Source organism: Phodopus roborovskii, unplaced genomic scaffold (assembly GCF_943737965.1).
Source record: "Phodopus roborovskii unplaced genomic scaffold, PHOROB, whole genome shotgun sequence".
Lineage (NCBI taxonomy): Eukaryota > Metazoa > Chordata > Mammalia > Rodentia > Cricetidae > Phodopus > Phodopus roborovskii.
In genome coordinates, this window is record NW_026126446.1 from 1,185,676 (window position 1) to 1,297,196 (window position 111,521).

The window sequence follows — 111,521 nt, forward strand, 5'->3', positions numbered from 1 at the left end:
CATGGAGTAACCTATGTTTTGTCTCAAAAACTGAATATCACTTGACTAAAGTCTACTAGGAGCAAACTTGTAAGTAATACAAGGTTGGTTTTACTTGTCTACTACTGAAGTTGGGAAGGGTGCTCCAAGGGGCGTCAGGGGCATCTCAGAAAGATACCAGGTTGAAGGAGCTGCCTTAGTTAGTAGGGTACATTTCCTGGAAGCCTGAAGACCTAAATTTGGATTCTCACCATCCACAGAAGAAGTCAAGTACAGTGGTGCACACCTGTAATCCCAGCACTGAGGAAGCAGAGGCAGGAGACCCAAGTGTCTGTGCGGCAGTCGATATAGTCACATTCACAAGCTCTTGTTCAGCAGAAGACTGTATCTCAGAATACAAGGTGGGGAGTGATAGAGCAAGTCACTTGACACCAGCCTCTAGCTTTACAAACACACATGCACATATACACCTGCATTCACACACACAAACACACACAAGACAATCTTTTCAAAAGGACTGAACAAGGAACCTGCTATAGGATTTGGGAGTGTCTTAGAAAGATCTGGGATAGGTACAACTGGAGAACAATGACAGCTCAGTGATTAGAGAGTACAATGAATCCCATTTATAATAAGTGGAGGCAAACATCAAGCTAGCTCTGTAATTCGTGGAAAAGTAGCTGTCACTCATTTCAGCTCAAGGATGATGTTTATAGATGACAAATGACCTTATTTTTAATCATCTCAGAATGGTCTTGCCTAATGTTGCTGTTTTATGAGGTTATGTATATCCAGCAAGGCATTGTGGTCCAGCCATGAGCATCAGGCCAGCTTGTAGAAATGGGGACACTTAGATCTAAAAGCCAGGCCAGCCCCAAGACAGCAATAGCTGTTTTGATCTTTTATATGGGTGGTGCCTGTTTCTGCAGTCCAGGAAGTTGTCTTTTTGTTGTATGTCCAGGTAAGGGTGGGGAGCTGTCCTCAAAATTTCTCTGCCTCAGTCATGTTATTCTGAGGAGGTACCTCCTCATCTGACATCCCTTTGTGACAGTTACCCCCAGTCCTGTATCCTGGTAGCTGCAGTGAGCTCCCATATCATGGAGAATAGTTAACCCTGCCAACAACCATTTCCCTGTATCTTCCCTTAGAAAGGGATTGCCCTGTATCTGAGGTTAGCATACTCCTCCTTGACTTTGAATGGTTTTACTATTTTCTGACTCATTTCTATAAGTGTTTGGTGTTTAAGGGACAGCTTCAGGGTGAACTCAAGCTGCCATCCTAACCTGGGAGCAGCCGAAGATTTTTCTGAGCCTTCCTCTGGGTTGCGATCTCTTGTCCCATGGTGGCACTGTCAAGGCATTTCCTATCAACTAAGTCCTGCGTTAGAGCTGCTATTTATTTAATTTTATTAAAAATGAAAACTAGGAATAGCAGTACTTAAGAAGCTGCGGCCAGAGAATGGCTTGGACCCAGGAATTTCAGGCCTGTCTAGGAAACACAGGAAGAATCCATCAGGAGGTGGACTGGGAACAGTGAGTGGAGTTTCCAGCATAATTGGTTGTGTTTCTCAATAGTGTTTTGCCATATTTTAGCAAAGCACACCTATAACCCGATTAAGGAGCCATGAGCTTGAACCCAATTTAATCTCTTGATCTAGGTGTCAGAGCATGCTGTGGAGAGTTAGGCAGCCTTTTCTGTTTATCTTTTGTACCTCTAGTGAGCAAACTATTCCTTTTTCTGTGGGGCATATCTGAAACCATGTTGAGTAGGCATAGCCTCAGAAGCCTTTGTCTCTCCATGCTCTGTTGAAAAAGAGGTTCTGTGGATGAAGAAAGTTTGCAGCACGTCTGTGTACCTATGGTCCAGATAAGGCAACTAAAAGAGGAGAACCGGTGAGCAGGCAGCACTCATTGGGCCTTGAGATTATTGCACAGGAGGTAAAACCTGAAACTCAGGTTTGATTCTGGGTAACCAGGAAGGATCTCAGCTACAGTACCCAGCAGGTCCCCTCATGCACTTAGTCATTCTCACATTTTTTGGACACAGAGACATATATGTAATTGCAGGATTAATCATTTATTGAACAGGGAGAGGGAGACATTCATGGAGAGTTGCCATGGGTGTGGCAAAGAGACATTTGAAAGAAAGCCTTTGATTCTGGATGAGTAATCCTAGGTAATCAGGAAAGATGCTGGGAATGCAGGGTTTATGCTGTCTTGGGGGACAGCGATGGGAATCAGATCACAGGAGTTGCCACAGGACGATGTGTAGACAGGAAGGGATGAAGTTGAAGTCCAGGTTAGAAGTCTCCACTTAACTCTGAGTCAGCCAGGAAGAAAGAATACAGGCATTCATTAAGCACTGCTAGAGATGACTTCAGGACACAGAGCCATTCTATTATACAGAGCAAAGGGTGAAGAAACATCATCTGCCTGATGTTACTAACCAAAATAGAGGGCGGAAAGCATAGAATAAATGAGCTTTTCCTTATTGATGCCCTATGAAAAATAAAAGTAATGAAATGTCCGAGGCTTCTTCCCACTCTCTTTGGCATAAGCAGCTCTGTTGTGGGATATTTGTACACTGTGTGAAGATGGTTTAAGAAAGAGATGAATGGCCAATAATAAGGCAGGACATTGAGGTGGGACTTACAGGCAGAGAGAAAGAGAAGGGGCAGAGCTGTCAGCCAGAGGAACTGCAGAGGAAGCAGGAGGTGCAAGTTGGAAGAGAGGTAACACCATGTGCATGTAGAATGATATAAATGGGTCAATTCAAGTTATAAGAGATAGTTAGGGACAAGCCTAATCTATAGGCCAAACTCTCATAATCAATAACAAGTCTGAGTCATTATTGGGGAGCTGGCTGGTGGAACAGAGAAAGACTCATTACACAGCTCTGAAGAATTTTCAGTAAACTAAGGAACTATGATAAAAGTACTTTTCAAGGCTTTCACATATTATTAGAGTGAAGTCTTGTTATAAATGGGAAAGAGGACAGATGCGGGAACTCAGTGTGCTCTCCAGACTGCAGGAGGAATGCAGATCAGGAAGTTCCATTCCCATGTAAGGAGCCAAAGCTCTATAGACTTCAAAGGAAGATGTTATTATCAGGGTGGGAGGGAGGGGGACCCCAGTTAGTGGTGAGCACCTCTACTCACATTCTTAATGATGTTTGATGCATTGCTGAGCTCTTTTCACACAATGGTATGCAACTATATCAGCCCATATCCTTGTGTTCTTATTAAATTGCTTGGGTCAATTACTGGAAAGCTCATGTTAGGACTAACTCACAAACCCAGACAATTTGAGACAAATTTCAAGCTCTTGTCAAAGGTTCCTTATCAATTATTTTTATAGTAATTTTGGGTCACAATACTAATGCTTTTGGAAGGGTCTCATTTTTGTCTACCTGCTCTTCACTCTCACTGGAGTTTACCCACCTGGATGCTCAGGCCTTCCCTCTGCCTCGGGCATGGAGACAGCGATCTGTAGGGTAGGAACAAGAACACATTCAGGTACCAGGTCCAATTTATTTCCCCAAGAGAAACCAGGAGCTTCTCCAGCCCAACATGTGTCTGGTTGCCAGTCTCCTGGGTTTGTCCTTTTTTTTGATATAAAATCAGGAAAAGAAATATATATGAATCTTGATTTACCAGACTTAGTTAGGTCAAATATATTTTCTTCAGGAATTCCATACATCTTGCTTATATCCCCAAAATTTTCCTTGATGTTTGAACTCAGCTCTGGTGTCCGGCCTGTGAAAAATAATGGTGAGAGTAGTGATTGCATCTTGTGTACTGATCACATTCCCTGAGCTGAGTGATGGGACAGCCCCCACCCCCCAAGGAGGTGAAAATGATTGACAGCATGGTCAACAGGCATGACCATGCCTGTCATGAATTTGTCATCCATTGGACATCTTTCTGGCATAGTGAGGGATTTCAGAGTCCTCCCACCACTGTGCCTGAGGGATGACAGAGGAGAGAGTCTGTCTTCAGGAGGTAAGGAAGATAGAGGCAGTTCAGGGCCAGGCTGGAAAGACCATGTTGAGCTAGGGTTTCCTTCTCTTCTCTTCCCACCCCAAGATCAGTGTCTGTGTAAAATACTCTACCATAGAGCTCCATCAACTGGAATGTTTCCCCAGTCTTGACATTTCTGAGTTGCAATATGATATAACGATCGTAGTCTACATCAAGTATAGTAAATATATTATATCCGTCATCTGTGGAAGAAATGGAACACAGATCAGAAATTCTTTGTTCCACAGGAAATAACGGAAACCTTTTACTTGTTCTACATCACACATAAAAAATTAAAATACATATTGTAATAGAGAGGGGTGAAAATGTCTGCTGCTTTCTATCTGTAGCTCTTTGAATTTTATGAACTAACTCCGAGGAGAAGAGATGCTGATGGCTTGACCTCTAGTGAACAGAGAGCCACAGCAGCAGCTCACATCTGTAATCCTCCCCAAAGCCTGTCTACTTCCATGAACAGCTTCCAGTGACCTGTCTCTGCCTTTCATAAGCTCACTGTACCAAATACCAGTGCTCATCATGAGCAATGAGCACTGATGGCTGCCACTGGGCAGAATCAGACAGATGGCAGGAGATGAGCAGCCATCTTACCTTACTTGTTCCTCTTGCCCAAAGCCAGGATGTGAGTTATTAGTTGGCCCCTGTTGCATTAGCTCAATAAACAATGATCAGGAAGCAAGTGAGAGTCTAAAGAGGGTTGGGGTGTAGTAGAGCTTTTGACTAGTATGTACAAGGACTTGAATTCAATCCCCAGAAAATGGGCACATGTGATCTCTGTCTGTCTGTCTGTCTGTCTGTCTGTCTGTCTGTCTGTCTCTCTCTCTCTCTCTCACACACACACACACACACAAAGCACACAATAAAGGCATTAGGGTTTGCTAAGTTTCTTGTGGATAGATACATAGACTTTTTGGATACTTACAGTTGACAACATATACACCATCCTCTTCTGTTTTGTCACAAACTAAATACAGCTGGGTGCACTCTCCATTTACACTGTGAAATAGAGTCATGTATTTAAGGGTATTGCTATTGCTAGCCCCCTCAGCCTCTGTTCTATCCAAATCTCCAGTTTCTGATTCCACATAACTTCTTAATGTGTTTTTTTTTTTTAATGAGCAATGGCTTTCTTTAGTGTTATTTCACTCATATTTCACTCATACTTGGTACTTCAGGAATCACATACTTGCCATCATTTAGAAAAAGAATGACAATCACTGTTACAACTCTGACTAATTCCCAGTGTCACTCACTTGTGCAGATTACCAGCCAGATGCTCACAGTCTGCATCAAATTAGAGCTTTGCAAATGTTGCTTAATGTGCCCCTCCCACCCCGCAGAGGAGAACTATTATTACCCCCTTTATTGTAGCTGAAGGGTGGATTCTCTTGGATAACAACTACTCAGAAATATTTAGTTCATGATCATCTACTTTTAAGCTGTGCTAATATCTCATTAGTTGTGGTTTCAGAATTGCCTCTGACCTTTACTTATTCTATCCCCAGTGAATTTGTTCCTGTCACCAACGCTTGTCTCTGAATTTTGGAAAAGCCCCAGTTATGAAATCTGGTTTAATGTCAGATGAGGGAACTTTAGTTTTGGATTCAGGCTGTGTGTGTGTGTGTGTGTGTGTGTGTGTGTGTGTACAGAGGCCTGAGTCCATGACAGGCTTCCATCTCTTCCTTCTCAGCTAAGAACACCACACTTACATAGTATGGAATTTGAAAGCTAAGGAGGAGTTCTTGAGGAAATGGATGTACTCCACAAAAACTCTCATGCTTCCATGTTCCTCTATCTTTTCTCTTTTGTCAGAGGCCAATCCAATGGTATACCATTCTCCATCAATCTGTAATAGATAAGCAAATTGTTAATGGGGGAAGGGCAGGGACACCTCATGGATGTGTTTCCACTTGAACCCTGGCCTATGGGCCTGGGCATGAGCATGCCCGGGATTAGATCTCACATCAGTTGGCCAATACTTAAGATCTTGTCTCTGTCTCTCGGTGGGAGGGACCCCAGGCATTGTTGGGTATGGATAGGAAACAGCTGGTCTTGCATCACAGTCTGAAGCCTCCCATGTGTCTCACAGAGTGAGGAGCCACAACCCTCTCCTCAAAGGACCCATGTGGCTTCTGAGTTCCCCGAAGCACCATCTGGTTCAGAAGTCTCCATGCTCCATGAGTCTACCTTTTCTGGATTAAAGTTCTTTCCAATGAGATTTGTTTTTCCTTCTGCATGGACACAGACTAGCATCATTTCCAAACCCAGCAGCAACAGCACCTGCAGCAGCTTCATTTTGGAAGGGAACAGGGTGGTCTCTCTGTCAGGACTGAGTCTTTCCTGATGGTGGCTGCACTCCACTCTGTAGCTGCTTTGTATTTATACAGTTTCTGAGGTCAGCTTTGTTTTTTTAACATGGCTCTCCTCCTCCACCTTCTCTCACCCTCTGTGGAATGATCCCTCACTTATTTAAGTGAGGCCAAGAATTCCTCCTGCCCTCTTCAAACTTGGCAGTCTCATCTTCCATTGATTGATTAAATATATTCTCAAGAAAAAGAGTGGGTGCCTTAGAGAGCTGCCATTTGGAACTTGCCAGATGTAACTTTGGATCCGGCTTGGAATCAGAAAGTCAATTATTTGTGGAGGCCAAGGGTGCAAAGTGTTTGTTTTGGATAGATGTCTGTGTATGACTGCATGCCTGGTGATATGGGGGTCAGAAGAGAGATTCAGATCCCTTGAAACTTGTTCTTGAGGAGTATGCAGACCTCCAAGTGTCAGCCTCAGTTTCCCATCACGGTCCAGGCAGGATGCTAAACATGAGGGCTGGCTAAAATGATCTGAGGGTTGCTGAATCAGCTCATAGACATATCCTACTTACGTCTCTTTATTCTTTCTGATCTCCCAGATGTCCTGTTTATATACCCACAGAGACACAATTAGCAATTCTCTGGCAATAGTAAAGGTACCAGGCATGCATTTCTCAGGGCCTGAAAACAGATAAGATCTGACAAAGTGGATGCCTTATGTCTCAGAGGGGGCATGGCTTTTTAAAACAAATGTCTGAGCAAATCTTAAGAGGCAGGAAGTGTTAATGGAGTAAGGGGTTATGACTTCTAAGAGGGGAGCAGGGATGTTTGTTCATAAACTACATTTGTGTGGCAGGCTGAGCTAGAAGTTAGCAGCTGTATTCACAGACTTGAAGAAAACCTGGCAGTGCTGTGGGCTCTCTAAGCACTTTCTTCTGCTTCCTTCTGTGGGGTCTGGAGACACAGCTTCACGGTAACCATGGCAACTGGCACAACCTGTGGGAGGAAAGTGGACCCTGGATCCACATTAGCATTTTTGACAAATGTTATTGAAATCTCCCAGCACCGGATCAAAGGGAAAGTCTCCATGTCCTCTGGAGGAATCTGCAGCAGGCTAAGCAGCAGGGCGCTCATACTGCTGATGCCTGGTGACAGTGGCTGGTCAAGCGATCCAATGCTTTTTTCCTGGATCTCTAGGGGCAAAGGCACAAAGAGTTAATTTCCTAGACTGAGATCTTGTATCAGCGACACTGAGATGGAGGTGAGTTCAGAACATTAATAGATTGTTAATATAGAGCAGGGACCAGTAGATTGCACTCTCCTGAGTCTGCTTTTCGGGAAATGAAGGCTGCCCAGTCCTGCTTGTCAGTGGGGGCAGACAGGCCTGTCTGCTCTTCAGTGCCTGTCTTTTGAAGCTCTGAATGTGGCCTGTTGGCAAGGCTCCTGTCCTTGTAGGATGTCCTCCCATAAGAGACAACTGTAGGGGACTAGATTTGAGTATGAGAAAAATGCTTTCCTGACTGTGAATATTTTCACACCAGGGCCCCTTGGTGTGGGGGAAGGTTATCCACTGCATCAGTAAACAGGGTTGTGCCCAGTAATTGTTTAATACACTGCTGGGGTTTTGGGGGGCGAATCCCACTATGGAAAAGGGATTGTATAGAAGTGACAGTGACTATACAAAAGGCAGGTATCCCCAAATCTGCAAATTGGATTTCCTCCAATGGAATGCTTGATGATCCTGGTGGGTTAGCCTCATGATTTTGTCAGCTGAGATCTTCCTGTATAATCCTGTGGCCTGGAGCAGAGGAGACCCCAGGTTCAGTTCCCAGCACCCACATGGCAGCTCACAACTGACTGTGACTTCAGTTACAGGGTATCACACACCCTCTTTCTGCACCTGTGGCCTCCTGCACACATGTGGTACATATAAACCCATGTAGGCACACACACATAACAATAATAAATCTTTTAAAAACTTTTAAACATTATCAAGAGAGGACTTATCAAGCCTAAGTGACAGACCCCAAAGCCACTGGCCCTTTGTTCAGAGAGCTTTGACAGTAGAATCCAAACTGCTAAGGTAATAGTCAAGTTGCATCAGCTGTTTTTACCTTAGAGACAATTGAACTTCCTTGGACTGGCCATAATCTCATCATTAATGAAAAACAGTATTTTTCATAGTCATATTTGCTGATAGAGTTCCAAGCAGAAATCATGCCAAGAGTCTGCTTGCAAATACATAGTTTTAATGGGAACACATTTTCTATCAGTACAAATTTCATTTACCTTGGAACTAGAAACATGGAATACTGTTTGTTTTGGGCAAATAAAGGACTCAATAAAGAGGCAGGCACTTACATTTTGTCTTATTTCAACCTTGCATTGACTCTATATAGTATGTTATTTTATTCATTTAACCATAGTATGAATTAAAACTGAGAAAGATTAAGTTATGGTGATATATTGTTTATGATGTAATAAAGCTTGCCTGGATTAGAATGCAAAGCTAATCACCACCATAAAGGGCAGACAGTGGTGGTACACAATTTTATTCCCAACAGCCATGCTAGTTAGCCATAGATGCTGGGTGGTGGTGGTGCATGATTTTAATCCCAGCACTAGAGAGGCAAACTAGACAGAAGTAGAGTCTCAGAGCATGCATTTAGTCTCCAGCCACAATGAGGACAGGTTCCCTCTTCCAGCCTTGGTAGAGGTAAGGGCTCACTAGTGGTTTGTCTGCTTTGCCTTTCTGATCTTCAGCTTGAACCAAATATCTGTCTCCAGGTTGATTTGTTACATTAAGTAACTGTACTGGGCCATCCAGCCAGTCAATGGGAGAACTTAGATTTAAACCCAAGACTAACCCAGGAGGCTCCCGCTCTTATTAACTCCACTACACAGGTCAGGGTGTTTTTAAGATGGGAGGATGGTGAAATAGAGAAAGAAGCATGAACAGAGGTGTCTGCCTGGCAGGTACACTAAAGAAAGTGTGCATGGATTTCTTTCACGTGTGGAACTATGGGTGTAGCTCAGGACGAAGTGAGTGATGGGTCACTGCAGCTCTCTTCCCAGTCTACAAGTATTAGACGATGAATGGGTGAATGGTTGACTTGGGGTTTGTGCTTTTACTTTCTTCTTCTCTTCCATTTTTGTTGTTTGTGGTGTGTGTGCACATGCTTGTGCCTAGGCTAGTATATACAGAAGTCAGAAAGGGCAGCAGGCATCTCCTCTATCACCCTTTCCCATGTTCCCCTGAGACAGGATCTGTCACTGAATGTGGAGCTCACTGCTATATTTCAGCTAGGCTGGCTGGCCAGCATTTCCCAGACATCCTCCAGTCTCCATCATCCACCCAGTGCTGGGCATATGCGTGTATTCTGCCATGACCATCCTTTTAATGTGAGTGCCGAGGGCCTGATACGACCTTGCTGGGACCATGCACAGCAACTGATATCCTACTTGTCCATCTTCCCAGCACCTCACATTTAGGCTGGCCTTGAACTTACTATGTAATCCTGAATGGCCTTAGATTTGTGGCAATCCTCCTGTTCCAGGCTCCACACCTGGCTATGGATTATTGCTTTTCTAGTAATGAATTAGAAGACGCCTCCTGTACAGCAGAAAGCAACAGCTATTTCTGTCCATTTCAATTCAGGCGCCTTTCTAGTCACTAACCATGCTAACCTCTATCTGACACCACTTGTAGACTGGTAATGTGACAGAAAAGCTAAGGCAGTTGAGAAATTACTAGACAAAGTGTGTGTGAGGGGTATAAGGAGTTTACATATAGCCAGCTAACAGCACATTTTTAACAAGGTAGCATTTCTGAAACTAACTGGACAATAGGAAATAGATTTAATGCCCTTGACCTCAATCTGACTGACGGCTAATTAAACAAGTAACTCATTCAGAAAGCCTGTGGAAATATTCAAGTCATTTATATGACACCAAGTGTATTCAGTGCCAAGAAGAATATCAAGGAACACAAGCTTATTTGATTCATGTCCCAGATGGAAATATTCCTTTGTCCCTTAGAAGCCAGAGTGATAGTACATAGTGCTGACACTGGCTCACCATCTGTCCTGTGTGAAGCAGAAAGGCTATACCATGGTTTTGTTCAGTCATTGGGGGTGCACCCCAAGGAGACCAGCACCTTTGCACAAGGGTGAGGCAAGTATGAAGCAGTTAGCAGCAGAGACTGCTAGCCAACCATATTCCTCACAACCAAGCTACAAGCATGGTGTGGGTCAGGTGGCTGACGCCAAGGGCAGGGTGGTACACAGCAGCTTGGAGCTCACAAAGGCCCTGTCCCTGCACGTGCTTCCTCTGAGCAACAAGATATTCAGGATGATGAAAGGTTTTTTTTTCTGGATTACTTCTCCTTGAAAGACTTCTGTGGTTTGTGCTGCTGCTGGAGACCATGTTGGTGTCCATGATCCATAATGCCACAGCAGGCTTTGTTGATGTCTGTGGTCTGTGCTGCCCCAAGGGACCAGGTTGATGTTTGTGATCTGTGGTCTGCTATGGCTGCCTGCAGTGGTATTGATGACTGCAGCCTCATAACTGAGAATGAGAGACACTGAAGGCTTCTGTGATGATCGCCCTCAGAGCCCCCCCCCCACGAAAAGGATGGTTCAGACAGGAAACTATTGAAGAGAGCCCTTAAAAGTGTAATAAAGAAGCTAAAGTGTAGGTCTTCACAGCTGATGGCTTGTGGTGTGGATCCAGTGGGAAAGGATTCGCTTATCTTTAAGGGGATGGCTACTGTGAATTTGACCATTCTCCAGTTAGTATGTTGGCAACACAAATTGGAGGGGTTTTAATTTTGTTGTAGGGAGGCATGAGGATGGGAGGTGGACCTCGGAGGAATGGAGAGCGAGTGTGTTGGGGTGTCTTATATGAAATTTCTAAATAATTAATAAAAGTATTACATGGGAAATAATTTAAATTGTCTCATTTCTGGAAGCTAGAACTCTGAGACCAAGGTGTTCACCTGAGTTTGTTTTCCTTCCTGTGGTTGTTCTCATTGGATTGTAGGTGTTTGCCCTCTTACGTTTTCAGGAAGTATTCCCTGCGACCTAGCTTGTGTCCTACTCTGTTATGGACACTGGCCATATTATGTTAGTGTTCACCCTAAAGACCACAATTCACCATATTTACACTGAATCACACACACACACACTCACACACACACACACACACACACACACTCATGCACTGTGGGTAAAGCTTTAATGTTTGTATTTTTGGTGTGCATAGTTCATCCCATATCAGCTCATGTGTGTCCAGGAGGAGCTTGATAGAGTTGATTTTCATAGAAGCAAGAAGCAATGGTCAGAAATATGCTTTTAAAAATCCATCTGGCAGTATTTGGATAAGAAATAACAAGAGGGAGGTCCACATTTTAGGATCTAAAGGAGGTGCTAACAGAAGTTCTCTAACTTTGGGGAGTGACCCCACCCATCAGTGGCATATGACATATTCTGTACATCAGATATTTTCATTAAAATTCACAACAGTAGCAAATAACATGAAGTAGCAATAACATGAGGAATTGTATTAAGGGTCACAGTATTAGGAAGGCTGAGAACCATTATGCTAGGAGATCATGAAGGAAATTACTGGAACATAATGGTGAGAGATTGTGTTAGGTTAGTCCCAATATGGCTGGAATGAAAGACTTTTAGAGAGAAATTACATGGCATTTAGCAAGTGTGAAGGGTCAAGATCAATTTGTGCTTTTCTGTGTCTTTATATAGATAACTGTAGAATTGTTGTGATACACACTATGACTAAAGCAGCCTGGGGGGAGGAAATGATTGTTGTCCATCATGAAGGGAAGTCAGGGGCAGGAAGGGAATCTGAGAACCTGGAGCCAGGGACTAAAGCAGAGGCCACAGAGGAGCATTTGTTCCCCGTAGATTGTGAGCTGGATTTCTATCATTCAGGACCACCAGCCCCAGGTGCACTTCCATAGTGAGCTGGGCCTTCCTGAATCATTTAATGAAAAAAGCCCACAGGGCTGTCTACAGAGCAATGTTATAGAGGCTTTTCTGACAGGGGTTTCCTTTTTCCAAATCACTCTGACTTGTGTCAAGTTGAAACAAAAACAAAAAATGAACTTGGACAGTTATTAATGAAGGTAAAATGAATAACCAACCAACCAACCAACCAACCCAACAAAAAACCCAAAAACTAAGTTGATAGGAGAAAGAATAAAAATAACCCCTTTGGCCAGTGCTTTGAGAGTTGATGTCCACATTTCTGTGTACAGATGGGTGTAGTGTGATGTGTATACTGCTGACTGATAAACAGATGCTGGTGAATGAGAGCTGGTGTAGAATTCACATACAAAGGGCACTGGGCTTGGACCTTTGTAATGTAGCCCAGTCTTGCTAGTGTCTTTGTTGCCCTTTTCTTTCATTACTCACACTTTTCTATGTATCTTACCGTGAATAGTTTTATGAATTCTGTTTAGGACTTTCCCCCTCAGAATGTCCCAAGCATAATTCATAAAACTATTCACAACAAAATTATATATATGTATGTATGTATGTATGTATGTATGTATGTATGTATCTGTCATTTTATAGATCAAAAAGGAATTGTGTTAGCAGTTCACCTAGTTCAGTGGAATGGTAGTGATGTGACTGTTGACATCAAGTCAATTTTACCTGAAGCATAAAAAATGGTTTTAAATTACATAATTTAAAATATTTTAGCCATGAATGTGAAAAATGTGAAACTAGATGGTTGAAGATGTGCTTAAGAGCCTGGTGAGGCCTCAAGCTAAGAGTGTCTGCTAAGGTGCTTCCAGAGGACCAGAGCCAAGTGAAGTTCCTAGCACCCACAGCAGGCAGCTCAGAACCCCCTGTAACCCCAGCTCTGGGAAATCTGACCCCTTGTCAGTCTTCTGCATACACCTGTACACATTTGGTGTTCATGTGCACACCCACCCACCCACCCACACACACACACACTATAAATCTTAAAAAGCTAAAAACAGTAACAAAAGAAATACTAAAAACTGGGTTATTATATGTGCCTATGTGTATGATAAGGTAATCCCTGGCTTTGTCCTTTGTAATTCATTTAACAAACATCAATTTTATGTTTGAGAATTGGTTTTCTGAAGAGAAAGGTCAGTTTCGATGTTGCCACATTGATTTTATTTAGATGCAAAATAAATTTAAATACTCTTTGAATGACTACTGAGAGTGGACCTACATGAAATGGATATATTTTTTAGAATACAATCTTTGAACACACTGTTTACAAATCTAGTGTCAGACATTTATTTATTATAAAACAACTAAGTCTTATTGTGCAGAGATGCAGCAATTGCTGTGACAGTGTTAAACAGTGATGCTCAGCTTATTTGTGTGCAGTTTAATCCATCTGATAAGCAATAAAGTTGTAACTAGGTAAATATAAAAACATGGAGGGGGCTGGTCAAATGCTACTGACAAAGCAGACAAGCACTGAAGAAGGGGCCCATTGCACTTTACACTCTGGAGATAATAGGGCAGGCTCAGCAAACCCACCACAGTCTCAGTAATTACGAATGCTCTGTTAGGCTCATCCACGGATGAAAGGTAAGAAGTTTAACTATTATTTCCCAGCAGTCATCTAAGAAACTGGCAAAGGTTGATCTCTTACTGGTTGAGAGACTGGGAGGCCAAGTGCAGCCAGGTGCAGGGTTTCCCCCTACTGGTCAATCTAAGTCTCTGCATGCGTTTTACTTGGTAAAATATTATGTATTTAATGTTGGTAATGTATAACTTGCAGCTGGAGAGATAGAGCTCAAAACTTGTACTCATTATTGTCATTTTTAGAAATAGAAAAACTGAGACTGGAAAGATGGCTCAGTGGTTAAAACCACTTGATAACAATGAAGGGGACCTGAGTTCAGTTTCCAGCATACATGTGATAGCTCACAACATCTATAATTCCAGTTCCAGAAGATCTGACACCCTTTTCTCATCTCCTCAGGCATCAGTCATGCATGAGGTGAACATGTATGCATGCATTCAAAACACTTATACACATAAAGTAAATCTCAAAAACTTTATGAATAGACAAATTGGTGGTTGGAGAGACAGGCAGCAGGTAAGAGCACAGGCTGTTCTTCCAGAGGTTGTAGATGCAATTCCCAGCACCCACATGGTGGCTCACAACCACCTGCAACTCCAGTTCTAGAGGATCTAACTTTAATCCATTCTTTTTCATTTCACTTTAGAAGAGTTACAAGCTTATAACTAAAAGCTTTGGTTACTATTCTTTAATCTTTGAGTTACATTCTTTCCTTTTGTTCATTGAATGGTGAGGATAGAACCCAGGGTGTCAGGGTTGCTAACTCAGTATTTACCACCAGCAAGCTATACCCCTGTCTCTGAAGTTATATTCTTCTACTGAAGTTATCTTAGAAAGTCTGAATTCTTCCTCCATAGGGACATGTTCTTGGTCCTTTTGTGTTAGACAATTTATCTTTGGTTATATGACTTTACAAGATTTTTTTTCTGTCCTAGTTTCTTTCCAAATTTTTTTACCTCTTTAATACAAATCAAATGTAAATGCTTTTATGGTATTGCATTAGTTGGGATTCTCTAGAGGAAGAAAACTTACAGAATATATTTTAATATTCTGTATATATTCTGTATACAGGAGAGTTAATATATTCCTGAGGCAAAACTGTAAAAGTATACTGCTGGCCTTGCCAAGTAAAAACAAATTACTTCTAGTGGTCCTTATGGACAGGTACTGAGAAAAAGGCATTTTCTGAATCAATACCTGCAATCTATGTACGAAGAGATGTGTTAATTTGCTCAAGTAAGGACACCACATGTGGTACTGCAGCTGCATTTGGAGCTACCACCTGATTGAGTTTTTGATAGTCAACAGTTGTCCTGCATTATCCATCTGTCTTCTGCACTGACCACATAGGAGAGTAAAAGGGAGATGTGGTGGAAACCACCACCCCTGTATCTTTCAAGGCCTTGTTGGTGGCTCTCATTTCTGCAGATCTTCCAGGATGTGATACTGTTTTTGATAGACTACTTTCTTTGGCAGGGGCAACTATAAAAGCTTCCATTTAGCCTTTTCATCCATAATAACCCTCACTTTCGGAATATTTGTTTAACTAGGCAGAAACATGTTACATTTATTTGTGTTGCATTTGTTTAGTGATGTAAGGATGTGTTTAATTATATAAAGATGGGATACAACTGTCTCACTTTCCCTGCCTAAGGTACCTGATTGTTCTGATAAAGAGCTGAACATCCAATAGCTAGGCAGAGACAGGATTTGCAGGGCTGGTAGGCAGACAGAAAAAAATAGGAGGAGAAACCTAGGCTCAACAATAAGAGAAAAGAAGGAGAGAGAGGGAGGTGCCAGGGGCCAACCACCTAGCAACCTGGCCACTTGGCCACATAGCCACACAGCCACCTGGCTACCCAACCACACAGCCTGCCGTGGAGTAAGAAGGAAAGAAAGACATACAGAATAAACAAAGGTAAAAAACCCAGAGGCCAAACACTAAAGAAGAGAAACAGGGTAATTTAAGTTAGAAAATTTAGCTAGAAATAAGATACAATAAGGCTGGGCATTTGTAACTAACAACAAATCTCTGTGTCTTTATTTGGGAGCAGGATGGACTCCCCCCGCCTCCTAAAAAGAGAAAGTCAACTACATGCTCCACAGGTCAGGGAACCAATGTGAGAATTCAGTCAGCTTCTAAGTATATCTATTTAGATTATACATTCTAGAACTGGGGAAATAACCACAGGATGTTTGGGCACCTATGGGACTACTGTAAGTCAGACATCAACTAATACTCCATAAGCTCCTACTTTAACTGGAGGACCATAATGTTTCTGGGGCCCCCTGATAATCAGCATTGATTCTGAACCCTAGAAAGTCTGACCCCCCCCCCTTGTACAGGTACCTTGTAAAAGGTCATAGGTCACTCTGGGAAAGAGCTGGAGAAAGCTAATTGTAAAACTTTTAAGTGTCTTACCAGGATCCTTCCTCGGGGTACCTAGCCACCCCTTCGTTCAAGGGATCCTGGTCTGCAAACTGGCTAAAGTCTGGAAATTGATTCACTGGCCCAGATTGCCTTTCGCCATGAACCAATGCAGCCGTCCTTTCATTTGTTTGAGAATTTTTCTGTTTATACATACCAAATTGAAATGCAGTCAACTTCTTATCTATTTGATGCCTGGAAATAGAATGATTGACTAGCAAGTACCGAAGGTCCATACGAGTAATGCCACCACAAAATTCACCTTGTCTGTGCTGACCATTACAGATTAGGTTATTACGAACATTTCTTTGTCTATTGTGATTGTTTGAAGGGAAATGACCCCCCCCCCCCGAAGGAGAGGCATTATTAGGAGGTATGGCCTTGTTGAAGCAGGTTTGGTCTTGTTGGAGGAAGTGTGTCAGTGTGGGGGTGGGCTTTGAGTTCTTTTTCCCAAGTTTCACTCAGTGTGACATCCAGTTGATTTCCTGTCCATAGAGGCTTTAGAAACTATAGGTGGTAAACTGAAGAGCCTATTGCAGATCTTTAAAAAAATTTTCCTTATACATCTGTTGTTCTAGAACCACTTATGGTATCAAAATCTGTATTAGTCAGGGTTCTCTAGAGAACAGAACTTGTAGAATGAATATATATATATATATATATATATATATATATATATATATATATATATCCATCCTGTGGTTCAGCTAGTCCAACATTCGCTGTTTACCAATGGAAGGTCTCAGAATCCAGTAGTAGTTCAGTCTACAATCCTGGATGTCTCAGCTGGTCTTCAGTATATGGTGAAATCTGTAAGAAGTAGGTTCTAGTTCTGGTGAAGGAATGGACTTGTGCCTGAGAGCAAGTTGGCAAAGAGAGAATAAGCCTTCTTCTCCCATGCCCTTTATATAGGCTGGCAGAAGGTATGGCCCAAATTAAAGGTGCATCTTTCCTGTCAAAAGATTTGGATTAAAAGTAAGTCTTCCCATTTCAAATGATTTAATTGAGAAAAAATCCCTCACAAGCACACCCAGCTGCTTGTGGTTTAGTTATTTCCAGATGTACACAATTAACAAGCAAGAAGAGCCATCACAGGTGCATTTTCTACCTGTTTGCAAGCTTCTCTCTCAAACAATCTATGCACTGTGATATCTTTATACATTTTCCCACATCTTTAACCCTCTATTTTCTGGCCCACAGATCTCATTTGCATTCTATCACAGTATATCCCCCTAGTTAAATTCTTTCTTCACTAGCCTCTTCTATTTCAACTTCAATTACTTTAAACTCATTGTAGAGAAAAGTAAAATCTCCAACCTCTAACTGATTGCCTACCTTTTTGTCAACATTCTTGGTTCATTACCAATATTCTTCCCATCTTCAAAGCTAGGAACCATTGTGCATTAATTATGAACACACTACCACTTGTGTAGTATTTTTTATTTTTTGTGTTTTTGACTCCCACACTAAGTTCTTATGAACATCATCTAAATACAACCCTATATAATGTAATGTGTACATGTGAATTGTATTTGTGGTGGTGCATTTGCTAAGACATGCCTATGGTGGTCAGAGGATGACTCAAGGAAGTCGATTCTCTCCTTCCACCATGTGGGAGCACCCTACCTGCTGAGCCGCTTTGCCAGCCCCTCATGTTTTTGTTTGTTTTTATGGCACAGACCCCTCGCCTCCACTTGGTATCAGTGATGTTTGTTTATGCAATGAACTTGGAAGTGTTTGCTGTTCTAATTTGAAGAGTTTAAGAGTGATTTTTATAAACTCTTCTTTGTTTTGTAGAATTCACCAGTGAAACTGTTAGGTCCTGGGTTTGTTCTTTGTTCAAGATTTTGGCTGTTTAGTCTCCTCATACAGCATTGGTCAGTTTAGAGCTTCTCTTTCTGATTCAATGCTGATGGGTTTTCTGTCTCTAGTATTTTCTCTGTCTCTTACATGTTGTCTAATTTGTGCCTCTTTTGTTCCCGTGGGACTAGTTGTAAAGTAGCCCCTTTCTAATTTGGTTGACTCTCATTTCTTAGCCTACTTACTTCTTTACCAGTATGTTTCAGAATGTGAACATTTAATATTTTAAATTAAAAAATTTTCTATTCTCTTTCATTTTTGCTTTAGTCTTTATATTCTTCATTCTGCTAATTTTGTGTTTAGTTTTGTTTTTTGTGTGTGTGTGTGTTTTTTTTTTTTTTTTGGTAGTTCCTGGAAGGTGTAAGAATTTGGTTGTTTTTTTTTTGGGGGGGGTGGGGGACAGGGTTTCTCTGTGTAACCATTGCTGTCTTGGAACTTGCTTTGAAGATTAGGCTGTCCTAGAACTAGAGGTCTACCTGCCTTTTCCTCCCAAATGCTGGGATTAAAGGCATGCATCACCATGCCTGGTAAGACATGTAATTTTTGATGTCCTGTTTTCATTTTATTGCCTTGAAGCATTTTCTAACTTACTTTTGAACTTCTCCTTGTAACCTACAGTTGTGTACATGTACTGTCTCAGGGTTTCTATTGATATAAAGAAGAGACACCATGACAGGGCAATTCTTATAAAGGAAAACATTAATTGGGGCTGGCTTATAGTTTCAGAGGTTTAGATCATTGTCATCATGATGGGGAGCATGGCAGGATGCAGGTTGACATGATATTGAAGAGGTAGCTGAGACTTCTACATCTGGATTGGCAGAAAGTAGGAAGAAACTATGAGTTGCTAGCCCTGGATTGAGTTTCTGACCTCAAATCTCACCACCACCACCCCCTACACCCCCCACCCCCGTGATACACTTTCTTCAACAAAGACACACCTACTCCAACAAGGCCATACCTCCTAATAGGGCAACTTCCTATGGACCTATGGGGGCCATTTTTATTCAGACCACCACATGTGCCTTATTTAATTTCCAGTAATTGCGCACATACACTCTTCCCACTACTTCAAGATCTTAATACTTAATGACGGTTGTCTTCTTCAAGGCTCTACCTTTTTTAAGTGATACTAACCCATGATCCTGAGGCTCAGAATCTGTTACAAAGACACCCTCATGAATCCTAAACCAGTCACAGACCCTCTAAATCTAAGCAATGAGCTTATTAGTATCAAAAAGGCTCTGTGGCCCCACAGACATGCCCAGTCTCTAGTAAAACATGGCATTCCCAAACTCTAGATAGTGGTGGGCATCTCTTCTGAAACCCTACTTCTCAATTTTGACTTTTTTCATCACTCAACTAGATGCTTTGTACTCACCCTTTATTTTCTTACAGCTGCCCACATGGTGTTTAGGAGTGATTCAATACTACTAACATGAGATCTCAACCTGTTGTATGTATAAATGGAAACTAACATGGCTGCTTCCACTGAACTGATGTTTTTCCATTGACTTAGTGGCTGCACATGAATCTACTGATATTTTGATTACAATCTTTTGCCCTGGGCCCACAGTCAGTGCACTCCTGGCCACTGAGGCTGCAGCAGGGAGGCACTTCCAGTCCTGTAGGTTTAAATTAACTCTCTATTGTTCTATTTACCATAAAAAGACTCAGAAGTCAGATGTGGGGGTGAAAACATGCTAGCTCAGAGAGGCTAAGAAGCAAACAGCTGACCTTTTATGATTGGAAACCTAGCAAGAGACACATCTCTCTACTTGTCCCTAAAAGTTTGATTGTTATCTTAATCATCCTAAACAGTTTGTAAGAATATCTTTCAAGGACTAGAACTTTACATTACAATCTTTTGGGAAGGAGGTTCAAGACAGAGTTTCTGTGTGTAGCTCTGGCTGTCCTGGAACTTGCTCTGTAGACTAGGCTGACCTTGAACTGAGAGATCCACCTGCTTCTGCCTCTCAAATGCTGGGATTAAAGGTGCGTGGCACTACACCCAATTTACATTACAATTTTAAATGAGCTACAAAGATACAGTATCTTAAGCAAGAGTAGAAACATTTACAGTACGTAATAGCAAGAATAACCTTTCTTTCATACACACAAAAAATGCCAATGTAAAATATTTGAACTAGTAGTTGCATTTTAGTTTTAAAGTTGATTCAATAATCTACTCTTTCATCCTATTATTTCCATATTCCATTTTTTTAATCTTTTCAGAGAAAGACCCCTAAATCTAACTTCCTTTGCTTAGTTTTCTCTCTGAAGGGACCAATCACAGCTTGCAACCAACAACCCCCCAAATGATGATAAACATCAATAATCTATGGAATGACCAAAAAAAAAAAAAAAAAAAAAAAAAAAACCCACCTATTCCACCTCTTGGGAATGTGGGTGTTGTGTTCTTAAAATCACTTCCTATTGTCTTGGGTTGACAGCATCTTTAGGGGACCCTGAAGAAACCTGAATAATAGTCAAGTCTTAGTAGAGTCTCTGAGTGATGGGAAAATGCAGGGCTTAACTGAAGTCCTATTTGGAATATCTGGAGTAGTCTGTGAGGCTTGGCCATCTTAGCTAGCCACCATGAAGTTGTTCTAGATGCAGAATCTGAAGAAACTACAACAGAGGCATTCTGACACTGGATTACCTGGGCTACTTGTCTTCACTGATGTATGGCCCTTTTGTTCTGAAAATATACAAACTTTTAAAGATAACATACATATCTATATTAACACAAGTATAGAATAGGAGATATATTAAAATCAGCTAAAGATGGTTTTCTGGTCTGTGTTTGAGCAGGTAAAAGGCATTTGTCTACTCCATAAATTCATTTGGACTGCATAACTAAACTATAATATAAATCCCCATCCATGCCATATGAAAGGATGGCATGTAATAAATACTCATGGGGATTCTATAGTCAAGATTTATCATGCCTTGTTCAGTCCTAGAGCTCTTTCCATAGTAGAGGGATCAGCATATATGTCACCCGTCTTGTAGCTTTTCTTTCTTTTGTTATGTCTGTAGTCAAGATTTTTAGGAGGTCTTTATTAATTTTGAAGGAAGATTTGTTTCCTGTGGAAACAAATTCAACACATTTTTTGACTTCCATTCTGAAGTTAAGACCTCCTTAAAATATATAGGTTGTTTTACTTTAGTAGTTTCCATAATTCAATGTCTCTCAGCAGCTATTGCTGTTTGCTCATTAGCAGTTAAAAGATTTAAAGTTAATAAAGCAGTGTATAGAATCTTGTGTCATTATATTTCCCATCCACATTTGGCTTACTTTTTAATATTACTTTACTCCTTCTTTAAAGATTTTATTTTATGATTTTTAAACTATTTTTTTTCAATGACTGCCCATAGTCATTTTCTTTTCTTTCTTCACCATCTAGGCATATTTTCAAGCATATTATACCTGTTCATAGCTTTTCTTGGTCTATACCTGACTTTCTACTCATCTGTAGCCTTCTCTGTGTGAGCCAACCCTTAAGCTGCTAGGCCCTCTGCTCATTAGCTCAGCCTAACTCATGGCACTGGTTGCTGGCTTCCCAACTCTGGGAATTTGTTGTGTCCTCCTCATGGCAGCTATCTGTATGCTGACTGCTCAAGTGTACAACCTCATAAGTGCTGGCCTCTTAAAGGAACCACACCTCTGTACATCATAAGCACTGGACCTACTTGAGTGATGGTGGTTACTAAGAAGCATGCTGAGTCCATGTCAGGCTTTCTTAGGCCTTCTGTGAATATCCATGGCTTCCTGTGCAACAAATGAAGCATTTCATTCTTGTCAGAATTTTGTTGGCTTGCCAGATCCTCTCCACTACAAACTGACACAGAGACTTGTTATTAATTATAATTAGCTTAGGCTTGCTCCCAAGTAGCTTTTATTAACTCCTTTATATGAATCTGCTTTCTGCCACATGGCTGTTTACTTCTCTTCTCTGTATACCCGGTGCCTCTGAGTCTGACTGGAAAATCCCTCATGCCTCAGATTCTTTCCAAGTTCCCCTCTCTCCCCAGAAGTCCTGAATGTCTCACCTGCCCAGCTATTGACCAGTCAGCTCTTTAATAAACAATCACAAGGTGCCTTAGTAAGAGACACATTTTCTCAATGCACTAAAAGATTGTTCCACAACTCTGAATGGAAAGTGGGCTTGGTAGGTAGCCCCATTTTTCAAGCAGGCTGTAAGCAGACAGAAGAGATTCTTATGTGTAGGAAGATGCAAACTAGAATGTGAGAGCTTCCAAAAATATGTCTGGGGAGAACACAGGAGAAAAGATGGAACCTCGAAGAGAATGGGTATTTGGGGATGGAGTTATGGTTTTTATTTAACCAAGGTGAGTACAAAATGGTAAGTAACCTGGGGTAGGAAGCACAGATGAGGCAGGAGACCATGCCCCATGAAAGCTTCCTTTGTTTATATTCACACCCCACCTAAAGAACCAATGACCCACCAAGATAACGATGCCACCAAAGTCCAGTTGGGAAGCCAACCGGTTTCTTTGGGGTCCTTACCCATGTGTGGGTAAGAGGTTACCTACAAGAGCATGGATGATCTGAAGGCAGCTCTTTAGTGAAAGCCCAGCACAGGATGGGTCACAGATTCGTGGAGCTCAAGCTGCAGTCACCAACAGGTGAGAGAGTTCTGTTACCTCAGCAGTCATTGCTGCTTTTATAACCGTGGGGAGGGTGGAGGCTTGTATATCTTGTTTCAAGGATTTCCTGAGACTTGTGAGTTGTTTGCATCCTAAATCTTTTTTAAAAAACTATTTTTGTGCCTTCCTTTTCCTCTTCCGGGGACGGTGCTTACAGGTGCTCAAAATGGTCCAGCGTTTGACATACCGGAGTAGGCTTTCCTACAATAGAGCCTCTCACAAAACTAGGCTGTCTCGAACCCTTGGCAACAGGATTGTTTACCTTTATACCAAGAAGGTTGGGAAAGCACCTAAATCTGCATGCAGTGTGTGCCCAGGCAGATTCGAGGGGTTTGTGCTGTCAGACCGAAAGTCCTCATGAGACTGTCTAAGACAAAGAAGCACGTCAGCAGGGCCTACGGCGGTTCCATGTGCGCCAAGTGTGTCTGTGACAGGATCAAGCAGGCTTTTCTTATTGAGGAGCAGAAAATTGTTGTGAAAGTGTTGAAGGCACAAGCACAGAGTCAGAAAGCAAAATAAATCATGCAGCTTTAAAAAAAAAAACAAAACTATTTGTGTGTGTGTGGGTTTTCTCCTTTGCACAGTGGCTGTGCCCTAATCAACTGCTATTTCAGGCAGAAATTATGACTCTGAAGTTACCAGCCTGCTTCTCTGGCAGTGGCCTGGCTGTTCAGGCTGCAGCCTGGTTGGAATTCTGTTCCCACAGGCCCTGGCTCTTGTTGCTGCTAAAGGTAGCTTTAACTAAATTTCTATTGTTCTATTTATAAATAAGATTCAAGATTCAAAGGCTGTTTGGACACCTGCTAGCTTAGAAAGGTTGAATAGCAACTAACTTAACATTCTCCTCTGCTTGTGTCTCCCCAAAAGCCCATCCTTCTGCTCAACAAAAACAAACACACAAACAAAGCCACACCACTCAAAATCCCTCCCTACTACTTGTGGGCATCTCTCTATCTCTCCCAGATGCCCCCTGATGATCGACCAGGTGCTAACTCAGCCTCCTGACCCAGGGTTAAATTTATGTAATTATTGCACATGCTAACTCAGGGTTCACAGTGTGGTTGAATATCCCAAACAATGGGTGTTTTGTCTGCATTTATATCTGTGCACCATCTGTGTCTGGTTCCCATGGAGGCCAGAGGAGGCCATTGGATCCCCTGGAATAAGAGTTGCAGTTGTACCCTGCCACGTGAGTTCTTGGAATTAAATCCAGGTCCTCTGGAAGAGAATCCTGTGCTCTTTAGCACAGAGCCACCTCTCCGTGCCCTACATCCTAAGCTTTAAAGAGCTCTTCTTTAGGAGTCCCGGAGTCTGTTCTTTAGAACACTAAATGGAAGTTTGGAGAACACTGTTACACAACAAAGATATAAGCAAGCACAGTGTGCAATGGTCTCATGCATCAGGACCCCCTTCAGCTCATATCTGCAGTTACATAAGAATTCTGACAATGAACTGTAGGGACAGAAATGTGGAGTTCTCTGATGGAGGAGCTGGCCTTGGTGTGAGTATAAACTGAAGATGAATGGGAGCTGCAGTTTGGCCTCCCATCATGGATGCTTCAGAATGACAGTGTCTAGGGAGAACCCAGGTCCAGAGCTCCAGGACACACCTGACCATACCCTCTGTGTCACAAGAGACGTGGCCCCAGGCTGGAATGTACATGTGTTAGGCTCATGAACAGGATGCAAATCACCTGCCACAGGAAAATGAAAAGTAAGTTCTGGAATTTCTGCATTAATCTGTGGTGGGGCCCTAGAATTTGTACTTAAAAAGTTAGTGTCCTACTAAATCCTTCAGGCAATTGTGATGAACAAAGTTTGTATATTCTTGGTTGAGACTTTTTTCACTGCTCATATTGTGTGTGTGTGTGTGTGTGTGTGTGTGTGTGTGTGTGTGTGTGTGTATGTGTGTAGATGCACTTGCCCATACATAGGTTAGTGCAGGCCAAATGGTGATGTCAGGTGTTTTCCTCTGGTTCTCAACTGCATGTGTTTGATACAGTGTCTCTCATTGAACCTGGAGATGACTGGACAACATGCCACTGCACTCCCATACTTGTTTACAGACACATGCCCATCTTTCTGGCTTTCATGTAGCTGCTGGGGATCCAGACTCAGATCCTCATTGAGCCCCATTGCTCTGTAACCACCCCTCGGCCCTGACATCTAGTTCTTTCAGACATTCTAAAATTCACCAATGATAATATTTACTACATAAAAATCTAAGTACTAATGTCTACTGTTCAGGTATCCCCAAATTTATGATTATCTTTTGTATGGCACAATTGAAGATTCTTCAAAAAGACATAAAATAAAAGCAGAGGCATAACCTACAACTGCTTTATTCTTCTAAAAGATGAAGGCATTTCTAGTTCCGTGCATAGTGCTAGACTTCCATTTGGTAAGAAAAGAAATTAACCAATGCAAACAAAATTCACATTGCATTTTCTTCACCCAAGAGTGAGTCAGTTATTTGGAAATAGGGGCACAATATCCTTGAGATGATCTTCTAACACAAACATGTACATGCACACACACACACACACAATTTGTTTTGTTCATATTTATATTGTTTTCTGAAATGAGGGAGTTAGGAAGGCAATAACAAGAATGAAGGATGGGCAGAGAGCGTTCAGTCACCCATTTGTATGGGGGCTATTATTAAGCTACACTACTGTGCAGATAAAATTTTCACTGAGAATTGAATAGGACTAGACAAGTTCTAATGACTGGGACATGACTCTTTTGACATAGGACTTAGTGAATATGCTGTTAGAATATAAACGTTAACATACAGTCAAATATTTTCTTTGGGGAGAACGGAGTGAGAGGGGGTCTGGATTTTTTTCAGCTTGCTGCAATGTCGTGATCCTCTTGATTCAGCTCCCTAAGTGCTAGGATTGTGAGTGTGTGAGGGAACATCAGTTGAGAAAATGCACCAATTAGAAAGGCCCACGAGAAAGCCTGAGCTGCATTTTCTTGATTGATGTGACAGTTCCCAGTTCACTGTGGAATGTGTGACCCTGGGCTGGTGGTCCTATGTATAATAGAGCAGGCTGAGCAAGCTATGAGAAGCAAGCCAGTAAGCAGTACTACCCCATGGCCTCTGCCTCAGTTATCGCCTGTGGGTCCCTGTCTTCAGTTCCTGCCCTACTTTCCCGGATGTTGGACTATGAGCTGTAAGATGAACTAAAACCTTTATCCCCATGTTGCTTTTAATCCTGGTGTTTGATCTCAGCAGTAGACCCTAGCTAGTGGAGCACACAAGGCCAGACAGGTCTCTTGAAAAAGTCAGTCTGATGCACAGCACCTTCTGGAATGCATGCTTGACAAGCATTATGAAGCAGACCCTGGGAGAAGTAGAGTATGTAAACCAGAAACAATATTTCCTCACTGGGCAAGAAGAGGGTATGGAGACATTTGTTGCAATACAGTTGAAATCCCTGATTAAGGCATTTGTCTGAATATGAAATAAAATGGGATGATGGTTCCAAATACCACTTTCATTTATCTGCAAACAGAATTCATCTCCAGTTTAGTAGCAACAAAGATAAATAAAGTATTGTTACAGTTGTGAATCATTATGTTAACAAAATCTTTGTTTAATAGGAAAATCTTTGCAAATTCAATATCAAGGTTTAGTGCCATATACCTCAAATTCATTGTACATAAATGGGCATAAAAATCTCATGTTACTTTGTCAAACAATACTGTTGGAGAGACTCAGCTGTATTTATAAACTGTGTTCATTTGTGCATATAAAAGTATTTTAATATATATTTCAATAAGACACATGTACATGATAAGAATGCCAGACCTTGATCCTGTACTTCTGGGTTCAGTGCTAAACACTAAAATTTCCTCTAGATTAAAAAAACACAAGTCTATTCATATACAAATATATGAGTATGTACACAGAGAGGCAGAAAAAGACAGGCAAACACACACACTCTGTTCACAATGACAACATACTATATACAGTGTCCAACAATCCACTTTTCTTTCTATATTTCACAATCTAACTTGAGTATCATCCTCTACCAGCACATTTTTTTTTCAGTTTTTCTTAAGAACATCTAGACAAAACCCCTTAAAATTTTCTATTTGATCCTTTAATTCACAGCACTTGGGAGGCAGAGATGGGCACATCTCTGTTAGTTCAAGGCCATTCTGGTCTACATAGCAAGTTCCTGGCTAGCCAGGGCTACACAGTGAGATGCTGTCTCAAAAACCCAGAAAGTTTTCTACTGATTTAGAGCTAACACAAACACTAACAAAGAAAACAGGACAATACCATAGGGGATGACTACTCTTTTACACAAGGCAGTAAGTATGCAATAAGCATAAACACAGATTAAATATTGACTGTTTTGCTCAAGTACACAACACCCAAATGCTTAATGAATTGTTGGCAGATTTTATTGTTCATTTGTTGCTGTAATAATATTATCCCACAGTGTGTGTGTGTGTGTGTGTGTGTGTGTGTGTGTGTGTGTGTGTGTGTGTTGTCATGTGTGTGGGTGCACATGTGCAGGCCAAATGTCAACCTTGAGTATTGTTCCTCTGGAGCCCTGTGCCTTGTTTTAAAAGAGTTTCTCCCTGTGACACAGGGCTTGCAGATTAGGCTAGTGCAGCTGGTCAGCTAGTCTCAGGGACTCTCCTGTCTCAACTTCCCCACCACATCTAGCTTTTTACATGGATCTTATGGATGGAATTCAGGTCCTTACACTTGCTTAGGAAGAATTTTACTGATTTAGCTATCTCCCCAGGTCCTTATCCACAACTTTTAAAGTTTCACATTTTGTTCTAAATGTGGAGATAATTTATAACAACTGTAAAATACAGTATTTTTGTAAAGGTTTAGGATCAGGCTTAAGTTTTATTACCATCCATCACTCTTATGTAAAGATCCATATTCAAATTCTCTCATATATAAGGAATGGTTTCCTAAAAAGATTTTCTAACTTCATCAAGTCGAGAACATCTTTTAAAGTTAAACAAGACCAAAGCAGTTGGTTGTGAGATTTCCTACATTAATTTTCCCCATGAGACTGCTCTTCGGAGTGAACTTTCATATGTTTGGTAAGAGAGGCATTCTGCTTGAAGGCTTTGCCACATTCGTTACACTCATAGGGTTTCTCTCCAGTGTGGGATCTCTGATGTATAACAAGTTGTGATTTTGCACTGAAGGCTTTCCCGCATTCATAACATTCAAAGGGTTTCTCCCCGGTGTGAGTTCTCTGATGGACAATGAGGTGTGACTTTTGACTAAAGGCTTTCCCACACTCAGCACATTCATAGGGTTTCTCCCCGGTGTGAACTCTCTGGTGTTGGGTCAGGCCTTCGATTTGCTTGAAGGCTTTCCCACATTGATTGCATTCAAAGGGACAGTCGCCTGTGTGAGTCCTCATATGGTAAGTGAGAGATGAACTGTGTCCAAAGGCTTTCCCACACTCATCACATTTATAAGGTTTCTCCTTTGTATGAGTCCTTTGATGTATAACCAGGTGTGACTTTTTGCTAAAAGTCTTCCCACATTCAGTACATTCAAATGGTTTCTCACCAGTATGAATTCGCATGTGTTTAGTCAGGGATGAACTGTACTTGAAAGCTTTGCCACATTCATTACACTCATATGGTATTTCACCTGTGTGCGTTCTCACATGTTCAGTAAGAGATGAATTATACCTAAAGGATTTGCCACATTCCTTACACTCATAAGGCTTTTCGCCTGTGTGAGATCTTACATGTTGCATAAGGTTTGAGCTGTGTCTAAAGGTCTTCCCACACTCATTACATTCATAGGGCTTTTCTCCAGTATGAATTCTTAGATGGTCAGTGAGGGCGTGTTTATGACCATGAGCTTTGCCACACTGGGCACACTCATATGGTTTTTCTCCGGTGTGAGTTCTCTGATGTACGACAAGGTGGGACTTCTGGCTAAAAGCTATCCCACACTCATTACATTCATATGGTTTCTCCCCGGTATGAGTTCTTTGATGGTCAATGAGTCCTTGTTTATGGCTGAGGACCTTCCCACACTGATTGCATTCATAGGGTTTTCCAGAAGCTGGAGATTTGTCAGGCTTAGTAGATGAACTACGGCTAGATGATTTCTGTTTCTGTCCAGACCAGCTTTTGTCTTCTTTAGCATGGGATGAGTTTTGATGGTACACTTTCTCGTATCTCTTGCCAGTTTGATATTTGTCACTTTTACCATGTGAGTTTTTGTTGGGTATTTTCTCACATTTCTTTCTAGCTAGAATGTCTTTCTTTGTATCAGATATGGTATGGCTCAATGATTTCCTATATTCTTTCGCTGAATCAGGTTTCTTTTTTGTGAAGTTTTTAATCTCACCAGTAAAGTCTAAATTCTGCTTCAAGTTCTTTGCATGTGAATCGGATTTCAGAAGCTTCTTTTTTGAAGGAAAATGTTTTGTACTGACCGTTTTTTCTTCCAACAAACCACACTCACTGCTTTTGTTGCTGGCTGAACTTTCCTTCTCAAATGTAGTTTCCTTAATGCGTTTGCCTTGAGATTTCTGCTTTTCCTCTATCTTCTCATCATCTTGTTGAACTTCTAAAATAGAATTTAATGAGACATTCTTGTAAATTTTTGCACTCCCACTGACATTCTTTTAAGTTTCATAAAGAGATGCCTTTTAGGGGTTGAATACTTACTCAAGTATAAGATGCCAATGTGAAATAAGCATCAAGAATGAATGTCCCTATCTGCTTGAGAGGGAGGAAGTAGCAGTAAAACCAGGGGAAAGTAAACTGATAGTATTCATTAGGAAAAGATTATCCGGGTGGTGGTGGCACACACCTTTAATCCTTGAACTTGGAAGGCAGAGGCAGGTCAATCAATGTGAGTTGGGGCCAGCCTGGTATATAGAGTGAGTTCCAGGACAGGGTTATTACACAGAGAAACCCGGCCCCCCAAAAAATAACAAAACAACAACAATAACAACAAAAGAAATAGGATCTTGTAACCTGGGATAGAAGGTGGACTAGACATAGGAGCACTGAACAAGGAATTCATTAAGTTAAAATATGTCATGCCTACTAATCCCAATACTCAGGAGGATTTTCACAAGTTTTCTGTCAGCCTGGGCTACATAGCAAGGCATTACTAGTCTTCCCCTTGTGATTAAATTTAAGATGACATAATGCAAGTACTATGAAAGCCACACTTATCCTATGTAATAAAGAGCTCTTCAATACAAAGAATGAAGCTTTCACACACAGAAAGAAGTAGAAATGTAGGATTGTTTGTCCTCAAGAGCATAGTGTACAAAATTTCAATTCCTGTGACCTCCAAGTTGCCAGTTCTTGTTCCTAGTGGAGTCTGGCTAAAGTCTCTGCCTTTAGATTGTAAGAGATACACATCTCTTCAACAAATCCTTCTATTTATTAAGACTAGTTAAAATAAACTAAAATAGAGAATATGTCTGCCAATGAGAACTAGGGAAGTAGTAGATGATGGAGACAATAAGCAGGGAAGGATGCCCCATCATTCCCACCCATAAGCAATGTAACAAGGACATCCCAACAACTCCATAGTTCCTCTACATTCCCCAGTGCCTTCACAAAGCCATGACATTCCTAATGGTTAGCTTGGAGAACACTTTATATTCTGGGTTTACAGTGTACAGCCGCCCATATTTCAAAGGAATCTTTGATTCCCGTCATTATTCTAACAGTCAATTATCAATTTTAAGTTTACTTACAGCCCTAAATACTTGCTAACATTCTTTCTCCTACATATTGCACAACTATGTTTAGAGGAATTTTCTTAAAACATTGGTCCTCTTCGCTAAGACTATCCTCCCATCCACACTGACACTTTAAGACTATTTCACCCACTAACTCTCTACACAGAAATGGAATAAAGAAGTCACCAGAAGAACCTCAAACATTTAAAGAGAAAAACATATGTAAGAGTGAAAAGTCACCTCAGTGATAAAGGAATTTTTATGGAGAAAATAAGGGTATCTACACTGATGGATGCAATTCTTACTGTTATGTAGGGCATTTAAGAGATTTGCTTTCTAGTGGAGTATGGTGGCATACAACTTTAATCCCAGTACTCATGGGACAGAGGCAGGTGGATCTCTGTGAGTTCCAGGCTAGCTAGGGCTACCCAACAGAAACCCATCTCCAGAGAGGGGTGGGGGCAGAGATAGGTTTGGTGGGAGTTAGATATAGTAGAGATCCCAGAGAAGTTAATTGGTGGCTGATTTTTCATTCAGGGACTCTTAAGAGATTCAGAACCCTGGGATAAAGAGATAAACAGGACCCTCCAGGTAGTATGCCAAGGTCACGGCTTTTAATACCTACTGATGATAGGGAATACAGGAACAAATATCCTTCGTGAAAGAAAGTGATCAAGACTTACACCTATCTACTTGACATGTAACACTAAAACAAACTGTGCCTGTTTGTATACATGTTCATTTGTGTATGTGTACAAAGATATATGTGCCCATGCATGTGGAAACCAGTTTGACATCAATCTATTCTTGTTTTCTTCATTTTATTTTTTTGTAGCAAGGTCTCTCCATGAACCTGGAGCTCACCAATTGGCTAGGCATGCTGGCCAGAGAGTCTCAGGCCCCTGTCTCAGCTCCTTGGTGCTAGGATTCCAGCTGTGCACTGCCAGGTGCAGTTTTTACATGAGGGTTGAGGATCTGAACTCAATTATTTCTGAGCCATTTCCCTAGCCCCATAACACACTTCTTATAGTGATGGATGGAGCTGCCACACTGATATCCACTCCCCCAAAAGACATGAATCAGGAAAAAAAAAAATTCACCATGAAAAGAATGCAAATTACAGTCCTGGTATGTAATGAGATCATACTTGGGAAGATTTGGGTGTGATAGAATAATTTGTTAAGACTGAGATCATTTTCTTTTTCTCTCCTTCCTTCCTTCCTCTTTTTATTTTTCAAGACAGGGTATCTTTGTGTAGCCCTGGATGAACTGGAATTCACTTTGTAGTCCAATCTGGCCTCTTTCTCATACAGATCTGCCTCCTCTGCCTCGAAAGTATTGAGATGAAAGGTGTATAACACTACTACCCAGAAAAATCATTTTCCTAATTTGAGACAGCAACAGAATCTGAGTTTTAAGAGAAGTCAAATGTAACTTCACAAACTTAAGCATGAAGCTCACCAGCCCCAGCAAATATGTAATGTTTATCAGTAACATATACAATGAGATTTAAAAAGTGGACACATTAAATCCTCCTGAGAACTGCACTCAGGGATAAGATAAACCTGATTTGTCAATGATAACCAAGAAAAAACAAATGGGGCTTGATAAGAGGATCATGAAATACATGCTAAAATCAGAGGACAAACACAGGGAGGATGAAGGGTGCCTCTAATTAACGAAGATGAACCTCCCTATCTGACTCCTAAAGAAAGACTTCCCTACAAACAGCTCCAATAAGAAGGTACGATACAGGCATTGGAGATGTACATTTAGAAGATGTCAACATAGAAAAACAGCTATATTTACATAATGGGTGTCTGTTTGAAAGCTATGCAATAGAGGAACAGAACATAAGGAGATATGATCTTAGGGGACCATCAGCAAAATAAGGAAAGCTTGTGAGTAAAATTGATCATTTAAAGATAAAGCAAGGATTTAAGGTTAATCAAAGCTATTGGTGTGCACCAGAGGGTAAGCATGTTGACTATATCAATCATATTAGTTACTTCCCTATTGCTGTGATAAGACACCATGACCAAGGCAATAGGTCAGTTTCAGAGAGATAAGAACCTATTACAGGCATGGAGCAGGAAGCTAAGAGCTCATATTTTGAACTGCAAGCAGGAAACAGGCCACACCTTCTAAGCCTCCCCAAACAGCACCATAAATTGGGGACCAAGCATTCAAATGCCTGAGACTATGGGGGCAGCTCATGCAAATCATCACAGGGACAAATGGACATGATTGAGTCTTATAAAACACAGGTACAAGTCAGGTGTTAGTGGTGCGTGCCTTTAGTCCCAGCATTCGGGAGGCAGAGGCAGGTGGATCTCTGTGAGTTGGAGGCCAGCCTGGTGTACAGAGCTAGTTCCAGGTCAGGCTCCAAAGCTACACAGAGAAACCCTGTCTTAGAAAAAAACAAGCAAACAAACAAACAAACAAACAAAAAAAACGAACAAACAAAACCACCAAACAACAACAAAACCCCAAAACACAGGTACAGGAAGTTTTGTAGTTAAAGGAAAGAAACAAAGCCATTAGGAGCAGGAGCATCACTCCCAGAGATGCAGAAAGAAAACTGCTCTAAGAATGTCTGAATTCATCAGGAGAAATTGTGATACATTAGGGAACTAGTGTGTGGGTAAAGGGCAGGAGGAAAATTGAGGATTCAAAGAGAGGATTTGTTTTTAAATATGGAAAACAGGAATGAGATTGGCAGGAGAGTTATAGAGCCTTTTGAAAGATAAGCAATGGGCACGAGGGCAGGGAGAGGGGCTAAGTGAAAAAATCAACTACTGCAGGCTCCGAGCCCTGATTTTCAACTTTTCCAGTAACACAGTCAAAATGGTGACAGATTGTACAATTGCTCTTTATGGAAGATCACACCCTGGGACCCCCAGTAGCATGGCATTTGAAATGCAGCATCTCTCCTGTGGAGAGGTGATGCATGTCTATCCCTCTGAACCAAGTGGCTTGCTCTGACCATTCCAAAGGGAGCTCAAGTGGAAAGCTACCACATCCAAGCAGTGATTTTAGGGTTATTAACAGGCTCTACTCACCCAAATTTTTCTTCCCCATAAAACAAGAGCTTGTCATGAGCCTCTCATGTGGACAAGTTCACAGGAAGAGGAGATATTAGAGTCTCCAAGCAAAGAAATATCCATAGTTTCAATTCTTTTTTTCCTGACAGATTCTGATATTTTTCTACTATTTCCTGGTTAAGAAAAGAAAATCTTGGACTTAATTTTTTTTTTCTTCATATTGGTGTTTAAATCTAGGTCCTTTCACATGTGAGCAGCACTGTCTACATTGAGCTGTATCCTCAGCCCTAATAAAAATTACAAATTATTCTTTGAAGAATTCCAAACTTAGTGCCAAGAAACTAAAAACTTACTTGCATTGGCTCCTGCTTTCTTGGGCCGTGCTGTTTTGTTCACACTACTTGGGTTGGGTGTTTTCGCCTCTCCCAACGATGACTCTTCTTTTTTTAACTTAGAGATCATACCTTCTTTGGGATCTTGATCTCCTACTTGTAAGAAATGGTAGAAACTGAATGTTGGACCAGCCATCTCAGAAACTGAGGCCTGGTGTTTGCACTTCAGGGTCAATAGGGATACTCATGTACCTAGACCTTCCCTTTTGAAGTCAATGGCACAAGTGTCCTTCCTAGTACTGAAAAGAAATTGAAACTCCCTGACTCACCACCACCACCACCACCACCACCAACAACAACAACAACAACAACAACATAAAATAAAATAAAAACCCAAAGACTTGAAGAAGAAGGGATTGCAGTGAACACATTCTGAGTGATGGGGAATCGTCCTTACCCATTGAGGCTGGATTGCTGCAGCTCTCTAGCATTGTATCATTGCATAAGCTCCTCTGCACAGCTTCCAGCTGCTCCCATTCCTTCTGGGTGAAAGCCACAGACACATCTTTGAATGTTATTGATTCTTATAATACTTCTGTTCAGTCTAGTACATCTTAATTCTCTGCATTCAGGAGTGATTTGAATAACAGAATTTGTTTTTTTTACCTCAACTATGCACTATTGACCACAATGTACATTTAAACATGCTTGCTTAGCATTTAAAGATAACCCCTCACCCTCACAGACAAGCAATATGTGAATCTAATATGTCACTAATCTCTACCTCACAAGCTTTCAGTCTGCATTACCCCCTCTCCCCACTTGATTTTTTGAGACAGGGTTTCTCTCCATTGCTTTGGAGCCTGTCCTGGAACTAGCTCTGTAGACCAGGCTGGACTTGAACTCACAGAGATCCACCTGCCTCTGCTTTCCGAGTGCTGGGACTAAAGGTTTGTGCCACTGGGCCAGTCTGCTGGGCCAGTCTGAATTCTTAATAACTCCCAACACTGTCATTGCCCTCCCTCCCAATTTCTGAGTCAGTACAGCTCTCTTTAAGCAACCTCAGTAATTCTAAAATGACCAACATCAACAACTGCATCACCAGACAAGGACAGGTCCTCCCAGGCACTTACCCCATGGGCTCCTCAATAATGGGCCCACAAAACACATTTGATTTCTATCTACCAGAAGTCCCCAAATCTCTAATCTGATTAATCTCCAATCACCGACACCAATAGAACTTTTTAACAGTGACCATTACAGAAACCCTAATCTCTATAATAAAACTCTAGCTCTAATTCTCCTCATCTGTTCACTTTAAATAAAATCCATCCATCTCCCGAGGATCCTGCTCCCTACAGTGATATCAAGCAGAGGCTACCTTTAATTTTTCTTCATGGCTTATGTACCTTAGGATTTATGATGGATGGAAATGATTATGGTTCAGCCATTTTTTTAACTACTTTCAGAGTCTGTTAACAGATTCACTAGCTTTTAATACATTAACCTTGTATGGCTCAGTGATTCAATAGGAAGAATGACAAAATTCAGATGTAACTATAGTCACAGCCATGGTTCATTATAGCTAAAGGACACAAAGCAAATCAGTGAATCATTAAGTGGTAAATTCAGGATGAAAAGAAACACAGCATCCAAGAGTCCTTTCCAAGCACAGTCACATAGAACATGCTTGTTTCCCCAAGAAACAAGTTCTGGCAACACATGTGAAATGTGTTGGAAAGTTCCAGCAAAGGTCCAAAGAGACTCAGTGCTGAAGAATTTTGCTAGGGATTGGGTTATATTGGAACCATCTGCTGGCATATACAAAAATTCTACACTCCAGTTCCTAAAGCCAGAGATCTAGATCTCATCCCAATGTCCATGTTGATTCACCTATCAGCTCACATTCAGATGTACTCTGAATGTGATTTCATTTTTCCAGTGTAACTCCAAATTGTCACCGTAATCTCTTGCCTTCGATTATTGAAATCAACTTCTGACCTTCTGATTCCTACTTAGCCCTGTAGTTCATGTTCCATAAAGTAACCATCTTTTTTGATCTTTTTGATATATCGATCAAATCACTTCCTTGCTTAAACCCAGTGATTGCTCATTGAAATTAGAATAAAATCCAAATCCAGCATTAGCCAATATGATCTTACATGAGCTAATACCTTCTATTACTTACTGATTTCATGTTTTTCTACTTTTCCTGTATACGTCTCTCTCTCTCTCTCTCTCTCTCTCTCTCTCTCTCTCTCTCTCTCTCTCTCTCTCTCTCTGTGCTCTGTGTGTGTGTGTGTGTGTGTTTTCCAGGCACATTAATTTTTCTTTTTTCAGTATAACAAGAACTTAATTCCTATGTTGAGGCTTTAGCAATTAGCATTCTTTCTTTTTCAAACACCCCTTGGATTTGTGCATTAGCCACAGCCTGTCATAATTTGTGTTCAAATCAACTGTCATTTCTTCCAAAGATTAACTTGAAAACTTTCACACTACTGACTCACCACATTGTCCTTTCTTAGTTCCTTCACAGCAGTTACTATTGCCTGAAAACTATCTTACTTCCACTTATATTTACATTCTTGCTGTCTCTTTCCCATTTTTAGAATTTAAGACATTAAAGACAGGCTGGCACTTTGTGATGTTACTTAGAGCACTTTCTGGCATAAAATAGGTGCTCATCTTACACTGTTCCAGTTTTCCAATCATTGACATCCAAATATTCCTCAATCACCAGCCGTCACATGCCTCCCCTATATAGAAGTTCCCAATTACCATTCTTTACAGAACAACCTATGACCTCCATTGAACTCCAGTCAGTGACCTCACAGAATCTAATCATGAAGCCTAACAACCTCACTGTGAACTCTTGACCTCAGGATCCTAGTCACAGAATCATGAAGGACTTTTAACAGTTCTTAATAATTCCTACCAAGAACCCCATCACTAATGGGACAGTCAGGACTATTGGTACCTTTTCTCCCCAAACGGCACTCTACCATCCCCATAGGCACTTCAATATAAGACTCCTCAGATTACACCAATTATCATCCTCCCATTAGCTTCCAGGCTCCCAACTACCCATCATACTACACAAAACACCAACTCTGAAAGACACTGCTGATTTGACTTCTAGAAATACCACCATCCCCGTGCCCAAGGCCCCAACCTCTGATCCCCACATATTCCAAAAGGCACAACTATCCAAATCTCAACAGTGCCCCCCCCCCCACCACAGTCCACAGCCTGTTATCCCCAGTTACCTATAATGACTGTTTCCATACAGTCTAAATTCTAATCCTTATAGGACTTACCCATCTCAGATACATCACAAAACCCTCATTTCTGATCTTGCTAGCTTTCCAGACCCAGATTCAATCGCTTTCAGTGATAGTTACAGACGTCTCCCCGCCCCCAAGCATCAATGTCTAGTCTGATGCATCAAAACACTGCTTTCTTTAAATTATAGCCATCCTCGTCTAATGCCTCTAAAACCACGGATATTATACCCGCATACCTAACACTCTATATGCCCATCATACCCTAATACCCAGATCTCTCAGAACTCCGGCCTCCCAAAAGACTACTCAACATCGACGCCACAAATTCTCAAATCTTGTCTTCAGACTCCTATCACCCTCTAATCACTGACCGCCAAACTGCCCCCAAACCCTTACGGTGGGCCCTCACCGCATCGCTGTCCGCAGGCTCGGATGCAGCCATCTCCCTCGGACTCCTGGCCTTGTCGGCTGTTCCCGCACTCCTCTGGCCCAGCGCCTCTGGCTTTGTCAGGACCTGGTTGGAGTCAGAGGCCGACATGGCGGCCACCCCGAGCGCCGCTTCAGAGGGTCCCGCGGCTTCGATGGCGGTGCCCTGCGGAGATTGCTTGTGGGCGCGGCCATCTTTGCATGGACTCTGCCGTACAGCGGAGGCGCAGGCGCCTCTGGGATCACTGTCCAGGCAAGGCGGGCTGCTGGTTACTCTAGGGTCTTAAGAGGTGGAAGATGCCCAGGCAGGAAGTGCAGAGGGAATCTGCTGCGAGCTACGTGCCCCTGAGTTGAAACCCTGGAGGTGCAGGGAGGTTTAATATAGGGAGTTCTGTTACAGAACGTGGAATTGCGTTTCCAAAGTGTTTCCCAATGGCCGTTGCCAGGGAAACCAGGGAAACAGAATGAAGAATCCTGCAGTGAAAGAAACAAGAAAAGCCGGTCTAGACTTGTAATACTAATTTATTGCTGAGACACAGGATAAGTTCTGTTTATGATTTATTAAAGCTTGCCCGAGGATTCAGAATGCAGTCAGCCACAAGCTATAGAAGCCAGGCACACACCTTTAATCCTGGCAGCCAGAAATTAGGAGGTGGTGGTACACACTTTTAATCCTAGGTTTCAGAATTAAGAGAACATGGATCTTTGTGAGCCCAAGACCACCCAGATCTATACAAGAGTGAATCAGTCTAAAAGAGAATTATAGCTCACACCTTTAATCCCAGCATCAGGGAAGTATATAAGACTTAAGCAAGTTATCAGAGGCATCCATTCTCCACCACACTGAAGATGGGAGCCTTCATTCTCCAGCCACACTGGGGAGAGGTTATAGTTTGAGACTTGGTGAAGAGCTCCTGGATCAGCCCTTTCACCCTGAGCTTGAGCTGAGAGCTAGTGGCTGGCTGCTTTGCTTTTCTGATATTCATCTTGAAGTTTGAACCCCAATGCCGGTCTCGGGTCATTTATTTATTCATGATACAGAGACATAGGATAAGTTCTTTGGGTTACTGTTATAAAAAAAGTGTCACTGAGTGAACTCAGACTCCTGAATAGAGCCCATCTTTGATGGAGTTATTTCCCCAGAATCACACAATCACACAGCTGCTAATTTCTCAGTGATTTCTCAGTGAACCACTTCACATGTTCATTGCATTCCCTCAATAGTTTTTTTTGTTTGGTTTTGTTTTTGTGTTTTGTAGAGTTTTCAATCTGTAAGTATGTTCAATCAAGGTGCTTGGCCCTGTTGGCACTGGGCTAAGAACAAGACTCTACACAGTCTTTATTCCCCAGTTTAAATTTGCGGTGGGACAGATGAGATTGTTGCAAGGCATTGCTTTGCTTTATCGACTCAAACATCCCGTTGGAGATGAAGGTGGAATGAGTGTGGTGACTCCTGCAATCCCAGTATGTAGGAGGCAGAGGTAGACAGTCTTTTTCTAGGCTAGCCTGGTCTGTAGAGTGAGCTTGGGGTTACTAACACTAAGCACTTGTCTCCAAAGGCCAAAACAGAACACAGTTTGTTATTGATTTATTTAATGTGTATGTGCAGGGACAGAAAGAGAGAGAGCTGATTTGTGAAGGCCAGAGTTAGTGTTAGTGAGATCCAGGACTCTATCTCACTTAGTTCTTCAGACTTACCCACCACAATGATCTCTCCATGATGAGCCTTCTCACAGACAATATAAATTTAAGATGTTGCCATCTTTCCTGACATTCCCTTCTGAAGACAGAACCTAGAGCCTTTCTTATTCGGCAACTGCTCTATACTGAGCTAAATCCCAAGGCCCAAATTCAAACAAACAAACAAACAAACACAAAAAAACCCAACCAACCAAACAAAAACAAATCCCTGTTTTTTTAATATAATCTTTTAATTTAAATTTGAAACACTTGTCATACATATCAATCCCAGTTCGCCCCACCAATCCCCATCCTATCCCCTTTCTGCTCTCGAGGGAGGGTGAGACCTTCCATGGGGATCTTCAAAGTCTGTCATATCATTTGGAGCACAGCCCTGGCCCTCCCCATCAAATCCCTGTTTTGTACCTTCGCCTTGGAGTAGTAAGGGATTCACCAGTAGTAGTTTCATCCTCTTGTTCTTGGGCCTCTTGTTGTGGCGTATTCACCAGAGAAGACTACTTGGACATGGGTTTAAGCCAATAGAAAGTGTCTATTACCTTGGCAGACTTCACTGCTCAGGTGCAAGCCACACCAATCAGAAGAACAAGTGAGTGACCTGTAGATGAACTTTCTGATAAGGACCACTCACAAATAATGACATGGAGACTAATTTTTGATTATGAAAGCTTTACATATAGCTTATGTTTGTCTCAATAGTTCTTATAACTTAAATTAATCCAATTATAGTAGTGAGTCTTTTCTGTACTGCTTGCTAGTTCCCAGATAACCACATGGAGCTTTCTTATTAATTATGAAAGTTCATCCAATTGCTTAGGCTTGCTTTTAGCTCTTAAAACTCAAATCAACCCATGTCTTTTAGTCTACATTCTTTTATGTGGCTTGGTTAACTTTGTAATGCCCATGCTGCTTGTTCTGCATCTGGCTGGTGACTCCTCCCTTCTCCCAGCATCCTCTGTGCCTAGAAATCCTGCCTAGCTATTGGCCATTCATCTTTTTATTAAACCAATCTGAGTGGCATCTGCACAGTGTACAAAAACATTACTCCACAACACCCATATCTTTTAATCTAAGTTTTTAAAGGTGTGGCTTGGTTACCCTACTCTGTATGCACATCCTGCTTTCTTTCCATCTGGCTGGAGACTCTGTCTTCTTCTTCCCAGAACTCTCTCTGTCCAGAAGTCCCTGCTATATCTCCTGCTTAGCTATTGGCATTTAGCTTTTTATTAAACCAATTATAGTGACACATCTTCACACAGTTTAAAGGAATATTCCACAACATTTTTGTCTGAATAAAAAGGAAAGGCTTTTTAATTCTATCACAATAAAACCATAAACAGTAAGAACAATTACAAGGTAAGAATTATATTCATAATGTCCATTCCATTTGTGTTTGGCATCTTTGGAGAAAATAATCTATTTATTCTACCTTGATGAGCCCCAAGCCCTGTACATAACTTGCTATCATAACTAAGGAAAGCTGTAACTATAACTACAGATCAAAGACTCAAGAAGGATATACAATTATCTCGGTAAACAGGAAGTGTAGAGCAAACAATTTCCAAAACTATAGAATTGATAGAAACAGATGTATGCCTGGACAGCCACTCAAGTTTTCTCTGTGATCGATGTTGGGGCAACCATCTTCAGCCTATTGGCCTGGAATATCTGACAGACTTTTCTGTGAAACAGGAATTTTTGAAGGACTCCTCTGCTCTGTCTTGGGAAACTTTGGTAGTTGCTTTCTTTTGTGTCATGCTTATCCAGTTTGGACAACATACTGTCAGCAGTTGAGGCAAGGACAGTTTTTTTGTTTGTTTTTTTGTTTTGTTTTGTTTTTTTGGCTAGGTGGCCAACTTTTGCCACCAAGGAAGCAAACTCCGTATGGAAGTCCTTTGATGCCCATCATCTTCTCTGAAGTAAATTGGTGCTGCTAGGAATAGATGTGACCCATTGACATGAAAAGTCTTATGTTATTAAAGCATCTTAAATGCCATATTTTGTAAACTTCTGAAGTGTTTAAAGACCACATTTCCATCTAAAATATCTCTGTTTGACCTTGAAAGCATACTTAAAGTGACTATAAGGTTGTTATAGGTGACTAACTACTGACCTGCACTTCTCTATTATCCTAAATAATTTGTAGCAATAAGTTTCAAGGACTAGAAATTTACATTACAGTGTTAAATGTGCTGCATGGGTAAACCACATAAACAAGAGTGGAAACATATGTACAGTATGTTTTAACAAAAAATAACTTTAAATTTGTGGCAATGTACATAAATACATACCAATCTAAAATATTTAAGACTAGTAGTTGCTGTCTTACTTTATAAGTAGATTCAATACTCTACTCTTTCATCTTATCATGTCTACTTCCACTTGTTTTTTCTTTTCAGAATGAGCTCCCTGAATTGAATCTCCTTTTTTCCTGGCCATTACCAATAAGAACTTGTAACTAACCTCCCAAAATGATGACAAATGTCCATAATCCACTGAATGACTAAACACTATTCACATCACCTCTTGGCAATGAGGGCATTGTGTTCTCTAGATTGCTTCCTGTTATCTGGGAGTGGTAACATTTTTAGAAGATTCTTAAAAAAATTAAGATAATGGTCAAGTCCTGGGAGAGCTAGCTTTTGTTTAGTCTCAGTGTGGTGGGAAAGTGCAGGGCTTACCTGAAGTCTAGCTGGAGTACTCTGTTGTGAGGTAGGCCATCTCAGCAAGCAGCCTTGAAGCTCTTCAGGATGTAGAACTCAGAGGAAACTGCAACAGAGACACTCTGAAGTTGGTTCACCTAGGCTACCTGTTTGCATTGGCATTTGGTCCCCTTGGTCTGAAAACTCACAGACTTTCAAAGATAGCATACATATCTGCATTAACATAAATGTGGACTGTGCATTGTACACAAGCCAGCCAAAGATGACTTTTTTTTGTTTTATGTTTGAGCAGGTAAAATATATGTCACCAGTCATGTAGTTTTTTGGTTTTGTTTTGTTTTAGATTTATTTCCTTATGTCTATAGCCAGGATTTTCAGGGAGTCTCCCCCAATCAAATACGATCTCAATCAACCTTCAATGAATTCACAGCCTTTCATTTTCTGTGGAAACAAAAGCATAGAGTTGCTGTGAAATAATCCTTTTCTAAATGTGAAGATTTTTTTTTTTACTTGGATTGGTTTAATAAGTCTCTGTATCACTATTTACAGGCTGGCAGATCCTACAAAAAAGCACAACTACAAATGCCGCCCAATATCTTGCTACATATTTCCACATAAAGAGTTAAAAAGCTTTCTGGTGTCCACAGTCTGTTGGATAGCTCAGTGCCAGTGGTATACAGAGGTGAAGCTCTTTTAAGAGGCCTTGCTACAAGCACTAAAATGAGCAGTGGCCAGCATGCTGTTCAAGGGTGGGAGACTAGAGAGAAATGCCTACTGAACTTGGACCCAGTAACTTCCCACAACTGGCAGATAGACCAGCCCCAGGCTGGGTGCACAGGCATGAGGCTAGGCTTTCACAGAATCAAGAATGGGAGGAGACGGTCACCAGAGTCCTGTAATGGGGAGCCTAGCTGCTGTTGAGCAGTTTAAGATTTGACTCCAGCAACAAGAGAATGATAAAGAAGCACGGATTGAAGTCAGATTGAAAAAAAACCTATGAACATGTATAGTGTGCTTAAAAATGTGCTTACATGTGAAGAAGAACGGAAAATGGGTATAGATAGACAAATAAATAAATAGTTTGAAATCATAAAGCCGTTAAAGAAAGAGTATTATACAAGGGAAAAGGCACAAAAAGACAGGGAACATACAGAGTATCTGGATCCTATATGATGTTGTATTGAATTTTCATTTTTAATCTGCTAATGAAAAGAAAACAGCTACACAGAGAAAATAAATTATTGAAAGTGTTATTTAAACAAACATAATTTAAGAATGTCTCAACTTAGGAATAGAAGTAAAAAAAATATGTTGTTGTGGGAGGGGCTATGGTGTGCCCCCCCCCACCGCTGGTCAAACAAATTGCTTCGGATTTATTAAAAAATATCAGATTTGAACAGGGAAGACATCATAAAATATTGCTTACAGTCATGAAAAAAGAAAAGAAATCAGGGAAGAGTGGAGGAACCGTCCTGTCCACCACCACGCTGCTGTCTGTCCTCTCAGCAATTTAAGATTTGAAGCCCCATGAGGCAGTGAGGAGCAGCCCTGTCCTCCCTCTCCAGTGATGGCTTAGCTCCTAAGGCTCATGTGCCCTTAGGGGCCAGCCCAGGCCTACCTCTTGGCCGGTGTTGTTTTGCTGGGGTAGACTCAGGCTTGTACCTTTCTCTCTCTCTCCCTCACTCTCCCTCTCTCCACTTTTCTCCCAATCTCCATCTTTCTCTGTCTCTAACTCTCCTCTCTCTTCTTTTCTTTCTCTTTGCCTCATTTTGAGTCTCTGTGTGTGTGTGTGTGTATGTGTGAGTGTGAGGGTGTGTGTGTGTGTGTGTGTGTGTGTGTCCCTAGGAAGCCCTTAAGAGTTTTCCATGCTCCGAAGTTGCATACACCGACAGACTACATCTCAGAACTGAGCTAAATTCCATGGAACTCCATTACCTATTGCATCTCCTTTCTTGATCCTGACCATAATTTCTCTACTAAATTTGGGGGGTTTTGACATTGAAGACCACATTTAAATTAGTTCTTGACTGTGGTATATTACAAAAAAAAATGTAATATTTTTTTAATATAATGGATGGCTTTCACGCCCTGAAAATGTTTATCTCTGTCTGTCTATTACATCTCTCTGCGTATCTCCCTCTTTCTCTCTCTCCCCAACTCACTGTGTGTGTGTGTGTGTGTGTGTGTGCGTGCGCGTGTGCACGCGCGTATTTTGGAAAGGTATGTGTATAAACACTGTTGACACTGTGATAGAGAGTGAACACTCTTGAAGTTGGACTGAATGTATTCCTGCTACAAGCATAAGTGTGTCGCTAGTGGAGTATGGTGGTTGTGTATTAATAGCCCTTACAAGTAGATAGACTAAACTGCTTAGTCATCAGAAATTAGGACTTCTTGAGAAGGTTTAGGGGTGTGGTCTTAAAATAGCAGTCATTTTAAAGGGATCATGATGTGTGAAATAAATTGGTAGGCTTTGAGGCTTCAAAATAATCCCCAGCCAGACTCACTGACTAACACTTCAAGCTGCCTGGAGATAAAGATGTAGAATTCTCAGGTACTTCTGCATCTCCATGCCAGTCTGTGTGTCACCATGCTTCCCTCCAGAATGAGAATGGACTAAACTTGAAAATGCAGGCAAGCCCCAATTAAATGGTCTTCTAGAAGAGTTGTCATGGGTATGTGGTATCTTCTCAACCACAGATGATTAAAGGGGAATTATGTCAGAGACTACAAAGAAAGCAAGGTAGAAAGAAAAGGGGAAGGAATAAAGGAAGGAGGTTTATAGTTCCAGAAGAGCACTTTGTCTGGAGTCAGAGGCAGATGGATCTATACGAGTAAGAAGCCAGCCCCATGTACAGACCAAGTTCCAGGACAGGCAGAGCTACCTACAGAGACCCAGACTCAAGGAAACTAACAAAAATGTCTACAGCACCTGACAACCTGGAGTCACCCAGCAGAATACACAAGGAAGGAGGAAAGAATTGAAACTCACAAGTGGGGAATGACCCAGATCTTGGAAGTATTTGGAATACACTCCATACCTACACACACCCTACAATGCATGATCCAGCTTCCTCCCTCCCTTGATCCTCCCCCTCTCTTTCTCAGTCCAACACACACACACACACACACACACACACACACACACACACACACACACAGAGCCACATACAATCACACATACTCAAAAGCACACAGCCACACAAAGCTCACAGCCATATATACATACATACATGAATCACACACAATTGTTTTGAGTTGTTTCCCTGCCAGCCTGGACCCACAGCCGCAGTCAGCTACAAATAACACACAGAGACACTGTATTAGATAGAATGCTGTTGGCTCATTTCTATTCATCTAAATATCTCCAATTGGTCTTATATTACCGGAGAGAGGGTCTGGAAATCTGCTCTCTTGGTCCTACATTTTGAATCTCCTCCTCATTCTCCCTGAATCCTCCTTGTCTCCTAGTCCCTCCTATCTTGCATCCCCATGGCCAGCAGGGCTTTATTCATTAACCAATAAGAGAAACATATTTACAGAATGACATCTCCCATCATCTCCTCTTTTCTGTCTAAATAAAAAGAAAGGTTTATCCTTAACATAGCAAACTATATAACAACAGTTATCAAATAGAACAGCAGTTAACAATATTTAGTCCATTTTTGTTTAGCAAGATTTAAATAATTTTTTTCATTGTCTATCCTATCTTTGTGAGTCTAAAGTCCTATATGTAACTCACCTCTAGTCCTAACTAAGGAAAACTATAACCATAACTATCTGTCTTCAACTCCTTCAAAGACCACAGAAGGATAACATATAAACTTTAGAAATGACAAGAGACAACTCATTGCCTGGTCAGTCATCTGAAGTTCTTCTGTAATGTTTCATCTTTAGCCCATAGGCCATAGTCTGTCTGACAGACTCCTCAGTAAAGCAGGAAACTTTAAACTGTCCACCAGTATTGTCAGTTTGTCAGTCACTTTTCTCTGTATGCTGCAGACTGCTAGACTCTTCCATGAAGCAGGAACTCTGTAGCAATGTCCATCTTGTATCAGCAGTCACTTTTCTGTGGGTCCTGCATGTCCAGTTTATACAGCACAAAGTCAAAGAGTCCAGACAAGAGCAGTATCTTGCCCAAATGGCTAGTCTTGCCATATTGAAAGCAAACTCCATAACTCATTTCTTTGATGTCTGACCCAGGCGATATTGCCTGGAGCAGTTGTGCCTCTCTGTTAAGAAAAACCCTAATCCATTTTAAATGCCATATCTGTACGTCTTTGAAAAGTTTGAAGAATAATTATCTATCTCAAATATGTCTGTATATCAAGAAAACCTAAGTAACATTATAAGTTTTGATTATCATAGGTGACTAATATAGATAACTAAATTATACATTACAGTTTTAAGTGAGCTATATAAATACAATGCCTAAACAAGAGGAGAAATGTACATATTATGAAATTGACCTTAAATATGTATCAGCAAATGAAAATCCATTCCAAAACAAAGTTCATATTGTAAGGAGTAAGGTTTTTCCTCCTGCCCCTGGTCTTGTCCTGCCACCGGGCCAGCCCCAATTAACACACTGAGACTCTGTATTTGATATAATGCTGTTGGCCAGGTACTAGTTTCTTATCGCCTAACTCTGTCTTAAGTATTAACCCATTTCTGCTAATCTATGTATTTCCATGTGGTCTCCTCTTACCCTCGGAGAGCCAGCTGGCGTCCAGCTCTCTCCAGACTCTCCATCTTGACTCCTCCTTCCTCTTTGTCTCCTAGTCCTGCCTATCTTGCTTTCCTATTGGCCAACAGTGATTTATTCATTAAACCAGTATGAGAAACATATATACAGAATGACATCTCCCATCATCTCCTCTTTTCTGTCTAAATAAAAAAAAAGGGTTTTAACCTTAACATAGCAAAATATATAACACAACAGTTATCAAGTAAGAATCACAGTTAACAATATTTAGTCCATTAACATTTAGCAAGATTAAAAGAAACTATTCTATCATCTATCCTATATTTGTGAGTCTAAAGTCCTATATGTAACTTATCTTTAAGCTTAACTAAGGAAAACAATAACCATAACTATCTGTCTTCAACTCCTTCAAAGACCATAGAAGGATAGTATATAAACTCTAGAAATGACAGAGACATCTTGCCTTGTAAGTCACCTGAAGTTCTTCTGTAATTTTCCATCTTCAGCCCATAGGCGATAGTGTGTCTAGCAGACTCTTCAGTAAAGTAGAAAACTTTAAACTGTCTTCTTGTATTAGCAGTTTGTCAGTCACTTTTCTCTGTGTCCTGCAGACTATCTGGCAGACTCTTCCATGAAGCAGGAACTCTGTGGCAATGTCCATCTTGCATCAGCAGCCACTTTTCTGTGGGTCCTGCATGGCCAGTTTATACAGCATAAAGTCAAACAATCCAGACAAGAGCAATATCTTGTCCAAATGGCTAGTCTTGCCATATTGAAAGCAAACTCCATAATGCATTTTTTCAATGTCCATCTTACTTTCTGATGCAGGTGGTGTTGCCAGGAGCATTTATGTTTCACTGTCAAGAAAAACCCTAAACCATTTTAAATGCCACATTCTGTAGGTCTTTGAAAGGTTTGAAGAATGCCTATTCATCTCAAATATATGTCTGTATATCTAGAAATCTTAACTAACTTAACTATAAGATCTGACTATCATAGGTACTATCTATAATCTGTATTGAATTATACATTACATTTCTAAATGAGCTATGCAAACACAATATCTAAACAAGAGGAGAAATATACTTATCACAAAATTGACCTTAAGTTGTATCAATAAATGAAAATCCATTCCAAAACAAAGTATTCATATCTATATCATAATCCCCTTTTTTACCTTTAAAAAGATATTGGTTGTGATCATTAACCATTTATAACCAACCCCCATTTAAATGAAAACAAACATTTATAAACAATATTTGGGAATTTGGGCATCATTCTTTCCAAACTACTTCCTGCTGATAGGGGGCGCTGTCATGGGGATCCTAAGAAGATTAAATCCTGGCTGTAGTCTGAAAGGCTGCCTTGTTCAAGCTGTTTTGAATGTTGGATCACCAGGAACGCTGTTTCAGGGGGGTCTGGCTTGCTCAAACCACATTAGTCTGGAAGGAAGCCACAGCTTTTGATTTTCTATGGAAACAAAAATAGAAATCCTTTTCCCCAGTAACTTGCCCTTAGACTTAAATTTTGGAGTCAAAACATTTTTAAAATATATAAATTGAATTAATTCAGCAGCATTTGTTTTAACAGTTGTTGTTTCCTCAGCAGTCAAACAATACAAAGACAATATAATACCATACAGAATCCAGATTCTCTCCATCTGTGGCTTTTTTATGACTGTGTTTCTTTACTTTTATTTTTTTATTTTTTGAGACAGGGGTTCTCTGTGTAACTTTTATCCATCCTGGAATTCTCTCTGCATACCAGGTTTACTTTGAAATCTCAAGAGATCTGCTTGCCTCTGTCTCTCCAGTGCTGGGATTAAAGGCGGGTGTCACCACACCCAACTCCTAGCTGTATTTTTAAAACCATTTTATTCTTTTTCTTTCCCAAGCCTACGTATATTTTAAAACACACTGTAAACTTTTAGCTCTTTTTCTTAATGTGAATCTGTCTTTACTGTAAACCTTTATCTTTGTCTGGCCACGAGTCTTTATCTGTTAAACAACAACATTGCTAAAATGAAAGTCATAGCTGCATCCACCAGGGTTTATCAAAGATGGCGGCAGGTACCTTTACTGCCAACAGTGAGAGCTGTGCTTACCGCCTTGGTCTATGCTGCATCCAGCACCATGCTGCTGGCTTGGAGATGTGGTCACTGCCATTGCCAGCTCTCCTACACACCAATAAATTGTTAGCAGTGCTTTTCTAAAGCCATGCAGTTCCCCCCCCCCCTTATGCTGAGTCAGGAATCTTCCTTTAAAGGAGCCGCGCAATTATCTGCTTGTCTCTTGCAAAGCAGACTCCAACCAAGAAAAATGCTGCTACCAAGAAACCTTGCTTGTCTCTGTTCTTTTGTTTCTAAAACCCTTTTTTAAGCTTTTGTTAAATTTTAAGTGGAAGTTTAAGTGGAAGCCATGTGGGCGCCATAAGTAAGGAGTAAGGTTTTTCCGCCCGCTGCCTGGTCTTGTCCCACTGCTGAGCCAGCCCCAATTAACACACTGAGACTCTGTATTGATCTAATTCTGTTGGCCAGGTACTAGTTTCTTATCGGCTAGCTCTGTCTTAATTATTAACCCATTTCTATGTATTTCCACGTGGTCTTACCAGAGAGCGGGGGCCTGTGCGGTTCTGGTTCTGTTCTCTCCAGACTCTCCATCTTGACTCCTTCTTCCTCCTTCCTCTTTCCTCCTCGTCTCCTAGTCCTGCCTATCTTCCTTTCCTATTGGCCAACAGTGCTTTATTCATTAAACCAGTATGAGAAACATATATACAGAATGACATAATCCCCTTTTTACCTTTAAAAAGAGACAATTGTGATCATTAACCATTTAATGCCAACCCCATTTAAATGAAAACAAACATTTATAAACAGTATTTGGCAATTTGTGAGTCGTTCTTTACAAACTGCTTTTTGCTGGTAGGGGACTCTGTTATGGGCCTCCTAAAAAAGATGCAGAAATCCAATTGTAGTGGTTTGTCTGCAAGGCTGCCTTGTCCCAGCTGTTTTGAATGTTGGATCAGCTGGTACACTGTTAAAGGTGTTCTTCCTTGATCGAATCATGTCAGTGTGGAAGGAATGCACACCCTTTTATTCTCTGTGGAAACAAAATAGAAATTCTTTTCCCCAGTAACCTGTCCTTGGACTTAAATTTTAAAGTCCAAGTATTTTTAAAACATATGAATTGGAATAATCCAGCAGCATTTCTTTTAACAACTGTTGCTATTTCCTCAGCTGTCAAGCAATGCAAAGACAACACAATACCACCCAGGATCCAGATTCTGTCTGTGCTTACCATCTTTACATGGCCTTTTTATGACTCTATTTCTTCTAATTCTATTTTTTCATCTTTTGAGACAGGGGTTCTCTGTGTAACTTTGGCTGTCCTGGATTTCTCTGAGTACATCAGATTCACTTCGAAATCACAGAGATCTGCTTGCCTTTGTCTCCCTAGAGCTGGAATTAAAGGTGTGTGCCGCCACACCCAGCTACTCTCTTTTTCTTAATTTTTTTAAACCACTTTATCCTGTTTCTTTTTCTCTCCCAAGCTTATGTATATTTTAAAACACAATGAAAACCTTTAGACGTTTTTCTTAATCTGAATCAGTTTTTACTGTAAGTCTTTATGTTTTTGTAGCCTGGAGTCTTTTATCTGCTAAACAACATTTCTTAAAAAAAAAAAAAAAAAAAAAAAGCCACAGCTCTATTACCCACTTAGCCACCATCTAGGTAAGATGGCTAGGGTAGGTTTACCTAGCCTAGAATGCCAGAACTGACTTGGTCTACACTACCATCCAGCAGGAGGCTGCCAGCTTTGAGATGGTGTTAATTGCCATTCCATTATATTGTACATACCATTTCATTGTTAGTGGGATTTCTTAAAAGCCTTTATTTATTTATTTGTTTGTTTGTTTGTTTTTTGCCGATATACTCAGTCAGTAAACCTCTTTAAGATGCTGCCCAACTCCCTGCTTGTCCCTAGTAAAACAGAGTTCAACCAAACCAAAAAAAAAAATTGCTACTACCTAGGAGCCTTGCTTGTCTCTGTCCTTTTGGCCCTAAAACCCTTTTTTAACCTTTTTTAAAAATCTTGTTTAGTTTTAAGTGGAAGTTCTTAGTATCCACATTTCAGGCCCAATTTTGTTACATGCAGTTTCCCTGCCAGCCTGCTCCCGGAGCCACAGCAGCCCCAGGTAACACACAGTAACACTGTATTAGATATAAAGCTGTTGGTCTGTTACTACCCTTTCTCATTGGCTAGCTCTGTTTTAATCATTAACCCATTTCTATCAATTCATCTATTTCCACACAATTACAGCACACACAGAGACAGTCAGAGAAATAAGGAATGAAAATAAATATCCTATGATTTATAGTTACTCCACACAGACAAATAGTGTACAACCATAAAAACTTTATTGAGTGATGAATGTACACGTCAAGCATTTTATGTTGATAAATGAAATCTTGATCCAAACTAAAACAGTGAAAACCCAATGGATGAAGAACATTACAAAATAGAACTGTTTCTGCTCGTCCAAATAGGAACAACACGAAGCTATGACAGGTGGCTAGACTTAACACATCACAGCTATACTACTACAAGGATTGAGTGTCTCATAAAGGAAAATCTAGTGAAGTGTATGTGGGTGTTGTCCTGAGGTTCCTCAGTATCCAAGAACACATGGACCAGTTGGCAGTGCAGTCCACTAATCTGACCCGCAGTCTGGATCTCAGGCAGTGTCTACGTGCCCAGCAGAAAGAAAGCAAATTCAAGCCCTGACTGGCATGAGTGAATATGTCTGAAGGATTGTGAGTGTGTGTGTGTGTGTGTGTGTGTGCTGAGGGGGTGTCTATAGGATGTGGCCAAGATTCTTTTGCCGATTTCATTCTCAGAGTCTGTCCTTTTGCAGAATATCCCGCAGGCACCGGCAGGTAGAAAGGTAGCTGCCATCAGCGAAGGCTTTGTTTGCACAGTCTGAGTCCACAGTGAGTCTTCCTTCCAGGAGATGGTGCAGAGTCAGGGCATGTGTCATTGAGCCAGACTCAAGGCCCTGAGGTCGAGTCCCTTGGGTGCTCAGATGAGCTCTAGTCATGCCGGTTTCTCTGCTCTGCTGTGTTCTGTTCTGCTGAGGCCCAGGGTGCTGCCTCCCATCCAGCCAAGAAGGATGGGGAGATGCAGGGCATGCTCGCCTTGTCTTTGGCCCCTTGGCGTGGGTCTTGGAAAAGGGATGGAGAGGAGAGCGGAGGAGATGCGCACTGAGTAGCCCAAGACCATGGGTCATCTGGGGAGCCAGGCCTGGTCTGCCAAGATGGCCTTGACTCTGTGCAGCGCCCAGTGCAGGGCAACTCCGGCATGGGACAGCTGCCAAGAAAGCCAGGCGCGCTGCGAGACCCCGGGCTCTGTGCTGCTTGAGGGCTCAGGCAGGAAGGCCCCTCCGGGGGCCTGCAGTTCTTCCAGGGCCACCTCCAAGGACCCCATGCGGTCCATGACTCTGGACAGAGGTGAGGGTTCCCTGAAGCAGCGGTCTTCTGGAGAATGTTGTCTGAGCCTTTTGGCAGAGCGGCTTGGAGCTGCACAAGTGTCTCCATACCTTCTGCGCTTGAGGGCCCTCACAGGAGGTCTTGGGAGGGGCCTTCTGTTCTTGACACGCGGTTCTGTGTGTCGGGAATCTGTGGCAGAGACAGGCTCAATTAATTCTTCACATCGGAGACCCGATTTCACTCAGCACCCACTCCCTCCACCCCCGCACCTGACAGCCATGCCAGAGGCTCCCTTTGCTTAACCCACCCAAATGCAGGTCACACCCACCACCATGCTGGCTCTCCCCTCAGCTCTTTAGGACTTGAAGCCCCATGAGGCAGTGAGGAGCAGCCCTGTCCTCCCTCTCCAGTGATGGCTTAGCTCCTAAGGCTCATGTGCCCTTAGGGGCCAGCCCAGACCTACCTCTTGGCCGGTGTTGTTTTGCAGGGGTAGACTCTGGCTGGTGCCTCCCTCTGTCTCTGGCAGGATATGGGCTCGCCCTGCTCTTCTTTTCTTCCAGGTGGCCCCTTGAGCTGTGGTGGTGGCGTGTGCGGGAGGAGCCAGCAGAGCTTTGCCTAGGTCCCTTCTGCCTAGGCTCCTCGACCTCCGGACTCTGCAAGCTGTCTGCTGAGGACAGAGGAGGTCATGAGTGACACCTGGTCCCTAAGCCTTCTCCCCAAGCAAGTCTGAGATGCCACTAGACGAGGCCTAGCTCCAAGACTGGCTAGAAAACCGCTCGAGGCCTCTCAGAGTCCCTATTCCCTCTTTGCCCAAGGCCTCCATGCAATTGAAGCCGCTTGGGATGTTCCCCAGCCTACACTCCCGCCAAGGGAGTCTCAGAAGCTGGCACAGCTATTGGCAAAGAACCGGATCCTCACCGCCGTGCCCCTCCTCCACGGCCCAACAACACCCATGGGCCACCACCTATTTTGGAATTCCCGAGGGCACCCACAGTGCAGCCTCCCACCTTCCTCACCTCCCCTAGGGCCGTCTCTTCATTCCCCTAGCCCATCAGTCTGTCCAAGCCTCACTACCCTCCAGACACTACCTTGTCTCACAGGAGAGGCCTCACTGTTCCTGCTGGGCATTTCCCTACTTTCTTCTTCCTTCTGGTCTACTGGCTGCTTTGTCTTGGATGGAGAGGGGCTGACGGCGTCTGAACACACCGATCCAGACTTCACATCTGTTTCACCCATGTTTCTTGGCTCCCAGAGCCTCAAGTCTGTCTGCCTCAGTCTTCCTGTGAGCTCCCTGGGGAATGATCCTGGTTGCAGAGTTGACTGGATTTAAGGTCTGACTCTAGGAGCCTCAGGGGCTTTGGACACGCCCATCTACAGGCCACACCCACAGAGAGCCTCTAAATTCAAACAGGATTATGCTTTCAATTTCCACAAAGTTTTCTTACTCTTGCTCTGTGTCTATCTCTCTCTCTCTCTCTCTCTCTCTCTCTCTCTCTCTCTCTCTTCCTCTCTCTCTCCATACTTTCTCTCAGTCTCTACCTTTTTTCTGTCTGACTCTTGACTTTTCTGTCTCCTCTTTCTTCTTCTCTTTCTCTTTGTCTCACATTGAGTCTTCGTGTGGAAATAGGGTGGGTTAATTAATTTCAGGCCTAGGAGGTGTGTTGGTGTGTGTGTGAATGTGTTTGTGTTTGTGTGTGTGTGTGTGTGTGTGTGTGTGTGTGTGTGTGTGTGACTGTAGGAATCCTTTAAGAGTATTCCATGCTCTGAGGTCATGTACACTGACAGACCACACCCTCTGGACGGAGCTATATTCCATTAAACTCCGTTATGGTTTGGATCTCCTTTCTTGATCCTGTCCATAGCGTCTCCACTAAATTTGGGGGGGGGGCTTTTATATTCAAGACCACATTGAAATAAGTTCTCGACTGTGATATATTACACAGAAAATGTAACATTTTTCATAATATGATGGATGGCTTTCACGTCCTGAAAATCTTTATTTCTGTCTCTCTATTATCTCTCTGTGTATCTCGCTCTTTTTTGCTCTCCCCAACTCACTGTGTGTGTGTGTGTGTGTGTGTTGGTTTTGGAAAGGTGTGAGTGTAAACACGGTTGACACTGTGATAGAGAGTGAGAACCCTTGAAGTTGGACTGAATGTATTTCTGCTACAAGCATGGGTGTGTCAGTAGTTGAGTAGGGTGGTTGTGTATTAATAGCCCTTACACACTTACAGACTTCACTGCTTAGTCATCAGGGATTAGGACTTCTTGAGAAGGTTTAGGGGTGCGATGTTAGAGTAGCAGGGCCATTCTTAAGGGTTCATGATGTGTGAAAGCAGTGGGTAGGCTTTCAGGCTTCAAATTAATCCCCAGCCAGGCTCATTGACTCATACTTCCAGCTGCCTGCAGATCAAGATGAAGAATTCTCAGCCTCCTCTCCATCTCCGTGCAGTGGAGACATCACATGTCTTGTAGTTTTTCTAGGTTTATTTCTTTTTGCCTATATGCAGGATTTTCAGGGTGTCTTTTTTGATCAATTCCATCTTTTTCAACCCTAAACGATTCCATAGCCTTTCATTTTCTATAGGAACAAGCATAGTCTCTTCCTCAAAGCAACATATCTTATTGATTTGCATTTTGTGGTTAAGACATTTTAAAAATATATAGGTTGGTTTAATCTAGCTGCCTTCACAATCCAATGTCTTTTAGCAGTTCTTATTTGTTCATCTGCTATCAATAAATTTAAAGACTACACTACAATATATAGGATCCAAACTCCCCATGCATTTTACATCTTTTCACAGCCTTTTCTTTTATATTACTTTACTCATTTTAAAGACTTGACTTTATTATTTTAACATTCTTTTTCTAAGGCTGTCTAAACCCTTTATCTTTTCTTTCCCAATCCTATGTACACTTTTAAACACATTGTACCCTGTTTAGAGGTGTCCTTCATCTGGATCTGTCTTTATTGCATATTTGCAATATTTTCTGTCTGCATGAGCAAAACTTAAACCACTGTGAAGCGTAGCTTATGGCGTACTGGTGGCTGGCTCTTCCCTTCTCAGTTCTCTGACAGCCTAGCCTTACAGTGGAGATATGCGGGAGCCACATCTACCACCCCAACTCTGGGAAATTTGTGGATCTACCTTGCCACATGCTGCCCACTGCTCATAAACCCCACTGAAATTTTTAATAGCAGGTCCTCTTAAAAATTGTGCTCCAGTTTCCTGCTAGCACTGAGTCTACCTGAGAGAAGGTGATTACCAGGAAGCCACTTCTTAAAGGAGCCATGCTCTGTTTGTAGCTAGCACTGAGCCTACCTACCTAAGAGAAGGCAGTTACCATGAAGCTGCATTTGACACCATTTTCGTTTGATTGGAACCATTTCTTAAGTGCTCTCAGATCTTATGTTGATATAGGTGCTGGATATTTGGGTGTCATTTGTAGGCTGAGTTTTTGTCAGGACTGTCAGCCCCCAAATAACCACACAGAGACTGACTATTAATTATAAAAGCTCAACCAATAGCTTAGGCTTGCTGCTAACTAGTTCTTTAAACTTACATGAACCCAATTTTTTTATTATTCATGCTTTACCATGGGGTGGTACCCTTTTTCACCATGACATGTACATTTCCTGCTTCTTCTCTCTCTGGTGTCAATTCTGCTGTCTCCCTGTGCCCTCTTTTTTGTGTGCAAGTCCTGCTCATCTTTGGCCAGTTGGCTCTTTATTAAAGCAGTGAGAGCAATACAGATACACAGCATACCAAATGATGATTTCATAGCACTTGGTTCTTGTTTATGAAAATTATCCCCTCACTCCAAGTCATAGATTTTCAAAATTCTTGCTAAATTGTCAACTTTCTTTCTCTCAGTGTCTGTAAGACAATTTAAAGGGAGTGGAACAGAGGAAACGTATAAAATTCCAAACCAAAAAATAGCTTAAAACTTGTAACAAAAGGTTAATAATTAAAAATTTATGTGCAGGTAATATTAATTTGATATTGTAGGCTTATATGTAACTTGAAATCAATTCTGGTCATCTCCTTTTCAATCTAAGGAGAAAACAACAGGTTCACAAGATATTTTGGATTTAGTATAGATTTTTATATAAGGATTTTTGTCCTAAAATTTTAAATAAAAACCAGTTTAATAACAAAACAAAATATATCTTATCAAAAATGTTTACAAATTTCTAAGGTGTACTCAGCTTAACAATAACTGACTTAAAGATATATATCCATCCTCTTTGTCTTTGTTAACATCGTTAAGTCATAATTATCTTGATAAACTGAGTCATATAAGAAACTGTTATATTCTATTATGGTATATTATGAAAGGACCAGAAAAAGTAAAGTTGCCAATCTCCCTTCAGTCTATATTCATAAAAAGAGCTTCCATTCAGAAATTTTTATTTTTATTATAGGCTATTAAATATTAAGCTTTGCTAAGTTCAGAACCATGCTTGTAAAATTATGTTAAGTACAACATAATTAATTACAGTAAGAAATGTATTCAGCTTCTTCTGTTTGTTTTCAAGGTACAGCCAAAAGCAAATAACTTAAAAACAAGCAAGGGTCATTGAGCTCAGATAAATTTAATAAATAATGATGGTCCTCAAGCTTGTCAGGATAAGTCATTTAAGATGTTTATCAGTGACCACACAAGGTCTCCAAGAAGATAATGGACATAGTGACAGTGGCTGCACCTGCTACCAGGGTCAGGCCTAAACTGTGGACAAGCAGGACACTGGAATCTGGAGACTTGATTGTCCCACTTTGCCCAGACAAAGTAAGGTCAGTTCCTCCCATGTTCCTTCTCCACAGAAATGTCTTGAATCTTCTGGGCCTGGCAGGCAAAGACAGATGCTGTTCTAGTACCTCAGTCCCCAACATAGAGACTAGATAATCCTGGGATGACTGTCTAGGTAATGGACCCATCTTTGTCATTTTAATTGATACACATGAAGCTTAAACTCACAAGGATATAAAAAACCAATTTATTAAGAGGGTCAATTAGAAAGACAAACTCACTGATACGGAGTAAGGCTGAAGCTGCCTCTGATCTCTCTCACATCAACTCTCCACCACCTGGGTATCCAACCATGCCAAACACAAGCTAGAGCAAGAGATTGAGCATGCTTTTTTCTCAGGCTTATCAGACCTTCACGTAGCACCCCAGGCTACAGCCCTAAAGCCAGTACCCAAAGCTATTGGCAGAATAAATTCCCAAAACACTGCCCCCTTTTGTCTAAATAAGAGGGTTCTAAACTTAATACAAAACTATATACAATATGAACAAATATCAAATATTGTTCAAAAGAAAGGGTAATAACACACACACACACACACCACCACCACCAACAACAACAACAACAGCAACAACAAAATAGAACTACAACTAACAAGAACAACATCAAGTAAGAAACACACACTAAATGTCTAGGCTATAGATAATTGGCAAATAACAGAAATTATTCTGTTACACCACAACTGTCCTATCCTTAAGAGTCTAAGTCTTGTACCTAAAATGCATTAGCTAAGATATGAGAGAATAGTGACTGTAACTATCTAGTCTTGAACCCCATCAAAGATCTGTGAAGAAAACAATATTACCTGAGGAAGCAGGAAGTGCAAGCAAGCAACTTCCAAGAGATGAAAGAAATGACAGAAACAGCTGGCTACATGGACAGTTGCCCAAAATCTTTCTGCAATATTGGGGCAACTGACTTTGGCTATAGGTCTAGAATATCTGACAGACCATTTTCAGAAGCAGGAAAATTAGAAAGACTCTCTTACCCTGTATTGGCAAGATTCAGCAGTTTTTTTTCCTTGAATTCTGTTTGTCCATTTTGGACAGAATGCTTACTGTTAGTAGTTGAGGCAAAGCAGTTCTTTGTCCAATAGGCAAGTTTTGCCAAGAAGAAAACAAGCTCCATATGGAGTGTCTCTGGTGCCCATCATTCTCTCAGAATAGCCTGGTGCTACCACAAGCAGACATGTCTCATGATAACAGAATTTTAAACTATTAAGACATTTAAATGCCATGTTCTGTAGGTCTTTGGAAGAATTTGAAGATTACCTATTTACGTGGAATACATCTCTGTTTTCCTAGAGAATATAACTAACATAATTAGGTATGACAAACATGGGTCACAATTATCCTGTAATTCTCAATAGCCTACATAGCTTACAAACTAATGCTACACATTATAGAAGTTAAAATCTTTAAACAGATGTGCAATATCAGGACAATGACCTCAGTTTTGTATCTTGATCAGAGTTAGAAATGTATAGTGCAATATGTCAAAATTATCCTTAAATTGTACCATTATACAAAATATGTTAATCAGAAGTAGAAATATACATGCAGTTAGACAAAAATAATTTTACATTTCTGTACAAAAATTTTGAAAACAGAAATAGGAATGTACATAATATGACAAACACAATTTCAAATTTGTATCAATATACAAATTATCTTAGTAATACAAAATGATTTTACATATGTATCAATAGATAAGAATCTATACCAATATAAATTGTCTATAGTTAATAGTTGCTAAAATAGTTTACAAGGAGATGCACTAATCTACCTTATTATCTTATTCTATCCCCTCTTTTTTCTATACCAAATGAGAATCTGAGTCTAATATTATTATGCCCTAACCTTATACTAATTTATGGCCAACACTGAGAAAAACCAAAAACCATTTGCTTCAATAGTTACTTCCACCTGTCTTGGGGTGATGATATCTCTAAGAGATCCTGTAAACAAAATTAAAGCAATGGTTACATTTCAAACAGACTAGCTGTAACATTTGTAACAACTCTCTGGGTAGCTGGTAAGGTTTATCTGTTTTTTTTATCTGAAGTTCTGCCTAGAGTGTTCTAACAGGTGGACTTTCTCAGCTAGCTCATTTGGAGTTGTCTTGAGCAGTCTGAAGCTGATGGTTAGGGGTTCAATGGCATCATTATGAAACAGGTAGAATCTTGTTGTGGAGGCTCACCTTCTTTCTGGAGACTTCAGTGAATACTGTTTGGAAGTTTTCTTGTGAAATGGGGAGAAGTGAAACAAAATTAATATGAAAACTGAAAGTTTAAGTTTTTGATAGATATGCATCCAAAGAAATGTACCAAAGAGTAGAAAATAAGTATGGAGAGAAAGAATTTTGGGGAGATAATAGTCCCAAGGTTTTTGGTTTTCTTCTGTCCCACATCAGGTGGCTCTTCTGTTATGAGACAGAAACTCTGAATTTTTCTTTTAACAACATGCTTGGATTTCAAAAAGAAGAGAACCACGCTCCAACTCCAAAGCCAGCTTTGATTTTTAATTGAGTCAGGACTACCACTATACTGAGAAGAAGAGAGATATAGATGTTTAGGTAGTGAGATTTTAACCTGCAGAGAATATTGGTACCATAGGTCAGATTTCTCTTTGCTTGGTAATTTTTTTTCTGGATAGCTTCCCCTTCTTTTAAAGTTATTTTTACATTCCAACCCCAGTTTCTCTTTTCTCCCCTGCTCCCTCCTCCAACCATTCCACACCCATCTACTTCTTAAGGGAAAAGAGCCTCCCTTCGGGAGTCTTCAAAGTGTTGGATACCAAACTGAGGCAGGACCAAAACCCTGCCCCTCAATCAAGCTGGGGAAGGTATCCCAACATAGGCAATGGGCTCCAAAAGCCAATTTATGTACCCAGGATAAGTTCTGGCCCCACTGCCTTCCCCCACCCCAAGCTGATCAAGCCCCATAACCATCGCCCACATTCAGAGGGCCCATTTGGTTCAATGCACATTCTTCTGGTATCAGGTCAGAGTCCATGAGTCACTGCTAGCTCAGGTCACCTGTCTCTGGAGTTTCCCCATCATGATCTTGACACCCATTGCTTATATGATCTTTTCTCCCTATCTTCAACTGAACTACAGGAGCTAAGGCCAGTGCTTGGTTATGCATCACCACAACTTCTTCCATCAGTTACTGGAAGTTGATTCTATGATGGGAGCTAGCATGGTCACTAAACTGATTACAGGGGAAGGCTAGTTCAGCCATCCCCTTCACTGTTGCTAGGAGTCTTAGGTGGGGGTCATTCAGACAAATCTCTAGCTTCTGGAAAAAAAAAACTTATGAATGCAATCAGTGTGGGAAGGTCCTCGGCCATAAAATAGCTTTTAGCCAGAAGTCCCACCTTGCCGTACATCAGAGAACTCACACCGGAGAAAAACCATATGAGTGCGCCCAGTGTGGCAAAGCTCATGGTCATAAACACGCCCTCACTGACCATCTAAGAATTCATACTGGAGAAAAGCCCTATGAATGTAATGAGTGTGGGAAGACCTTTAGACACAGCTCAAACCTTATGCAACATGTAAGATCTCACACAGGTGAGAAGCCTTATGAGTGTAAGGAATGTGGCAAATCCTTTAGGTATAATTCATCTCTTACTGAACATGTGAGAACGCACACAGGTGAAATACCATATGGTGTAATGAATGTGGCAAAGCTTTCAAGTACAGTTCATCCCTGACTAAACACATGTGAATTCATACTGGTGAGAAACCATTTGAATGTACTGAATGTGGGAAGACTTTTAGCAAAAAGTCACACCTGGTTATACATCAAAGGAGAAACCTTATAAATGTGATGAGTGTGGGAAAGCCTTTGGACACAGTTCATCTCTCACTTACCATATGAGGACTCACACAGGCGACTGTCCCTTTGAATGCAATCAATGTGGGAAAGCCTTCAAGCAAATCGAAGGCCTGACCCAACACCAGAGAGTTCACACCGGGGAGAAACCCTATGAATGTGCTGAGTGTGGGAAAGCCTTTAGTCAAAAGTCACACCTCATTGTCCATCAGAGAACTCACACCGGGGAGAAACCCTTTGAATGTTATGAGTGCGGGAAAGCCTTCAGTGCAAAATCACAACTTGTTATACATCAGAGATCCCACACTGGAGAGAAACCCTATGAGTGTAACGAATGTGGCAAAGCCTTCAAGCAGAATGCCTCTCTTACCAAACATATGAAAGTTCACTCCGAAGAGCAGTCTCATGGGGAAAATTAATGTAGGAAATCTCACAACCAACTGCTTTGGTCTTGTTTAACTTTAAAAGATGTTCTCGACTTGATGAAGTTAGAAAATCTTTTTAGGAAACCATTCCTTATATATGAGAGAATTTGAATATGGATCTTTACATAAGAGCGATGGATGGTAATAAAACTTAAGCCTGATCCTAAACCTTTACAAAAATACTGTATTTTACAGTTGTTATAAATTATCTCCACATTTAGAACAAAATGTGAAACTTTAAAAGTTGTGGATAAGGACCTGGGGAGATAGCTAAATCAGTAAAATTCTTCCTAAGCAAGTGTAAGGACCTGAATTCCATCCATAAGATCCATGTAAAAAGCTAGATGTGGTGGCATATGATGCAATCTCAGAATTGGGGAAGTTGAGACAGGAGAGTCCCTGAGACTAGCTGACCAGCTGCACTAGCCTAATCTGCAAGCCCTGTGTCACAGGGAGAAACTCTTTTAAAACAAGGCACAGGGCTCCAGAGGAACAATACTCAAGGTTGACATTTGGCCTGCACATGTGCACCCACACACATGACAACACACACATACACACACACACACACACAGTGTGATAATATTACAGCAACAAATGAACAGTAAAATCTGTCAACAATTCATTAAGCATTTGGGTGTTGTGTACTTGAGCAAAACAGTCAATATTTAATCTGCATTTATGTTTATTGCATACTTACTGCTTATGTGACAGAGTAGTTGTCCCCTCTGGTATTGTCTAGCTTTCTTTGTTAGTGTCTGTGTTAGCTGTGAATCAGTAGAAAACATTCTGTGTTTTTGAGACAGCATCTTAACCTGGCTAGCCAGGAGCTTGCTATGTAGACCAGAATGGCCTTGAACTAACAGAGATGTGCCCATCTCTGCCTCCCAAGTACTATGATTAAAGGATCAAATAGGAAACTTTAATGGGTTTTGTCTAGATGTTAAGAAAAACTGGAAAATGCTGAAAACAAAAACATGCTGGTAGAGAATGATACTCATATTGTGAAGTATAGAAAGAAAAGTGGGTTGTTGAGCACTGTGATGGGAGATTTCATTCTGTAAATATGTTTCTCGTATTGGTTAATGAATAAAATACTGTTGGCCAATAGGAAAGCAAGAAAGGCTGGACTAGGAGACAAAGAGAATTCAGGGGGATGTAAGCAGAGAGTCAACTTGTAAGGCCAAGAGAGCAGAGGTCTGGACCCTCTCTCCAGTAAGATAAGACCACATGGAAATACTTAGATTAATAGAAATATGTCAATATTTAAGACAGAGCTAGTTAATATGAAACAGTAGTAACAGGCCACAGCTTTATATCTAATACAGTGTCTCTGTGTATTATTTGGGGCTAGGGCAGCGGGGAAACTTGCTTGTAACAACACTGTACATAGTATGCTCTCATTGCAAATGAAGAGTGTGTGTTTGCCTCTTTTTCTGCCTCTCTGTGTACATATTTAGGTATTTATACTCATATATTTGTATGAATAGACTTGTGCTTTTTTAATCTAGAGGAAACGTTTAGTGGTTAGCACTAAATCCAAAAGTACAGGATTGAAGTCTGGCTTTTTATCATGTACATGTGTCTTATTGAAATATATATTAAAATACTTTTATATGCACAAATGAACACAGTTTATAAATACAGCTGAGTCTCTCTGACAGTATTGTTTGACAAAGTAACATGAGGTTTCTATGCTCATTTATGTACAATGAATTGGAGGCATATGGCACTTCACCTTGATATTGAATTTGCAAAGATTTTCCTATTAAACAAAGATTTTGTTAACATAATGATTCACAACTGTAACAATACTTTATTTATCTTTGTTGCTACTAAACTGGAGATGAATTCTGTTTGCAGATAAATGAAAGTGGTATTTGGAACCATCATCCCATTTTATTTCATATTCAGACAAATGCCTTAATCAGGGATTTCAACTGTATTGCAACAAATGTCTCCATACCCTCTTCTTGCCCAGTGAGGAAATATTGTTTCTGGTTTACATACTCTGCTTCTCTCAGAGTCTGCTTCATAATGCTTGTCAAGCATGCATTCCAGAAGGTGCTGTGCATCAGACTGACTTTTTCAAGAGACCTGTCTGGCCTTGTGTGCTCCACTAGCTAGGGTCTACTGCTGAGATCAAACACCAGGATTAAAAGCAACATGGGGATAAAGGTTTTAGTTCATCTTACAGCTCATAGTCCAACATCCAGGAAAGTAGGGCAGGAACTGAAGACAGGGACCCACAGGCGATAACTGAGGCAGAGGCCATGGGGTAGTACTGCTTACTGGCTTGCTTCTCATAGCTTGCTCAGCCTGCTCTATTATACATAGGACCACCAGCCCAGGGTCACACATTCCACAGTGAACTGGGAACTGTCACATCCAACATCAATCAAGAAAATGCAGCTCAGGCTTTCTCATGGGCCTTTCTAATTGGTGCATTTTCTCAACTGATGTTCCCTCACACACTCACAATCCTAGCACTTAGGGAGCTGAATCAAGAGGATCGCGACATTGCAGCAAGCTGAAAAAAATCCAGACCCCATCTCACTCTGTTCTCCCCAAAGAAAATATTTGACTGTATGTTAATGTTTATATTCTAACAGCATATTAACTAAGTCCTATGTCAAAAGAGTCATGTCCCAGTCATTAGAACTTGTCTAGTCCTATTCAATTCTCAGTGAAAATTTTATCTGCACAGTAGTGTAGCTTAATAATAGCCCCCATACAAATGGGTGACTGAACACTCTCTGCCCATCCTTCATTCTTGTTATTGCCTTCCTAACTCCCTCATTTCAGAAAACAATAAAGTATAAATATGAACAAAACAAATTGTGTGTGTGTGTGTGTACGTACATGTTTGTGTTAGAAGATCATCTCAAGGATATTGTGCCCCTATTTCCAAATAACTGACTCACTCTTGAGTGAAGAAAGTGCAATGTGAAATTTATTTGCGTTGGTTAATTTATTTTCTCACCAAATGGAAGTCTGGCACGATGCACAGAACTAGAAATGCCTTCATCTTTTAGAAGAATAAAGCAGTTGAAGGTTATGCCTCTGTTTACATTTCATGTCTTTTGAAGAGCCTTCAACAGTGCTATAGAAAAGATAAGCAGAAATTTAGAGTTGTCTGAACAGTAGGCATTAGTACTTACTTTTTTATGTACTAAAAATTATCATTGGTGAATGAAAAAAAAATGTCAAAAAGTACTAGATGTCAGGGCTGAGGGGTAGTTAGAGGGTAATGGGGTTCAATGAGGATCTGAGTCTGGATCCTCAGCAACTACATAAAAGCCAGAAAGATGGACATGTGTCTGTAAACAGGTGTGGGAGTGCAGGTGAATCCTGGGGCACATGGTTCAGTCATCTCCAGGTTCAATGAGAGACCCTTCAAAAACATGAAGGTGAGAACAAGAAGGTATCTGACATCACCCTCTGGCCTGCACTATATGGGCTAATGCATCTACACACACACACACACACACACACACACACACACACACACACACACACACACAATATGAGCAGTGAAAAACTATAGTATCAACCAAGAATATACAAACTTTGTTCATCACAATTGCCTGAAGGATTTGGTAGGACACTAACTTTTTAAGTACAAATTCTAGGGCCCCACCACAGATTAATGCAGAAATTCCAGAACTTATTTTTCATTTTCCTGTGGCAGGTGATTTGCATCCTGTTCATGAGCCTAACACATGTACATTCCAGCCTGGGGCCACGTCTCTTGTGACACAGAGGGTATGGTCAGGTGTGTCCTGGAGCTCTGGACCTGGGTTTTCCCTAGACACTGTCATTCTGAAGCACCCGTGATGGGAGGCCAAACTGCAGCTCCCATTCATCTTCAGTTTATACTCACACCAAGGCCAGCTCCTCCATCAGAGAACTCCACATTTCTGTCCCTACAGTTCATTGTCAGAATTCTTATGTAACTGCAGATATGAGCTGAAGGGGGTCCTGATGCATGAGACGATTGCACACTGTGCTTGCTTATATCTTTGTTGTGTAACAGTGTTCTCCAAACTTCCATTTAGTGTTCTAAAGAACAGACTCCAGGACTCCTAAAGAAGAGCTCTTTAAGGCTTAGGATGTAGGGCACGGAGAGGTGGCTCTGTGCTAAAGAGCACAGGATTCTCTTCCAGAGGACCTGGATTTGATTCCAAGAACTCACGTGGCAGGGTACAACTGCAACTCTTATTCCAGGGGATCCAATGGCCTCCTCTGGCCTCCATGGGAACCAGACACAGATGGTGCACAGATATAAATGCAGACAAAACACCCATTGTTTGGGATATTCAACCACACTGTGAACCCTGAGTTAGCATGTGCAATAATTACATAAATTTAACCCTGGATCAGCAGGCTGAGTTAGCACCTGGTCGATCATCAGGGGGCATCTGGGAGAGATAGAGAGATGCCCACAAGTAGTAGGGAGGGATTTTGAGTGGTGTGGCTTTGTTTGTGTGTTTGTTTTTGTTGAGCAGAAGGATGGGCTTTTGGGGAGACACAAGCAGAGGAGAATGTTAAGTTAGTTGCTATTCAACCTTTCTAAGCTAGCAGGTGTCCAAACAGCCTTTGAATCTTGAATCTTATTTATAAATAGAACAATAGAAATTTAGTTAAAGCTACCTTTAGCAGCAACAAGAGCCAGAGCCTGAGGGAACAGAATTCCAACCAGGCTGCAGCCTGAACAGCCAGGCCACTGCCAGAGAAGCAGGCTGGTAACTTCAGAGTCATAATTTCTGCCTGAAATAGCAGTTGATTAGGGCACAGCCACTGTGAGGAGGAGAAAACAACAACAACAATAACACACACACATAGAAATAGTTTTTAAAAAAGATTTAGGATGCAAACAACTCACAAGTCTCAGGAAATCCTTGAAACAAGACATACAAGCCTTCACCCTCCCCACGGTTATAAAAGCAGCAATGACTGCTGAGGTAACAGAACTCTCTCACCTGTTGGTGACTGCAGCTTGAGCTCCACGAATCTGTGACCCACCCTGTGCTGGGCTTTCACTAAAGAGCTGCCTTCAGATCACCCTTGCTCTTGTAGGTAACCTCTTACCCACACATGGGTAAGGACCCCAGAGATCAGAGTGGGGGACATGAAAGCAGGCAGCAACCTGAGAGTGAAAAGACAAGGCAGCCTAGGGGTCCCCACAGACATCATTTAAGAACTGGGGGTAGTGGGAAGAGTGTATGCCAGCAAGTAATGGAAGTTAAATAAGGCACACGTGGTGGTCTGAATAAAAATGGCCCCCATAGCTCTATAGCTGTATGTGCAGCCACATATTACATTATATTATATTGGTCTGTATTTAGATGATGCTAGTAAGAATTTAGTATGGGACCATCTTACACATGTCAGAACGGCTAAAATCACAATTAGCAATGACAGCCTATGCTGGAGAGGATGTGGAGAAAGAGGAACATCCTCCAGTGCTGGTAGGAATGCAAACTTGTACAGCCACTTTGGAAATCAGTTATAGTGGTTTCTCAGCAAAATGGGAATTAGTCTACCTCGAGACCCAGCAATTCCACTCTTAGGCATTTACCCAAAGGATGCACACTTATGCTACAGGGACATATGTTCAACTATGCTCATAGCAGCATTATTTTTAGTAGGCAGAATCTGGAATCAACCAAATGCCCCCAACTAAAGAATGGATAATGAAAATGTGGTATCGTATACACAATAGAGTACTACTCAGCTGAAAACAAAAACAAAAACAATGGCATCCTGAAATTCACAGGCACATGGATGGAATTGAGTGAGATACCCCAGACACAGAAAAAAAAAAAAAACAACATGGCATGTACTTACTCATAAATGGATATTAGACATAGAGCATAGTATAACCAGCTTATAATCCTCAGCCCCAGAGAAGCTAAGAAACAATGAGGATCCTAAGAGACCCCCAAGAAGGGAAAGGGGACAAGATCTCCTGAGTATATTAGGAGAATGAAGGGAGGGGAGGGAAGAGAAGTAGGAAAAAGGAGGGAAGGAGAATGGGGAGGAGAACATGAAGATCAGGAAGGTTGAGTTAAGGGAAGAATAGAGAAGAACAAGGAAAGAGATACCTTGTTAGAGGGACCCATCATGAGCTTAATGAGAAACTTGGCACCAGGAAAATTCCCAGGATCCCACAAGGATGACCCCAACTAAGAATCTAAGCAAGAGTGGAGAGGCTACCTTAAATGCCCTTCCCCTATAATGAGGTTGATGACTACCTTATATGCCTTATCCAGTAGCTGATGGAAGCAGAAGCAGAGACCCACAGCTAAACACGGAACCGAAATCCTAGAATCCATTTGTGGAGAGGGATGAGATGAGCAAAGGGGTTAAGACCATGTTGGGAAACCCAGAGAAGCAGCTAATCTGAGAAAGTTAGAGCTCACAGACTCCAGACTGACAGCTGGGAACTGTCACACCCTGAATGTAGGTGTGAGTTGGGGGGCTTGGTCAGTTTCTGGAGCCACTGGTAGTGGAACATATTAATCCCTAGCATATGAACTGGCTTTTTGGAGCCCATTCCCTATGGAGGGATGCTCTCTGCCTAGACATGGGGGGGCTCAATCCTACCCCAAATAATATGACAGAGTTTGATGATTCCCCCACGGGAGGCCTCACCCTCTCTGAGGAGTGGATGGGGGTGGGTGGGGGAGGTGGGAGGATGGGAGAGAGAGGGTATTGAGATTGGTATGTAAAATAAGATTGTTTTTAATTTAAGTAAAAATTGATTTATAAGAGATTCAGTGAATATGTCCAAGATATAAAAAGTGGTAGTGCATTCATAATAAATGTACAGTGGTTCCCAGCTACGGGAGATGGGAACAATACTGGTAATGAACTAAGAATGCTGACAGAAAGGTAGGCAACCTATTAGAAATTAGAGATTTTACTCTTCTCCATAATGAGGTTAAGGTAATTGAAGTTGAAATAGAAAAGTCTAGTGGAGAAAGAATTTTATCAGTGAATACTGTTATAGAATGTAGATATGATGTGTGGGCTGGAAAATAGGGGACTAATGATGTGGGAAAATGTACGAAGATATCACAATGTATGGATTGTTAGAGAGAGAGAGAGCACAAACAGGTAGAAAATGCACCTGTGATGGCTATTCTTGCTTGTGAACTTGACCACATCTGGAAATAACTAAATCCCAAGTTCAACTGTAAGGGATTTTTTTTTCCTCAATTCAATCATTTGAATTGGGAAGACTTACTTTTAATCCAAATCGTTTGAAGTGGAAGATCCACCTTTAATCTAGGACATATCTTCTAGTGCCAGACTATATAAAGGACATGGGTGAAGGAAGCTTGTTTATAGAAGGTTCCATAGGTCCCATAGGCTACTTGACGCATCCTGTGTTTATTCCCACCATTCTAAATGTATAACTGGGATAGATATACTTAGAAATTGACAGACTTCTCACATTGGTACCCTGACCTGTGGAACATGTAGTTGATTTTCTCTTTTAAGAAGTGGTGAGTCCACCCTGCTGCCAAATAAAGACACAGAGATGTATTCTTAGTTACAAATGCCCAGCCTTAGTGTAGTTATTTCTAGCCAGATTTTCTAACTTAAATTATCCTGTTTCTCTTTTTTTATGTTTTGCTTCCGGTAAGTGAGACAGTTGTAACCCATCTTTATATAATTAAACACACGTCCTTACATCATTAAACAGATGAAACATGAACAAATGTAATACACCTTTGGCTAGTTAAACAAATACTCCACAAGTGAGGGTTATTATGGCTGAAAAAGCCAAATGGAAGCCTTTAGCATGCCACCACCAAAGAAAATAGTCTGTCAAAAACAGTATCACATCTCTGGAAGATCTGCAGAAATTAGTGCCACCAACCAGGACTTGAAAGATACAGGGGTGGTGGTTTCCACCACATCTCCCTTTAACTCTCCTATGTCGTCAGTGCAGAAGACAGATGGAAATTGGAGAACAATGGTTTGTTATTAAAACTCAATCAGGTAATAACTCCTATTGCAGCTGCTGTGCCAGATGTAGCGTCCTTACTTGAGCAAATTAACACATCTCCTGGCACATAGCATGCAGGTATTGATTTAGAAAATGCCTTTTCTCAGTACCTGTCCATACGGACCACTAGAAGTAATTTGTTTTCACTTGGCAAGGCCAGCATTATAACCTTTACAGTTTGCTTCAGGGATAAATAAGCTCTCCTGACCTGTGTTATAACTTAGTTAGACGGAATCTTGATTATCTACCTCTTACAGAAAATATCACACTGGTGAACTCTATTGATGACATTATGCTGACTGGACCAAGTGAGCAGGAGGTAGCAACCACTTTGAATTCACCGGTAACATCAGAAGATGGAAAATAAATCCATCCAAAATTCAAGGACCTTCTACCTCAGTGAAGGTCTCATGAGTCCAGTGGTGTGGGGGATGCAGAGATATCCCTTCTAAGATGAGGGATAAAATACTGCACCTGGCCCCTCAACACCAAGAAAGCAGCACAACAATTTGTGGGCCTATTTGGTTTCTGGAGACAGCGCATTCCTCACTTGGGTGTGTCCTAACCCATACACCAATTGACTCAAATGATTCTGGCTTCTGTAGGGCCTAGAACAGCAGAAAGTTCTTCATCAGGTACCAGCTATTGTGCAGGCTACTCTACCACTTGAACCGTATGATCTCACAGACCACATGGTACTTGAGGTGGCATGTAGGGATGATGTTGTGAGCCTTTGGCAAGCCTCTATATGTGAATCACAGAAGGGACCTTTGGGATTTGGGGGCAAGGCTCCACTATCATCTGCAGACAAGTATTCTCACTTTGAGAGACAGCTCTTGGCCTGCTATTGGGTCTCAGTGGAAACTGAACATTTGACAATGGGCCACCAAGTTGCTGTGAGACCTGAACTGCCCATCATGAACTGGATATTATTGGACCCACAAAATCATAAAGTAGGGCATGCACAGCAGCAGTCTGTTATCAAGTGGATGTGGTATCTGTGAGGTCGAGCCCAAGCAGGTCCTGAAAGCACACGAAAATTACATGAAGACGCTGCCCAAATGCCTAAGGTTTCTTCTGTTACAATGCTGTCTACTGCCAAACATATATCTATGGTCTATTCAGATGTTCCCTATGATCAGTTAACTGAGGAAGAGAAGACTAGGGCCTGGTTTACTGATGATTTTGCACATTGTGGAAGCACCACCCCAAAGTGGACAACTGCATTATTACAACCCCTTTCTGGTATAGCCCTGAAAGATACTGATGAAGGGAAATCTTCATAATGGGCAGAACTTCCAGTAGAACTGTGTTATTACGGTTTGTTTTGAAGAAATGGCCTGATGTGCGATTGTTCACTGATTCATGGGTTGTAGTCAATGTATTAACTTGATGGTTAGGGACTTGGAAAGAACATGTTTGGAAAATTGGTGAGAGAGAAATCGGGGAAGAAGTGTGTGAATGGGTCTCTCCAAATGTGCAAAGGATGTGAGGATTCTTATGTCTTGTATAAATGTTCATCAAAAGGCAACTTCAGTTGAGGAGACATCTAATAATCAAGTAGATAGGATGACCCTTTCTGTGGACATTCAGCCTCTCTGCCCTGTCATTCCTGTCATTGAGCAATAGGCCCAAAACAAAAGTAGCCATGGTGGCAGAGATAGAGATTATTCATGACAGGGCTCAACTACATGTTTCCAATCACCAAGGCTGTCCTAGTCACAGCTATTGCTGAGTGCCAGATCTGCCAGCAGTCAAGTTACCTTGGATGACCAGCCAACAGTTTAGTGGCAGGTTGACTATATTGGACCTCTTTCCCTGTGGACAGAACAACACCTTGTCCTTACTGTAGTTGATACATTCTGGTTATGGATTTGCCTTTCCTGCACATAATACTTCTGCCAAAACCACCATCTATAGACTTAGAGAATGTCTTATCCACTGTCACGTTATTCTACCCAGGTCCGCTTCCAACCAAGAAGCTCACTTCACAGCCAGAGGGGTGCAACAGTTGACCAACAACCATTGAATCCACTGGTCTTACCATGTTCCCCACCATCCTGAAGCAGCTGGCCTGTTAGAAAGATGGAAAGATGTAATGACCTTTTGAAGACACAGTTTCAATGACAATTAGGTGGCAGCACCCTGGTGGGCTGAGACAGTGCTCTCCAGAGGCAGCATATGCTTTGAATCACCATCCAAAATATGGTACCATTTCTCTATTGCCAGAATCTACAGGTCCAGGTCCAGGAATCAAGGACTGGAAAGGAATATTTCCACTCACAATCATATCCAGTGATCCACTAGGAAAGTTTTACTTTCTATTCCCATGATCTTAATTTCTGCTTGCCTGGAAGTATTAGTTCCGATGTGAGGAGCATTCCTGCCAGGAGCTACAACAAACATGCCATTGAACTAGAAGCTCTGACATCTCCCTGCCCACTTTGGGCTTCTCATGCACTTGATCAACAGGCTAAGAAAGTAATAACAGTGTTAGGAGGGGTGCTTGAAACAGATTACCATAGGGAATGGAATTACCTCACCACAATGGGGGTAGAAGGATTATGTCTGGAATGCAGGAGGTCCTTTAGGGCATCTCTTGATCCTGCCATGAACTGTGATTGAAGTAGATGGGAAACTACAACATCCTAATCCAGGGAGGATGACAAAGGGCACAGATCATTGAGAAATAAAGGTGTGGGTCACTCTTCCAGGAAAAGAGCCAATACTTGAGTTTCCTGCTGAGAATGGAGAAAATACAGAATGGGTGGTATAGGAAGATAGTTATAAATACCAGCTAAGGTCACATGACCAGTTGCATTAACAAGGATTGTATTAGATAGGAGAGTTTTTGTCATATTTTGCTAAGAATGTGTTTGTACATATATTTGTGTTTTCTTTCCTAAATTTCTTTGGTATGTAATATAATAAAAATTAATTGAATATCAGTGGTGGTTGTCATGTTAAAGTTTTGAGATAGCAAAAGAATGCCCTTCAAGGGATATTACCACCTATTCTAAAATGTATAATGTGTTTGTGGTTGTACAAGGGATAGTTCTGTCATGTTATGTTACATCCTGTTAAATACATAATGCTTTTGCAGTTACAAATGGAGTCGTTTCATAGGTGTGATTATGACATGGCTATTACTTTCATTTTGAAATTAAGCATGACACAAGGAGATAGATGGTTTCTCCAGTTGAGAAGGGATGGATTTGTGATGGCTAATCATGGTTGCCAACTGACTACATCTGAAATCCATACAACTGTGAGGGATCTTTTTCTTAATTAAATTATTTGAAGCTGAAAGACCCCCTTGTAATCCTGACCTTTTGAGGCAGCAGGATCCAGCTTTGATCTGGGCCACACCTTCTTCTGGCAGCTTGTATAAAGCACATGGAGGAAGGAAGCTCCCTCCCTCTCAGCCTGCTTGTTCTCCTCTCACAAGCAAATCCATTCTGTCACTGGTATTACAGCTATTTCTTCAGGATTCCAGCTGAGACATTCAGCCTCGTGGAATCCGTTGCTGGATTCTTGGACTTTCTGTTGGTAGATAGCCATTGCTTAACTAACTGGACCACAGCCTGTAAACCATTCTAATAAATCCCATATATACAGGATTTCTTAATTATATGGGAGTTATATATAGAGAGAATACAGGATATACAAAATATATACAAAATATACATGTATGTTTTGTAAGTTTTCTTCCTCTAGAGAACTCCATGCAACACAATACCATAAAAGCGTTTACATTTGATTTGTATTGGAGAATAAGTGAAAAAACATTTGGAAAAGAACAGGGACAAAAAAAAATCCTGTAAGTCATATGAGCAAAGATAAATTGTCTAACACAAAAGGACCAAAATTATGTCCCCATGGAGGAAGAATTAATTTAGACTATCCAAGAATAACTTCAGTAGAATAATATAACTTCAGAGATAGGGGTATATCTTGCTGGTGGTAAATACTGAATTAACAACCCTGGCACCCTGAGTTTAATCCTCACCACTCAATGAACAAAAGGAAAGATTGTAACTCAAAGGTTAAAATAATAGTAGCCAAGGCTTTTAGTTATAAGCTTGGAACATTTCTGAAGAGAGATGAGATTAATATTTAAAAGTGGATTAAAGTTGGATCCTCTGGAACTTGCTGGGAGATGTCATTCTATAAATATGTTCCTCTTATTGGTTAATGAAGAAAGCACTGTTGGCAAATAGGAAAGCAAGATAGGCGGGACTAGGAGACCAGGAGGATTCGGGGAGATGTAGTGGAGAAGAATCATGCTGTAGAGACTTGAGAGAAGAGGTTTGGACCCTCTCTCTGGCAAAATAAGACCCCGTGGAAATACTTAGATGAGTAGAAATGGGTTAATATTTAAGACAGAGCTAGCCAATAAGAAAAGATAGTAACAGGCCAGTGGCTTTATATCTATACAGTGTCTGTGTGTTACCTGGGGCTGATGCGGCTCTGGGAGCAGGCTGGCAGGGAAACTGCTTATAACAAAATGGCGCCTGCAATGTGGGTACTAAGAACTTCCACTTAAAACTTGACAAAAGCTTAAAAAGAGATTTTAGAAACAAAAGAGACAAGCAAGACTTCTTGGTAGCAGCATTTTTCTCAGATGGGCTCTGTTTTGCTAGAGGCAAGCAGAGACTCATGCGGCTCCTTTAAGGGAGGTTTCCTGACTCAGCATAAGCAGCAAAACAACAACAACAACAACAACAACACCAAAATGACTCTTTTTTAAGAGATTGTGCTAACAATTGTGGCAGTGAGAACACCTCCAAGCCAGCAGCATGCTGCGTGATGGCAGCATAGACCAAGGCAGTGAGCACAGCTCTCAGTGCTGGCAGTACACGTACCCCTGCCATATTGGTATCCTGCAGCTAAAATAGCTGTGGCTTTCATTTTAGAAATTTTGTGGCTTAGCAGATAAAAGACTCATGGCCAGAAAAAGATAAAGATTTACATTCAAGGCAGATTAAGATAAAGAAAAACCTCTACAGGTTTACAATATGTTTAACATATGAAATAGGATAAAGTGGTTTTAGAAAAAATAAGATTAAAGAGAGTACCTGGGTGTGGTGGCACAAGCCTTTAATTCCAGCAATCAGGAGGCAGAAGCAAACAAAGCTCTGTGATTTCCTAGTGAAACTGGTGTACAGAGTGAATTCCAGGGCAGCCAAAGTTAAACAGAGAAACCCTGTCTCAATAAATGAAAAAAATAGAAGTAAAAGAAATAGAGTAATAAAAAAGTCACATAAAAATGGAAAATACACAGAGTCTGGATACTGTATGCTATTGTGTTGTCTTTAAATTGCTCATTTGCTAAGGAAGGAACAACAACTATTAACATATACTTGATTATTAATGCTACTGAATTAATTCAATTTATATATTTTTTTAAATGCCTTGACTTTGAAACTTAAATCTAAGGATAGCTTACTGGGGAAAAGAATTTCTATTTTTGTTTCCACAGAAAGTGAAAAGCTATGGATTCCTTCCAAACTAACATGGTTTGATTAAGCAAGACCCCCTGAAGCAGTGTCCCAGGTGATTCAATATTCAAAACAGCTTGGACAAGGCAGTCTTGCAGACCACTACAGCCAGGATTTCTGCATCTTCTTAGGATCCCCAAGACAGTGCCCCTACCATCAGGAAGCAGTTTGGAAAGAACGACACCCAAATTCCCAAATATTGTCTATAAATGTTTGTTTCCATTTAAATGGGGTTGGTTATAAATGGTTAATGATCACAACCAATCTCTTCTAAAGGTAAAAAGGGGGTTATGGTATAGAAATGAATACTTTGTTTTGGAATGGATTTTCATTTATTGATACAATTTAAGGTTAATTTTGTGATATGTATTTAGGTATTGTGTTTATATAGCTCATTTAATAATGTAATGTATAATTTAGTACAGATTTTAGATCTGTAATAGTCAAAACTTATAGTTAAGTTAGTTAGGTTTTTACCTAATGATAGTCAAAACTTATAGCTAAGTTAGGTTTTCTAGATATACAGAGATATATTTCAAATGCATAGGAATTCTTCAAACCTTTTAAAGATCCACAGAACATGGCATTTAAAATGGTTTAGGATCTTTATTAACAGTGAGACACAACTGCTCCTGGCAACACCACCTGTGTCAGAAATGAAGATGGACATCGAAGAAACTCGTTATGGAGTTTACTTCCAATATGACAAGCCTAGCCATTTGGACAAAATACTGCTCTTGTCTGGACTCTTTGACTTTATGCTCTATAAACTGGACATGCAGGACCCACAGAAAAGTGACTGCTGATTCAAGATGGACATTGCTACAGAGTTCCTGCTTCATGGAAGAGTCTAGCAGTCTGCAGCATACAGAGAAAAGTGACTGACAAACTGACAATACAGGTGGACAGATTAAACTTTCCTGCTTACCTAAGAAGTCTATGGTCTATGGGCCGAAGATGGAATATTACAGAAGAACTTTGGGTGTCTGATAAGGTAAATTTTCTCTGTCAATTGTACAGTTTATAAACTATCCTTCTGTGGTCTTTGATGGAGTTGAAGACAAATAGTTCTGGTTATAGTTTTCATTAGTTAGGATTAAAGATAAGTTACACATAAGACATTAGACTTACAAAGATAGGATAGATGATGGAATATTTTCTCTAAATTTTGCTAAATGTTAATGGACTAAATATTGTTAACTATAGTTTTTACTTGATAACTGTTTTGTTACATATTTTACTATGTTAAAATTAAAACCCTTCTTTTTATTTTAGACAGAAAAGAGAAGACAATGGGAGATGCCATTCTGTAAATATGTTTCTCTTATTGGTTAATGAATAGAGCCCTGTTGCAGGTGGTCATCAGCCACCATGAGGGTGCTGGGAATTGAATCTAGGACCTCTGGAAGAACAGCCTGTGCTCTTACCTGCTGACCCATCTCTCCAACCACCAATTTGTCTATAAAGTTTTTGAGATTTACTTTATGTGTATAAGTGTTTTGGCTGCATGCATACCTGCTCACCTCATGCATGACTGATGCCTGAGGACATCAGAAGAGGGTGTCAGATCGTCTGGAACTGGAATTATAGATGTTGTGAGCTATCACATGGATGTTGGAAACTGAACTCAGGTCCCCTTAAAGTGCATCAAATGCTCTTAACCACTGAGCCATCTCTCTGGTCTCAATTTTTTATTTTGAAAAATGACAATAATGCGTACAAATTTTGTACTCTATCTCTCCAGATACTAGCTGCAAATTATACATAATCAACATAAGTATATAATATGTATACACCATCTCAAATGCATGTAGAGACTTGGATTGGTCGGTAGAGGGAAACCCTGTGCCTTGCTGAACTTGGCCTTCAAGTCTCTGAAACCTATAAGAGATCAACCTTTGCCAGTTTCTTGAGCATCACTGGAATCCAGATGGCTGCTGGGAAATGTAGTTAAACTTCTTACCTTTCATCCGTGGATGAGCCTAACAGAGCACTCGTAATTACTGAAACTGTGATGGGTTTGCTGAGCCTGCCCTATTATCTCCAGAGTGTAAAGTGCAATGGGCCCCTTCGTCAGTGCTTGTCTGCTTTGTCAGTAGCATTTGACCAGCCCCCTCCATGTTTTTATATTTACCTAGTTACAACTTTATTGCTTATCAGATGGATTAAACTGCAGGAAATTAAGCTGAACACCACTGTTATTTAACACTGATTGTCACAGCAATTGCAGCATCTCTGCTCAATAAAAATATTCATAGATTGTTTTATAACAAATAATGTCTGACACTAGATTTATGAATTTTTTAAAATATGCATTCAAGTATGTTCATTCATTGTAGTCATGGTAGAGAAAGATGCTCTTCTCCCTCAGTCTCCCAATTCAGCTCTATCCCCTACACATAACTGACTTTCTGACTCCAAGAAGGATCCATTTACATCTGGCAGGTTCCAATGGGCAGCTTTCTAGGGCATCCAATATTTTCCTTGAGAATATGTTTTGAGAAATGGAAGGCTACTAAATCAATCAATGAAGGTGAAACTGCCAAGTGTGAAGAGGGCAGGAGCAATCCTTAGCCTCACATCAGTAAGTGAGGGAGCATTCCACAGAGGGTGAGGGAAGGTGGGGGAGGAGTTACCTAGTTAAACAAACAAAGCTGAACTCAGAAACTGTATAAATACAAAGTAGCTGGGGAGTGGAGTGCAGCCACCATCAGGAAAGACTCAGTCCTGACAGAGAGACCACCCTGTTCCCTTCCAAAATGAAGCTGCTGCAGGTGCTGTTGCTGCTGGGTTTGGAAATGATGCTAGTCTGTGTCCATGCAGAAGGAAAAACAAGTCTCATTGGAAAGAACTTTAATCCAGAAAAATTAGCCTCAAGGGTCATGGGGACTTCTGACTCAGGAAGCACTTCCTGGAACTCAGAAGCCACGTGGGTCCTTTGAGGGTAGGGTTGTGGCTCCTCTGTGAGACACATGGGAGGCTTCAGACTGTGACGCAAGACCAGCTGTTTCTTATCCATACCTAACAATGCCTGGGGTCCCTCACTCCCACTCCCACTGAGAGATAGAGACAGGACCTTAAATATTGGCCAACTGATGTGAGATCTAATCCCGGGCATGCTCATAGGCCAGGGTTCAAGTGGAAACACATCCATGAGGTGTCCCTGCCCTTCCCCCATTAACAATTTGCTTATCTATTACAGATTGATGGAGAATGGTATACCATTGGTTTGGCCTCTGACAAAAGAGAAAAGATAGAGGAACATGGAAGCATGAGAGTTTTTGTGGAGTACATCCATTTCCTCAAGAACTCCTCCTTAGCTTTCAAATTCCATACTATGTAAGTGTGGTGTTCTTAGCTGAGAAGGAAGAGATGGAAGCCTGTCTTGGACACACACACACACACACACACACACACACACACACACACACACACACACACACACACACACACACACACACACAGAGCCTGAATCCAAAACTAATGTTCCCCCATCTGACATTAAACCAGATTTCATAACTGGGGCTTTTCCAAAATTCAGAGACAAGCGTTGGTGACAGGAACAAATTCACTGGGGATAGAATAAGTAAAGGTCAGAGGCAATTCTGAAACCATAACTAATGAGATATTAGCACAGCTTAAAAGTAGATGATCGGCAGCCGCCGCCGGCCTTCGCGGGCCGGGCCTTCCCGCCAGGAGCCACCGGCCCTGACCTGGCCCTGCGGCCGGGCGTCCGCGTTGCGCCAAGCAGCCCGGGCGGGAGAACAGCTCGCGGACGTGTTCCCATTCACTGTAGAAAGAAACACAAGCGATTGGTGGAGGATGATGAGTGTCCAGTAAGAAAGAAGAGACTGACTGAAGCTGAACTCTGTACGGTTACTAATGAGTGGGTTCTCGACACACACCAGGGCATAGAGGATCACGGGGTCAACACATGTCCCAGTGGCCTTTCTGTGCCCAGCATGCTAGACGCTGTCTGTGAAGAAATGGATCAAACAACTGCAGAACCGCAGTGTGAAGTTGCCCGAAGGAGGCTTCAGGAGATTGAGGACAGGATAATTGACGAAGATGAAGAGGTTGAAAGTGACAGAAATGTTAGCCACCTCCCAAGTCTTGTCCTTTCTGACACAATGAAAACGGGTTTGAAGAGGGAATTTGATGAAGTCTTCACAAAGAAGATGATTGAGTCTATGAGTCGTCCTTCTATGGAACTTGTGCTCTGGAAACCTCTCCCTGAACTCCTTTCTGAGAAGCCAAAGCCATCGTCTAACCCTAAGAACTACATGGGAGAGAGCCAAACGAAGCGTACAGTTGCCGGCACTGCCTTTCCTCAGAGAACTGAAGTGTTGCTGGAACCTCGGCACACAGACACGCCACTTTACCATAGTCTGGAGACAGCTGCTGGTACAGAGGAAGAGATGGAGCTCTAGAGACCAGTTCTGCTCCAGCTTGGCAAGTTCTAGAAGGCTCCTGTGTTCAGTAATGAGCCTGCCTGTATAGTATAGGGACCTGAAAGTTTTATGAAACGGGTGTAATATCTCCACCTGTGATTTGGGGTGGGACTGTCACTGTGGGTAGCCATTTATTGAATTCAACTTTTTGCCAAGGAAGCTTATCTCAAAGGAAATGCAGTTTTCTAGCAGGCTTATCCAAGAAATGTTACAGTTTCTTTAAAGACAACCATAGATGCTGGATGTGTTACGGTGACTGAAGTCATCTGTCACATGTTGAAGCCATTCATTCTTAAGATGCTTATAAAGAGGAATGCTCCTAATTCCCCTGCACCCTGACAGCTGAGTCATGTATTGAGCTTCTGGTAGTGGTAACTGTACACATCAGGAGTGGGAGGGAAGAAAGCAGTAGTTTGAGTCTCTTGCAAAGGAATTAAACAGGCAAGGAAACGTGTGTTGGCTTCAGGTCCGTGTAGCCATTATTACTCAAGCAGTAGCCATTGGTCTGCTTTAATGACTGATAAGCTCAGTTGGTCAGTGATGTTTACACCTCAATTAACTTTAATTGATTAAAAGAGTGTGAGGTAACCTTTCTGTAAATTGTCTGTGAAAGAAGTGTCTTTTCATGAATCTTGAGGACAAACAGTGTCAGCCAAACCCAGCATTGATAGCTTCTAGAGTTTAAAAAGGGAAGGTTGTACTTGTATCAGCAGGTTGAATTTTTTAATGTTGGATTTGAAAACAGTGAATTAGCTGAGAATAAATGGGCAAATATCTTGGAGATTTACTGAAATAGCTCATTGTCTTGTGCTTAAGTTATCTACAGAAAGCCTAAAAGTTAGTGGAAGATGGCCTCCTACCAGCAGGAAATCTTTACCCTTTGAGTACCAGAACCAGGCTCAAGGTTTTCTTTGGGAATAACCAGGGTAAAAGTTTTTAATTTCTCAGGAAGAGCTCTTCAGCATGGCAGGGTGTGTAATGAAGGCTTGGCAGCTCCTTCAGTGCTGTAGAGTAGTCCATGTAAGATAGCAGGGGGGAGTATGGCACCTCTTCCACAGCAGAGCACCTCAGTTCAGTTTTCACTTTGTGGGTTTCTTCTTCCTTTGTAGGGGAAAAATGAAAAGGTTTATGCTGAGTAGAGGTGAATTTTTTAGAAATTAGCTTCCAGGCATTTTGCAGCCCATGCGGAAATCCCTCCCATGGATGGCATAGGAGTCATAGTCTGTTCAGTGGACTTCTTGCCTATTGTTCTTGCTCTCTCTGTTTCTGTCTGGATGTCAGGAAAAGATTTAATGTTTAATATTTAAACAAAATAGTTATGTCTACACAATAAAATTGCTCAAGCTTCGAAACCAGTATTGAAACCAGTATTGAAACCAGTTGGAAACCAGCTAATTGTTTCTTCATCTCAGACTCAGAGGTGAAAGAAAACGGTCTTCTGTTGAAATGTGCAAGTGTTTAACTCATGTCACTTGAAAACTCCTAGCTTGTTTAATGGGACCAACTAGTAAAGTTTATATATAGCCTTAAAGAATTCTCTATGCCAGGGAGTTTTAGTACAGTGTAGAAGCAAACTGCCCAGAGTTTGGAGTTAGCCAGTGTGAGAATGGGAAGGAAGTGGCAGCTTTCCAAAAGGCACAGAACACCAGGCAGGACTGCCTCTTATCAATTTGGTAACCACTGGAGAGAAGATATGGTTTTTAACAAAGAACAGAACTCTTCAGGAGCCCTTATCTGACATGATCTTTATTTCTGCAGGAAAGTGATGTTTCACAGTCGTTTTTGGACTTACCTTCTTTCACATGCTTGTACAAAAATCATCCCTCTTCATCCTTGTGGTGCTGACTCAACAGACTGTCTCCACAGCCCCGATGCCTCTGCAGTCTATTTCCTTTTCTAGCATAAGCCTTTTGCTTTGCCTTAAGGTTTTCCTAAAGAATTAACAGGTCTTTCCATCTTGTATAGTTTTTGGAACATGGATCAGACATTGGCTCAGTATGCTAATGTATGAAGGTCAGCAATTATCTAAAGCAGGTGAGCTTCAATGAACAAATGTGTTTCTCTAAGTTTGAGGTGGGTGTGTTTGGGGGATGTTTATTTTTTAGGTTCTTGGTTTGGGTTTTTTGTTTTGTTTTTGTTCTTAATATGAAATATGAGAATCTAGTTCTCATAATTTAAATCAGTTAAAAAGTGCTCATTCTTGAAAAGATAAAAAAAAATGTAAAATTTAGAAACAAGTAGGACAGGACTTAGAATAACTGCAAGGGGAACATTAACTAGAAGGTCCATTTGCTACTCTGGATCTGGACCCTGACTTTAATAGTAACAAGAATAGTACAGAACTCAGAACATTCTGGAAGATGGTGTCAATTTTACTTTAAAAATGAGAACCTGGTTTTTCTGTATTTTATTATTTTCAATAAAAGTCAAGTGTTTTGAACTGTTAAAAAAAAAATAAAAGTAGATGATCATGAACTAAATATTTCTGAGTAGTTGTTATCCAAGAGAATCCACCCTTCAGCTACAGTAAAGGGGGTAATAATAGTTCTCCTCTGCGGGGTGGGAGGGGTACATTGGGCAACATTTGCAAAGCTCTAATTTGATGCAGACGGTGGGCATCTGGCTGGTAATCTGCACAAGTGAGTGACACTGGGAATCAGTCACAGTTGTAACAGTGATTGAAAGTGATTGTCATTCTTTTTCTAAATGATGGCAAGTATGTGATTCCTGAAGTACCAAGTATGAGTGAAATAACACTAAAGAAAGCCATTGCTCATTTTAAAAAAACATTAAAAAATTATGTGGAATCAGAAACTGGAGATTGGGTAGAACAGCGACTGAGGGGGCCAGCAATAGCAATACCCTTAATCACCAGGTGACTCTATTTCACAGTGTAAATGGAAAGTGCACTGAACTGTATTTGGTTTGTGATAAAACAGAAGAGGACGGTGAATATGAGGTCAAATGGAAGTATACAAAAAGTCTGTGTATCTATGTATTTAACAATCCCAGGAGACCCTATCGTGTGTGTGTGTGTGTGTGTGTGTGTGTGTGTGTGTGTGTGTGTGTGTAACCACATGTGCCACATTGCTGGGGATTGAACCCAAGTCCTCGTACATAGTAGTCAAATGTTCTACTACACCCCCAACCCTCTTCAGACTCTCAGTTGCTTCCTGATCATTGTTTATTGAGCGAATGCAACAGGGAACATCTAATAACTCACATCCTGGCCCTGGGCAGGAGGAATAAGAAAGATAAGATGGTCTCTCATCTCCTGCCATCTGTCTGATTCTGCCCAGTGGCTGCCACCAGTGCTCATCGCTCAGGATGAGCACTGGTATTTGGTACAGTGAGCTTGAGAAAGGCAGAGACACGTCACTGGAAGCTGTTCATGGAGGTAGACAGGCTTTGGGGAGGATTACAGACCTGAGCTGCTGCTGTGGCTAACTGTTCCCTAGAGGTTGAGCCATCAGCATCCCTTCTCCTTGGAGTTACTTAAAGGAGTCCAAAGAGCTACAGATAGAAAGCAGCAGACATTTTCACCCATCTCTATTACAATATGCACTTTAATTTTTTATGTGTGATGTAGAACAGGTAGAAGGTTTCCATTATTTCCTATGGATCAAAGAATTTCTGAGTACTGTTCTATTTCTTCCACAGATGATGGATATAATGTACTTAGTTTACTCACTACAGACACTGATGATTTTGTTATAAAGAATCTCTTAAATATCAAGAAGGAAGAAAGAGTCAAGACTTTGGAGCTCTATGGTAAAGTATTTCCACACAGACACTGATCTTGGGGTGGGAAGAGAAGAGAGGAAGGAAACCCTAGGTGTAACGTGGTCTTTCCAGCCTGGCCCTGAACTGCCTCTATCTTCCTTACCTCCTGAAGACAGACTCTCTCCTCTGTCATCCCTCAGACACAGTGGTGGGAGGACTCTGAAATCCCTCACCATGCCATGAACATATCCTATGGATGACAAATTCATGACAGGTCATGGTCATGCCTGTTAACCATGCTATCAATCATTTTCTCATCCTTCTGGAGGATCCCTGTCCCATCACTCAGCTCAGGGAATATGGTCAGTACACAAAATGAAATGATTACTCTCACTATTATTTTTCACAGGCCGGAAACCACGCCTGATTTCAAACATCAAGGAAAAGTTTGGGGATCTATGCAAGAAGAACGGAATTGTTTAACATATATATATAGTTTAATATATATATATATTTAATATTACACACACACGTAAAAAAACACACACATAAATACACACACACATATATACGATATATATATATATATATATATATATATACATATATGTACCTAATTGAGGCTGGTACATCAGGACTCAAACATTTTTTCTCTTCCTGATTATATATATATATACACACACACACACACACACACACACACACACACACACACTCAAGAGATTGGCAACCAGACCTATATTGCAGCTGGAGAAGCATCTGGTTTCTCTTGAGGAAATAAATTGGACCTGGTACCTGAATGTGTTCTTGTTCCTACCCTACAGATCGCTGTCTCCATGCCCGAGGCAGAGGGAAGGCCTGAGCTTCCAGGTGGGTAATCTCTAGTGAGAGTGAAGAGCAGGTAGGCAAAAATGAGACCCTTCCAAAAGCATTAGTATTGTGACCCAAAATTACTATAAAAATAATTGACAAGGAACCTTTGGAGAGAGTTTGAAATTTGGCTTCCAATTATTTGGCTTTGTGAGTTAGTCCTACCATGAGTGTCCCAAGAGATTAAATAAGAACACAAGGATATGGGCTGATATAGTTGCATACCATTGTGTGAAAAGAGCTCAGCAATGCATCAAACATCATTAAGAATGTGAGTAGAGATGCTCACCAGTGACTGGGGTCCTCCTCCCTCCCACCCTGATAATAACATCTTCCTTTGAAGTCTATAGAGCCTTGGCTCCTTACATGGAAATGGAACTTCCTGATCTACATTCCTCCTCCAGTCTGGAGAACACACTGAGTTCCCGCATCTGTCCTCTTTCCCATTTATAACAAGACTTCACTCTAATAATATGTGAAAGCCTTGAAAAGTACTTTTATCATAGTTCCATGGTTACTGAAAATTCTTCAGAGCTGTGTAATGAGTCTTTCTCTGTTCCACCAGCCAGCTCCCCAATAATGACTCAGACTTGTTATTGATTATGACAGTTTGGCCTATAGATTAGGCTTGTCCCTAACTATCTCTTATAACTTGAATTGACCCATTTATATCATTCTACATGCACATGGTGTTACCTCTCTTCCATCTTGCACCTCCTGCTTCCTCTGCAGTTCCTCTGGCTGACAGCTCTGCCCCTTCTCTTTCTCTCTGCCTGTAAGTCCCACCTCAATGTCCTGCCTTATTATTGGCCATTCATCTCTTTCTTAAACCATCTTCACACAGTGTACAAATATCCCACAACAGAGCTGCTTATGCCAAAGAGAGTGGGAAGAAGCCTCGGACATTTCATTACTTTTATTTTTCATAGGGCATCAATAAGGAAAAGCTCATTTATTCTATGCCATTTGTCCGGTATTTTGGTCAGTAACACCAGGCAGATGACAGGAGAAGGTCTATATATAATAGAATGGCTCTGTGTCCTGAAGTCAACTCTAGCAGTGCTTAATGAATGCCTGTATTCTTTCTTCCTAGCTTATTCAGGGGGACTGCTAACCTGGACTCCAAAACCATCCCTTCCAGTCTCACCTTCCTGTGACAAGTCCTGTGATCTGATTCCCATCGCTGTCCCCCAGGACAGCATAAACCCTGCTCACCAAGCACATTTCCTGGTTACCTCACCCAGAATGAAAAGCTTTCTTTTAAATGTTATTTGGCACACCCATGACAACTCTCCATGAATGCCTTCCTCTCCCTGTTCAATAAATGATCACCCTTGCAGTTACATATATGTCTCTGTGTCCAAGAAAATGTGGGAATATCGGGGAGTGGATGAGGGGAACCTGCTGGGTACTGTAGCCAACATCATTCCTAGAGTCCCAGAATCAAACCTGAGTTTCAGGTTTTACCTCCTGTGCAATAATCTCAAGGCCCAATGAGTGCTGCCTGCTCACCGGTTCTCCTGTTTTAGTTGCTTATAAGGACCATAGGAACACAGACGTGCTGCACACTTCCTCCAACAATAGAGTCTCATAAATTCCCTGGGAACACAGACTTGCTGCACACTTCCTCCAACAATAGAGTCTCATAAATTCCCTGGGAACACAGACTTGCTGCACACTTCCTCCAACAACAGAGTCTCATAAATTCCCTGGGAATACAGACTCATTGCACACTTCCTCCCACCACAGAGTCTCATAAATTCCCTGGGAACACAGACTTCTTGTACACTTCCTCCAACAACAGAGTCTCATAATTTACCTGGGAATATGGACTCATTGCACACTTCCTCCAACAACATATTCTCACAATTTCCCTGGGAATACAGACTTGCTGCACACTTCCGCCATCCACAGAGCCCCCTTTTCAACATAGCATGGATAGACACAGGCTTCTGACTGCACATACTCAAAGTGGTTTCAGATGTGCACTTTGGAAAAAAGAATTGTTTGGTCACGAGAGGCACAAAGGACATAGAGAATAGACTGCCCACCTCTCCATAGCTTGCTCTGACCCCTAGGTCAAGACATTATATTGGGTCCAAACTCATGACTCCTTACTGAGTTATTAGTGTGATTTGCTAAACTATGGCAAAACACTATTGAGAAAGACAACTGATTATGCTACACCTCCCCCCTCACTGTTCCCAGCCCACTTCCTGATGGATTCTTCCTGTGTTTCCTAGACAGGCCTGAAATTCCTGTGTCCAAGCCATTCTCAGGCCACAGTCTCTTAAGTGGCTGGGACTATATCCATGTAATGCTATGTCTAGCTTTTCATTTTTAATCTTGGCATTTAAGAGACAAAAACAATATGTAAACAACATCAGCTATCCTTGAGAATACTCCAAAAAATAAATAGCAGCTCTAATCCAGGATAGGAAATGGCTTGACAGTGCCACCATGGGACAAGAGATCACAACCCAGAGAAAGGATCAGAAAGACCTTGGGCTGCTCCCAGGTCAGGATGGCAGCTTGAGTTCACCCTGAAGCTGCCCCTTCACACCAAACACTTTCTGGGAATGAGTCATGAAATACTAAAAACCTTCAAAGTCAAGGAGGTATATGCCAACCTCAGACAAGGGCAATCCCTTTCTAAGGGAAGTTACAAGTTGGCAAGGTAGACTATTCTCCATGATCTGGGGGCTCACTGCAGCTACCAGGATACAGGACTGGGGGTAACTGTCACAAAAGCATGTCAGATAAGGAGGCACCCCTCATGGGAACGAGGCTTAGGCAGAGTGACTTTGAGGACAGCTCCCTACCCTTACGTGGATATACAACAAAAAGAAAACTTCCTGTGACTACAGAAACAGGCACTGCTCTTATGAAAGAGCAAAGCAGCTGTTGCCATCTTGGGGATGGCCTGGTTTTAGATCTAAGAGTCCGCATTTCTACAAGCTGGCCTGATGCTCATGGCTGGACCACAATGCCTTACTGGATATACATAACCTCATAAAACAGCAACATCAAGTAAGACCATTCTGAGATGGTAAAAACAAGATCTTTTGCCATCTATAAACAAGTCTGTCCTTGAGCTTAAATGAGTGACAGCTACTTTTCTACGAATTACAGAGTTAGCTTGATGTTTGCCTCCACTTACTATAAATGGGATTCATTGTACTCTCTAATCACTGAGCTGTCATTGTTCTCCAGTTGTACCTATCCTAGATCTTTCTAAGACACTCCCAAATCCTATAGCAGGTTCCTTGTTCAATCCTTTTGAAAAGATTGTCTTGTGTGTGTTTGTGTGTGTGAATGCAGGTGTATATGTGCATGTGTGTTTGTAAAGCTAGAGGTTGGTGTCAAGTGACTTGCTCTATCACTCCCCACCTTGTATTCTGAGATACAGTCTTCTGCTGAACAAGAGCTTGTGAATGTGACTATATCGACTGCCGCACAGACACTTGGGTCTCCTGCCTCTGCTTCCTCAGTGCTGGGATTACAGGTGTGCACCACTGTACTTGACATCTTCTGTGGATGGTGAGGATCCAAGCTTGGCCTCAGGCTTTCAGGGAAAGTGCCTTACTGACTAAGGCAGCTCCCCCAACCTGTTATCTTTCTGATATGCCCCTGACTCACCTTGGAACATCCTTAACAACTTCAGTAGCAGACAAGTAAAACCAACCTTGTATTACTTACAAGTTTGCTTCTAGTAGACTTTAGCCAAGTGATATTAAAATTTTGAGCCAAAACACTGGTTATTCCATGGCTTGGAAACACCAGCCTAAATCATAAATGCAATGCTTGGTTGGATGTTGTGCCCTTAATAGCAGACAGAACCAAGGAAGTCTTCAAATTTTAGTCTAAGACATCTGATAACAAGGGTTGTCGTTGCTCCAAATCTCTTGAGAGAGTAGATTTAGAGGAGAAGAAAATGTCCAAATTTGAAACCTTTCTTTATTTAGGTATGGCACAAAAAAAAAAAAAAAAAAAAAAAAAAAAAAAACAAAAACCCTAGGGCAGGGAAGATGACTCAGCTGGTAAAGAGCTTGCTGTGCAAGTGTGAAGACCTGAGATTGTTCCCTGGATCCACACTGGGAAGATAGAGACAGGCTGATCCTGAGTGCTCAGCTTGTTGGCTGACAACACACCTAGTCTCCAAATACAGTGGATGGACTCTGGCACACAACACTCAAGGTTCAATGAACTCTGGCCTCTACAATCATGCAAACCTGTACCAGCCACCATCAGTGATGGCTTTGTTTGCACAGACCAAGTCCACAGTGAATCTTCCTTCCAGGAGATGGTGCAGAGCCAGGGCATGTGTCATTGAGCCAGACTCAAGCCAGACTCGGGTGCTCAGGTGGGCTCAAGTCATGCTCGTCTCTCTACTCTGCTCTGTTCTGCTGAGGCCCAGGGTGCTGCCTCCCATCCAGCTAAGAAGGATGGGGAGATGCAGAGCATGCTCGCCTTGTCTTTGGCCCCTTGGCATGGGTCTTGGAAAAGGGGTGGAGAAGAGAGCGGAGGAGATGCGCACTGAGTAGCCTAAGACCACAGGTCATCTGGGGAGCCAGGCCTGGTCTGCCAAGGTGGCCTTGACTCTGAGTAGCGCCCAGTGCAGGGTGGCCCTGGCATGCCACAGATGCCAAGAGAGCCAGGCATGGGGCGAGACCCCAGGCTCTGTACTGCTCGAGGGCTCAGGCACGAAGGCCCCTCTGCGGGCCTACAGTTCTTCCAGGGCCACCTCCAAGGACCCCATGCAGGCCTTGACAGACATGACTCTGAACAGCACTGAGGGCTCCCTGGAACCTTGGGCTTCTGGAGAATGTTGTCTCTGCCTCTTGGCAAAGTGGCTTGGAGCTGCACAAGTGTCTCCAGACCTTCTGCGCTCACAGGAGATCTTGGGAGGGGCCTTCTGTCCTTGACACACGGTGCTCTGTGTCAGGAATCTGTGGCAGAGACAGGCTCAATTAATTCCTCACATCGGAGACCAGATTTCACTCAGCACCCACGCCACCCCCACACCTGACAGCCATGCCAGAGGCTCCCTTTGCTTAACCTGCCCAAATGCAGGTCACACCCACCACCATGCTGTTAACCTCTCAGCTCTTCCATGCAGTTTTTCTTGTGCCAGGACTTCATGTTGGAGGTGGTGCTGGTCATTATGCGTTGCATTGACCCCAGAAGTTGAAAAGGTCTCATGACAGCACTGAATTGTCAAAGGCACTGTTACCATAATGGGCAGCATAGGTATCTTAGGGTTTCTATTACTATAAGAGACACCATGAACCCACCAACTCATTTGTTTGTTTGATTTTTTAAAATTAGAACCAATCTCATTTTACCTATCAATCTCAGTTTCTCCCTCCTCCCATCCACCTATGTCCCTCAACCAGCCCCTTCCCTATCCACTTACCTGGGAGAGTGAATAGGGGATCATCAGAGTCTGTCACATCATTGGGGGCAGGGCCTACACCCTCCCCTGTACATTTAGCCTAAGAGAGTCCCTCCTTGGAGTAATGGGTACCTAAATGTGCATTCATGCACTAAGAATAAATACTGGTTACATGCAAAAGGCCACATAGACTGTCCAGTCCTCCTAACTGTCACCCAAGTTCAGGAGACCTGGTTCTGTCCTATGCTGTGACCCAGCTGTCTGACTGGGGTCGATGAGCTCCCACTTGGTCAGATTCCACTTGTTTCTGTGGGTTTCCCCAGCACAGTCTTGACCCCTTTGCTCATCACTCCTCCCCTCTCTGCAACTGGATCCCAGGAGTTTGTCTCAGTGCTTAGCTATGAATCTCTGCTTCTGCTTCCACCAGCTACTGGATGAAGACTGTAGGATGGCATTTAACGTAGTCATCAATCTCATTTTGGGGAAGGGTATTTAAGGTAGCCTCTCCACTATTGTTTAGATTGTTAGTTAGGGTCATCCTTGTAGATCTCTGAACATTTCCACGGTGCCTGGTTTCTCTTTAAAGCTATAATGGCTCCCTATATTAGAGTATCTCTTTTCCTCTATTCATCCCCAGACTTAATCTTCCATATTCCTCATGGTCTCCTCTCCCTTTGTCTTCTCACCTCCTCTTCTCTTCCCTCCCTCCCCTTCCCCTTCATCGTGCTTCCAATTTATTCAGGAACTCTTGTCACATTCCCCTTCTTGGGGGGACCATGTATGTCTCTCTTAGGGCCCTCCTTATTGTTTGCTTCTCTGGAGGCGTGAACTGTAGATTGGTGATCCTTTGCTCTATAGCTAATATCCATATATGAGTGAGTACATACCATGTTTGTCTTTCTGTGACTGGGTTACCTCACACAGGATGGTTCCTTCTAGTTCCATCCATTTGCCTGCAAATTTCATGATGTCATTGTTTTTTCATGCTGAGAGTACTCCATTGTGTAAATAAATGTACCACATTTTCTTTTATCCACTCTTTGGTTGAGGTACTTCCAGGTTGTTTCCAGGTTCTGGTTATTATGAATAATGCTGCTATGAACATAATTCAACACATGTCCTTGTTGTATGAATGTGTATCCTTTGGGTATATGCCTAAGAGTGGAATTTCTAGATCTTGAGGTAAACTGATTCCCATTTTCCTGAGAAACCACCATATTGATTTCCAAAAAGGCTGCAAAACTCTGCACTCACACCAGCAATGGAGGCGTGTTCCCCTTTCTCCACATCCTCTCCAGCAAAAGCTGTCCTTGATGTTTTTTATTTTAGCCATTCTAACAGGTGAGAGATGGTATCTCAGAGTTGTTTTGATTTGCATTTCCCTGAAGGCTAGAGGTGTTGAGCAATTTCTTAAGTGTCTTTTAGGCATTTTAGATTCCTCTCTTGAGAATTCTTTTTAGTTCTGTACCCCACTTTTTAGATTTTTTGGTGTTTTGATGATTAGCTTCTTTGTATATTTTGGAGATCAGCCCTCTGTCAGATGTGGGGTTGGTGAAGACCTTTTTCCATTCTGTGTGCTGCTGTTTTGTCTTGTCAACTGTATTCTTTGCCTTATAGAGGCTTCTCAGTTTCAGGAGGTCCCATTTCTTAATTGTCAATCTCAGTGTCCTTCTGAGTTGATGCTGATTCTCGGGGGTCCTAAAAATCATTGTGGCCCTCCAGTTAAAGTAGGAGCTTATGGAGTGCTAGCTGATGTCTGACTCACAGTAGTCCCACAGGTCCTCAAACTCATCCTGTGATTATTTCCTCGGTTTTAGAATGTATAATTGGGATAAACATACTTAGAAATGGGCAGGATTCTCACATTGGCTCCCTGACAAGTGTAGCATGTAGTTGGCTTTCTCTTTTTTGGGTGTGTAGGGCTCCACCCTGCTCAGAAATAAACACACAGAGACTTATTCTTGCTTACAAACTCTCAGCCTCAGTGTAGCTTATTTCTAGCCAAATTTTCTAACTTAAGTTATCCTGTTTCTCTTTTTTAATGTTTTGCCTCTGGGCTTTTTACTTTTCCATATTCCATATGTATTTCTTTCTTTCTTACTCCATGGCACCCTCTATCTCCCAATTTTTAATATTTCTTTTGTTATTGTTTTTAGGGTTTTTTTTTAGCTTAGTGGGTCTCTCTATCTCTCTCTCTCTGTGTGTGTGTGTGTGTGTGTGTGTGTGTGTGTGTGTGTGTGTGTCTGTGCATGTGAGCACAGAATGTGTTTGGATGCAAGCAGAGGACTGACAAGGGGTCAGATTTCCTGGAGCTGGGGTCACAGGGGGTTCTGAGCTGCCTGCTGTGGGTGCTAGGAACTTCACTTGGCTCTGGTTCTCTGGAAGCACCTTAGCAGACACTCTTAGCTTGAGACCTCACCAGCACATCTTCAACCATCTAGTTTCACATTTTTCACATTCATGGCTAAAATACTTTTGAATTCTGTAATTTAAAACCATTGACAGGGCTTTGGATAAAAAAACAATGTCAACAGTCACATCACTACTATTCAGTTGAACCAGGCGAACTGCCAACACAATTCATTTTTCATCTAAAAAAATGACAGATACACATATACATATATATATAAAATCTTGTTGTGAATAGTGCTAGAATTATGTTCAGGACATTCCAAGGTGGAAAGTCCTGAACATGATCCATAGAACCTATTCATGTATGTAGCAAAGTATGAGTAACAAGGGAAGACGAGGACAACAAAAACACAAGGAAGTCTGGCCTACATCGAAAAGGTTCAAACTCAGTACCTTGTGTCTGTGCGTTCTTCACCAGCTCTCATTCACCAGCATCTGTTTATCAGTCAGCAGTATACAGATCACACTACATCCACGGGACACAGAAATACAGGTATCAGCTCTCAAAGCACTGGCCAAAGGGGTTATTTTTATTCTGTTTCTCCTATAGACTTTTAGGTTTTGTTTGTTGTTTGTTTTACCTCAGTTAATAACTGTTCAGGTTTATTTTTTGATTTTGTTTCAACTTGACACAAGTCAGAGTGATTTGGAAAAAAGAAACCCCGGTCAGAAAAGCCTCTATAACATTGCCCTGTAGACAGCCCTGTGGGCTTTTTTCTTTAAATGATTCAGGATGACCCAGCTCACTATGGAAGTGTACCTGTGGCAGGTGGTCCTGAGTGACAGAAGTCCGGCTCACAATCTACAGGGAACAAATGCTCCTCTGTGGCCTCTGCTTTAGTCCCTAGCTCCAGGTTCTCAGATTCCCTTCCTGCCCCTGACTTCCCTTCATGATGGAGAACAATCATTTCCTCCCCAGGTTGCTTTGGTCATAGTGTATATCACAACAACACTACAATTATCTATATAAAGACACAGAAAAGCACAAATTGATCATGACCCTTCACCTCACTAAACACCATGTAATTTCTCTCTAAAAGTCTCTCACTTCAGCCAACATGGGACTGAGCTAACATGATCTCTCTAACACTATGATCCAGTAATTTCCTTCATGATCTCCTAGCACAGTGGCTCTCAGCCTTCCTAATGCTGTGACCCTTAATACAATTCCTCATGTTATGGTGACCTCTAGCCATGAAATTATGTTGTTGTTACTTCACAACTGCAATTTTGCTACTGCTGTGAATTGTAATGTAAATATCTGATATGCAGAATATCTCATATGCCACACCACAAATAACAAAAATGGAAGAGGAGAATAATACTAACCCCATGTCAACCGTTCACCCATTCATCAGTCAAATACTTGTAGACTGGGAGAGAGCTGCAGTCACCCGTCACTCACTGCGTCCTGAGCTACACCCATGGTTTCACACTTGAAAGAAATCCATGCACACTTTCTTTAGTGTACCTGCCAGGCAGACACCTCTGTTCATGCCTCTTTCTCTATTTCACCATCTTCCCGTCATGTTAAAAACACCCTGACCTGTGTAGTGGAGTTAATAAGAGCGGGAGCCTCCTGGGTTAGTCTTGGGTTTAAATCTAAGTTCTCCCATTGACTGGCTGGATGGCCCTGTACAGTTACTTAATGTAACAAATCAACCTAGAGACAGATATTTGGGTTCAAGCTGAAGATCAGAAAGGCAAAACAGACAAACCACTAAAGAGCCCTTACCTCTACCAAGGCTGGAAGAGGGAACCTGTACTCAATGTGGCTGGAGACTAAATGCATGCTCTGAGACCCTACTTCTGTCTAGTTTGCCTCTCTAGTGCTGGGATTAAAATCATGCACCACCACCACCCAGCATCTATGGCTAACTAGCATGGCTGTTGGGAATAAAGGTGTGTACCACCACTGCCTGGCCTTTATGGTGGTGATTAGCTTTGCATTCTAATCCAGGCAAGCTTTATTACATCATAAACAATATATCACCATAACTTAATCTTTCTCAGTTTTAATTCATACTATGGTTAAATGAATAAAATAACATACTATATAGAGTCAATGCAAGGTTGAAATAAGACAAAATGTAAGTACCTGCCTCTTTATTGAGTCCTTTATTTGCCCAAATCAAACAGTATTCCATGTTTCTAGTTCCAAGGTAAATGAAATTTGTACTGATAGAAAATGTGTTCCCATTAAAACTATGTATTTGCAAGCAGACTCTTGGCATGATTTCTGCTTGGAACTCTATCAGCAAATATGACTATGAAAAATACTGTTTTTCATTAATGATGAGATTATGGCCAGTCCAAGGAAGTTCAATTGTCTCTAAGGTAAAAACAGCTGATGCAACTTGACTATTACCTTAGCAGTTTGGATTCTACTGTCAAAGCTCTCTGAACAAAGGGCCAGTGGCTTTGGGGTCTGTCACTTAGGCTTGATAAGTCCTCTCTTGATAATGTTTAAAAGTTTTTAAAAGATTTATTATTGTTATGTGTGTGTGCCTACATGGGTTTATATGTACCACATGTGTGCAGGAGGCCACAGGTGCAGAAAGAGGGTGTGTGATACCCTGTAACTGAAGTCACAGTCAGTTGTGAGCTACCATGTGGGTGCTGGGAACTGAACCTGGGGTCTCCTCTGCTCCAGGCCACAGGATTATACAGGAAGATCTCAGCTGACAAAATCATGAGGCTAACCCACCAGGATCATCAAGCATTCCATTGGAGGAAATCCAATTTGCAGATTTGGGGATACCTGCCTTTTGTATAGTCACTGTCACTTCTATACAATCCCTTTTCCATAGTGGGATTCGCCCCCAAAACCCCAGCAGTGTATTAAACAATTACTGGGCACAACCCTGTTTACTGATGCAGTGGATAACCTTCCCCCACACCAAGGGGCCCTGGTGTGAAAATATTCACAGTCAGGAAAGCATTTTTCTCATACTCAAATCTAGTCCCCTACAGTTGTCTCTTATGGGAGGACATCCTACAAGGACAGGAGCCTTGCCAACAGGCCACATTCAGAGCTTCAAAAGACAGGCACTGAAGAGCAGACAGGCCTGTCTGCCCCCACTGACAAGCAGGACTGGGCAGCCTTCGTTTCCCGAAAAGCAGACTCAGGAGAGTGCAATCTACTGGTCCCTGCTCTATATTAACAATCTATTAATGTTCTGAACTCACCTCCATCTCAGTGTCGCTGATACAAGATCTCAGTCTAGGAAATTAACTCTTTGTGCCTTTGCCCCTAGAAATCCAGGAAAAAAGCATTGGATCGCTTGACCAGCCACTGTCACCAGGCATCAGCAGTATGAGCGCCCTGCTGCTTAGCCTGCTGCAGATTCCTCCAGAGGACATGGAGACTTTCCCTTTGATCCGGTGCTGGGAGATTTCAATAACATTTGTCAAAAATGCTAATGTGGATCCAGGGTCCACTTTCCTCCCACAGGTTGTGCCGGTTGCCATGGTTACCGTGAAGCTGTGTCTCCAGACCCCACAGAAGGAAGCAGAAGAAAGTGCTTAGAGAGCCCACAGCACTGCCAGGTTTTCTTCAAGTCTGTATTCACCAGCTGCTAACTTCTAGCTCAGCCTGCCACACAAACGTAGTTTATGAACAAACATCCCAGCTCCCCTCTTAGAAGTCATAACCCCTTACTCCATTAACACTTCCTGCCTCTTAAGATTTGCTCAGACATTTGTTTTAAAAAGCCATGCCCCCTCTGAGACATAAGGCATCCACTTTGTCAGATCTTATCTGTTTTCAGGCCCTGAGAAATGCATGTCTGGTACCTTTACTATTGCCAGAGAATTGCTAATTGTGTCTCTGTGGGTATATAAACAGGACATCTGGGAGATCAGAAAGAATAAAGAGACGTAAGTAGGATATGTCTATGAGCTGATTCAGCAACCCTCAGATCATTTTAGCCAGCCCTCATGTTTAGCATCCTGCCTGGACCGTGATGGGAAACTGAGGCTGACACTTGGAGGTCTGCATACTCCTCAAGAACAAGTTTCAAGGGATCTGACTCCCTCTTCTGACCCTACAGCATCAGGTATGCAGTAGTGCACAGTCACAAAAGCAAAACAAACTCTCATAATTCAAAATGAAAATAAATGTCTTCAAAAATGATTTATACATCTACTTCTGCACAGCCCTGGAGTCTTAGAGAAAAATGCTCTGCTCCCTCAGTTTCCCAGTTCAGCTCCATCCCCCACACATAACTGACTTTCTGACTTCAAGGAGGATCCATTTACATCTGGCAAGTTCCAATTGGTATCTGTCTAGGGCATCCACTATTTTTCTTGGGAATATGTTTTGAGAAATGGAAGGCTATTAAATCAATCAATGCAAGATGAGACTGCCAAGTGTGAAGAGGGCAGGAGCAATTCTTGGCCTCAGTAAGTGAGGAGCAATTCTCAGAGGGTGAGGGAAGGTGGGGGAGGAGTTACCTAGTTAAAAAAAACAAAGCTGAACTCAGAAACTGTATAAATACAAAGTAGCTGGGGAGTGGAGTGCAGCCACCATCAGGAAAGACTCAGTCCTGACAGAGAGACCACCCTGTTCCCTTCCAAAATGAAGCTGCTGCAGGTGCTGTTGCTGCTGGGTTTGGAAATGATGCTAGTCTGTGTCCATGCAGAAGGAAAAACAAGTCTCATTGGAAAGAACTTTAATCCAGAAAAGGTAGACTCATGGAGCATGGGGACTTCTGAACCAGATGGTGCTTCGGGGAACTCAGAAGCCACGTGGGTCCTTTGAGGGTAGGGTTGTGGCTCCTCACTCTGTGAGACACATGGGAGGCTTCAGACTGTGAAACAAGACCAGCTGTTTCTTATCCATACCTAACAATGCCTGGGGTCCCTCACTCCCACTCCCACTGAGAGATAGAGACAGGACCTTAAATATTGGCCAACTGATGTGAGATCTAATCCCGGGCATGCTCATGCCCAGGCCCATAGGCCAGGGTTCAAGTGGAAACACATCCATGAGGTGTCCCTGCCCTTCCCCCATTAACAATTTGCTTATCTATTACAGATTGATGGAGAATGGTATACCATTGGTTTGGCCTCTGACAAAAGAGAAAAGATAGAGGAACATGGAAGCATGAGAGTTTTTGTGGAGTACATCCATTTCCTCAAGAACTCCTCCTTAGCTTATAAATTCCATATTATGTAAGTGTGGTGTTCTTAGTTGAGAAAGAAGAGATGAACAAATTCACTGGGAATGGTGTGAGCAAAGATCAGAGGCAATTCTGAAACCATAATTAATGAGACGTATGGCACATCTTAAAAGTAGATGATCATGAAGTATATACTACTGACTGACTAGTTGTTAGCAAGAAAAGTCCACCCCTTCAGCTGCAGGAAATAGGGTAATAATAGTTCTCCTCTGTGAGGTGGGAGGGGCACATTGGGCAACATTTGCAAAGCTCTAGTTTGATGCAGACGGTGGGCATCTGGCTGGTAATCTGCACAAGTGAGTGATACTGGGAATCAGTCACAGTTGTAACAGTGACTTAAAGTGATTGTGATTCTTTTTCTAAATAATATACAAATATGTGATTCCTGAAATATCAAGTATGAGTGAAATAACACTAAAGAAAGCCATTGCTGATTTTACAAAAATATTAAAACGTTATGTGGAATAAGAAACTTCAGATTAGGGTAAAACAGAGGCAGAGGGGGCCAGCAATAGCAATACCCTTAACTACCAGGTGACTCTATTTCACAGTGAAAATGGAAAATGCAATGAGCTGTATTTGGTTACTGACAAAACAGAAGAGGATGGTGAATATGAGGTCAAATGTAAGTATACAAAAAGTCTATAATCTACCCAAAAGAAACTCAATAGCCCTAAAATACCTTTATCATGTGTGTGAGAGAGAGACAGAGACAGAGAGAGAGAGATCACATGTGCCTCATTGCCGCGGATTGAACCCAAGTCCTCATACATACTACTCAAACGCTCTAGTACACCCCCAACCCTCTTCAGACTCTCAGTTGCTTCCTGATCATTGTTTATTGAGCTAATGCAACAGGGGACATCTAATAACTCGCATCCTGGCCTTGGGCAGGAGGGACAAGTAAGGAAAGATGGTTTCTCGTCCCCTGCCGTCTGTCTGATTCTGCCCAGTGGCAGCCACCAGGATGAGCACTGGTATTTGGTACAGTGAGCTTGTGAAAGGCAGAGACACGTCACTGGAAGCTGTTCATGGAGGCAGACAGGCTTTGGAGAGGATTACAGACCTGAGCTGCTGCTGTGGCTAACTGTTCCCTAGAGGTTGAGCCATCAGCATCCCTTCTCCTTGGAGGTACTTAAAGGAGTCCAAAGAGCTCCTTTAGATAGAAAGCAGCAGACATTTTCACCCATCTCTATTAGAATATGCATTTTAATTCTTTTATATGTGATGTAAAATAGGTAAAAGGTTTCCATTATTTCCTGTGGATCAAAGAATTTCTGAGCTGTGTTCCATTTTTTCTACAGATGACGGATATAATAGATATATTATGCTTGATGTAGACTACAATGATTATATTATAGTGCGACTCGTAAATATCAAGAATGGGGAAACATTCCAGTTGATGGAGCTCTATGGTAGAGTATTTTACACAGACACTGATCTTGGGGTGGGAAGAGAAGAGAAGAAGGAAACCCTAGCTGTAACGTGGTCTTTCCAGCCTGGCCCTGAACTGCCTCTATCTTCCTTACCTCCTGAAGACAGACTCTCTCCTCTGTCATCCCTCAGGCACAGTGGTGGGAGGACTCTGAAATCCCTCACTATGCCAGAAAGATGTCCAATGGATGACAAATTCATGACAGGCATGGTCATGCCTGCTGACCATGCTGTCAATCATTTTCACCTCCTTGGGGGGGGGTGGGAACTGTCCCATCACTCAGCTCAGGGAATGTGATCAGTACACAAGATGCAATCACTACTCTCACCATTATTTTTCACAGGCCGGACACCAGATCTGAGTTCAAATATCAAGAGAAAGTTTGGGGATATAAGCAAGATGTATGGAATTCCTGAAGAAAATATATTTGACCTAACTAAGTCTGGTAAGTCAAGATTCATATATATTTCTTTTCCTGATTGTACATCAAGAAAAGGACAAACCCAGGAGACTGGCAACCAGACACATGTTGGGCTGGAGAAGCTCCTGGTTTCTCTCGGGGAAATAAATTGGACCTGGTACCTGAATGTGTTCTTGTTCTTACCCTACAGATCGCTGTCTCCATGCCCGGGGCAGAGGGAAGGCCTTAGCCTTCAGGTGGGTAATCTCCAGTAAGAATGAAAAGCAGGTGGGCAAAAATGAGACCCTTCCAAAAGCATTAGTATTGTGACCCAAAATTACTATAAAAATAATTGACAAGGAACCTTTGGAGAGAGTTTGAAATTTGGCTTCCAATTATTTGGCTTTGTGAGTTAGTCCTACCATGAGCTTTCCAGTAATTGACCCAAGCGATTTAATAAGAACACAAGGATATGGGCTGATATAGTTGCTGTACTGTTGTGTGAAAAAGGCATTAAATGTCATTATGAATGTGAGTAGAGGTGCTCACCACTAACTGGGGTCTCCCTCCCTCCCACCCTGATAATAACATCTTCCTTTGAAGTCTATGGAGCCTTGGCTCCTTACATGGAAATGGAACTTCCTGATCTGCATTCCTCCTCCAGTCTGGAGAACACACTGAGTTCCCGCATCTGTCCTCTTTCTCATTTATAACAAGACTTCACTCTAATAATATGTGAAAGCCTTGAAAAGTACTTTTATCATAGTTCCTTGGTTACTGAAAATTCTTCAGAGCTGTGTAATGAGTCTTTCTCTGTTCCACCAGCCAGCTCCCCAATAATGACTCAGACTTGTTATTGATTATGACAGTTTGGCCTATAGATTAGGCTTGTCCCTAACTATCTCTTATAACTTGAATTGACCCATTTATATCATTCTACATGCACATGTGTTACCTCTCTTCCATCTTGCACCTCCTGCTTCCTCTGCAGTTCCTCTGGCTGACAGCTCTGCCCCTTCTCTTTCTCTCTGCCTGTAAGTCCAACCTCAATGTCCTGCCTTATTATTGGCCATTCATCTCTTTCTTAAACCATCTTCACACAGTGTACAAATATCCCACAACAGAGCTGCTTATGCCAAAGAGAGTGGGAAGAAGCCTCGGACATTTCATTACTTTTATTTTTCATAGGGCATCAATAAGGAAAAGCTCATTTATTCTATGCCATTTGTCCGGTATTTTGGTCAGTAACACCAGGCAGATGACAGGAGAAGGTCTATATATAATAGAATGGCTCTGTGTCCTGAAGTCAACTCTAGCAGTGCTTAATAGAATGCCTGTATTCTTTCTTCCTAGCTTATTCAGGGGGACTGCTAACCTGGACTCCAAAACCATCCCTTCCAGTCTCACCTTCCTGTGACAAGTCCTGTGATCTGATTCCCATCGCTGTCCCCCAGGACAGCATAAACCCTGCTCACCAAGCACATTTCCCGGTTACCTAGGATGACTCATCCAGAATGAAAGGCTTTCTTTTAAATGTTATTTGGCACACCCATGACAACTCTCCATGAATGCCTTCCTCTCCCTGTTCAATAAATGATCACCCTTGCAGTTACATATATGTCTCTGTGTCCAAGAAAATGTGGGAATATCAGGGAGTGGATGAGGGGAACTGCTGGGTACTGTAGCCAACATCATTCCTGGAGTCCCAGAATCAAACCTGAGTTTCAGGTTTTACCTCCTGTGCAATAATCTCAAGGCCCAATGAGTGCTGCCTGCTCACCGCTTCTCCTCTTTTAGTTGCTTATAAGGACCATAGGTACACAGACGTGCTGCACACTTCCTCCAACAATAGAGTCTCATAAATTCCCTGGGAACACAGACGTGCTGCACACTTCCTCCAACAATAGAGTCTCATAAATTCCCTGGGAACACAGACGTGCTGCACACTTCCTCCAACAATAGAGTCTCATAAATTCCCTGGGAACACAGACTTGCTGCACACTTCCTCCGTCCATAGTGCCTCCTTTTCAACAGAGCACGGAGAGAGACACAGGATCCTGAGTCTATGCCTACTCAACATAGTTTCAGATATGCACCTCAAGGGGGGGGGAAATGGTTTGGGCACTAGAGGCGCAATCGAAGAGAAAAGGCTGCCTACCTCTCCACAGCGTGCTCTGACACATCAAGTGATTAAATTGGGTTCAAGCTCATGGCTCCTTAATTGAGTTATAGGTGTGCTTTGCTAAAATATGGCAAAACACTATTGAGAAACACAACCAATTTTGCTGGAAACTCCACTCACTGTTCCCAGCCCACTTCCTGATGGATTCTTCCTGTGTTTCCTAGACAGGCCTGAAATTCCTGTGTCCAAGCCATTCTCAGGCCACAGTCTCTTAAGTTGCTGGGACTATATCCATGTACTGCTATGTCTAGCTTTTCATTTTTAATCTTGGCATTTAAGAGACAAAAACAATATGTAAACAACATCAGCTATCCTTGAGAATACTCCAAAAAATAAATAGCAGCTCTAATCCAGGATAGGAAATGGCTTGACAGTGCCACCATGGGACAAGAGATCACAACCCAGAGAAAGGATCAGAAAGACCTTGGGCTGCTCCCAGGTCAGGATGGCAGCTTGAGTTCACCCTGAAGCTGCCCCTTCACACCAAACACTTTCTGGGAATGAGTCATGAAATACTAAAAACATTTAAAGTCAAGGAGGTATATGCCAACCTCAGCACAGGGCAATCTCTTTCTAAGGGAAGATAGAGGGGATTGATGGTTGGCAGGACAGACTGTAACCAGCACACACAACGGATGTCAGATGAGGACATAGCCACTCAGAGTAACAAGGCTGAGGCAGAGTGATTTTGAGGACAGCTCCCTATCCTTACCTGGACATACAACTAAAAGATAACTTCCTGTGGCTGCAGAAACAGGAACCGCCCATATATAGATCAAAGCAGCTGTTGCCATCTTGGGGATGGCCTGGCTTTTAGATCTAAGAGTCCTCATTTCAACAAGCTGCCTTACTGGATATGCATAATCTCATAAAACATCAACATTAGGCAACACCATTCTGAGATGGGAAAAACAAGATCTTTTGCCATCTATAAACAAGTCTGTCCTTAGTCTAAAATGAGTGACAGCTACTTCTCTACCAGTTACAGAGTTAGCTTGATGTTTGCCTCCACTTATTATAAATGGGATTCATTGTACTCTCTAATCACTGAGCTGTCATTGTTCTCCAGTTGTACCTATCCTAGATCTTCCAAAGACACTCCCAAATCCTATAGCAGGTTCCTTGTTCAGTCCTTTTGAAAAGATTTTCTTGCGTGTGTTTGTGTGCGTGTGAGCATGCCCATGCATGTGTATATGTGCATGTGTGTTTATAAAACTAGAGGTTGGTGTCAAGTGTCTTGCTCTATCACTCCCCACCTTGTATTCTGAGATAAAATCTTTTACTGAACAAGAGCTCATGAATGTGACTAGACTGGCTAGACCGACTGGCCCACAGACACTTGGATCTCCTGCTTCTAGTTCCCCAGTGCTGGGATTACAGGTGTGTACCACCATACTTAGCTTCTTCTGTGAATGCTAGGGATCCAAATTTGGATCCTTGGGCTTCCAGAGAAAGTGCCTTGCTGATTAAGGCAGCTCCCCCAACCTGGTACCTTCCTGAGATGCCCCTGACTCCCCTTGGAGCAACCTTCCCAACTTCAGTAGCAGACAAGTATACCCGACATTGTATTACTTACAAGTATGCTCCTAGTGGTCTTTAGTCAAGTGATATTAAATATTTGAGACAACACATAGGTTACTCCATGACTTGGAAACACTAGCCTAAATCATAAATGCAATGCTTGGTTGGATGTTTTGCTCTTAACAGGGGACAGAACCAAGGAAGTCTTCATATTATAGTCTGAGACATCAGAATAAGAGGATTGCCATCACTCCAAATCTCTTGGGAGAATAGATTTAGTGAGAAGGAAAGGTCCCAGTTTGAAACCTTTCATTATTAGGTAAGCCACTATAAAAAGATACTAGGGTGGAGAAGATGAGTCAGTTGGTAAAGAGCTTGCTCTGCAAGTGTGAGGACCTGAGATTGATCCCTGGATCCACACAAAACAGTTGAACTTGGTAGAGGACATTGGCACAATACTGGGGAGATAGAGAGATGCAGATCCCCAGGGCTCAGCTTGATGGCTGGCCCAGCCTCTTGCTCAGCCTGCTGGGCTCCAAGGAAGTAACAGTCCTGACTTCCAAACACGGTAGACAGACAGCTTCTGGCAAAACAAAACACTCAGTGTTTGCCTCTGGCCTCCACACACACACATGCATACATGCAAACCTGTATAAGTACACACATACACACACACACACACACACACACACACACACACATACATGAACACCCAAACTCAGGTACACACACACACACATACACACACACACCAAATCATAATCCAATATGGCTCAGTGAAGATGGAATTAATTTCTCTTCCCATGTATTCATTCAGGAACCTGGTTCTTACTTTACATTTTCGAAGGGACATGTCCTTGTCCACATGGTACAAGATGAGAGGAGACAGTAGGTAACCCCTGTCTTCTGTTCACTCTACTTTGGCTCTGAATCCAGGAAGTTCTATTTCACGTGATATCCTGCACCACCAATTTTCACTTCCTGTTTGCTTAGATTCATAGCTATTAACTTGAGCATTAAAGAATCACATGGTTCGTCAAAGGCCAGGCATGAATTCCTTTTGGCAACACAATTCTTCACAAACATAGAGGATGTTTGTTGTGTTTGCCCCTCAACCTCTCCATGTTCAGATACCTTATCTAGTCAGAGATTTAAGACTGCAAACTATTGGAATTTTCTGGGTTGGTTTCTAGCGCCTGCCTACCCTCTTCCTGTCCCTTATTTTGACGGTGGCCATTTTGAAGCCACCTAAAACAACAGTCTTGAGTGGAGTGTCTCTTTCACCACTCCCCTCCCCCCCCCAAGTCCCCAGGCTCTCAGCAGCTTTCTTATCTGCTGTTAGCTCAGACTCTCACTTCACACACATCATTTACACTACTTCAACTCAGGATGCAGAAGCAGGGACTCTCAATCAAGTTGGAGGGAGGCTGTAGGCCAGGGAGGCCTGACTTAGTAACACTCACTTTCTCTAAGCTGAAGGTCCCAGAGAAAAAAAGCTGTACTGTGCTGCACATTCTACAAGGCTGATCAACTGACTAAAACGTCAATGATTGTAGGGAGCTGGAATGTTGTAGGACCAGAGTTAAATTGTCTTGGCTATCATTAATCCTCTAAATCCTTCATTTCCTGCCTCTGTGTGACCCTAATATCTTGTGACTTTAGGTAAGTAAGCTAACGTTATTTTCAGTATCTGAGCCTGAAATTCTGCAATTTGATGTGACCAACCAATCTGATGTTCACACCATTTCATTTTAAAGTATTTTGATCTATGCTTTTCTTTGTGATGTTACTATGAAGATACATAGAAATGTTGCCACACTGGAATATGGTATTTGGGGTAGCCTAAAATCATGTTCCTGGACCATGGTCACTCATATATGGTTCTAGATTGATGTCTGTCTGTGTGTGTGTGTGTGTGTTTGTGTGTGTGTGTGTCCCCTCTATTTCTCTTTCTCTATTTCTCTCTCTCTATGTCTCTCTCTGCCTCTGTCTCTCTCTCTCTCACACACATACACACACACATTTATTATTTATTTTGGTGGAGGGGTGCATCCCATGGGAGTGTAAAGGCCAGAGATCACCTTTTGCGTTTTGGGAGTTCATTCTCCTCTTGCAGAGTGCGTTCTAAGGTTTGAATTCAGGTTATCAGTTGTTGTGAGATAATCTCTGTGTACCCTGTGAAGCTGTGTCTCTGCCTATTAAACCATTTGATTGATTTAATAAAGAGATGAATGGCCAAGAGCAAGGCAGGAGAGGATAGGCCAGACTTATTGGGATAGAATCTGAGGCATGTGGGATTAAGCCATCAAGACAAAGGGAGTTGTTCATACAGTGTGCAAGAGAATCAGAATGTAGTTCAACATAAGCAGGTTCAGCTCTGGCCCACCTGGTTAGTGCCTGTTCCGTGGCGGAGGCTCACTGCAGTTACCCTAGGAACCCTGTCATGTTGCTGCATGGGGGTACGAGTGCAAGGCCCTTGGCCTTCAGCCTGTGCACTGTCCTGGTCTCCTGCCTGCCATGACTCTGGGTGTCATCTGAGTGGTGAGCTCTGGATCCACTGTGCTGTTGATGCATAAATTCACAAAGAAGCATGAATGGATAACCACAGAGAATGGTATTAGAACAGTAGGGATCAGCAATTTTGCACAGGAAGCCTGAAGTTGAAACAAAATTGAAAACACAAGATGAATTTGGTGCTTTGGAGAGTGTGAAGGCTGCCAGGGAGCTCTACTCTCCTCTGTCAGGAGAGGTAACTGAAGTCAATGAAGCACTTACAGAAAGCCAGGGGCTCATCAACAAATCCTGTGATGAAGATGGTTGGCTGATCAAGATGACAGAGTGATCCTTCAGAGATGGATGAATTACTGAGTGAGGAAGCATATGAGAAATATGTGAAATCCATTGAGGAGTGAACATGGCATCCTCACTCCCAAATAAAGCTGTGCAAAGTAACATGTTCCAGCATGCTTAAGTTAGTGGAGAATAGAAGATTTGAAATAACTTGTAGCAATACTGATGGAAAGAAACTATTCTCAAGAGTGCTACTTAAAAACCGCAACTTCCTGATGGGTACAGCTAATACAATATACATATTTTTAATAATCTTCATACTAGATATTTAGACTAGGGTTAAGTGCTGGTGTTTAGAATTCTTGAGATCATCTATGGTAAAAAATGGTTATGAAGCTGGGTTTGGAGACAAACTACCCTTTAATCCCAGCACTTGACAGGCAGATATCTTATTCAAGGTCAGCCTGACCTACTAACAAGTTCCAGGGCAGCCAGAGTTACATGGTGAGACACTACCTAGTTTGATAAGAATTCCATAAATGAGGATAACAGTGTTGTAAATCTCACATAATACTGCAACTTGCCCATGTCCACCACTGGATTTTGGTTGAAGGACTTAATGTATCTCTTGATGGAAAGGCCTGGAAGCATAGGAGAATATTGTATAGTGTCTGATGATGGACAGTACTGTCTTAATTGTATCATGTACCATGAACTACTGGCTTTGCAACACAACGAGAAACAAAACATTCATTCTCTTTGTTCATATATATGCTATAAGAGCTAGTTGGGAACAAGACTAAGTTAAGGCCAAGCTTTCATAATTAGTAAGATGTCTCCATGTCATTATTTGGCAACTGGCAGTACAAAGAAAAGTCACACTGTAATCAGTCTTAGCAATCAGGTCCTTTATCTGCAAGGATAGTTAGCCTGTTTCAGGATAATGTAGGATATTACTTTAACTAGGCAAAGATGTGTTACATTTGTTTATGGTGTGGAACATTGCTTTAACTACATAAAGCTCTGTTCCATTTGTTTTTGCTGCATTTGTTAAATGATGTAAAGATGTGTTCCATTTGTTTCACCTTGCCTGCTTAAGGCATAAGATTGGTCTAATAAAAATCTGAATGGCCAACAGCTAAGCGGTAAAGGGATAAGTGGGACTGGGTGGGGGGGGATAATAAGTAAAAGGAGAGAAAAGAGAAAAGAACAAGGGAGAAAGATGGGGAGACGCCTGGGGCTAGCAAGACAGACATGGAGTAGGACATACAGAATGAAAGAAAGGTAAAAACCTCTGAGGCAAAACATAGATGAAGAGAAAAAGATTAAATTAAGTTATGAGCTAATAGGACATGCCTAAGCTAAGGCAAAGCAGTCATAAATAATATTAAGTCTCTATATCATGATTTGAGTATTGGTTGGTGGCCCAAAGAAAGCCTAAACTTTAAGTAAACTCTCTTTTATTCTGTTGGAGGTAAGAGCGGTGTTTTTGCACCAATATTCACTTCCCACTTGGCAGGCTCCATCCCGTATGCTTGCTTTGGTAGGTTTTGCTGGAAACAGCAATCACCAGCCTAACACTTGAATTATTTTTATCTGTAGTCCTCTAGCTCCACAGCCTTTGTCAGCGCAGTTTGTCTTCTAAGACGCAATCAACAACCATTTGAACAAATGTTTTGCCACCATGTAATTAAAGTCACCAGCTTTCCAGGCTGTTAGTATCTGAATTCTTGATCCCAATACTGACCTGGTCAGTTTAGTTCCAGCAATTGTTTTAGCTAGTAGGTCTCCACATCACACAATTTCTAAGCCATCTTTGATTGCAGAACTCACAACAAACTAGATGCCACATCAGAAAGCAAAGATCTAGTTCATCAGATGGCCTCTGAAACACACAACAGTTTGGGTTTTAAGAACAGAAATGCCTTGAGATGCTTGTTAGCTGTTTTTCTTAAAGATACCAAGAACACAATACTCAGATAAAGCTGGGGGAAACTCCCCTTCATAGTCCCTCAGTTGTCCTTGATAATGTAAGAGTACACTTGCTACTTGGATTTGCCTTGAGCATTGCTATGACTCTGAGGCATCTGGACCTTGTAAACTCATTCCTTTTTCCTCAGTGGATAGTAATTGCTCTAGTAGCTTCAAACAGTAATTTCTTTCTTTGGAAAACATACTCTTCCTGTGACCATGATGTTTTGAGGGAACAAATGATCACAACTTATTTTAGTTAAGGAGACAGTATTTGGACCTGACTGCCTTACATCAATGTCAGATTTCATTATCAGTCACCAAAATGTGAATTTGCTTTAATGAGTAGAAAGGGAATATTCTGGGTCTTTGTTAGCATCATCTCTCCCTAAAACACTCATTGATTGGTCTGTGTAGAAAGATGGCACCTGTAATATTTACACACCACCCAGGGCAATGCAGTATGTCGTTTATGAGCACCTGTGTGTATAATACAATGTGATGCAGCCTGCCTGAGAATCTTGTTAGGCTGGGGCTCTCATGCAGTAGGTCAGGGGTGGGGTTTGAAGCTCTGCTTCTTGAACAAATGATTTGGCTATTAGCTCTCCACAGAACTAACTCTTTAGAAGCAAGTGAAGGAAATAAATGAGGCCAGGGATACAATCGATACCAGGTATTTTTAGGAGGAGATAGTAGATAAGAGGACTAGAAAAACAGGACAAATTGTTCAGAGGTATTGCTTGTGAGTGTCTAATTAACTTCTCAACACTATACTATCTGAGAGAAATCCATCTTAAAATGTGTATTCTGCTGGGCGGGTGGGGGGGCTAGGGAATTGTCTCACTCAGTAAAGTACTTGCTTCACAGGGATATCGGCATCCAGAGGAAGACAGCAAGGCCTCTAATTCCAGCACCAGAGAAGGAGAGACAGAAGGACAGAAGGATCCCTGGTGCTTGGCAAATCTAGAGTCAATCAGCAAACTCCAGGTTGAGAGAGAAATTCTACCAAAGGATGGGGGAAAGAAAAGAACAAAATGTACTTTTTGTGCTCAATGAGTAAAATGCCTGTTGTGTAAGAATGAGGATCCAGGTTTCCATCAACAGCATGCCCATAGAAGCTGGGTGTAGTAGTGTGTGTCTGTAACCTCAGTGATGGAGGACAGACAGGTGGATCTCAGGGATCAACTGGCCAGTCATTCTAGCCTTAATTGGTAAGCTCCAGGATCAGTGGGAGATCCTGCTTCAAAACTTATGGTAGAGTCTAGTGGTGGTGGTACATGTCTTTAATCCCAGCACTCAGGGAAGCAGGGGCAGGTGCATCTCTGTGAGTTCAAAGCCAGCCTGGTCTACAGAGTGAGTTCCAGGACAGCCAGCACTACACAGAGAAACTGTGTCTCAAATAAACAAACAAAGCAAAGCAAAAACAAAACAAAACAAAACCAAAAAAAAAACAAAACAAAAAACTGAGGTGTAGAGTGTTAACATTTATGCAATTTATGCACACCTGGCCCAATCCTTGGAGACCAGGCAAAGTGTGCCACTCCTATGCATGTGTGCTTGCCAGTATTCTATTCTGGCAGTACTCTGACCTGCTAGGTCCTGATAACTTGGTCATTTCCTTGCTATAGCTATACTCCCTATAAAGGGCAAACCCCTCTTGCTCCCTCCTTTCTTTCTCTTCTTCTGTCTTCTCTCCCCAGCTCCAGCTGATCTCTCTCTCTCTCTCTCTCTCTCTCTCTCTCTCTCTCTCTCTCTCTCTCTCTCTCCATGAGGCTGCTCTGCACTCCATCTCTCCATTCTCCCCACAATAAAACTGTCCACATGCGCACTGTCTGCATGACATGTCTGTCTCTCACCTGCCATGGGGCCCCTTGGCTACAACTTGCCAAAGTCCCTCTAGCACAGTATCACAATCTAAGAGCTGATCCTTGACAGACCTCTCCCAGTGCTGCCAACAGCCTGAAGTGTTACAGGACTCTGGAACCTCGTCTCTACTCCAGCTAACAGATAACTGGACCTCTCTGTCTAAAACTGACAATATAGATAATCCCCTCCTTCTCCACGTCTGGCCATGTTCCCATGAGTGAGGACTCATCTCTCAACCATGGTCACTTGCCTTTGGGCCCTGCCCGAAGCCCTTGGTACCTGGGTGTCTCAGGCTCAGAGGCTTAGCCCCTGGTCTCACATGACAACATACGGTACAGCGTGTGCCCACTCCCCACAGCCCCTGTGCTTTGTGGCAATGGCCCAATGCCAGCCAGTGCCACCTCATTGGTCCTTGATGAATTTCAGGGACACTACAGTTCAGGCTTTGAACCTTATTTCTATACTTTATGCATGGAAAATGTGCCTAAACATTTCTGCCTTTGCCCCAATACCCATCAGATATCGATCCACATGGTCCCTTTTCAGCACCCCATATCCTGTCATTTACATGACCCAGCACTCAGGAAGCAGAAGCAGGTGGGTCTCTGTGCGTTCAAGGACAACCTGATCCACATTCGGAAAGGAAACATTAATAAAACTCAGATCTCACATAAAACCTCACACACGTATAATGGGAGATTTCAACACCCCACTCTCACCACTAGACAGGATTAACAACAGAAACTTAACAAAGAAAAAGAACTAACAGAAGTTATGACCCAATTGGGTTTAACAGACATCTATAGAATATTCCATCCAAACAGAAAAAAATATACCTTCTTCTCAGCTCCACATGGAACCTTCTCTAAAATCAACCACATACTCAGCAACACAGCAAACCTTAACAAATACCAAAAAAAAAAAAAAAAAAAAAGGAATAACCCCCTATATCTTATAAGACCACCATGCTTTAAAGTTAGAAATCAACAACACAAATTGAAGAAATCCTACAAATTCATGAAAACTGAACAATTTCCAATTGCACCATTTCTGGGTCAAGGAAGAAATAAACAAAGAAATTAAAGACTTCCCAAAATTCAATGAGGATGAAGACACACCATACCCAAACTTATGGAACACTTTGAAAGCAGTACTAAGAGGAAAGTTCATAGCACTAACTGACCACATGAAGAAACTGGAAAATAGCCACACTAGAGAATTAACAGAAAAACTGAAAGCCCTAGAACAAAAAGAAACAAACACAATGATGAAGAATAGATGCCAAGAAATAGTTAAATTGAGGGCTGAAATCAATAAAGTAGAAACAAAGAAAACAATACAAAGAATCAATGAAACAAAGAGTTGGTTCAAGAAAATCAACAAGAGAGACAAACCCTTATCCAAACTAACCAAAAAGCAGAAAGAGAACATGCAAATTAGCAGAATCACAAATGAAAAGGGGGACATAACAATGGACACTGAGGAAATCCAGAGACGCTTCAGGTCATACTTTGAAAACCTGTATGTTATGAGTAGGTTTTTTTCCCTGTCAGCCTGGACCCACCAGTGTGCCAGTTCCAAATAGCACACAGAGACACTGTATTTGATATAAAGCTGTTGGCCTGTTATGAGTTTCTTATTGGCTAGCTCTGTCTTAAATATTAACCCATTTCTATTCATCTAAGTATTTTCACATGGTCTTATCTTACCAGAGAGAGAGAGCCCAGCATTCTACCCTGCAGGTCCTCCATCTTGAATCTCCCCCTACTCCTTCTTCTCTCCTTCTAGTCTCCTAGCCCCACCTATCTTGCTTTTTTATTGGCCAACAGTGCTTTATTCATTAACCAATAAGAGAAACATATTTACAGAATGACATCTCCCATTATCTCCTCTTTTCTGTCTAACATTAAAAGAAGGGTCTTAACCTTAACATAGTAAAATATATAACAAAACAGTTATCAAATATGAACCATAGTTAACAATATTTAGTCCATTAACATTTAGTAAGACTTAAAGAAAATATTCTATCATCTATCCTATCTTTGTGAGTCTAAAGTCTTATGTAATGTATCTTTAATCCTAATTAAGGAAACCTATAACCATAACTATCTGTCTTTACTCCATGAAAGACCACAGAAGGATAAAATATAAGCTCTAGAAATGACAGAGACAACTTGCCTGGTCAATCGCCCGAAGTTCTTCTGTAATGTTTCATCTTCAGCCTATAGGCCATAGTGTGTCTGGCAGACTCCTCAGCAAAGCAGGAAACTTTAAACCGTCCATCTGTATTGGCAGTTTGTCACTTTTCTCTGTGTCCTGCAGACTGTCTGGCATATTCTTCCATAAAGCAGGAACCCTATAGTAATGTCCATCATGTATCAGCAGTCACTTTCCTGGGGTCCTGCATGTCCAGTTTATACAGCATGAAGTCAAACAGTCCGGACAAGAGCAGTATCTTGCTCAAATGGCTAGTCTTGCCATATTGAAAGCAAACTTCA

At 41.7% G+C, this 111,521-nt stretch overlaps 5 protein-coding genes across 7 annotated transcripts; 3 read left to right on the plus strand and 2 right to left on the minus strand.

The window, feature by feature from the left end:
• Positions 1-3,410: 3,410 nt before the first annotated feature.
• LOC127224737 (major urinary protein 20) lies at positions 3,411-6,310 on the minus strand. The gene is made up of 6 exons (XM_051187865.1): positions 6,203-6,310; positions 5,725-5,861; positions 4,938-5,011; positions 4,090-4,200; positions 3,632-3,733; positions 3,411-3,532 (listed from the first exon to the last, which is right to left on the minus strand). Exons 1-6 carry the CDS (start codon positions 6,308-6,310, stop codon positions 3,411-3,413), a joined length of 654 nt encoding a protein of 217 aa, XP_051043822.1.
• Positions 6,311-26,506: 20,196 nt separating this feature from the next.
• On the minus strand, positions 26,507-37,957 carry Zfp37 (ZFP37 zinc finger protein). 3 transcript variants are annotated; one of them, XM_051187882.1, is made up of 4 exons: positions 37,663-37,957; positions 34,427-34,511; positions 33,991-34,122; positions 26,507-29,458 (listed from the first exon to the last, which is right to left on the minus strand). In XM_051187882.1, the coding sequence occupies exons 1-4, from the start codon at positions 37,789-37,791 to the stop codon at positions 27,912-27,914; spliced, it is 1,893 nt and encodes a 630-aa protein (XP_051043839.1). In that variant the 5' UTR covers positions 37,792-37,957; the 3' UTR covers positions 26,507-27,911. The 3 variants fall into 3 exon arrangements, with proteins under 3 accessions (XP_051043839.1, XP_051043840.1, XP_051043841.1); XM_051187883.1 differs by having other exon boundaries at positions 26,508-29,458; positions 34,427-34,508; XM_051187884.1 differs by lacking the exon at positions 37,663-37,957 and having other exon boundaries at positions 26,508-29,458; positions 33,991-34,125; positions 34,427-34,446.
• An 18,956-nt stretch (positions 37,958-56,913) lies between these two features.
• On the plus strand, positions 56,914-61,426 carry LOC127224738 (zinc finger protein 37-like). The gene is made up of 3 exons (XM_051187866.1): positions 56,914-57,021; positions 60,433-60,681; positions 60,824-61,426. The coding sequence occupies exons 1-3, from the start codon at positions 56,914-56,916 to the stop codon at positions 61,295-61,297; spliced, it is 831 nt and encodes a 276-aa protein (XP_051043823.1). The 3' UTR covers positions 61,298-61,426.
• A 5,294-nt stretch (positions 61,427-66,720) lies between these two features.
• LOC127224739 (coiled-coil domain-containing protein 117-like) lies at positions 66,721-80,630 on the plus strand. Its single transcript, XM_051187867.1, has 3 exons — positions 66,721-66,774; positions 78,027-78,163; positions 78,462-80,630. Exons 1-3 carry the CDS (start codon positions 66,721-66,723, stop codon positions 79,252-79,254), a joined length of 984 nt encoding a protein of 327 aa, XP_051043824.1. The 3' UTR covers positions 79,255-80,630.
• Positions 80,631-96,254: 15,624 nt separating this feature from the next.
• Positions 96,255-99,023, plus strand: LOC127224740 (major urinary protein 20). The gene is made up of 6 exons (XM_051187868.1): positions 96,255-96,362; positions 96,714-96,850; positions 97,410-97,483; positions 98,163-98,273; positions 98,637-98,738; positions 98,905-99,023. The coding sequence occupies exons 1-6, from the start codon at positions 96,255-96,257 to the stop codon at positions 99,021-99,023; spliced, it is 651 nt and encodes a 216-aa protein (XP_051043825.1).
• The last annotated feature ends 12,498 nt before the right edge of the window (positions 99,024-111,521 follow it).

What these genes read in the sequence shown, in the direction of transcription:
- Zfp37 (XM_051187882.1), bottom strand. Translation starts at nt 37,791, where the DNA reads ATGTCGGCCTCTGACTCCAACCAGGTCCTGACAAAGCCAGAGGCGCTG. An exon ending in AGCCTGCGGACAGCGATGCG is followed by an intron (nt 34,512 to 37,662) that starts GTGAGGGCCCAC and finishes GCTTTCACCCAG; the next exon opens with AAGGAATGGGAGCAGCTGGA. An exon ending in CAGCAATCCAGCCTCAATGG is followed by an intron (nt 34,123 to 34,426) that starts GTAAGGACGATT and finishes TCTTACAAGTAG; the next exon opens with GAGATCAAGATCCCAAAGAA.
- LOC127224738 (XM_051187866.1), top strand. Translation starts at nt 56,914, where the DNA reads ATGGACATAGTGACAGTGGCTGCACCTGCTACCAGGGTCAGGCCTAAA. An exon ending in TCCCACTTTGCCCAGACAAA is followed by an intron (nt 57,022 to 60,432) that starts GTAAGGTCAGTT and finishes GCCGTACATCAG; the next exon opens with AGAACTCACACCGGAGAAAA. An exon ending in ATTCATCTCTTACTGAACAT is followed by an intron (nt 60,682 to 60,823) that starts GTGAGAACGCAC and finishes GAAGACTTTTAG; the next exon opens with CAAAAAGTCACACCTGGTTA.
- LOC127224739 (XM_051187867.1), top strand. Translation starts at nt 66,721, where the DNA reads ATGACAGCCTATGCTGGAGAGGATGTGGAGAAAGAGGAACATCCTCCA. An exon ending in AGGAACATCCTCCAGTGCTG is followed by an intron (nt 66,775 to 78,026) that starts GTAGGAATGCAA and finishes TATCTATTACAG; the next exon opens with ATTGATGGAGAATGGTATAC. An exon ending in GCTTTCAAATTCCATACTAT is followed by an intron (nt 78,164 to 78,461) that starts GTAAGTGTGGTG and finishes ATATTAGCACAG; the next exon opens with CTTAAAAGTAGATGATCGGC.
- LOC127224740 (XM_051187868.1), top strand. Translation starts at nt 96,255, where the DNA reads ATGAAGCTGCTGCAGGTGCTGTTGCTGCTGGGTTTGGAAATGATGCTA. An exon ending in AGAACTTTAATCCAGAAAAG is followed by an intron (nt 96,363 to 96,713) that starts GTAGACTCATGG and finishes TATCTATTACAG; the next exon opens with ATTGATGGAGAATGGTATAC. An exon ending in ATTTGACCTAACTAAGTCTG is followed by an intron (nt 98,739 to 98,904) that starts GTAAGTCAAGAT and finishes CTTACCCTACAG; the next exon opens with ATCGCTGTCTCCATGCCCGG.
- LOC127224737 (XM_051187865.1), bottom strand. Translation starts at nt 6,310, where the DNA reads ATGAAGCTGCTGCAGGTGCTGTTGCTGCTGGGTTTGGAAATGATGCTA. An exon ending in GCTTTCAAATTCCATACTAT is followed by an intron (nt 5,012 to 5,724) that starts GTAAGTGTGGTG and finishes TCTATTTCACAG; the next exon opens with TGTAAATGGAGAGTGCACCC. An exon ending in TGGTGTATATGTTGTCAACT is followed by an intron (nt 4,201 to 4,937) that starts GTAAGTATCCAA and finishes TTTCTTCCACAG; the next exon opens with ATGACGGATATAATATATTT.